This window comes from Micromys minutus (assembly GCF_963924665.1).
Source record: "Micromys minutus genome assembly, chromosome: 30".
Lineage (NCBI taxonomy): Eukaryota > Metazoa > Chordata > Mammalia > Rodentia > Muridae > Micromys > Micromys minutus.
In genome coordinates this window covers 31480365-31618815 of record NC_137965.1, presented here as the reverse complement: position 1 = coordinate 31618815, position 138451 = coordinate 31480365, and the positions used below count along the sequence as shown (strand labels likewise).

The 138451-nt window shown below is 48.8% G+C and overlaps 11 protein-coding genes and 1 pseudogene across 19 annotated transcripts in view; 7 read left to right on the top strand and 5 right to left on the bottom strand.

Annotated features, from left to right (window-relative positions):
* Positions 1-8976: 8976 nt before the first annotated feature.
* Positions 8977-12183, bottom strand: ZNF579 (zinc finger protein 579). The gene is made up of 2 exons (XM_080941775.1): positions 12096-12183; positions 8977-10764 (listed from the first exon to the last, which is right to left on the bottom strand). The coding sequence occupies exon 2, from the start codon at positions 10760-10762 to the stop codon at positions 9098-9100; it is 1665 nt and encodes a 554-aa protein (XP_080797901.1). The 5' UTR covers positions 10763-10764; positions 12096-12183; the 3' UTR covers positions 8977-9097.
* Positions 12184-23131: 10948 nt separating this feature from the next.
* Positions 23132-29958, bottom strand: FIZ1 (FLT3 interacting zinc finger 1). 2 transcript variants are annotated; one of them, XM_080941816.1, is made up of 3 exons: positions 29870-29958; positions 28189-28537; positions 23132-25288 (listed from the first exon to the last, which is right to left on the bottom strand). In XM_080941816.1, the coding sequence occupies exons 2-3, from the start codon at positions 28498-28500 to the stop codon at positions 24104-24106; spliced, it is 1497 nt and encodes a 498-aa protein (XP_080797942.1). In that variant the 5' UTR covers positions 28501-28537; positions 29870-29958; the 3' UTR covers positions 23132-24103. The 2 variants fall into 2 exon arrangements, with proteins under 2 accessions (XP_080797942.1, XP_080797941.1); XM_080941815.1 differs by lacking the exon at positions 29870-29958 and adding an exon at positions 29699-29831.
* A 704-nt stretch (positions 29959-30662) lies between these two features.
* On the top strand, positions 30663-33937 carry ZNF524 (zinc finger protein 524). The gene is made up of 2 exons (XM_080941632.1): positions 30663-30797; positions 32889-33937. Exon 2 carries the CDS (start codon positions 32927-32929, stop codon positions 33875-33877), a length of 951 nt encoding a protein of 316 aa, XP_080797758.1. The 5' UTR covers positions 30663-30797; positions 32889-32926; the 3' UTR covers positions 33878-33937.
* A 1748-nt stretch (positions 33938-35685) lies between these two features.
* Positions 35686-47667, top strand: ZNF865 (zinc finger protein 865). Of its 3 annotated transcripts, XM_080941579.1 has the most exons (3): positions 35686-35796; positions 43455-47059; positions 47238-47667. In XM_080941579.1, the coding sequence occupies exon 2, from the start codon at positions 43482-43484 to the stop codon at positions 46668-46670; it is 3189 nt and encodes a 1062-aa protein (XP_080797705.1). In that variant the 5' UTR covers positions 35686-35796; positions 43455-43481; the 3' UTR covers positions 46671-47059; positions 47238-47667. The 3 variants fall into 3 exon arrangements, with proteins under 3 accessions (XP_080797705.1, XP_080797706.1, XP_080797704.1); XM_080941580.1 differs by lacking the exon at positions 35686-35796 and having other exon boundaries at positions 42046-45755; XM_080941578.1 differs by lacking the exon at positions 35686-35796 and having other exon boundaries at positions 42046-47059.
* Positions 47668-48793: 1126 nt separating this feature from the next.
* On the bottom strand, positions 48794-52329 carry ZNF784 (zinc finger protein 784). The gene is made up of 2 exons (XM_080941537.1): positions 52213-52329; positions 48794-50623 (listed from the first exon to the last, which is right to left on the bottom strand). The coding sequence occupies exons 1-2, from the start codon at positions 52288-52290 to the stop codon at positions 49763-49765; spliced, it is 939 nt and encodes a 312-aa protein (XP_080797663.1). The 5' UTR covers positions 52291-52329; the 3' UTR covers positions 48794-49762.
* A 9684-nt stretch (positions 52330-62013) lies between these two features.
* Positions 62014-64148, top strand: LOC308439695 (zinc finger protein 580). 2 transcript variants are annotated; one of them, XM_080941635.1, is made up of 2 exons: positions 62014-62195; positions 63272-64148. In XM_080941635.1, the coding sequence occupies exon 2, from the start codon at positions 63284-63286 to the stop codon at positions 63800-63802; it is 519 nt and encodes a 172-aa protein (XP_080797761.1). In that variant the 5' UTR covers positions 62014-62195; positions 63272-63283; the 3' UTR covers positions 63803-64148. The 2 variants fall into 2 exon arrangements, with proteins under 2 accessions (XP_080797761.1, XP_080797760.1); XM_080941634.1 differs by lacking the exon at positions 62014-62195 and adding an exon at positions 62475-62493.
* Positions 64149-68008: 3860 nt separating this feature from the next.
* Positions 68009-72270, top strand: CCDC106 (coiled-coil domain containing 106; the record flags this gene model as incomplete). 3 transcript variants are annotated; one of them, XM_080941531.1, is made up of 5 exons in its annotated part: positions 68009-68054; positions 68178-68282; positions 68367-68543; positions 69784-69996; positions 70432-72270. In XM_080941531.1, the coding sequence occupies 5 exons, from the start codon at positions 68024-68026 to the stop codon at positions 70746-70748; spliced, it is 843 nt and encodes a 280-aa protein (XP_080797657.1). In that variant the 3' UTR covers positions 70749-72270. The 3 variants fall into 3 exon arrangements, with proteins under 3 accessions (XP_080797657.1, XP_080797655.1, XP_080797656.1); XM_080941529.1 differs by having other exon boundaries at positions 68024-68054; positions 69784-70019; positions 70404-72270; XM_080941530.1 differs by lacking the exon at positions 68178-68282 and having other exon boundaries at positions 68024-68054.
* Positions 72271-72363: 93 nt separating this feature from the next.
* On the top strand, positions 72364-87860 carry U2AF2 (U2 small nuclear RNA auxiliary factor 2). Of its 2 annotated transcripts, none has more exons than XM_080941593.1 (12): positions 72364-72514; positions 76248-76383; positions 77118-77162; positions 77446-77549; positions 77948-78099; positions 79310-79426; positions 79566-79704; positions 83506-83585; positions 83660-83782; positions 84053-84139; positions 84379-84627; positions 87099-87860. In XM_080941593.1, the coding sequence occupies exons 1-12, from the start codon at positions 72466-72468 to the stop codon at positions 87231-87233; spliced, it is 1416 nt and encodes a 471-aa protein (XP_080797719.1). In that variant the 5' UTR covers positions 72364-72465; the 3' UTR covers positions 87234-87860. The 2 variants fall into 2 exon arrangements, with proteins under 2 accessions (XP_080797719.1, XP_080797718.1); XM_080941592.1 differs by having other exon boundaries at positions 84053-84151.
* A 546-nt stretch (positions 87861-88406) lies between these two features.
* EPN1 (epsin 1) lies at positions 88407-106429 on the top strand. The gene is given in 12 exon segments (XM_080941963.1): positions 88407-88561; positions 91231-91328; positions 91331-91582; positions 96797-97046; positions 99896-100020; positions 100360-100434; positions 100967-101050; positions 103103-103406; positions 103682-103792; positions 103927-104013; positions 105152-105409; positions 105562-106429. Coding segments are annotated over 12 exon segments (1998 nt in total). The 5' UTR covers positions 88407-88416; the 3' UTR covers positions 105771-106429.
* A 7494-nt stretch (positions 106430-113923) lies between these two features.
* Positions 113924-119755, bottom strand: LOC308439980 (ret finger protein-like 4A; the record flags this gene model as incomplete). The annotated part of the gene is made up of 3 exons (XM_080941912.1): positions 113924-114096; positions 115469-116047; positions 119470-119755. 3 exons carry the CDS (start codon positions 119753-119755, stop codon positions 113924-113926), a joined length of 1038 nt encoding a protein of 345 aa, XP_080798038.1.
* Positions 119756-129519: 9764 nt separating this feature from the next.
* On the bottom strand, positions 129520-130170 carry LOC308439900 (GTP-binding nuclear protein Ran, testis-specific isoform; the record flags this gene model as incomplete). The annotated part of the gene is made up of 1 exon (XM_080941842.1): positions 129520-130170. The coding sequence occupies one exon, from the start codon at positions 130168-130170 to the stop codon at positions 129520-129522; it is 651 nt and encodes a 216-aa protein (XP_080797968.1).
* A 6816-nt stretch (positions 130171-136986) lies between these two features.
* The window catches only part of LOC308439979 (nucleolar RNA helicase 2-like), a 2211-nt pseudogene continuing 746 nt past the window's right edge, over positions 136987-138451 (top strand). Inside the window, exon 1 of the transcript in view lies at positions 136987-138451. This exon is cut by the window's right edge and continues 746 nt beyond it. The product of the transcript in view is annotated as a nucleolar RNA helicase 2-like (transcript).

The window sequence follows — 138451 nt, the reverse complement described above, 5'->3', positions numbered from 1 at the left end:
GACAGGCTGGGCTGGGCTGTGGTGGTGCAGCCTTTAATCCCAGCACTAGGGAAGCAGAGGCAGGCTTATTTATGAGTTCGAGGCCAGCCTGGTCTGCAGTGTGAATTCCAGGACATCCAAGGCCACACAGAGAAACTCTGTCTCGAAAAACGAAATAAAACAAAGCAAAGCAAAAAGACATGAGGGTGTGAGCTGAAGAAATGGCCTGGCAGTTAAGAACACATGTTGCTCGTGGAACTGCAGTTCCAAAGAACCTGTTGCCTTCTTCTGACCTCTGTAGGCACCAGACATGACCTCTGTAGGCACCAGGCATGCAGGTGGTGCCATATATATGTCATACACACAGGCAAAACAGTCATGCACATAAAAGAAAAGAAATACATTTTTAAAAAGAAAAATCAAAGTAAAACAGCTAGGCACAGTGATACTTACCTGTAATCCCAGAACTTGGGAGGTAGAGGCAGGAGGATCAGAGGTTCAAGGTCATCCTCAGCTACATAGCATTTTCAAAGCCAGCCGACAACAACAAAAATAGACAGGAAGCAAATTCCTGGTTGCTTATGACGTGTGTGTGTGTGTGTGTGTGTGTGTGTGTTTAGTGTTTCTTTTGCAGACAATGAGAAAATTCTAAAATTGATCACAGCAACTGTCATTGGTTGAGCCCACACTGTAATGGCAGACTATAAGGGAAATGGCCTGTGGAGAACTATAGATCATATTAACCCTGTATTCTTTAATTAATTAGTTGATTTTGATACACGTTATTTATTTACTGTGTATAAATGCTGTATGTGTCAGTCAGAGGGAGTTGGTTCTCTCTTTCCACCATGTGAGCCCCAGAACTTGAACTCCAGTCTCCAGGCTTGCTCAGACAGCCCCTGTAACAGCTCAGCCATTTTCTTGGTTTGTTTTTTCATTGCTGTGATAAAGACTCTGACCAAAAGTAACTTGAGGAGGAAAGTCTTCATTTGGCTTGCATATCCCTAGTCAGTCCACTAAAGGGAGCCAAGGTAGGAACTCAACACAGGAGCTTGGAGGAAGGACCTGAAGCAGAGACCACATTGTTTACTGACTCGGTCAGCCCCGGATCACTTACCTCAGAGTGGCACCACCCACCCTGAGTTGGGCTCTCCTGTGTCTCTCATGAATCAAGACAATGCTCTATAGTCTCCAGCTTGTGACGAGTTGACAAGAATCCAAGCAGGGCAGTCATGTTGCCTGCCAAGGATAAGCTTGAGCTTTGGATGCTATTCTCTTTGCCTCTTGAGTCACTCCTAGATTCTGTGTGGCAGGTGATCCTACCGTTCAAGCTAGACCAGTGCTTTGCCAACTGAGCCATGGCTTCCAGCCTTATTTCAAAGACTGAACTACATGTCCATATATAAAAGTCTTATCTTCAGGACTAACAGGATGGCTGGCTGGTAAAGGTGCTTGACATCAAGCCTAACAGCCTGAGTTCAACCCCCAAGATCTATGTGATGGACGAAAAAATCGCCTTTGATTTCCACATGCACCATTACACACACACACACACACACACACACACACACACACACACACACACAATAAATAAATAAATAAAATTCATAAAAATTACTTTTAGCAAGCCAGGTCCTGGTGGTACATCCCTTTAATCTCAGCACTTGGGAGGCAGAGGCAGGCAGATCTCTGAGTTCGAGGCCAGCTTAGTCTATAGAGTCAGTTCCAAGACAGCCAGGGCTACACAGAGAAATCCTGTCCTGAAAAACTAAAAAGATAGAAAGGAAAGAAAAAATTACTTTCAGTGACAATCAATTCAACTGTTTTCCCCCTTGACCTATGGTTTTCTTTTCTTTTAAATTCAAGACTATATGAATGTATGCATGTAGTTTTGCAAGGCTAAATGTAGAACCCAAGGACTTTCATACCCTAGGTAAGTGCTCTAACCACTGAGAAACACTTCCAGCCACTCAGTAGGAAATTCTAGGCAGGAGCTCTACCACTGCTCCTCATCCCCAGCCCCTCACTGGAGGATTCTAAGCAGGAGATCTACCCCTGAGTTACACCCCTAGCTCCTCACTGGGAGATTCTAAGCAGGTACTCTACCCCTGAGCCATGCCCCTAGCTATGTTCTTAAGTCTTGCTCGTTTGAGATAGGATGTCAATATACAGCCATCTTGGCCTTAAACTCAGAATCTTCTTGTTTGTGCTTCTCTAGCACTGAGGTTTACAGATGTTTGTCACCCTGTGCAGCTGTCACCTGATCTAAGCCTCACTTGTTTTCATTATAAAGTAGAGAGTAGGCTAGTATACAGTCCTCATCTTGCTCATCTGCTGTGTGTTTACTGTGATGCTGAGGATGTGGTGAGGCCCATGGTCTCTATGCCCCACTGAGAAGGGGTGGATGACCAATGAGCCAACGAGGAATGTATAGGAGGGACAGTGGCTTTAACTCCATTCGACAGAAGAGAAAAGAGGCCGGAAAACTAACTATTCAGATTATACTGTACCCACTCTATTTCAGATACAGTCTTGAAAAATTACATTTAATTATTTATTCATTTAATATTTGTGCTTAACACAGCCTGTGTGTGGAGATCAGAGGACAGGTTGCAGTAGTTTTTTTTTTTTTTTTTTTGTCCCCCAACCTTCTGGGTTCTGAGGATCAAGCTCACACCATTAGGATCAATGACAAGTGCCTCTACCCCCCAGATCCCTCTCATGGGCCTGGCAGAAACACTTCTACCTTCTACTTGGAGGATCAGTGATTAAGCCTGGCTGAAGTTAGCATGCTGTCATGTAATCTGTGTAGATGGAGAGACACAGTGGCATGAATTGTTTCTTATAAAGACTGGCCACAGCTTGGCATGATAACACCCACATACATGTAATCCGAGGGAGGTGAAAAATGAAGGACTGGGAGCTGAAAGGCCAGCTTAGACTGTGTCTGCACTGCATTGTATTGTAGATGTAATGATGCATGGCTATAATCCCAGTGCTTGGAAGGTGGAGGCAGGGGGATTCAGAGTGCAATGTCATCCTCAGCTACAGATGAGCTCAAGATGAGCCAGCAAGCAAGAGAGAGAGAGAGAGAGAGAGAGAGAGAGAAAAGGAGAAGAAGAAGAAGAAGAAGAAGAAGAAGAAGAAGAAGAAGAAGAAGAAGAAGAAGAAGAAGAAGAAGAAGAAGAAGAAGAAGAAGGCATTGAAGTACTAATTCCTAGTAGAATTGCTGCAGTGGCCTTCACTTGCCCTAATGGAGAGCATCCAGTGTCAGATGGGCACCCACCCCAGCAGGTGGGCTCCTGTGAAGTTCTGTCAGCTTGACAGGCTCTAGAGTCTTTGGGGAGAATTAAATTGTCCCGTGGGTCAATGGAAGATTATTTTGATTGTGTTCACTGAGCCAGAGATAGTAAAGCGAATGCAAGCACACACACATTAACTCACCGCTCTCGGCCCTTGACTTCGGATGTGCTGTGAGTAGCTGCTGCAGGTTGTGCTCCTTGGACTCCCTTACAGTGCTTGACTATCACTGAGATTTGTAAGCCAAAACCAGCCTTTCTTCGTGAAGTTGTTTGAGTTTTTATTTTTAATCACAGCAACAGGAAACAAAACTGAGACAGACTCTAAGTCAAAATGACAACTTACCATATAGGAAGATGCTCATGTATAGACAGAGAGGTATAGGAAGATGCTGTGTGCTTGGAGCAGAGGCTGAAAGGCTACAGGTCAGGCCACCCTGAGGATCCCAGGGAAAGGCAATGGAAGAGACCTCATGTGGGTTTAACTGACTTGGGAGCTCAGACCTGTGTACCCCCGTGTGTACCCCCGTGTGTACCCCTGTGTGTACCCCCGGGACAGTGTGACAGTGCGACATTTAGTCTCTGAGGTTTGAAGACCTTGTCTGTGCTTTGTCATGACAGCTTTAGGAAAGGAACAGGTGGGTAGACTGCCCGCAGAGAGAGAGAATTCCTCTGCCAGATGGCACAGTTAATATGGTGGCAAATAAGTTCCTTAGGTGACATCTAACTCCTGACAGGGTATGATGGTAATGGATGTAGGGTCAGAGACTGGGAGAGAGAAAGAGAAAACAGATAATAAAAGACAGAGGTAGGGAGAGACAGAGATAAACGGGGATAGAGACATAAAGACTGATAGAAAGATGCAAAAAGAGACATAGACAGGGAGAGACATAAAGAGACAGAGATAGGGGCAGAGAGAGACAAAGGCAGAAACAGTGTCAGGAAGAGACAGCAATGGGGAGGTGTGAGACGCAGAAAGGGCAGGGCTTTCTTGTTTGCTTGGCAGAAAGAAGAATACAGGAGACTGCGTTCATTTTCTTCACTGCACCCTAAAGTGGTGCTATAAGGGAGCCTCCAGTTTCCGTGGGCCAAGAATCCAGAATGGTTGGAGGCTTCTCAAGACTGAATTCAAGATATCGGCTGGGCTGGGTTCTGCTCCAAGTTAACTTACACTGTGGTGGCAGCCAAGTCCATGTGTCCTTAGGGCCACAGAGGGAAGAGTTGGGTTGCTCCAAGCAAAGAACTGTCTATCACATCTAGGAGAGGTGAGAGTCGGCCTGTACCAGGACTGGACAGAGGATGGGGGACAGCCAAGGTGAGGTGCCCACCCCTGGAAGCTTACATGGGAGGGACCCAGGAGACCAGCTGAGTTTCTGGGTCCTGACACAGAGTCACTCTCTCTTCCTCTTTCTGTCTTTTTCCATACTTCTCTATCTTTCTGTGTCCCTCTCTGTCTCTACCCCTCTTTCTACCTGTGCCTCTTCCTAGCTTTTTCCTTATCCCTCCATCCCTCTGTGTCTCTGTCTCTATTTCTCTCTCTTCTTATCTCTGGAGCTTTGGGTCTTTCCGTCCCGTCATCTCATTACTGTTCTCCTTGACTCCCCTCCTCCTCTCTCCCTGACTTCCCTTCTTCACACAGGGTAGAGTAGGAGCCAAGGGTGGTAGCTGAGTATATATCTGGTGGGTTCCCTGCCCAGCACCATGTGGGCAGTGGCAGATAGACCTGAGGCTGGGGCTCTGCGCAGCTGCATTCCAGAGCCAGCCTGGAAGACCATAAGCTCTCACCATGGAGACCTAGAAAATTACTGTTCCCATGGCCTCTGTTTCCTGGGAGAGAAACTTGCCCAGGTCCGAATCACCGTGGCCTGTTTTTCTGTCTGCACCTGTACCAGAACAGATAAGGTCCAAGGAACTAAATAAAGCAGAGTCAGACTAAGTCACTCACCTTATAACATATCACCTGACCTATAAAACAATTACCCAACCTATAAAGCAATGCCCTCGAGATCAACTTGATGAACAGAAATTATTGGATAAATAAGTAAACCAGGATGTGGGAAGAATGCACAACACTTCCTTGTAGTAAGAGACAAAAGATTGTTCTAGAAACTTCCATCTCTACTCGGAGCTTCATTACCATGTAGTCCTTCCCCATGTGTATGTGTTTATTGACTTATTTAAGAATGCAAGCCAGGCCACCATGGTTGGGGCTGCATATGATCCCACCGTTCAGGAATCTGAAGTAGGAAGATGGATTTAGTGACCAGCCTGGGCTACATGGGAAGACCTTGTCTGAAACATAAAATAGAACAAAAACAAAACAAAGTCCAGCTGAGGGGGCGAGTGCCGGGAATTCCAGCTTGGGTAATAGAGACTGAGGATAGGAAACTCAAGACTAGCCTAAACTACATGAGACTTAGTCATACAACAAAACAAAAAACACAGACTGGGCCTGGTGGGGAAGACACAGTCCAATGTTCAAGGCCAGTCTGGGGAAATTAGAGATCCTGACTCAAAATAAAAGCTGACAAGAGAGACTATGAAAATGGCTTAATGGTTAAAAGCAATTGTTGCTCTTGCTGAAGATGTGAAGAAGAAATGGAGGTAAGGAGACTGGAGAGAGACAGTGATGGAGAGACAAACATGAAAACAGAGACAAAAAGAAAGGGGAGAAGACAGCTACCTATCATTTCAGTCTCAGGGGATCTGGGCCCTCTACTGGCCCCTTGGGCACCTACACCCTTGTGCTCACACACAGAGGGTCACACATACACAAAACAAAAACATTGTTTCAAAGTGAGAGAATTGGGGATACTGCTCATCTGTAAAGCCACCAGCAAAGGGCTGGAGATGTGGCTCAGCAGTAGGATGCTTGTCTAGAAACCTACTGTTTAAAAGAGTGGAGTTTGGGATCAGTGAGATAGCTCAGGCAATAAAGACACTTGCAGCTAAACCTGATGGTTTGACTCCAACCTCAGAGACCCCAATGGTGAGAGAGAGAGAGAAAGAGAGAGAGAGAGAGAGAGAGAGAGAGAGAGAGAGAGAGAGAGAGAGAGAACTGATTTTTACAAGTTGTCCTCTGACCTCCACACCATGCTGGGGCATATGTGGCCACATACTTGGGTACAGTTGCATACACATATACACATACTATATGTAAATAAATAATTGTAAATTGCTTTAAAATAAAGTTTTCTTTAAAAAGTAGATGCATGAAAATGTTATTCTTTTAACATAACTTCTATGTTAATTGCTGACTTAGTCACTTTTCTGTGATAAGACATCATGACCAATATAACTTATAAAAGGAAGAATTTATTTGCAGCTTATAGTTTCAGAGAGTTAGAGTCCATGGCTATCACGGAGGGAGCATGACAGTAGGAAGGCATGGGGCTAGGGCAGTAGCTGAGAACTCACATCCTGATCTACTGGCCTGAGGCAGAAAGTCAACTGGAAATGGCAAGGGCATTTAAGCCCATTCTTGGTGACACACCTCCTTCAACAAGGCCACACCTCCCAATCCTTCCTAAATTATTCCACCAACTGGAGACCAAGTATTCCAATTATGAGACTATGGGGGCCATTCTCACTGACATCACTACAATTTCAAATTGCTCTAATATATGGTTTTAAGTAAAAAAAAAAAAAAGGCAGATGGATGATGATAGATAGATGAATGGAGGATGAATAGATGTCAATGGTTTGAAAGGAATGGATGAGTAAATGGATATGAGTTAGGTGATGAATAGATAATGGATGGGTTTAGGATGAATGGATAGATAGACACATGGTAGATAGATGCCAATAGATGGCAGAGGAATGAAGAATGGTGGAGAGATGGATAAATGATAAATGTAAAAACAGCCATTACTAATGGATAGATGAATGGTGGGTTAATAGATAGTAGATTGATGGTGAATAATGAATGGGTGGGTAATGGGTGGACATCAACAGATGGCAGAGGGATGAATGAAGAATGATGGATGGATGGATGGATGGATGGATGACTGGATGGATGACTGGATGGATGGATGGATGGATGGATGGATGGATGGATGACTGGATGGATGGATGGATGGATGGATGGATGGATGGATGGATAGATAGATGGATGACTGGATGGATGGATGGATGGATGGATGGATGGATGGATGGATGGATGGATAGATGGATGACTGGATGGATGGATGGATGGATGGATGGATGGATGGATGGATGGATGACTGGATGGATGGATGGATGGATGGATGGATGGATGACTGGATGGATGGATGGATGGATGGATAGATGGATGACTGGATGGATAGATGGATGGATGACTAGATGGATGGATGGTGAATACAAGACTAACAAATGGATAGGTAAGAGATAATGGATGGATGGATAACAGGTAGATGATGGATATCTGGAGAGCTCAATGGGCGTTGTACTGGTGTCACATTTCCAGTGATCCTGCTTCTATGGGTCTGTGCTTCCTACCCATCTTGTCCTGTACCATTTTCCTCCATCTACTTCTAATAAACTGCTTTCTTCCATTTATTTTGTATGCATATATGTATGTGACAGTGTATATGTGCATGCACGCACACGAATCACTGCTAGCATGTGAAAGTCAGAGGACAACTTGCAGGACATGGTTTCCACCATTTGGGACTCTGGTATTGAACTCAGTTCCTCAAACGCAGCTGCAAGTGCCTTTACCCACTGAACCACCGCACTGGCCTCTAAGCTTTAGGATCACTCAGTTGCTCCATCTCCTTGTCTATGTCCTACCACTAGAGCGAAAGACACAGATTGAGAAAGGACTGTGTTTCCGTAACGGAAACGTGAAGAGCACCCAGGACAAGGCCCTGCACAGTGTGGGTCTCCAGGAGGCATCCTAGCATGTACGAGGGAAGCAACATCAGGAGAATCCACAGAATACGGGCTAAGAGCACGGACTATGGAGCCCTAGTGCCCAGGGCAACATCTGGCTGTGTCATTTGTTGCTGTCCATTCACATCCCTGCTTTGGCTCCACTCCATAAGTGCTGGGATTACAGTTATTGGTCCCCACGCCCAACACAGACCATATCTGGTACTTGGGTTTCCCTCGGGAAAACAGTCTATTGGCATCTTCAGGATTGTAGTGGGAATTCTGGGAAACATCTAGTGCTATCTCAGAAAGGGCACTTCAGACTTCCCACATGGAGTGGTAATTCTGCGCCTAGAAATCTGCCCTACAGATGCAGACAGTGCTTGGCATGCTGCTAGGCTAAACGACACAGGGACCCCTGAGGACAGCCATCATGGTACTCTTAGTAATACAGTCTTTCTTCTCACTCCAGGTCCAGACTTCTTGCGCTATTGATATCAGACACATCCCCCTGGATCTGAAAAACGACCTCATTCTGAACCCGAGCATGGGGAAATCCTGACTCACCCAACCCCCACAGACAGCCTCACTCGTGGGTTGCACGAACTCACATTTATTCACAGAGACAGCACAACGGGGTGGACCTTTTGTACTGGGAACCCCCGGGGACTGGCAGCTCCACAGAGGTCATGGCGTCCAGTGTCTGTAATAGGGACGGCAGGCTGGGACAAACCCAGCAGTCTCTATCCTTCTGGCCAAGTGTCCTCCGCCTTGTCCTGCCTTACTTAAGACACGTGTTGGGGTGAGAGTTTCCTAACCAGCATCAGGGGTCTAGGGGTGGGTAAAGGAGAAGGTGAATGACCCAGGGCTCAGGGGTAGGCAGAGGAGGCTCCTCTCCTCCAGCTTCCCGCTTCCTTACAGCAAACCGGGAGGTCAATCGGAAGGGCGGAGGATGGATGTGAGGGTCAGGAGGCCAGCCCCCCCAATCCGCGTAGATGGGCCTTGCTGTCCACCTCCTCATCCTCCATCTCGAAGGCTGAATGGTCTTGGCTGTCAAAACAGGAGGCGCTGAGAAAGACGGGAGGAGCCGGCGGGGACTGGGGTGGGGTGCCAGGTGAAGGAGGTTCTTCCTTGATGTGGGCGATGGGCAGAGGGAGCCCTTCTGCCTCCAGCTTAAGTGGCTGTGGAGGCTGGGGTGCCTGCAGCGCGGCAGCCCTCTCCAGCTCTGCCCGTTCCAGCTCGGCGCGGTGGCAGCGTTGGTGGCGCAGGAGGCTGTAGGCGCGAGAGAAACGGCGTGGGCATCGCGGGCACGGATGCGGGGCGGGACCCCCCGCGTGGACTTGAGCGTGACGAGCCAGGTCCGCCAGACGCTTGAACTCCCGTTGGCAGCGCACGCACTGGAAAGGGCGTGCCCCGGAGTGAGTGACCCCGTGCTGGCGTAGGTGTGCCCGGCGTCGGAAACCTTTGCCACACTCGGGACACCAGAAACGTGGCTCCCCCGCCGGAGGTCGGGCTGGGGTGGCATCTCCTCCATTCTGCCCGCCTTCGCCCCCTTCCGATGCACCTCCACATTCTGCCCCTTCGCCTCCCTCGGATCCTTTCCCTGAGTTCCGTCCACCCGAGGCCTTGTCGTCCTTCTTGCCGGCTCCTGGTAGAGGGGCCAGTAGGCTGAGCGGGCCATGGACACGGCGGTGCTGTCGGAGGTAGGAGGCCAGGCGGAAGGCCAGGCCGCAGTCTGGACACACAAAAGGCCGATCGGTGGAGTGGACTAGCCGGTGACGCGACAGGGACCATGGCCTGGCGAAAGCCTTGAGGCAGATGGAACACTGGTGTCGCTTGGGGCGGGGCGGAGGTCCTCCTTCGCCCTCCTGTTCGCCCTCCGGGCGCAGACACGGGTGGGCTTTGAGCTCCCCCTTGGTGGCGAAGGCTTCGCGACAGCGGAGACACAGCAGCGTCCAGTCGGCCTGGAGAAGGACCTGTTTCTCCTCCTGTCGCCCCGCGGCCAGTGCCAACTCTGCCCTTAGCTCCGCTGCCCCGGCCTCGGCCTCCTCGGCCTCTGATTCCCGAGGATCGGTACTCGTGGGGACAGCCACAGAAGCTGGGTCCCCCGCTGGCCACTGGGTGGTCGCCTCCTCAGCAACCCCGGCCACTGCCACCGTGGCGGGCTGCTCCATGCCCTCGTCCTGCGGACCCCAACTGGCCTCGGGCTCCTCCTTCACTGCCCTCTGCGTGGACAGATCCGCCTCGCCACCTGCGTGCTCCTGGGCCAGGTGGCGCCTGAGCTGGGCGGGCTCCGGGAAGGTGCGTGGACAGGCAGCGCAGCGCAGCGGGGGCTGGGGCCCGTGGCCACGGAGGTGGCGGGAAAGGTGGGCAGGCCTGCGGAAAGCTTTGGGGCACAGCGGGCAGGCATGGGGCCGGAGACCCGAGTGGCTCAGCCGGTGTCGAGACAGGTAGTAAGGAAAGCGGAAGAGGCGACCACAGGTGGGGCAGGGCAGAGGTGCCCTAGGGGCTCCGGCACCCCCTCTGCCACGACCACGGCCTCGGCCACGGCCACGGCCCCTGCCTCGGCCTCGACCACGGTCACGGTGAGGTGGGCTGCCCTGGGCGGGTGGAGGGGGCTGTGGATCCATGCCTGTGGGGGAAAGGGGGATAGGCAGGGGTGGGAAGAAGAGATAAAAGACGTGGGGTGAGGTGAAGAGGAGAGCAGAGGTACAGGGGGATAGACCCACAGTTCAGAGGAGGAGACAGATGAGAGGCGGGAGAGAAAGGTGGTGAAGAGGCAGAGAGACAGGTAAGAAGGGGATAGAGACAGGAAAGGAGAGGACAGAGTTGTGGAGAAGTAGGAAAGGGGGACAAAGTCCAGGAGAAACACAAAGGAGAGAGATAGAGAAAAAGAAAACATAGATATCAGAGGTGGGAACGGCCAGGAAGACAGAACAATACAAATACAGAGGAGACACAGGGAGACAAAGTCAGCCAACTGATTTTGCTCCAGTGTCCTTCGGCTTGAACATTCCTGGAGGGGCTGGGAACCAGTCCACCCTTGGGGCCCTAGTAGAGTGGAATTCACAGTCAAGAGGCCCTGGTAATAAAAAGTGTGTGTGTCCAGAAGTCAGGGGTTGGGAGCGACCGAGGAGTAGCTGGGCTTAAGTAAGCTCCTGGGTCTGAGGGAGGAGGGCTGGGGTCAGGGGTCCTGGGTCTGAGGGAGGAGGGCTGGGGTCAGGGGTCCTGGGTCTGAGGGAGGAGGGCTGGGGTCTGGGCTCCTGGGTCTGAGGGAGGAGGGCTGGGGTCTGGGCTCCTGGGTCTGAGGGAGGAGGGCTGGGGTCTGGGCTCCTGGGTCTGAGGGAGGAGGGCTGGGGTCTGAGGGAGGAGGGCTGGGGTCTGGATTCCTGGGTCTGAGGGAGGAGGACTGGGGTCTGAGGGAGGAGGGCTGGGGTCTGGGCTCCTGGGTCTGAGGGAGGAGGGCTGGGGTCTGAGGGAGGAGGGCTGGGGTCTGGGCTCCTGGGTCTGAGGGAGGAGGACCGGGAACCGGACTCCTGGTTTGAAGAAGTGCTGATTCCTGGATCCCTGGGTTTCAGGTAGGAAGACTGAAGGGTAGGACTCCTGGGTCTCAGATAGAATAAGACAGGCGAACTAGACTCTTGCAGGTAGACGCAGCCTCTGAGTCCGGGTGAAGGAAGGAGCTGGGTAGGGGGCCCTGACTCACAAGACAAGGGGGAGGAGGGGACTGAGAGCTGGGCTGCAGAAAATTCCCAGAGAGAAGGCAGCGGCCAGACCCCTGGCCGGGCGTGGTGTCGGGGGAGGGCGTGGATCCTGCCGGCAGTTGGGGGGCTCTAAGTCCAAGAGGGGGTCTATCTGTTCCGGGTAGATACGATCTGCAGAACTAGGGCAGCCGGTGGAGGCCTTGCAGATTGCTCTGCGCAGGGCCTGGGGCTCGCCCCAGTCTCTGGGAGCCGGTCTTACCTCCGCCTCCTGCGCTCCTTTCTTCCTTTCCGCTGCCGGGCGATCGCGGACAGTGGTGGCGGGGAGGGAGGGGGTTGAGTGTGGTGGTGGTGGGGGGGGGGGCGGTGGAGAAGGAGGCTGGGCTCGGTGTTACAGCCTAAGCCTTCCCCCCGGAAACCCGGTGTTTGGTCGGAGGCTAGAAGAGGAAAGACTGGCAGAGAAGCCGGAAGCGGAGGGCCGGGGACCTTGAGGGGCATAGAAGGAGGGCGGTGCGGCTCCTGGATCCCGGGAGGAGAAGGGGCTGAAGGTCTGTCCTTTGGACCCTCGGAGGAGGAGGGGGCTGCAAGCCTGGGACTCTGGAACCCGCTTGTCACCCCTCCTCCATTTCCCAACAGATAACACATATTCATTCATTCTTTCAACAAACAGGCATTTATCAAGTCCTTGCCGTGCCAGGCACTGTGCTGGGTCTGAAGAAGGCAGAGATGGAGACGAACGAAGCAGTCAGTGATACCGGCTTGAGAGTGTACCCACCCTCTATGACAGAGCCTGACTCCCACCGTCCCCTGGTTGCCTGGGCAAGCAATTCTCTCTTCTCCGAGCCTCAGTTTCCCCCTTTAGGGTAAGCCCCAGGAGCACAACTCGACCAGTTTTATCAGAGCACCTACTGTGGGCTGGCTCTGTCCTTGGTGCTGGAACGAGAGAAGCAAAATTCATAGTATGACAAAAAGAGACAGAAGAGAGTCAGTCACCGATGGTGTGGTGAGGGAAGCTCTCTGTTTTAGGCAAAGTGCTGTGGGAATGCAGGGAATGAGAGAGACAGTGAGCTGTCTTCTAATGGGGGTGAATGTCATTCCTCTAGTCTTCCTTGGCAACCACGTTTCATGGGACCGGGGAGCTTTAACGTTTCAGCCTGCCAGATAGGACCAACCTGGCCACATCTCAAAGTGTAGATGATGGAGAAAAGTGCCCGTTGCAGGACTTTGCATGTGTTACACTGTTGTTTTTCTTTAGGGTTAACTTCATGTCAAACATTGTTGGCAAGAGGCTGAATAAATAGTTCCTTTTGTAGTGTCTGGGTTGAGTAGAGGTTTGCAAAGCTTTAACATGCTAGTAATTCCAGGAATCCTCAAGAGACCAGAAACATGCAGTATTATACTAGTGCCAGGTTCATTGCTGCTGCTTCCTTTTTCTTTTTAAAAAATGTCAGTGCAGGTGTTTTGGGGCTGGCTGGCTGGCTCAGTGTGAAGCAAAGGCTCCTGATTCGTGGCTGGTGACCCGAGTTACTATCCAGGACCCACAGAGTAGAAAGAGATAACCAAATTGATTCCTGTGGGTTGGCCTCTGACTTCCACACCTGTATGTCTGCACACACATATGCATAAACACACATTCACATACATACAAACACACACCCATAATACAACACACACATACTCATACATACACACAAACATAAGTGCACACACACATATATACCCATACACACGCACACATTAAATAAACAGATAACTACAAATATGTGGGGTAGCTCTGTGGTTAAGAGTGTTGTTGCTGTTCAAGAGGGTCAGAGTTTGGCTCTCAGCACCAGCCAAGGGCCTACCCCCTGTAACTTCATTCCCAGTATCCTCTTCTGTCTTTTGAGCACATACACACAGAGGGGCATACTGCCAAATAAAATGAAGTTAAATTCTATTACATTTATTGTTTATCTATGTGAGGTGCACACACACCACCGTGCATATATAGCGGTCAGTTGTCTCCTTCTATGATGTGAGTCCTGTCCTGGAATTAGACTCAGGTCATCAGGCTTGGGGACAAGTGCCCGAACTGACTGAGCCCTTTGGCTAGTCCACCACCACAGTCTTGGAAATCACTATGAATGGCTGAAAATCTCAGTAAGAGATCGGAGGAATAAAATCATAACCGAGAGGAATCTTTTATGCCCTGAAAGAAACAAAAACAAAAACAAGGAAAAAGCTTACTGTGTGGAAATGTGAAAGATCTCCAAGCGGGAGAGAACAACATGAAAGCCACCTGTGCGAGTTTCTGCGTGTGCTCCTGTCTGCAGCTCGGGGACTGACAGAGTGGCTGTACAGTTAAAGCACTAAGTGCTCGTGGTGAGGACCTGGGCTGGGTTTCCAGCACCCACATAGCAGCTCACAATTCCTCCACAACATTCAAATTTCCACGGGGACCTGCCACTCTCTTCTGGCTTCCAGAGCTGCACATATTTACAGGCAGACAAAACACACAAGATAAAAATAAATTCTTTTTTAAGAGGGGCAAGGCCTGGTCACTTAGGAGGTGGAGGCTGGGCAAAATTTCATACTATCATGATATAAGGAGTTCGAGGCCTGACTGGACTATGTGGTGAGCCCTAGTCTCAAACAAATGAGCAAGGAACAGCAAAAGGAAAGGAAGGAAAGTAAATTGAGAAGTGGGTAAACAGGAAGAGTTTCAAACAGAAGAGAACAAAGGTGCTGTTACTTGGGAGTGGCATCTACAGTCTTGGATTGGGGCATCCATGGTAGCCAGACTGTGAGAGACAAGCCTAACCCTGTGCAAGGACTGTGGTCATCTGGGCCTGCAACCATCCGGAGAGCACTGAGGGGCCACTGAGAAGGTTTTAAGCAGGAGAGTCATATGATCCGATTAGGGTTTAGAAACATTCCCGAGAAACCTGCACTAAGGAGGGTAGGGAGGGATGCAGGGACAGGGTGTGTGTGTGTGTGTGTATTAGGACTTGGGGACAGGGTGTGTGTGTGTGTGTGTGTGTGTGTGTGTGGACTCGGGGACAGGGTGTGTGTGTGTGTGTGTGTGTGTGTGTGGACTCGGGGACAGGGTGTGTGTGTGTGTGTGTGTGTGTGTGTTTATTAGGACTTGGGGACAGGGTGTGTGTGTGTGTGTGTTAGGACTTGGGGACAGGGTGTGTGTGTGTGTGTGTGTGTGTGTGTGTGTGTGTGGACTTGGGGGACAGAGTGTGTGTGTTGCAGTAAATATTTTAAAAAAAAGTTTATCCCTTTACCGGCCCTGATACGGAGCCACTCACACCCGATCTGATCCTCCACCACGGCCAAACTTGTCTGCGAAACTCTCTTCCCTGGTGGTTTATCTACTGCTGGTTCTCTGCCCCTGTGCCGGGTTGTTTCTCTACCCCAAAAATCCCACATAAATACAACTCTACAGCCTGATAGCTTTTCATTCAGGTTTATATATCCAACTCTCAATTTACAAGCCTACAACAAGATTACATCAAATAGACAAAGATACAAACTGCCCTTCTATATGAGATACTAGACCTATAAAATCCTTAACGTTCATAGCTATTTAATGCCAACTAATATCACCTGGTTCTAGCTGGTCCTTGGGAACCTTGATCTTGCCACGATCTTCACCCTCCATCCTCTGACCTCCTCAGACCTCTCAGCTCTCTCCACCTCCCTTGCCCCACCCAGTCACTGGCTTTCCTTTATTTTACTAATTAAAATGGGAAGGTTCAGTTGGAGTCACTAGGCAACCCTTCTTGGGGAAGTGGAATTAACATTAAAATACAAACAGCTTCAGGACGTGTGTGTGCGCGCGCGTGTGTGTGTGTGTGTGTGTGTGTGTGTGTGTGTGTGTGTGTGTGTGTGTGTGTGTGTTTAGGCCAGGCGGTGGTTGTACAGCTGTTCTGGTCCAGGTGAGAGGTGGTTACCCAATACTCTTGAGGGATACAATCAACTCATTGGCTTCTCTTCTTCCAGCCTAGAATCCAGTCCCACAATTACAGCTCCTCACTTAACTAAACAAAATAAAAGCAGACAAACAACATGGTTTGTGTGTGCCTGAGGGGAAGAGAGAACAACCTATAAGAGTCAGTTCCTCCTTCCACCCTGTGGATTCCAGGTATGAAGCATGGCTCGTCCTGCTTGGCAGTAAGTACCTTTCCTCAGAGGTCTTGCTGGCCCAGCCACACCTCATTTCTAAACCCCAGTCCTTCCTCCTTTATCCTTCAAATCCTGTCTACTTCTTCCCCTCACCTGCTCCCTGGCGATGGGCAGTGGATGAGGAGCAGAGTCTAGCTGAATAACCCAGCTTGGCCTCAAACATGTGATCCTCCTTCCTCTGTGTCCAAAGTGCTAGGGTTTCGAAAGCACAGCCAGGCTCAATATTTTCTCACTTAATTTCTACCTCCTGCTTCCTTTGTAATGTCCTTCCTTTGGACTTATTTCTGTAAAGGTTTCCTTGCCTCAGGCATCCCCAGAGATGTATGTCTGGTACATGCTAGCTAAAACAGTCCTCAGTTTTATTTCTTAAAAATAAATAAGTAAGTAAATAAGTAAACAGGAGGCTGGAGAGGTGGCTCAGGGGTTAAGAACACTGACTGTTCTTCCAGAGGTCCTGAGTTCAAATCCCAGCAACCACATGGTGGCTCACAACCATCTGTAATGAGATCTGATGCCCTCTTCTGGAGTACATAAAAACAGCTACAATGTACTCATATATATAAGATTAAAAAATCAAAAAAATTATCATTATTGTTTAAATATTTTTATTTATGTTTGAGTTGGAGTGTGGTTGCACGTTTGTGCTGTGCACAAGGAGGCCAGAAGAGGGTGTTAAATCTCCCTGGAGATGTTGGTGGAGTAAGAGCTCTTAACTGCCAAACCATCTCTACTGATCAATTTTCTTTTATAAAAATACTTTTGTTACATTTTTACAGGTTAGTTATCTTTGTGTTGGGGGTAGGGTGTGTGTCTGTGCTAAGGCATGCATGTCAGAGAACTGTTCTCAGGAATCAGTTCTTCCTTTGACCATGTTGGTCCCAAGGATTGGACTCAGATCACCAGGCTTGAAAGCAGGCACCTTTACCTCTGAGCCATCTGGTCAACCTGACCCTTGTTGGTTAACACTGCACTTATCAAACCTTAGCCTATTGATGAATTACGTGGGATGGCAATCTCCTGGGCACTATAGAAACTGCATAAAGGCAAGTTTCACTGCACTGCTTTTCGCACCAAACATTTGTGGGATGAGAGGGGTTGGTGATGTAGCTCAGTTGGTACAGTGCCTGTTTAGCTTGCAGGTTGATCCCAGCATAAACCAAGCTTGGTGACCCAAAGCCAGCCCTCGAGCGGCGGAGGCAGGGTGACAGGCCAACCTGAGACCTGATCAGAAGAGAGGCAGGATGACAGGCCAACCCGAGACCTGATCAGAAGAGTGGGGGCTATAGCTTCGGACCCTAGAGTGGTAAGGAGTAGGTGCTGAAATCAGATGGGGGCAAGAAATAGGAGTCAGGTGACCTCACAGGCTCGCCAACAACAGCTCTGCCTTAAAGAGAGACTTGGGAGTTGCCAGGACCCCTACACTAATTAATGCTTTATAGGGATAGAGGCTCCTTTCTCTCCTCCACAACAATAACTGTAAAACTTGGCCACAGTGAGGCAGGCTTGGTGACCAGGTCTGGACTGTCTCTGCACTTGGGGATTGCATGATTTTTATTTTCTTCCTTTCAGATGTTTTGAGTTGTGTTGTCGGTTGGTAAGATTTTGTCCTATTGTTTAAACAGAGCCTTGCTATGTATGTATCCCGGGCCTGCCTGGAACTCACAATGATCTTCCTGCCTCAACTTCTCCAGTGCTGGGTGTCATTAAAAGTCTGTGCTATTGTTCAGGAAATGGATCAATTTCTTTCACCACTGTCTTCCTGAACAGCAAAGTTTGTGGTGGAGGTGAGGTGGGTGGCTCCCATTCATCATTCCCCAGCCACAGGTGGTTTATGTCTCTATGACAACCCTGGCACCTTTCCATGTGTTCACTCTGCCCGGTCTCCTTCTCTCAAGACCTGCCTTGTCTTCAGGGGGGAAGTGCCTGTATCCATGGGACAGGCTTTGTCTCTCAAACTCAAACATTTGATTCTATTTTTTTTTAATGCGGGGTCTCATTTAGCCTAGACACACTTGAACTCTGGATAGATATTCCTGTGCTGCTATGACAGACTTAGGATAGCATGTGCCCTAAGATTTATTTTATTCAGAAAGAGTGAGCCTTGTTTCCGGACCTCTACTGCTGAGTGAGGAGTGCTGTGTGTGTGTGTGTTTGTGTGTGTGTATGTGTGTGTGTGTATGTGTGTGTGTGTATGAGTGTATGTGTGTGTATGTGTGTGTGTGTGTGTGTGTGTGTGTGTATGAGTGTGTGTATGAGTATGTGTGTGTGTACTATATATTAAATAAAGTATAAAACTGATTTATTTAATACATATAGATGCTTTGCTTGCACGTATGTCTGTGCACTACATGTGTGCCTGTTTCTCATGGATGCCAGAAGAGGGTGTGATATCCCCTGGAAAAAAGTTACAATTGATGGTTGTGAGCCACCATGTGTGATGGTACTCGAGCTCTGACCCTCTGCTGTCTCTCCAGACCCTACAAAATACCTCTTGATTTTTACATCTCTCTCTCTCTCTCTCTCTCTCTCTCTCTCTCTATATATATATATATATATATATATATATAGTATATCTATCTATCTCTCTTTATCTATCTATATATCTATACATCTTACTTACTTGTTTGTTTATTCATTTGTTTGTTTACTGATTTATTTATTGGGTAGCATGTACATACCATGGTGCACATGTGGAGATCAAAGAGCAACTTGCAAAAAATTCTTTCTTTTCACCATGTGGGTCACAGGGATTGAACTCAGGTTGCAGTTTGGCCACAAGCACCTTTACCACCGAGCCATCTCTCTGGCCCCAACATTGAGAATATAAGGTCTAGCATGTCTGGGGAATGACTTTGTTCCCAAGGGATGAAACATTTTTATATTGGCAAATGTGGGTCTTGGCCTAGTGATGCGTAGGACTCACAGATAAAACGTGCATGAGGTAAAGTTGAGCAAAACTGTTTTTAAAGGAACCCCAGCAGGCCCTAGTTCCATCTTAGCACTGTAAAATACAAACTGAACCAGCCAGCCAGCCAGCCAGCCAGCCAACCAACCAACCAACCAACCAAGAAAAAAACGAGGGCTGGGAAAGTGGTTCATGAGAAAAAAAATGCCTGCTTTGCAAGAGTGAGGATCTGAGTTCAGGTCCCTGGCCCCCATGTAAAGCAGAATGGTGCAGCATGGTTCTGTAAGGACTGGAGATGTCATGCCCAAGTTGCAGGTACACCAAAGGCCTACAAAGAGCCAATTCCAATGTAAACACACAAAGGTCTTTATTACGAGCCTCAAGTGAGGTCTCTCACTGTCCCCACCACAGCGGGTCAGAGTGAAAGCCCCGTGTCTAGGGGTGCAGGGTATTTATCATACAACAATCTTTGGGGATTTCTGTATGGGTCAGCAAGTTAGAGTTTTTAAAACTGCGTTTCTGGCATACTCTGCAAGAACTGAACATGGAGACAAAACCACCTGATGAACAGTTATCTACTTTCTGCAGGATGTCTTAAGTTTTCTATACATACCTTGACCCTGTTATTGTAGCTTGACTTGCTGTTACTAAGGTGGGGGGGGGAGGTTGACATAAGGTCCTTTTTCAGGGGGACTCTGTAATTTTCTTTCTGGGATTGGAGTTTAGCCCCTATTCTTGCACAAAATGGAGTTTCTTCAAAAGTGGAGTTGGTTGGGCTTTACAAAGACAGGCAGACGCCTGAAGTTCATTAGCCAGCTAGCTAGCTTAGACAAAAAGAAGTTTCAGCTTCAGAGGAAGACTGTCTCAGAAAATAAGGTATGTGGGGGCTGGTGAGATGTCACAATATGTGAAGGGGCTATCTGCTAGACTTGGGACCCAAATTTGATCCCCGAGACCCATATGGTAGGAGAGAAAGAACTGAAATTCTCCCTCTGTCTGTCACACTCATGCTATGGCACATGCACAAGTGCACACATGCACACACACACACACACTGCAATAAAAAAATGAAAGAAGGTGAAGAGTAATTGAGAAGGACACATCAAATTAACCTCCAGTCTCTACAGGCTCGTGCGCGAGCGAGAGCACACACACACACACACACACACACACACATACACACACACACACACACATTCACACTTCTGCATGAACACGTGCACACACAAGCGCACACACAAACAAGTGCACACACCAAAGACACCATAGTGAATGAATGAATGAATGAATGAATGAATGAATGCATGAACAATCCCCAGATTAAGATACAGGACATTGCTAGCTACCAACAATCTCAGAAATTTCCTAGATGTCTCCTCCTCTGTTTAACCTTCCAACTAGCTCTCTGAGTTTTGTAGACAAATGTTCTCCACCAGGCATGTGGCATAAGCCTGTTATCTCAGCATCTGGGAGGTGTCAGCAAACAGGAAGCTCAGGGTTATCCTCTACTATATAGCCAGTTTGAGTCTAACATGTGCTACATGATACCCTGTCACACACAAACATTCTTTTTAATTTTGGGGGGTATGCATGAGAGTACAGCTGTCCTCAGAGGTCAGAGGTGTAGGATGCCTGCAAAAGGACTTACAGGAGATTGTGAGCTGCCTGATGTACTTGTTGGGAACTGGACCCGGTCCTCCCAAAGAGTAGTATGTACTCTTAACCTAAAATGGCTTTTTAAATGTTTGGGAGCCCTTGAGATGGCATGTGACATCATGTCCAGCCATCACAGGCTTTGAATTCTCGTGTGTGGGTAATGGGAGGGAGTCAAGAAGCAGGACGGCGCTATATAGAGCTAGGTACTTCCGAATGGGCACTTGGCTGTGACCATGGACAGTGCAAAGACGCAAAGCAAGGCTGTAAGTGCAGAGGCTGAGACAACGCGTGGCGTTTTCCTGCCTTCTGGCTGTTGACTGGAGCACAGAGAGCCAGGGAGCCCATGCAGGCCTCTTCAGCCTGTCAGGAGAGGATAGATAGAAACCGGGGAGTGCATTTCAGATGGGCACTGAGGGATGCACGTAGAGGACTTGTTCTGCATACTTGTGGCTTATCCATATCCATGGAACATTTAATTCTGCTTTCAGGCGGTGTGGGCACGTGTAGCCCTCCGAGTTTGAATCGAGCCTGCTCTATATGGTGAGTTCCCAGCTAACCAAAGCTATATGGTGAGACGCTGTCTCAAAAGTAAAGTCTAGAAGCCAGGTGGTGGTGGTGCGTGGCTTTAATCCCAGTACTTGGGAGGCAGAGGCAGGCTGATCTGTCAGTTTGAGGCCAGCCTGGTCTTATACAGTGAATTCCAGGCTAGCCAGGGCTCCAAAGAGAAATCCTACCATGGGGGAAAAAAAAAGCCTAGCACAACTGTGACTGTCTATTTTGTTCACTAGAGGTCTCACACATCTATGTAAAGGGATGACTTCAAACACGTATGTGATGAAGACTGTGGAACGCCCCTCCCTCCTTCCTGAGGCCCCCTCTCCTCTTGTGTATGTCTATCTCCAGCCAGCCTTCTTTTAAGGACCAGGCTAATTGTAACCTCTGCAGAGAAGGCCTTTGGACCATCCTATCTAAGTTTGTGTGCTCTGGCCACTCACTGTGTGTGTGTGTGTGTGTGTGTATGCGTGCGCGCGCGCGCCCACTAAGAACTAAATTTATGATGCTGTTCGTGCATGTTAGGCAAATGCTTTACTGCTTAGTCCCAGTCCCATCCCTCACTGGGGGATTCTAGGCAAGATCTCTCCCACAGAGCCGAGCCCACAGTGGCTCCTTGATGTATTTCTAGGCAAACTTCTGCCGTTCACCCAACCCTGTCGGAGTCCCTCATGGGGGATCTAGGCATCCCACTATTGGTCTTTATTCCCAGCACTCTTGTCAATCTTTCCCCAAATACTGTTAATGTATTTGTGTGCACAGTTATGTATGGGAGTGCCACTCGTGTGGAAGGAAGCCAGAGGACAACTTCAGGTGTTATCCTTGACAGCAGTGTCCATGCCCTTTGAGATAGGGTCTCTCATTGGCCTAGACCTCATGAATAAGGCTAGACTGTCCACTTCGACTAGACGGGGGCTTGCTAGCCCCAGGGATTCCGTATCTGCTTCTCCGGTATCACCACACTTGGAACTTTTGTGCTGCGCTCATGGTCTCGTGCTTTTGTATGAAACATTTCACCAAATGAGCTTTCTCCCTCCTCAGCCCAACCTTTTGTTATGAAGTTGGGGTCTAAGTTACCCGAGGTAGCCGTGGACCTGAGTCTCCTGCCTCACCTTCCTAAGTAGAGGATAACAGGCCTGCACCCGAAGCAGCCGTTCCCACTCTCAGCTTTCTTATTGGTGCAAAGGTCTTGTTCATTAGCATACGAAATTACCCTTTTCATTTGATCCCTCCCTCTCCATACTCAGTGCCCACACACTGAAATATAAGCTCTAGGAGGGCCCAGTATTCTCTACTTTGTTCACCATAGGATCCATGCAGCGTTTACAATACTTTGTGTGTAGTGTGCAGGCACAGCACAGAAAAGCCGTGGAACACGCTCTCCTCTGATGGGCTGGTTCTGCCCCATGGGGTTGCATGAGGGCGTCTAGTACATAGGTTCATCTGCAGAAGACTAATGAAGGTATGCAGCCAATGCTTGGTCTCCAAGGGACATGTCCTATGGGGTGTTTCCGTGTACTGAACACGAGTGTGGGCAGCTTACCAGTAGCTACACTAGTGAGGAATAGTGCAGTTAATGTCCTTCCCACTAGTCACTGAATGCCTGTCCTCAGGGAGGGGTGGGAACCGTGAGACATCACCACCCCCTACCATTAACTGCTTATAAAGCCACAAGGCGGGGAAGGGCCTCTTAAGCCTCTCCCTCAAGGACCTGTATTTATTTAGTGAATCTGTTCTTAAAGATTAAAAAAAAAAAGTATATATGTATGTGGCTTTGTACATGTGAGTGCAGAGCTCACGAAGACCACAGGCACGTAGTTGAGTTACAGGTGGTTATGAACAGCCTGGTATGGGTGCTAGGAACTGAACTCTGATCTTCTGAAAGGACAATATTCATCTTTAACTTCAGAGCCATCTCTCTAGGCCCTAGAGGACATAATCTAAGTACAAGAGGAAGAAAACCGATCTCCCTGAAACCCAGGATCAGAAAACAAGACAGTAGTGACTGAATGAGGTTTATTGGAGTCCCAGGGACATTAGGGAGAGGGGTCAGGGGGTCAGGTTGAGGCTCACAGGGGAGAAACCCCCGGCCAAGTTCCCTTATCCCCCTGGGGCGTTGGAACAAGAGTCAAGTTGTAGCGATGGAAAGACCAAAGTACTACAAGTCAAGGGGGAGGGAAAACCTCAATGTCTACCACCTCCACCAGGTCACAGGATTGGGACAATCGTGGTCAGAGAACTGCGCTCTACAGCATAAGGGAATGTCTGCCCTGTTACTCTAAGGAGAGTGGGCTTAGGCCACAACCATTCCAGACACCAGCCCAGCCCAAGTGGATAGGAGTATGTGCATCTGGGTCAGTACAGCCTAGAGGACGGGAGACTTTGGACCAGTGCAACCTAGTGTTGAGGACGGGGGCAGATCAGTAGGGGCAGACCACTCTGCAGTGAGGAATACCTAATCCGATAGTGGGTTAACTGAAGGCGGGGTCTACCCTGGTCCTTTCAGTATAGGAAGCAAAATGTGGGGAAGGCAGATTTTGGTTATACTCATTTTTCTGGGGCCCCCAGTGGCTGACAGGTGTCATCTGAAGGGGATCCTGGAGGAGTTCAAGATATTGCCTCACCCCCATTCCCTAGATGAAGGTCATCTGGAATGATGGCTCACAGGGAGTAGTAGGTGGTTAAAACCATGGGGGTGCCCATATGTTATCTGCTGAGAGATGATAGTGGAGACCCGTTTCTCATTACTATGTCCCCAGTCTCGGAGGCCAGTTGATTTGAACATGCCACACTCCAGGGGGTCTCAAAGTCAAGAGTCTGTAGATTTCAGAGGGAAAATCCGCAACAATTATGTTCTTGGACCCCTTTGCTGAAGGATCCTTTTACTGTGGTCTTATGTGGGTTCTGGGTGGCATCATTTTCCAGGCAGGGGCCTGGCTCATCTTAAGGTCTGGCTCTGGACGTAGTGGGCAGGGGTGTCTGGTTATTCAGTCCATGCCCCTGTGTAGCTTCAGGTGCCTGGAGAGGTTGCTAAGCGTGATGAAGCCCTTGCCGCAGATGTGGCAGGGGAAGGGCCGTTCTGTGCCATGCAGCAGCCGGTGACGCTTGAGGTAGCACTCGTGGCGGAAAAACTTGCCACACTCCAGGCACGGGAACGGCTTTTCCCCGGTATGGACCAGCACATGCCTCTCCAGGTCTCGAGGCGAACGGAACAGCTTCTCGCATTCAGAACAGCCGAAGATTTTCTTGCCACGGCCGGAGGAGCCGGGCCCAGGCCCTCCAGCCACCTGCTCGCCCTCAGGGGCCGCCTCCCCGCTACCCTCACCGTGGCTGGCACGCCGATGCTCCTCCAGGGCGGCCAGTGCCGCGTACAGCGCCCCACAGTGGCCGCAGCCGTATGTGGCTGGGCCAGAGTGCGCTTCTAGATGGCTGGCCAAAGCGGGGGCAGATGCGAAGAAGGTCCCGCAGTCGCACTGGTATAGTGTGTCTTCAGAGGATGCTTCAGCTGCCGCAGCCGGAGCCCGGACATTCCCAGCGCCCTCGTCCTCGGGGAGCAGTGCCTCCAGCTTGGGCACGCCTGCCCCATTAGGGCTCAGGAGCAGCCCGGCGTCCCAAGTCGGCGGGGCGGCCCCCACTTCCTCTGTGTCGCCCTCTCCTGCCACCTCCGGACCCCCACCCGAGGCCCAAACCTGCGCTGGAGGTGCACTGCTCCCCTGCAGGTCGTGCGTGAGCTTGTGGCGTTCCAGCAGCGCAGGTGCATTGAAGTCGCGCTCACAGCGCGGGCACTTGAATGGCTTCACGTCGGTGTGTGCGGCCCAGTGAGCTGCCAGCTCCCGACCATGGTCAAAACGCCGGGCACAGGCACCACATGCAAATGGGGGCAGCGAGGCGGCCGCAGCTGCAGCCGCCTCCGCCAGTCCCCAGCTGGTGGCCCCGGCTCCCTCCAGGCCCTCTCCTCCACCGGACCCTCCACCTCCACAAACTGAGCAGGGACCAACATTGCAACACACTGAGCAGGGGGAGCTCAAGGGAGGCAGGCCCGGGCTAGGCTGCAGGGGAGAGGGAAGTGTACCCCGGTGCTGCCGCTTGAGATGGCGTCCCAGGCTGGAGCGAGAGGAGAAGCGGAGCTCGCAGACCAAACAGCAGTAGGGCTTCTCACCAGTGTGGACAACCTGCAAACAAGAGCACCGAGGAAGAGCTGAAGATCTGGGCCCTGCCACAGATCTCAGGAAAATGAACCCAAGCTCTAGAGGCCACTTCTGGCTCTCTGTTAGGGTCTGAGACTGGCATCAGCGAGCATGGGGGCCATTGAGAAGGGACCCTACCTCCTCGTGAAGGCGAATTTCCTAAGTGCTCCTCGTGAAAAGTTAAAATACCACAATGAAAAAGTGGGGCTTCCTCGGGGCCCATTAAAAGAAAGCTACTTCCTCCAGGCCAAAAGAACTGAGTCGGGTTAGCAACATGGCTCAGAGACATGGTAAAGGTACTCGAATCTGAGCCTGGTGAGTCTGATCCCTGGGAACTGTGGAGTGAAGGGAGAGAACTAATTTCTGTAAGGTGGCACATCTCACCCTGTGGAGCTGGGTTAGTACAAGTCTTTAATCTCAGCACTTGGGAGGCAGGGGGCTGTGGCAGGGAGCTCTATGAGGTGGGGCCAGTCAGGGCTATGAGGTGAAACCCTTCACAAAACAGTGAACCAAACAAGAACAAAATTGGAATAACGAGTTTTAAAGAAAGACTAGAGGATCAGGGTTCTATCCACAGGACCCACATGGTAGCCAACAGCATCCAATAGCTCCAATTCCAGAGTATGCAATGCTCTCCTCCTACCTGCTGGAGCGTCAGGAGTAGGATGCAGTACAGGAAAACGCACATGCATCATAAGTACATACACCTTAAAAAGATCTCAATTCTATTTGGGGCTCTGTGTGGAGACACAAAATTCCAAACTGTCTCAAACACGGCATATGCTGTCATCCAAGACTTAATCCAAGCTGGGCAGAGGTGGTTCACTTTTAATCCCAGAACTCAGGAGGCAGAGGCAGGTGGATCTCCAAGTTTGACTCCATCCTGGTCTACAGCACTAGTTCCAGGGCTACACAGAAACCTGTCTCAAAACAAACCAAACAACAACCACCAGCAACAGTTAATCCACTGGGCCTGTCAGTGACCTGGCCAGGAGACGGCTGAGGAGATGGATAGTTATTAATGAGGTGAACTTCGGTTCCTCAGAAGTGCTTCCCTGATGCACTTGCTAACAGCTCTTTTCCTAAGTCTGCATGCTATTCTGAGTTCTTAACTCAGGCCTAACTAATCCCTCTCTACTAGTTTCCTTTTCTCTCTCTCTTTTTCTGAGACAGGGTTTCTTTATAAAGTCTTAGCTGTCCTGGAACTCACTGTAAACCAGTCTGACCCAAGTCAGATCCATCTGCTTCTGCCTCCCAAGTGTTGGGATTAAAGGTGTGCACCACCACCACCTGGCTATTTTTGTCTTTGAGACAGGGTTTCTCTGTGTAGCCCTGACTGTTTTGGAACTCACTCTGTAGACCAGGCTGGCCTCAACTCAGACATCCACCTGCCTCTGCCTCCCCTCCCCCCAGTGCTGAGATTAAAGATGTGTGCTCTACTGCAGGCACTATTTTCTGTCTCTTCTTTGAATACCTGCCCGAGCCCTCTGCATACTTGAGCTTTCTGTGTCTCTGAGCCTCCCGTATAGCTGCTTGCAGAACTTCCCCAATGAGCATGCCTTCTTTCTTGGACTACCTTAAAAGAGTGGCCTTTCTCCTTGTGTTACTGTTTCCCCAACCCACCTTGAAGCTGCCAAGATTTATATCTGGCCTTTTAACGGTTTTTCTTCCAAATTCTAGTAAGTCTTGCTTAAGAACCTACAAAAGGGGAACCCACATCTCCCCAGTTGCAGCCCTACTATGGGCCAGCTGGCATGCTCGTCTCTGTAAACACTCCTGCTCTGTCCCTCGGTAAGGGCCGTTCCACAGTGCCCTGCACAATGCCCCACCAGGCAGCTCCCAGCAGCATGTGTGAAAATAGTTTGTGTTTGTGCTCTTTTCTTGAGCAGACCTAAGCCGGAAGCCGGCTCCCAGGAGCCTTGCTATTATTCTCCCCAGCCGCGAGTGACTCTGAGAGGTTAACAGTATAGTGGACAGTAATTAAAGTGGGACCCCATGATGCAGCTTCCACAGACTGTCATTCATCCATGACAGCATGGGGCTTTGTGGTAATGTGCCTGCTTAGGGCTGGGCGTGGGGTGTTTCACATGCTGCTGTAACCTCTCACCTCTAAGAGACCCAATTAAACCCTCCGATTTGCCAATTAGAACTTCTGTGCAGCTATGTTCTGTTGGTGTCCTACCTGAGGTGAATGTTAGTTTGTTTCTCCCCAGGAACAGTTAATGTAACACCCAAGAGATATCAAGGGCCTTCCCACTTCCAGGCTTTTGCACTTGCTGGTCTTCTGACCTACAATGCTTTTCCTAGCTACATGCCTCACACTTCAAGTCTCAATCAGACGCTCTAATATACTCCTGCATATTCATTTGTTCTGTTGTCTGAGACAGGGTCACAGAGCCCAAGCTGGCCTCCAACTCTGTAGCTGAGGATGACCTTGACCTCCTGATCCTCCTGCCTCCACCTTACAAGCACTGGGATTATAAGAACGCATCACCGTGCCCTGATTTTCTGTATTTGCTTCTCAACTTCTCCCTTACAGAACTCCTTTTTCAGAAACCTCTACCTGGTGCCTGATCATTTGAAGGAATGTAAGTTTTCCAAAGGTCTTGTTGAGATCTCTTGAAAGCCTGTGTTCCGTGTAGGGGAAATTGATCACTGCAGAATAAAGGAGTTGGGTGTACATGGACCTACTGGGCATACATAAGCCTATTTTCAAGATGGTAAGAAAGGGAACTATAAACAAAAGGCTGCAGATGCTGGTAGGCATCAGAATCTTCAGCAGGAGATGTAGAGAAAACGTTACTAGCCAGGGGCATCTCTAGCTGTCTTTCCCTGAGTGGAGCGGATTCCCAGTGTCTCAGCCACGCTTGGCTCCCCAAACTCACCTGGTGGTGCAGCAGGCCAGTGGAGTCTCGGAACCCCTTAGGGCAGGCAGAGCATCGGTAGGGCCGCTCACCGGTGTGAGAGCGCAGGTGGTTAGCCAGGTTGAAGCTATGCTTGAAGCCCTTGCCACATCGAGGACACGCGTGGGGCTTGAGTGCTGTATGGCGAGCAAAATGGCGCCTCAGGTCCGAGCGGTAACGGAAGCTCTTGCCACATTCGCTGCAGTGAAAGGGGACCCGAGGCGCAGTGCCAGATGGTGCTGGCCCTGGAACGGCGATAGGGGCAGGAACCACAGGCATGGAGGGATCACCCATGGTGGGAGGTCTGGTGGTAGCTTGTGGCTTTCTTTCTCTGGAGGACAGAAGAGACACAGCAGGTAAGAGCCACCTCTCCACTAGCCATCCCATCCCTTGGGTCTCCTGGGGACTCTCCCAGCACGAAGCCACACCCACTACGCCCTTTATTCTTTACATCCGGGCCTGCTTTCCACGCTTCCTAGCCACATCCACCTTACTTTTTCCTCAAGAGGTGTTCTGAAGGCTCTCCCTCAACCCTCTCCAAACCCGCCTACTACTCTTGCCTAGGTGTGGGCTGCCTCCTTTTGAGCCCCTCCCTTTCTTCCCTAAGCATTCAATATTTCTCCACAGACCTCTAGCCTCTAACTCTCTTTTGTAGGCAATTAGTGAAACAAGGATTTGGGGCTGAGCACATTCGTCATGCTTCTAGGGTGTTCACACTAGTTCTGTAGTTTCAGACACAGAAACTCTTTACATATGAAATGGGTATACCAGCGCTAACCGCCTACAGTGACAGTTTGAGCTAAGTAGAACTGTAGGAAGGTGTACAGCGCACTGACTTAACTGAGCAGTTTGACCAAGGTCCTCTTAGTTCCTTTATTCTCATATGCGTCAAAGTTAATTTGACTTTTCTAAGTTAGATCTTCACTGAGACCTGCCTCCAAATTCTACCCAACTTTTCCTTCAAATAAATCACATTTTTCTATAATCACCTCTACTTCCCTATCATTTTCTTAGCTTGCCTCTAAGCCCCCTCCACACATCTTTACCTTCATGATAAAAAACCTGATAGCTCCACTAAAACTCTCCAAATTGCACGTCTACATCAGCACCCCCTTGTCACAGTGAGCTTTTCTCTAGGTCACACCTCAGGCAAACCACACAACATACTCTGGACCCCACTTTTCCACTAACTTAAAGAAGTTTCTTAGATTTTACAACCAAGGCCCTTTCCCCCAGAGCATGTGATCTACGCCTCTTTACTAGGCCCCACTTTGTATAAACCTCTCCCATTTTCTAACCAGTCTCTACCCTTTCTTAAAACCCCTCCCCTAGACTATAAGCCACGCCCCAACAAGCTCCTCCTCCTGTTCCGCCCCGCCCCAACCACCATAAGCTCCGCCCCTCCTGCGCCCCACAAAGTGTGGTGCAGCCGGGGCGCCCCCCCACCCTGCTCGATCTTTTGAACAAGGCCCGGAAAACTGGCCCTTTGTACCCCTTTGCCTGTCCCTAGAAGGTGCAGTCTCCGGCGCCCGGGTCGGGGGCAGGTCAGGCGGCCCGGGGACTAGGCGAGACCACCTTGCTTTTGCGTTGCTGAGGTCCTGGAGACCGAGCAGGACCCCAGGAGGCCGGGAAAGTCTGTCAGCTTTCCGGTTTAATTACTTACACCTCCCTCTGGGCGCCGACATTTTGGGCAGCGAGGTCAGCGTCACTTCCACCTGAAGGGCCCCTCGACTTCCGCCTCGACTCTCTTCTCCCAGACTACCCTCCCCCCGGTCCCCGCCAGGCCTTTTTCCCTCCTCCTTCTTGGCTCCCCTTTCCGCCCCCCACCCCTCCCTTCTGTTTTTCCTATTCCCAGCTACCGAGGTTAAAAAAGCTAGGTTAGCGCCATCTTTGTTGAGGGCGGGGAAGGGGCGGGGCCTAGGTTACCAGGGGCGATTTATAGACTAGGGGCAAACACTGCGCGCTGTATTTCGTAGACCACCGTGTGGTTACCAAGAGTTAATATACATGTGTTCAGATAGGATTCCTTTTTTTCTAGTCTTTGACTTCTGCTGGGTAAGATGCCGAAAGAGAGAGAAAAATCCAGGTGGTCAAGCTTGTTAAGAGTTAGGAAGCACCAAGCACCATTTTACTTTTACTCCATGGAGCTTTGACGCTACTGGGCGCCATGTTAATTAGGGGCACTTAGCAGCCATTTCCCGCTTCTCATCTATCGGTACCTGTATTTGATTGGGTCACGGGGTTGGGAATGTTTTGTGGGAGGAAAGGCATTTGGAGGTGGTTGGGAATTTCTGTGCGTTGTCACTGGGTAAACGAAGGCGACTGGTACGCAGGCGCGTTGGATGCAGGCGTGACCGGGTCTTGGGACCCAGGGGATCCTCTTTGTTCCCCGCGGGCGCTGGCGGCGGGGGAGGGCGGGGCCCCCGGCGTGCGTGCCGAGGGGCGGGGTCCAGCTCGCGCCTCGCCACCCCCCGCCCCCGCCGCCGCCTAGGGGCTGGGCCCCCCTCTCCCCCGCCCCTTCCCACGCTTCGGCCCGTCGCCCCCGGCGCGCGCGCGCGTACACACGCGAGCCCAGGCAGCATGCAAATGAGGTACCCAGAGGCGGGGGGCCCGGGTGGGGGGGAAGGGGGAAATGGGGTGGTCCCGGTGCGCGCACTCGAGCGCGCACCCGGCACCTGTTCCCTGCTTCTTTGCTCTCTTCTGCGCACGCTGACCTCGCACCCCGCCGAGCGGTCCGGGCTCGCGCGCGCAGACCCCCGCCTGGCAGCCCCTGCCGCCAATGTCCCCGAGCCGCTCATTGGCCACCGCACCCTGAGGGCCCGCCCCGCTTGCAGGCTGGGCCACTCGCGCCTGACAGGCACAGGTCGAACCTGACTGGGGGGTGGGGGGGGAGGGTCGCAGAGCTACTCTTACTTCATAGGTGTGTTCCAGAAGCTCAGCTTTGTCCAGGCTGCCTCATGGTGCGAACCATATGATCCTGGTAAAGTTGCTCCTGTGTGGACCTTAATGCTGTGTGCATATTAAAAGGAGGTGCAAGTTTTGAGGGTGTAGCTCAGGCCTAGTATGTGTGAGGCCCTGAGTTGGATAGCTAGCACTACACACAAAACTTAAAACCAAACAAACAACAAAACAATTTACAGAAGGGTGCAAGGTTCCCCACAGCATCTGCTGCCAGCTGCACCTGTAGTGGCCTTTGACCCCAAGTACACTCAATTCCCACCATCTTGGAATCTTGGCACTGGGAAAAGTCCTGGATTTTTGGATGCTTTCTGTATTCTAGGTTATACAATACTGACATTTTTTGAAGCTTCCTATTCCTGTCCATTCTCCGCACAACCTTGGTATATTGAGTTTACAGAGAAGGAAACAGACTCAGAGGCAGAGCCACTTGTAGAATCACAAGCTAATTACTGGCCGAGCTGGATCTAAACCCAGGACTTGGAGACCTCAGAGTATTTCCACATGATCACACACACACACACACACACACACACACACACACACACCTTGTCTCCCTAGGCCCTTCTCATTTCCTGAGCCACTGATCAGCAAGACTGGTTTCTGTTTTGTCACTAACTGGCAGAGAGAACTTACGGAACTCAACTTGGCTCTCCTATGCCTTGGTTTCCCAGTTTGCAAAACTGAAAATGTGTTCCTTCAAAGGTTGGTGTGAGGCTTAACTGCTGCTATGCTAGCTCTTTCATGTTTTATGTTCACAGCATGTCTGGGTTAGTAGGTAAAACAAATCACAAGCAGCAAACAACAGAGAGCCCTGAGTCCCATCTTACAGAAGATACAGATGAGCTTGGAGAAGGATCTTGGCTAAGGCCACACAAAGGAAGGAGTAGATTCAGCATTTGAATTTCTGGGTATATGACTCAAAGCCCAGACTCTTAGCAACTTACATATAGATCCCTCACAAATCTATAGATTTTGGCTAGGACCTGTCTCTTTATGCCTCCCCATCTCTCTGGGGAGCAGGAGCCTTTTGAGACCTTTGTGGACAAGAATTTGATGGGCTGTTTCAAGGCCCACATTCTCAGCTGGCTGTGTGTGTGTGTGTGTGTGTGTGTGTGTGTGTGTGTGTGTGTCTTGTTTGACTTTAGAGGCTTTTTATAGTTACTGTTCTGTTGCTGTGATGAAAAGCTATGACTATGGCAACTTATTAAGAAAGCATTTTAATTGGAGGCTTGCTTAGATTTTTCAGGTTAGTTCGTGATCATCTTATCTTAATTGGGAGAATGGTGAGCAGCAGGCTGACGTGGCGCTGGAACAGTAACTAAGAGCTCACGTCTGATCCATACGTTAGAGGGAGAGGGAGACTGGCTTGGTGTGGGAGTTTGAAACCTCAAAACTCATTCCTAGTGAAACACCTACTCCATCAAGGCCACACCTCCTAATCCTTCCCAAACAGTTCCACAATTGGATCCAGACACTCAAACACAGGGTTCCCTGTGGGGGAACATTCTCATTCAAGCCACCACGAAAGAAAGCCTAGATACAAAGGAAATGTTAGAAAGTCATGGGATACCCTTTTGTGGAGGGCAGTCAGTATGTCTTATTAACTTATACAGAATTGTTGTATATGGGTCTCAAAGACTTTAGAAGGGATAGGTGAAATTCTGGTGTACCCAGGGGCTTAGACCCTCACCACACTGACACCGCCCCCTCTCTTCTCTTAGCCGGCTCCAGTACCCAGACTCAAGCTCCCCACTGCTCAATGGACAACCCCAGCTCAGACCAGTTGCCTTCAGCTTTGTCTGGGGAGGAAGAAAAACCTCTGGCCTTACTTTCTCCTGTTCCCCGGGGCCGCCGAGGCCGACCTCCAGGGGGAGCCACCACCTCAAATCGGACTTTCAAGTCCTCCCTCCCTCGAAAGAGGGGCCGTCCCCCCAGATCAGGGCAGGAAACCCCGTTGGCAGCACCAGTGGACAGCAGTGGCAGCAGCGATCTTCTGTTGATCGATGATCAGGGTGTTCCCTATACAGTTCCAGAAGGGTCAGCAGCAGATGGGCCCCAGGGCTCTGGCTCCAAGAGGGCCCCACACTTCTGTCCCGTGTGTCTGAGAGCCTTCCCCTACCTCTCTGACCTGGAGCGGCACAGTATCTCACACTCAGAATTGAAGCCACACGTGTGCAAAGATTGTGGTAAGACCTTCAAACGGTCCAGCCACTTGCGGCGCCATTGTAACATCCATGCTGGCCTCCGGCCCTTCCGTTGTGTGCTCTGCCCTCGCCGCTTCCGAGAGGCAGGGGAGCTCGCGCACCACCACCGCATCCACTCTGGTGAGCGACCGTACCAATGCCCCTCATGCAGGGTGCGCTTCACTGAGGCCAACACTCTTCGGCGCCATTACAAACGCAAACACCCAGAGCTTGTGGGGATGCCTGTGCGCCTGTGCCCCCCAAACCCAAGACCCCAACCGCTGTGGGATGATGACGACGAGGGTGTCCCTGTTCAAGAAGGAGTACAGGAGGAGAGTCCTGAGGGAAAGGAGCCTGCTTGGCCCATATCCTCCACCACTTCTCCCCTGTCCGGGTTTACAGTGGGGGGTTCAGTTGGTGTTTGGCATGGGCAAGAAGGCCAAGATACTCTTGTTTCTGGTGGTATTGCCGCCATGGAAGGGGATCAAAAGCAGGGACCTAAACCTCTGGATTCCGATGCTGTCTAGCACCCTCCTGTGGACTGACAAGCTCTGGGAGGCATGGGCTGTGGAAATAAATCCCTGCCTACCGACTTCCAGTGTGTGTTGAGTCATGGTGCCTGTCCCTTTCAGCGTTCCTCCATTACCTTGCCTGACAGTGGTATGTGTACCTGATGGGAGAGAACCTCATCTCACATCTCCTCAGCATGATGCCAAAGAATCGATGGCTTGGAAAAAGCCTTTGCCTAATCTGACCCCCATCAGACAAGTACTGTAAAACATTTAATCTACTATGCAGATTGACTCAGGGCTCCTCCATTTTAGTTAAATCCCCACAAATTCCACATAGTCACTTTTTGCTCCAATTTCTTTTCCAGAGGAATTTCCATTTGGAAGGAAAAACTAAGTTGAGGGCTTGACGTATAGATAGCTCAATGGTAACATACCTTGAATACCCAAAGGCTCTGAGTTGAGTGGTCAGCTCGGGGGTGTGAGTTGAGGACGGTGAACAGTGAACAGCAACGACCATCTCTCTTGATAGTATTTAGAGAGAAGGGTCTTAGGTTGAGTGGAAGGCAGGGTTGAGATGAGGTTCAAAACTTGGGCAGTAAAAACTTAGGTTGGAGCTTCGGAGAGGAGGCTGAAAATTGGGCTGAGGATCAAAGAAGTTTAGGCTTGGCTGGCAGCAATTTAGAGGGAATGAATGGTATTTATCTGAAGGGTGGGACTTAAAGGAAGTACTTTTAAAATGAAGCAGAGTTCAGAACTGTTGTTGTTAAAAGATCTTCTAATAGAGGCTTACAAAGAAAGTGAGGCACTTCTGCGAGCGGAACATCTCAAAAAGCAGTACCTAGTGCTTTCCCAAGCAGAATATTAAGGCTTAACTGTTAGACACAATTGCCATTCAGACCACGGAGAGGGAAGAAAAAGTACCAAAACGGGAGAGCTTGGCTGTATAGAATTAGGCTTAGCTGTCTGTAGTGTAATGGGGCTGTGTTAAGATAGGTTTATAGAGCTGTGAACGGCTACGTGTAAAGTGTGTCAAAGTGTGGTTCTCATTTAAGAGTGCATGAAGTGTTTCGATTCGGATGGATCCTTAAGATCCATCCCAAAGCTTTATATTCAGTAAGTCTGGGCTAAGGGTTAAAGAGCATCGTGCTAATTGATGCCAATGGTTGGTAACTAACTTTAAAGGAATGTTTTCTAGGTGCAAGGCAAAACTGCATACAAGTTATTAAAGAATCATCCCAGAATTTCAGAAGGCTCTGATAGGAGTATTTCTTCAAATTTGAGGTCGTTATGGGCTACACAGGAATTCAAGTGTGAGGCCACGTCTTTAAAAAATCAAAAAGTTAAAAAAAAGCGATATCCCTTAAATGCAACAAGCGGTACAAAGCTTTTTGTGTAAGAAGGGGCGTGGTTGGTAGGTGTGGCCTGGCTGAGAGGGTGGAGTTCCAAAAGTAGGAATTGGAGCGAAGGAGGAATAGAACTAATTGGAGGTGCAGCAAAAGGAATCCGACCCTCCTATAACAGGACGTTTTAGAGATGGGCGTGGCTCCAGCCTAGGGGGCGAGGCTTAAGCGAGCAACCCCAGTCTAGAGTGTATCCTACCGGAAGCCTGGAGCCTGTGGGCGGTGCCCTAAGAAGAAGCGGGCGCAGTGGGCGCATGCGCACTAGGCTCCGTTGCCCACCGGAAGCAGCCTCGGCTGTCCCCCCCCTCCCGTGTCTTGTGCCGGCGTAATTTCCCTTCCCCGTTTCCCCGCCACCATCCTCCACGCCGGCGCTTCGGGGGAACGAGCGCGACTTCCGCTTCCGGGCAGGAGGCGCAGGGCTGGTGGGGAGTTGGGGGGAAGGGGCGGCACTTCCGGTTGGGCCCTCGGGTCTCCCCGGAGCCGCGGCACCTCCTCCGCCTTCTCAGCCTCCTCCCGGCGGAGACCCCAGCGCCGGTGAGTGACTGGGTGTGCGGCCCGGGGACCCGGGTTCCTCGGGGGCGGGGGACCTCGCCCTGCCCTGCCGCAGTACCCAGGACGCAACCCCCCCAAATGTCAGTGCTTCACTGCCGGGCCCGAGACAGGGGATCCCCAACCACTAGTCCCCTACAAGATCGCTCCAGATATCTTACCAGTGGATGCCCCATGACACCGTGGGATAGCTACCAACGGGTTCTCATTAGTAACGAACCTCTCAAATGACAGGGCCCCCCACGAACCCTTCCCCTACCGCCTCATCAGCTTCCTCCACGAGATCCTCCCCATGCCACCAGCTTTGCTGTGCTTACAGGGTAACTGCTCATGACCCTTCTGTTACTGTGTACTGTAGAGATTGCCTCTAGGGGTGTTGTATTAGTACTTCATGACAAGAGTTGCCCCCTACTACGTCTGACCACACACAACCCACTCCCTAATGCCTTCTTTGTGGGTGCAAAAATATTTTCTATTCTGGCCTATGCTAAAAGTGGTTTTCAAGAACCCCTTTCTGCAAATCCCCCAAAAGACCTTCAAATTCACACCCCAATGGAACAGCTCCCTCCAGAGTTCTTTAATACCAGGTCCTTTCCCCGTTTAGGGAGAAACATCTGCCTGGATAGCATCAGGTTCTGGTGAAACACTCCTGGCCCACTCTCCTTCCCCTCATCCTGGCCTCTGCAATCCCAAGACAATGCAAGTGAGCAAAGAATGTTCCTTCATGGAGCATCAGTAGCTCTTGTCCCCGTCTTTAGCCAAGTCTCTTAACACTGTCCCAGACTTCCTAGGAAAGACCCTGTCTCTGCTTACATCTTTTCCCATAGGTTTTATTCGTCGCTGAATGAACACCGCCATTCTATGCCAGGCCATGCAGTTTCAAAGGGGAGAGAGATGCAACGAGTCCTCATTTTACAGGGCTTTGCAGCCTAGTTGACAGGCAGATCAGAAACAGTGCTGCTCTGTGGGTTTTTGAAAGTCTGGTGAACTATGAGGTGAATGCTGAAACACAGGATTTAATCGTGCCTTTCAAAGATCTGGGAACAGCTGGTGCAGCGGTCCAGAGGTAACAGTGATGTGTAGAGAGTAGCCGTGAGTTTGGAGCAGAATTGAAGAAGGCTTGATCCAAAAGAGCCTTGGGATAAATTGCCTGGCTTTTTGTAGCTCTACCAAGCTCATGAGATTCTTCCTGCATCCACTTGTTCCTTGTTCACTCATGAACACTTTCAACACCTGTTTAATGAACATCTACTTTATACAGAGAATAAAATGGGCAGAAATTCACAGAGTAGTCAGAGGTAGACATCAGAAATCAAGGGGGTAGGGGACATAGTTCAGTCAGTAAAGTGTGGTCCTAAATTTGGATTCCCGCACTTACATTAAAGGGAGGGAAAGAAGAAAAAAAAAAAAAAAAAGCTGGGCATGCCTGTAATTCCAGCACTGGGGAGATAGAATCAGAAGGATTCTTGAGGCTCACTGGCTAGCTCCAGATTCAATGAAAGACTGTCTCAGAGAAGGAAAGAGAACACAGTTGAGGCCACACAACACTGGTCTCTGGCTTCCACACCCTTACATGCAATCATACACCACACACAAAATCAAAATACGTGAGGAGAGAGAGGGGTGTAATATTACACATGCCATGTGTGGGTTATCTCATGCCATCTTGTTCCTCAGGTAAACCACAGAGCAGAAAGTCTGGTCCTAGACTGCTGTGGTCCACCATGGGGGCTACTCTGACAGCTTCCTCACCTTGCAGGTTGAGGGAAGAAGAATATGAGCTGTGGACATTACTAGACTCAGCCTGTTTGCCCAGCCTCATTCCTTCACTTACTCAGGAATGTTTGTCATGCAGCCAGTGAGATGGCTGCACAGGTAAATGCTCTTGGTCCCAAGCCTGATGACCTGAGTTTAGTCTCCAAAACCCATATGGTAGAAGGAGAGAACTAACGCCTGTATGTTGTCCTCTCACCTCTACATGGGCACACACACAATAAATAAATGTAATTTGTATTTTGAAAAAGGAAAATAAAAAGGTAGTGATTAGCAAGTTTGGTACTATCCTAGGTCCTGAGGACAGTTGGGAACAAACCATGAAGTTCTTGTTACTGGGGCTGTAGAAATGGCTTAGTGGTTAAAAGCATTAGTTATGAAAGCTTTCTGGGGATCTGAGTTTAGATTCCCAGAACCCATCAGAATGCCAGCCAGTTAGGAGGTCCACCTGTCATTCCATTCTCTGAGGGCAGAAATAGGATCCCCAGAACAATCTGGCTAATGAGACTAGTCATATTTATGAGCTCTGAGTTTGATTGAGAGACCCTGATCAGTGAATATGAAGGAAGACAGAGTGAGGATCATCCCTAATGTCAACCTCGAGTCTGCATGCACATGCACACATGTATGTATACATGTGAGAAGGGAAAAACATTGTGGCATCAGAGAAGGAGACCAGTAAAAACATGGTTTATTTGATGACACAATCTCATGGGAAACTAGCTAGGGAGTATAGGTCTGGGTGGCAGGTGGCAGTGGATGCTCAGAGTCCCACTGAGAAGACAACAATCAGAGACAGGAAGGAGATGAGGGGAGGAGATTATGAGGGTGTTAATTTTTCCAGCAAAAGCTATAGTCCTGAAACGCAGGCCATGGAACAGAAATGGAGCCAGCACATTGGAGGAACAGCTGCAAGCTTGCGGGGGCCTGTGTAGGTCATTGGAAGGACTTCGGGTTTTACTTTGCAAGATGGGACCACTAGGCTTTCAGCAGGAGCGTCATGCTTTGGTATAGCTAAGTAGGGTAGCTACACTCTGACAGTGTTGGGAATTTTGAATGGAACACACTATTTCAAGCACCAAGTACCATACTCTTTAGAATTTAGTGAATGCCAGTGGCTGGTCCTGGACTTGAGCCAAACTGAGAGATGTGAATGGGAGGGGATGAGACAGCTCTTGTCTCCAGCCACAGTGCTTTGGAAAGTGAAATACTGAAAGGCAACAGATCACTTGTGTGGAGTCTGGAATCCCACCATTTGCCTTAAATACCATTTATCTCAATGACCTCCAGTCTCTTCCTCAGTGGCTTTGTTTTGTTGTTATTTTGAGGTAGTTTTCTCTGTGTATCTCTGTCCTGAAATTTGCTCTTTAGGCCAGGTTGGCCTTGAATTCACAAAGATCTGCCTGCCTCTACCCCCCAAGCCTGTGGATTAAAGGCCTGTGCTGCCTCTGCCCTGCTGAAGTCAGTCTTTCTGAATCAGCAATTCTGCCCGTCCTTTCATGTTGTTGGGAGGGGGACTTGGGAGAGTCAAAATATAGATGTGGCCTGTAAAACTCTTTTTTCCCCTGTACACGGCATGTACACGTGTGCATGCTTGTCTAGGGGCCAGAGGCTGCCCACAAGTGTCTTTCCTGATCCCGCTCCACTTTATAAAACAAGGGCTCTCACTGAATCTTAAGTACACAGGTTGGGCTAGTGCCTTCTTAAGTGCTGGATTGCAGAGAGTGGCTATGCCCACCTAACATAGGTTCTGGGGAATCCAAACTCAGTTCCTCTGGTTTGTATGGCAAATGTACCATCCACTGGACCATTTCCTCAGTCCTGTTAAAACTTGTTTATGTGGAACTCTGGTGTGTGTGGTAGGGAAATCTCCATTATAATTTCATAAACCCTTCCCTGACATATGCCACTTCAGAAAATAGACATTTGTAGCTGGAGAGAGATTAGTTGGAAATTAGGAGCACTTGTGACTCTTGCAGAGGACCCAGCATCCATCCACAAGGTAACCACCTGTAACTCAAATTCCAGGAATCCGACACCCTCTTCTGACTTCCACCCAGGCTTGCAGGCAGTTCGCAGACAGGGATGCAGGGAGAACACACATATAATGGTTTTTAAAGGAGCAATTTAAGACCTGGGTATAGGGCTGTCAAGATGGTTCAGTAGATAAAGTGCTTGCCATGCAAGACTGCTGGCCCGAGTTCAGTCCCTGGAACACAAAGGTAGAAGGAGAGAACCAACTCCAGAGTTGTCCTCTGACCTCACATGCACCCTCACTCAACACACATCATATCCACAGTAATAACATTTTAAAAGACTTCAGTCAGGCTGGAGAGATGGCTCAGCAGTTAAGAGAACTGACTGCTCTTCCAGAGGCCCTGAGTTCAATTCCCAGCAACCACATGGTGGCTCACAGCCATCTGTAATGGGATCCAATGCCCTCTTCTGGTGAGTCTGAAGACAGCTACAGTGCACTCATATACATAGAATAATTTTTTTAAAAAGCTTCATTCCACTGAAAGGAGGAAATGTTACATTACCCAGTGGGCATTATTATGAACCTATTAAGTTCTGTTTCTCATTAGTGTATACCTTCCTTGTGGCAAGTCCTACTACTTGCAGAATACTGTTGACCATAGAATTCCTTTTCTGGGAGACATATAAACTCCATTCTGTTAAATCTCTCCCTCTCCAGGGAGGATGTAGACAGTTCATCCATGTGATGTTGTGTGTGAGCATGGATGAATGTTTGCTGGTACAGGTATGTGGAAGTCAGAGGACAACTTTTGGTAGTCAGTTCTTACCTTCCTGCTTGCTAAGGTGGACACCTGGCTCATAGCATTTAAGCATTTCTCCTATCTGTCTGCCGTGGTGCTATGGGAGTGTTGGGATTTCAGATGTGCACTCACTATACTCCTGCCCACTTTAAATGTGCATTCAGGGCATTGAACTCAACCTGCCAGCCTTACTGAACAAATGCTTATCTACTGAGCTGTCTAGCTCCTCATTTATTATGTGGTAAATATTTATCACTATAGATATCTACAGCAATAAATTTCCCTTTGAGCACTGCTTTAGCTGTGTTTCTCCTGTGTTGGTATGTTGTGTTTTCATTTTCCTTCTTTCTTTCTTTATTTTTGAGACTGAGTCCTCTATAGCCCAGGCTAGTCTTGAACTTGGCTGAGTAGCTGAGGCTAGTCTTGAACTCCTGGCCTTCCTACAGTTTCTCTCCTAAATGCGGGATTTACAAGCCTATGCCGCCACACCCTGCTGTGCTTTCATTTTCATTCATGCAAAACATTCTCTAATGTCCCTTGTGGTCTCTTCATGGATCTCCCAGAGGAGAGGGAGCAAGTTAGATGTTGCTTAATCTCAACGTGTAACACATATCAGTTAAGTACCCACGATGTGTCCACATATGCACTGTGGTAGGTGTTGGAGCATAATGGCAAACAGAAGAACAGTCCTTCCTGCCTTAGTAAACACACGACAGAAGAATGTTGCTGGGACTGATTGTGGTGGGAATACCTGGATCATAGGCACACTGACAGGACGGAAATCTGAATGGGACTTGGGGAGGTATGACTTCCGGAGAACAAGGTCCTAGGGCAGACAAGGAATCCACAGAATTGGTTGTTTTATGAGCTATAGTCTCATGTGTGCCAAGCTGGCCTCAAACTCACTATGTAGATGAGGCTATCACTATGTAGATGAGGCTAGCCTGGAACCCGCCTCATGTTCCCAGATGGTGAGATCATATATGTGCATCACCGTGTCTGGCAGACTATTGAATAGGAACCCTGCACCTCCCACTAGATCCCTCATCCAGATGCCCAGAGAGCACCTTTAATGAAGACTCCTGTTTCTGTAGTTCTGGGGGTATAGCTTCCTTACGGGTTGGAATTCTCTCCTGGCTATCAAACCAATTGCTCTCCTACAGGCTTGCTTTGGGGACTTTAAGGAATTTACTAGATTTCTCTGAGCTTCAGTGTTCTCATCAGTACAGGGGAAAGAATAAATGGCTGTAAGAGTCCTAATGGGGATCTGATGGGGTGAGAGGTGGACAGTCTGTAGGAAACACTGGAAAGGTTCTAGTAGAAGCAAAGCCTCTTCCACAGCATGGCCTGCATCCTTACACACCATCTTTTCCTGGGCACTGAGTCTCACTCAGCTTCTGTATGCAGTCTCCTTGGTACCACACCTTTGGCTCTTCTGGAGATTAGATGAAATGGGTGTGAAGGGCATGGGGTGTTGAATCTTGGCCAAGAACACTCAGAACTGGATACTGAAAATGTCTAATTCTGAGTAGAGGCAGGGTGGAAACAGTTTTCACCTGTGGGTGCAGAGAACCATCCAGGCAGACTGAATGAAACGTCCTGGGCTGTGGTGGGCATGGAGGAGACTTCCTCTCCTCCATGGCTCCTTAGCTTTCCAGGACTGCAGGGGCAAAGGAATGGTGGGCAAAAAAGTGGAATCTTTCTTCCGCTGACTCTTCATAAACTCAGTGGTACTCCTGGGTCTAAGAACAAAGAAAGGAACTCCAGGAGTTAGCTTTCAGTGCAGAGGGAAGAACAGGCAGACAGCAGAGGTGGAAAACGCACTGTAAAGGTGGTGCGAGAAAGTGCCTTTCTGCCGGGAGGTGTTTAGAGAAGCCCTCTTTATCCAAAGAGGAATTCAGGTTGACCCAGGTATGTGACATCATCATTAATAGCACATACATTTCTCTCTCCTCAAATACCCAGAGATCAAATCAGAACCCAGGTCTGCCAGGCCTGCGTGTGTATCCCATGGCTTTGAGCTGTCTTCTAGGAATGCAAAGACTCTTGCTCTTACCAGCTTGTCCTAGACAAGTAGATTTCCCTTTCTACTTTGCATTCAAAGAATGTTCCCTCTTCCCACAGTATTGAGCTCCAACCCAGTTTTCTTGGCTTTCCTATCTCTGATGCTGTAATGGATACTAACAATTAATAGAAGGCATTACCATATATTACCATAGGTGTTTACAGTGTGCCTGGAGCCTTCTGTGTGTTAATGTTAAAGTGCTGAATCTTCACAACAGCCCCGTGCTTGATACATCCTGCTCTTCCTAGCCCTTGTCCCCCCTGTCCCTGCTGCCACAAGGTTACCTCAAACCTGCAGCAATCTCAGCCTCGTGAGTGCTGGGATTGCCCTCAGTTACAATGGTTGTGAGGCACAGAGGTTCAGTCATTTACCCATGGTCACACAATTAGAAAGTGTATACACATACTACGGTTGATGGTGGCACACCCCTTGAATCCCAGTATTTGGGGGCAGAGGCAAGTGGATCTCTGAATTCAAGGCCAGCTTGGTCTACAGAGTGAATTCTAGGACAGCCAGGGCTACACAGAGAAACACAGTCTAAAAACAAAACAAAGCCAAAATCTAGAAAAGAATAAAAGGAGGTTGGGGGTGGAGGCTTAGGTTTGAAGCGCTCAGACGGGAGCTGTTCTTATCCTTGTTTTATCATGGCCAAACCAGAGGACTGAGACCAGAGGAAGGTATGGAGAGTAGTGGAGGAAATCAATTTAGAGAGAGTTTGAGCACCATTTCACTCCCAGGTCCTCGGGGAATTAGTCTTGGAAGAGAAAGCAGGTGCACAAAGACAGTCTGAGGATGAATAGGGAGCTGTGTGAAGATCCAAAAAAAAAAAAAAAAAAAAAAAAAAGATGGAGGTAAGGATGGGAGGAGACTAGCAATGACCCTGAGTCCACACAGGCTAGAGGAAAGCAGATATATGGGTGGAATGACAGGCGAGCTAAGAATGCTGTTGGTGCAGGAACATGGATCTAGTTCCATTTGCTTGCTACTCACGGGCTCTCTTTGCTCAGTCCCCATCCTCTTCTTCACAGGGTCTCCCTTCTCTCCACCGACCAGAGATGGAGGCAAACCAGGCAGGCAGCGGTGCCGGGGGTGGCGGGAGCAGCGGCATCGGGGGCGAGGACGGGGTCCACTTCCAGAGTTACCCATTTGACTTCCTGGAATTTCTCAACCACCAGCGCTTTGAGCCCATGGAGCTATACGGGGAACACGCCAAGGCAGTGGCAGCCCTGCCCTGTACCCCGGGGCCCCCGCCCCAGCCCCCACCCCAGCCTCCTCCGCCCCAATATGACTACCCACCCCAGTCCAGTTTCAAACCTAAGGCGGAGGCTCCTTCCTCATCCTCATCATCATCTTCATCCTCATCTTCCTCATCTTCGTCTTCCTCATCCTCTTCCCAAGCCAAGAAGATGGATCCGCCATTGCCACCCACCTTCGGAGCGCCGCCCCCTCCACTCTTTGATGCTGCCTTCCCTGCTCCACAATGGGGAATAGTCGACCTCTCTGGACACCAGCACCTGTTCGGGAACCTGAAACGAGGTGGGCCCACACCTGGGCCTGGAATAGCATCAGGACTGGGCACTCCCACTGGGACCCCAGGGCCACTTCCCACACCCTCGCAGACCCCACCTGGGCCCACAGTAGGGGCAGCCTGTGACCCAACCAAGGACGACAAGGGCTATTTCCGAAGGTTGAAGTACCTGATGGAACGGCGCTTTCCCTGTGGTGTTTGCCAGAAGTCCTTCAAACAGTCCTCACATCTGGTCCAGCATATGCTAGTGCACTCCGGGGAGCGACCATATGAGTGCGGCATCTGTGGCCGCACCTACAACCATGTCTCCAGTCTCATCCGCCACCGACGCTGCCACAAGGATGTGCCACCAACACCAACTGGCGGTACGCCACAGTCTGGGCCCGCACTTCCTTCACTGGGCCTCCCAGTACCCACAGCCAGTGCCACAGCCAGCTCTGACTCTGCCACAGTGTCCTCTGGCCCCTCAGCCACCCCTGCAACACCTGCCACCACCTCCACTGATGGGAACGCCACCCCTGCTGCCACACCCGGAGTGGCCATGCCTCCCTCTGCCACTACTGGCGGGGATGGCCCATTTGCCTGCTCCCTGTGCTGGAAGGTCTTCAAGAAGCCTAGCCACCTCCACCAGCACCAGATCATCCACACGGGTGAGAAACCCTTCTCTTGCACCGTGTGCAGCAAAAGCTTCAACCGGAGGGAGAGCCTCAAACGTCATGTGAAAACGCACTCGGCCGACCTGCTGCGCCTGCCCTGTGGCATCTGTGGCAAGGTCTTCCGCGATGCCTCCTACCTCCTCAAGCACCAGGCGGCCCATGCAGCGGCTGGGACCCCGAGGCCAGTGTACCCCTGCGACCTGTGTGGGAAAACATACTCAGCGCCGCAGAGCTTGCTGCGACACAAGGCTGCCCACGCGCCACCAGTGGCCACCGAGCCTGCCAAGGATGGGGCGGCCTCGGTCCCACAGCCACCTCCCCCCTTTCCCCCAGGCCCTTACCTCCTGCCTGCGGACCCATCCACTACGGATGAGAAAGCCACGGCGGCCGCAGCAGCTGTGGTGTATGGCGCGGTGCCGGTCCCACTTCTCAGCGCACATCCGCTGCTGCTCGGAGGTGCGGGGAATGGGGGTGCTGGTGGCCCCGGCGCAGGGGGTCCCGGCAAGACGTTCTGCTGCGGTATCTGTGGGCGTGCGTTTGGGCGCCGCGAGACCCTGAAGCGACACGAGCGCATCCACACCGGCGAGAAACCCCACCAGTGCCCGGTGTGCGGGAAGCGTTTCCGTGAGTCCTTCCATCTGAGCAAGCACCACGTGGTGCACACCCGAGAGCGGCCCTACAAGTGTGAGCTGTGCGGCAAGGTCTTCGGCTACCCGCAGAGCCTCACACGCCATCGCCAGGTGCATCGGCTCCAATTGCCCTGCGCCCTGGCTGGAGCCACAGGCCTCGCCCCCGGACAGGGGACCACTGGGGCCTGTGGACCCGGAGCTGCAGGCACTTCAGGTGGGCCGGCCGACCTGAGTTACGCCTGCTCAGACTGCGGGGAGCACTTTCCGGATCTCTTCCACGTCATGAGTCACAAGGAAGCTCACATGTCAGAGAAGCCGTACGGCTGTGACGCCTGCGGCAAGACGTTCGGTTTCATCGAGAACCTCATGTGGCACAAGCTGGTTCACCAGGCTGCTCCAGAGCGCCTTCTCGCGCCAGCATCCAGTGGCCCCCAGTCCTCTGATGGCGGCGGCAGCAGCAGCAGCGGCGGCGGCACCGATGCAACCAGCGTGCTGGACAACGGGCTGGCTGGAGAGGTGGGGACGGCTGTGGCAGCGCTGTCTGGGGTATCTGGGGGCAGCGAGGATGCGGGTGGGGCGACGGTGGCCGGATCGGGTGGCGGGACCAGTTCAGGCGCTGAGCGCTTCAGCTGTGCCACATGCGGTCAAAGCTTCAAGCATTTCCTGGGCCTGGTGACTCATAAGTATGTGCACCTGGTGCGCCGGACCCTGGGTTGTGGCCTCTGTGGCCAGAGCTTTGCGGGCGCGTACGATCTTCTCCTGCACCGCCGAAGCCACCGGCAGAAACGGGGTTTCCGCTGCCCAGTGTGTGGGAAGCGCTTCTGGGAGGCGGCCCTACTGATGCGCCACCAGCGCTGTCACACAGAGCAGCGGCCCTACCGGTGCGGCGTGTGCGGTAGAGGCTTCCTGCGCTCCTGGTACCTGCGGCAGCACCGCGTGGTGCACACGGGAGAGCGCGCCTTCAAGTGCGGCGTGTGTGCCAAGCACTTCGCGCAGTCTTCTAGCCTAGCGGAGCACCGGCGGCTACACGCTGTGGCTCGGCCTCAGCGCTGCGGCGCCTGCGGCAAGACCTTCCGCTACCGCTCCAACCTGCTGGAGCATCAGCGGCTGCACCTGGGCGAGCGTGCCTACCGCTGTGAGCACTGCGGCAAGGGCTTCTTCTACTTGAGCTCCGTGTTGCGCCATCAGCGTGCCCACGAGCCCCCGCGGCCCGAGCTGCGCTGTCCCGCCTGTCTCAAGGCCTTCAAGGATCCTGGCTACTTCCGGAAACACCTGGCTGCCCATCAGGGTGGCAGGCCCTTCCGCTGCTCCTCCTGCGGTGAGGGCTTCGCCAACACATATGGTTTGAAGAAACACCGCCTGATGCACAAGGCTGAGGGTCTTGGGATGCCTGGAACAGGGGGAAGCGCCTTGGCCGGAAAAGATCCTTGACCAGTGCGTTTCAATGTGCCACTCCGATCAGATATTTCCTCTGGACTCCACCCTTCTGGGGCTGCTGGTCAGACTCTCCCCACCCCTCCTTACTGTCACCCATTCTAAAGAATCCCAGGTGGTTTAACTTCCTTCCAGTCCCATGCCCTACAAACTGAAGATTAAATTGCTCCGATCCCAGACCATTCTGGCCCTTCCTTCTTCATCTGTCAGACACTGGACTTGATCCTCTGTCCAGTTGATCCTTTTTTGTAAACCTCATCTGCCACCCAGCAGCATTCTGGCTCCAGTGGACTCTGTGGTGGAGATAGGTTTGAACTACTCACCCCATCCACTTCCTCTGGGATCTGGCTGGACTCTGGACTATGAACAGAGTTGGGAGGGCACAGGTGGGGGTCTGGGTGCTCTTGGATGGGGGTGGGGGTGGGGAGGGGACAGACGCGGCTTGTACAGAGCAGAGAACAATAAATGGTATCAACAGGGCCGCTGGGGTCTGTCCTTGCTGTTCCTAGGGGATTCCACTGACTGGCTGGACACAGCACCTCACATCGCTCTCTTTTCACCTAGGTTGAGTGAGGATTTGCCATGTCCTGGGCATTAGCCTATGAATTGGGCAAGTGGAGAGGAGTGAAACAGGGAAGTCGCACTCTCAGGAACTGATCTGAGGTCCCGAGACTCCCCTCCATGATGCTCAGCCACCTTGACCGGAAGCCTCCTGTCTGCCAAGCCCTGACCTGGGCACTAGGGAAACTGATGAATTGATTGGACATGACATACTCCAGTAGGTGGGAGAGCCTACCTGAGGAACTTAACAGTCTGCAGACTTACTGGAGACGGTCTCATGTAGTCTAGGCTGGCTATGGACTTGCTTTGTAGGTAAAGATAGGCTTGATTTTCCCCTTTGAGACATGGTCTCTCTATGTAACCCTTGGCTCTCCTGGAAAGCTGTAGACCAGACTGACCTGGAATTTACAGAAATCCACCTGCCTCTGCCCCTCTGGTGCTGAGATTAAAGGTGTGCACGACCATGGCTGGCTAATCTTGAACTTTTTTAATCTAGATTTTTTTTTATTAAAGGTGTATGGGTATATTGCCTGCGTGTGTGTTTGTGCCCAGAAGAGGGCATTGGGTCCTCTGGATCAACAGCCACAGGTGGTTGTGAGCTACCATGTGGGTGTTGGGAATGAAACCCCAATCCTCTGGAAGACCAGTCAGTGCTCTTAACTGCTGAGCCACTTCTTCAGCCCCCAATTTTGTTATTTTCATTTTCAATTTGACACATATCTGTATATGTATGTCACACACACACACACACACACACACACACACACACACTGGTTATATCCACACAGCCTCCACTATGTTCTTATCCCTTTCCCTTTCCTGCTTAACTCTTTCTTGCCAACAAGCCTGTCTTTTGTGTCTTTTATTTTCTTGGTGACCCATTGTGTTTAGACAGGGCTGCATGTATAAACATGGGTTGGAAGGCTTATTTACCTGAGCAGGGGCAGTTAACCAGTAGCTGTTCCACTGAGTACGATGGTCCCCCTCACCAGACAACCATTAACTGCCTATAGCTCCTCAGAGACGGTTGGGACCTCTTATGCCTCTTCCCTGAGACTAAGAACTTCTGGTCCTATTTCCACATACAAAGTGCCAGGAACACTGGCATGGGCCGTTATGCCTGGCTTTTGTGGTGCTGGAACTTGAAACCCGGACATCATTCGTACTAGAAAAGCACTCTGAGAGCTGAACTGCATCCCAGCCTCACTGCCCTCTGCTGATGAAGTGTACAAACTCCTTTAGACTCCAGTTCCCCACTTCTCAATGATTTGAACACCGACCCAGTGTCAGTATCACAGCTCCTTGGATCTGACCACTGCTGCTGTGTAGGTAGTCTCCTCTGAAAGCAGAGGGAATTTCTGTTTAGTGGCAAGGATCCATGTGAGAGAGCAGAGACATTCTGTTTTCTTGGAAGGCAGGCTCATTTCTTTGGAAGAAGTGGTGAGTTTTTATTATGTTTCAAGGGTCGTCTCTTGGGGATCCTGGATGAACCTAGCAACACATCTTCTCCAAGAGAATATTGGGGACCCTGAGTAAGCACACCACCCTCCAACATCCCTTCATTACACAAAAGTTCATACAACATAACCAAAGAGCCATCTCCAAACATCCCAAGCCTGGTCACTCGCCATTCTGGATAATGGATAAGTACCCAGAGAACTGGAATACAAGACTGACAGAGAAGCCTTTCAGAGAGTATTTTAATAGGAACAGACTGGAAGCTCCCACTCTTACCCCATACTACAACTCCCAAGTCCTTTTAGCCCCTTACCACAGTGTCCTCTCTTATTTACACCCTGTGCTGGCCCAAAGCTGTCATCAGCTAACCTTGCCTCAGAATTGCCCAGGACTAAGCAGGAAGCTGTCTACCTCAGTGGAGAATAGAGATCTGAAAGGTGTAGACCTGGGAGACTACAGGCTCTGCGCCTAAAGCTTAAGTGATGCTCTGAGTTGCTTCCAGAACAGTTTAGTGGGTCGAAAAGAGACCTCCATGGGGTGGGATGGAGAAGTAAGCAGAGCTTATTGTGAGTCTTCATGAGCAGAATCACATCCAAGAGATGTGCTTTTGGTATTCCCTGGTTTTGAGAGGAAGGTATCCCAGAATTTAGAGATGGCCTGGTGGGCATCTTCTGCACTGGAGGGTAGGAATCCCAGGACCAGTGCAATCCAGTTGAGGTAGGCAAAAGAGATGGCAGTACATAAAGTAGTGCTTTCCAGCCTGGTGTGGTCTGCCTTAGCCTTCAGTGTACTAGGATTACAGGCCTTTGCCAGGCCCAGCTGTCTATGTATTCTCAGACATATCTGGGCATCCACAAACCCACAAGTACCTCATTCCTGAGTCTCAAGAGTAGCATGGCTTTCTAGGAGATGAGAAATCAGGTTCCTTTTTTTTTTTTTAAAATCTCTCTAATTCCAACTGCTCATTATTTTTCCTTGGTCTCTGCCTCTATTTGCCAGTCAATTTTCCTATGCTATGCTTCCTAATTCCAGCCTACTGGTCAACCTCCACATTCACCTTCACAGTCTCTCTACACCCCTTCTTCCATAGTGTTCTCTGTCCCACATTTACTCCTTGATTCTTGGGACACCAAAGATGATCTCAGTTGGCCTGCAGACTCTCCCACTCCAGGTCCTGGCCCATAGAAGTGGGTGCGCTGGTGCTTTCGGAAGTTGGAGGAGTTGTTGAAAGTGCGGTCGCAGAGCATGCATCGGAAGGGGCGCTCGCCTGTGTGGATGCGGGCATGACCACTCAGGACAGAGGACTGCGTGAAGCCCTTGCCACAGATGCCACAGTGGTAGGGCCGCTCCCCTGTGTGCACCCGCTCGTGGTCTCGCATGTCTGAGGAGCGGCGGAAGGGCTTGGCACAGAACCTGCAGGCGAAAGGCTTGCCTACCACGGCACCTGCAGCTGCTGCAGCCATCACCACCTCTGACCTTTCCTGGGCCACCCTTGAGTTCAGCTGTCCCGTTGTTGCTGAGGGTAGAAGCCTTCTGGAGGTCCCTGGCTCCACCCCATGTCGGCGCTGGTGCCGGAGCAGAGGTGCCAAGGCCTTGAAAGCCCGTGGGCAGAGGGGACAGCGATAAGGCCGTTCTCCCGTGTGCAAGCTGTAGTGGGCACGCAGGCTAGCAGGACCTGGACAGCTGTGGCCACACACGTGACAACGACTAGGGTCCCCGCCCTGCCCAAGCCCCTCCATGCCTGCCAGGTGGCCGTGCTCATGAAAGAGCAGCTCCGAGACTAGACGGAAAGCAGCAGGACACAGGGCACAATGAAAAGATCCTGGTTCTGGGGGCTCAGGGACCATTGTAGTATCTGTGACTTTTACCACCTGGATCTCGATGAGGTCACCTGGGGGTGTGACAGGGCAGCCACCATCAGGCACCAGAACCTGGAGAGCAGAAGAAGAAACAGGAGGCTGTGGACCATGCTTGCTTGGAGAGCTTTCTTCAGTACACATCCACCTATTAAAACCCTTGCCTGGGCTGTGAGGATGGCTCAGTGGGTAGACACCAAATCTAAGACCTGATTATGATCCCTAGGACCCACAGGGTGGGAAGACAGAACTGACTTTCTCGAGATGCCCTCTGACCTTCAAATGCCTGTGCTATAGCACACACGCACACCCTCTTCTCTAATAAGTAAATAAATGAAAAATAAAGTATCTGCTTCTCTGAAGTCCACTGTATCCTGTTTTTCTATGATGTGTTATTTACTTACTTAGAGACAAGGCTTCACTATGCAGCTCTAGCTGGTTTGGTACTTACTGTGTAGATTAGTTTGGCCTAGAACTCAATCTGCCTGCCTCTGCCTCCTAAAGGCTGGGATTAAAGGCATGTGCCTACTATTAAGCCCAAGTGTTTCTTTCTATGTTACATGAGAGCCTGCATGTATGTTCACTGTGTGTCCATGGACGCCAGGAGTGAGGGTCAGATCATCTAGAAGTGGAGTTACAGTTGGTTGTGAGCCTCCATGTGGATGCTGGGAACTGAACCTCTAAAAGTGCAGCCAGTACTGTTAAATGCTGAGTCATCTCTTCAGCCTCATCCCTTGGTTTCTTAACCCTGTTATCCATGATTCAGAATTCTTGCTGGATCCATTCTGACATTTCCCCTTCTTGCCCCAAATATACTATAGACAGAGGTGCCTCCCCTCTGGACCAGTTAAAAGCCTCATAGTTTCTTCCCCTGAGAATGAAAAACCACTCAAAGGGAATCCCTGTTCCTGCCTCTGCCCCTCCTTATCCACCTCTCCTAGAGCACCCAAAATGGACCTTGGAAAATATAAATGAGGTCATGACATTTTGACACTCTAAGCTCTCCAACTGCACTTAAAACCTCATGTCCTTCCTATAATATCCAACATGATCTGGATCCTGCTTATCTCACGGACTACAGTGTAAATATAAACAGGCACCCAGCTGACTTATGCCATTTAAATTTAGTTCGCTCCACCCCACTCCCAGTGTATGTTTTATTTCTCTTATAGGACATAAATTCTCTTCATCGTCACATTTTCTCCTCATAAGACTGCAAGCTGCAAGAGGACGCAATCACTGTCCGTTTTGATTCCCTGGAGCTTTAAATGTTTGTGGAATGAACCAATATTTTGAGTTACTTGCCAGTCACTAGTTAGAAGTTCTAAAGTCATCTGAAGCACCCATTTCTTCTTCCTTGGGCATTCCTAAGGCAGTCCTTGTATCATCACATGCCCTGATGCCCCGCCCCTCCTAAGATTCTTCTTTTATTTATGCAAATAAAGTCTCTTGATCACTCCCAGGACCCAACAAGGCCCAAGACACAACCTGTCTTCAGGACCCGCCTCCAGGCCTCGTTCCTCATTCCCAATAGGCTCTTCCCTAAACCCCGCCCCAGAGTGTTACCATATCCCCGCCCAATTCCCCTAGGCCCCGCCTTAACCCCGCCCCCTGCTCTGCGATCTTCTTTGCTGAGAACCCTGGCCCAGACCCTTTCGTCGCACCAGGTCCGGCGGCTTCGGGGATAGCGACTCCCGGATCGGTGAGCTCGGAATCCCGGGATCCGGGCGCGCAGCGGCCATCTTGTACCTAAGCCCTGTCCCTGAGGGCAAAGATTGCTCCGCGAGGGGCGGGGCCTGGATGGCGGCTCTGCGCAAGCGCGGGGCAGGTCGACGAAGTGCGGGGTCAAAATGAGTATATGGGCGGGGCCATGATGGGGTGGGATAAGGGGAATAAAATCTTGAATACCTGTCAGACCTCCACGCAGACAGACTGAACTTTGCAGCTGGGAGGTCGGCCACACCCTAGCGAAAATTTTCGACATCTCCCCACTGTTTATTGTCCAGGGATGTTTTTCCTGTGTATTCCTGTCTAACCTAGAACTCTCTATATAGACTGAGATAGCCTCGAACTCACAAAAATCTGCTTGCCTATGAGCCACTATGATCAGCCTTCCAAGTCTCTTTTAAAACTAACTCCGGCAGAGCCCGGAGTTTGTTTATGTGAACTTCAAGGCATGAAAAATTCTTTGTTTTATGTCACAGAAAATGTTTCTGTGCTCATTCATGGTGCTCAGTTTATGAATGGAATGTCGAGTCTGTGCCAAGAATGGGGCGCTTGGGCAGCAGCTCAGGTGATTCCGGCCGGAAGCAAACCCGGAGTTGCTGTGATGGTTGGGAGAAAAAATCTCAAAGAGGGTTTTCAGCAGCAGTAAGGACAAGGCTCTTTTGAGAGTTCAGCTCACTCCAGGGCCTGGCTTTGTGAATGGATGAGTCATTCCACTTTTGTGGCCAACTCCTCCTCCTCTCCTCTTTCCACTTATTCTTCCTTGTTTCCTACCTTCTGACAAAGCCTCACATACTGAGAGCTGGCCTCAAACTTACTATGTAGTCTATGCTGGCCTTGAACTCTATTTTGATTTTTTAAAACAGATTTATTTGTTTATTATATTAAATAAGTACACTGTAGCCGTCCTCAGAAACACCAGAAGCAGGCACCAGATCTCATTACAGATGGTTGTGAACCACCATGCGGTTGCTGGGAATTGAACTCAGGACCTCTGAAAGAGTAGTCAGTGGTCTTAACCACTGAGCCATCTCTCCAGCCCTATTTTGACTTTTAAAGATCTTCTTCTCCTCCTTCTCCCATTCTCCCTCATTCTATTCCTCTTCCTCCTTGTATGTTCTGCTTGCATGGATGTCGGTACACCACGTTTGCAGTGGCCGTGGACAGCAGAGATGATGAAGTTATAGAGTTGTTGGCTGTCATGTGGATGCTGGGAACCAAATCCAGGAACAACAAATGCCTTACCTTCTGAGTTATCTCTCCAGCTCTGGCCTTGAACTCTTGATCTTTCTGGTACTATGATTATAGGCATGCAGCCCCAGGCCTGACTCCATTCCTCTCTTCTGTACAGACCTTTAGAAGCATATGCAAACAGCTGAAAGAGACACAGAATGCTTTGAAACTCTATTTGAATAGACCAGGAGACTCGAACATTTATCATGTTAGCCAAGATTTCTGTTCTTTCGGGGGGTATGATAGCATTTCTGCTTGAAGTTACATGTAGCCATGTGATTTCCTTTAGCTAGGAAGGTTGTGAACCACTGGCTTAGAGGTTAAGAGCACTATCCTTTTTCTGTAGAAATAGTGTATCAAGTTGGGGTGCTGTTACATGGTAGAGTACTTGCTTAATATGTGCATGACCCTAGCTTCTGTCCCTCGAGTGCACATGTGTATTAGGTTGTGGGGGAAGTGGGCCTGTTCAGTAAGAGTTCTTCAGGGAGAGCTCGGTCTTCTTTGGCAGCAGTTCAGTCCCGTAGCAAACACCAAATAGGACTCAGAAGCTGCAGACCAGTCCTCTAGACAGGCAGACACCAGGCACAAACCGGCAGCTACAGTCCTGTCCTTTCAACATGCAGACACCAGGCAGCTGCAGTTCAGTCCTGAAGAAAATGTCAGGCTCGCCAAATGGCCTGAGGCAAGAACCCCAGGCACCTCAGAAACAGTTCTTGGGCGAGTTTCTCTCAATGACAGTGTTACCACAAGTTGAACTCAACAGCACTGTGTGAGGGAACTAATAGTGCATGCCTTTAGCAAAGATAAGAAGGCAGGGCAAACCAAACCACTGCTGTAGCTCCTGCTGTCTGTGGGTTATAGTTATACTCCATCACGGATCTTTTCACATGTTTGCTGTATCAAAACATCATTTCACCTCTATCTGCTTCAGGGCAACAGCCTTTCACTTTCTGCTTCAGCAAAATATTCTTTCACATATGTACCCCAGCAAAACACCACTCGACATAACTGACTTTCCAAAGAAAAAAGAAGTTTCCACTTCACACATCACTCTGTAATTCCAGCTCCAAGAAATAAAACACCCTCTTCTTGTCTCTGCAGGCATCTGCATTCACACACACACACACATACAAACATGCAGACACACACACACAGACACACACACCAAGATTAAAAACAAACCTGGGAGGTGCTGGCTCAGCCAGTAAGGGAGCTTGTCACCAAGCCTCATGACCTGAAATTCATTCTTGAGCCCCATAGGGTATCATGGGGGAATGAGCTTGCAAGTTGTCCTTTGACCTCCAGATGTGGATCTTGGAACATGAATGTCCCATGCACTAAATAAATAAGTAAACAAATACATAAATACATAACAACTGAGCCTAATTAAACTGTAGATGCTATTTAAAAATGATAAACACATATATGTATATTCACAACACAAGTCTCGTAACTTTTCTGTTGGGCTATTATTTACAGTCTTTAACAATATGTACTCATTGTGTGTGGGAGTGTTTTACCTGCATTGCCTGTGCACTCAGGAGACAGAGGCAGGTGATTTGAGTTTGAGGCCAGCTTGGTCTACAAAGCCAGTTAGTTCCAGAACATCCAGGGCTACAAAGAGAAACCTTGTCTTAAAAACAAAACAAAACCCCAAACATTTTTACTTGTTTGTGTGGGTGCATGCATTTGTGTGTTCTGGCATGCCGTGTTGTACCTGGAGGTCAGAGGACAACTTGCAGGAGTGAATTCTTTTCCATCATGTGTGTCTCTGGGGCCAAACTCAGGTTGGGGGGTGGGTCGAATGAAGGTTGTTGGGCTTGGCAGCAAGATTGTTTGTTTATTCGCTGTTTATCCTCACCAGTCCGGTCCTTGGGTCTTTGTGTTTGAATTTCACTATCTGTTAAAATGGAGGGAACATTTCAATACTTTGACTCTTTGTCTCAGCCATAAGGCCCAGGAGAGTTTCTTGTGACACTGTATGGAAGCTCTGTGACAACAATAGCTTCGGTTTGTCCTGGTTTGCTTTCTATTGAAGTGATAAAGACCCTGGCCAAAAGCCACACGGGGAGGAAAGGGTTTATTTCTCCTCACAGTTAGTTCATCATGGAGGGAAGTCAGGAACCCAAGGCAGGAACTGGGGAAGAGTCCACAGGGGCTGCTTCCTGGCTTGATCCCATCCTTCTTCAGTTTGTTTTCTTATTGGCTGCAGGACGGTTTGCTCTGGAGTGACACCACTCACAGTGTGCTGAACGCTCCCATATTAGTCATCAATGAACAAAAGTCCCACAAACTTGTCTATTGGTTAGTTGACTGGAGGGAACCTTTCCCCCTTTTCCTCCGTGTGGTCTCCTTTCCCAGAGTATTCTCTCTAGATCATGTCACGTTGACAAACAAAACACAACCAAAACAAAGCAATAAAACACACTACAGCCAACAGGCACATTTGAAGTGGACATTTCGGGTCTCTTTGGAAACTCAGTTATGTCAGAATGGTGCAGACAGATGTCTTGCTGGTGCAGACAGGTGACAGAATGTTCTGCAGAGAGACGCAGGGGAAAGGATGGGTGATGTTTGGAAAGCATATAAAGGTGGGACAGGCTTGGGCGTTGTTTTGCCTTGCTAGTCCTCACTGATGATGACAGCTGATGGGAATGGCGTTGAACCTCTCCTGCGATGACAGTGGCTCTCTGCTGCTTCTGTGGATCCAGGCACCATGACCAAGGTGACACTGATAAAGAACATTTAATTGGGGCTGGCTTACAGGTTCAAAGGTGTGCTCCATTATCATCAAGGCAGGATCATGGCAGCATCTAGGCAGGCATGGTGCAGGAGGAGCTGAGAGTTCTATAATCTTGTTCCAAAGACAGCTAGGAGAAGACTGGCTTCCAGGCAGCTAGGAAGAGGGTCTTAAAAGTCCACACCCACAGTGACACACTTACTCCAACAAGGCCACGCCTACTTCAACAGGGTTACACCTTCTAATGGTGCCACTCCCTGGGCTGAGCAAATGGAAAATGTCACAGTGGAGCTTTGAGGTTTCTTCTGGATGGAACTGCTGTTGCTGATTCGTGTGTGATGTCTGCTGAGTGGACTGGATTGCAGCTGTAGATTTGTGTGTGGTGTTTGCTAGTGGACTGAACTACTGATATTCTGAAAATGAAGATGGGAATTGCTCTAAAGAACGATTTCTAAACAGGTCCATTTCCCCCATTCCTAATAACCTGTCTTTCCTACTACCTCTGGTGGGTGGTAGCCTAGAAGGGAGGTTAAAGCCTTTCAGAACCCTTATTAAAGTAGCCTACACGTGTTCTTTTAAGAAAGTGTCTTGCTGGGGTGGTGGCGGCGTGTGCCTTTCATCCCAGCACTGGTGAAGCAGAAAGTTGATCTCTTGAGCTTGAGGCCAGCCTGGCCTACAGAGGGAGTTCCAGTACATCCAGGGCTCCACAGAGAAACTTGACCTCGAAAAACCAAAAACAACAGCAACAGAACACAACAGCCACCCCCACAGAAGCCCCTCCAAACTTGCCAGCACAGACTTCCTTGTCTTACATGTTGTGTGGTGCGAAGGCTCCAGACAGCTGGCCCAGTGGCCTGCTCCAGTGAGTGCTTCAGGGACATGGGGCTGGATTAGCAGTCGTCCTGAAATTCTCTCCAGGCTCTCCCAGTCAACCTGGGGGATTGCAGAGCTGAGAAAATCTGCTTCTAGATTGACTGGCTGACCCCTACTGGTGTATAGGGGACAATACACAGTTAGGGACAGGGGACCCCACATATGTCAGGAGCAGCAGCAGCTTGTGAGGTGGGGCCTTGAAGATAGGGGATTTTAATTAATCCCTTCTCTCCTTTCAAGCTCAGGATTTCATAGTACTATGCTGTCCCTGGATCCACGGAGGCCATGTCCACCCTCTCTCTCTCACCTCTTCTTCTGTGTCCTATCTCTCCCTCCCTCCTCACCCACTCTCCCCCTTGAACAGTGTCACCCGTTCACTTGCTGGAGTACCATCTCCTGCATGAACATGGTGGAAGAAGCCCTTGCACTCTGGATCCCTGGGCCCGAGCTGGTTAGTGCTTCAGTTGTCCGGGGGTAATGAAGGCCTTCAAGAGTTGCCTGTGCCTGAGACCTAGAGAGCAGGACATTGGAGCCCAAGGTCCAGCAGCAGTGCCACTGTCAGGAGAAAGTCCTCCAGGGGTCCAGCAGTCTAGAAGGGCATTGCTTCATGCACAGCTTCTGACATCAGCCCTAGGTCATACTTTTATTCTGGGTCCTACTGTTTGTTGGAAACTGCAGTTAGCATTTCATGTTCAGGCCAATAGTGGACAGGCAAATGCTTTCCTGCTTGAGTGACAGAGCCAAGTGGCTCAGGCCAGTGGGGTAGCTTAGCTGGTCAAAGTGCTCACGGCCTCATGTCCTTCAGTGTTTGCAGCAAAGAATGGAAGGAGAGAACCAACTTCTGCAAGTTGTCCTTTCACCCCTACATGTGCAATGGCACAGGCACACACGCATACTCTCACACACACATACTCACACATACACATACTCACACACACATACTCACACACACATACACATACACACAGATACTCACACACGCATACTCACACACACATACACACACATACATATACACACACACATACTCACACACACACACTCACACACATACACACACATACTCACACACATTCTCACACACACATGCACACACATGCATACTCACATGCATACTCACACACACGCACACACGCTAATAATAAAAATTTACAGACGCTAAAAGACTTATTTATTTTATGTGCATTTGTGTTTTGCTTGTATGTAATCTTGTGCACCGTGTACTTGAGGAAGCTAGGAGAGTGTGTAAGATCCCCTGGACCAGAAATTTGAGGTACCGTGTGAATACTGGGATTTACACCTACATTCTCTGGACAAGCTGCTGTCTGTCAGAATAATAAATTTTTTTCTATAAAGCAAGGGGACTTCCTTTCTGAGCCCACGGAATGGCAGCCACGTGTGCTGACCCACACCTGTAATCCCCAGTACTTGGAAAGTGGAGACAGAAAAATCAGGAGTCAAGGCTAGCCTCAGCTACATAAGACACATTTTTGAAAGAACACAAGCTCACTTGGCTGTGGTGGTGCACGCCTTTAATCCCAGCACTCAAGATGCAGAGGTAGGTGGATCTCTGAGTTCAAAGCCAGGCTGGTCAGTCAGGGCTACTCAGAGATACCCAACACAGAGCTTATGGTAAGAACCCTGTAGAGTTTGGAACTGATGGAGTGTACCTCAGCAGAATAGAAGATGTTTCCAACAATCCTGTTGTCAGGAACATTATATCAAATGGGACCAACAGATTATTTTTTCTCTAAACTCTGAAGTCAAACAGTTGCTTCCTCTTTCCACTTGTACTCAGTACACTGCTCTGCTCAAGTGTCCCTAGCGCAGTGTGACAAGACAAGGTCACAAACAGCAAAGAATCCATCATCTGTACTTGTAGGTAACACATTGTCCCGCTCAAAAGACTTTGTGTAGTAAGACATTAGAAAAAAATAGCCCACTCACAATAGCTTTAAAAAGGAAGGTATCTGGGGTTGGTGAGATGGCTCAGTGGTTAAGGGTGCTGGCTGCTTTTCCAGGGGTCCTGAGTTCAATTCCCAGAAACCACATGGGTGATCTGAGGCCCTCTTCTGGCATGCAGGTGTACATCCAGACAGAGCATGGATGCATTAAAACTTTAATTAATTTGAAGAAAAAAGAAAAGTACCTTAAACTGGGTAAATCTAACCAAGGAGGTCAAAGACCTCTACAATGAAAACTTTTAAGATAGTTATTAGATGTCATGGGCAGACATAATTAGATGATGGGCAAACACATTTTCTATTCATACTGTGGAAATGACTGTCATTACCTGAAGTAATCCATAGACCCAGATATGAAATTCCCGCATAGCCCCACTCATAGTCATATTTCATATGGCTGGGTGGTTGTGGCGCATGCCTTTAATCCTAGCACTTGGGAGGCAGACACAAATGGATCTCTGAGTTCAAGGCCATCCACATTTTAAGTTCAAGGCCAGCCATAGCTATACATCTGAAAAAACAAAACACAAAACCCACCCCAACTAAATCCTCCACCACCACTGAAAAAAGTGAAACATATCAGGACATGATATGTCTGGCTTTGAGAGGAAGAGGGGTGGTGGTTTCAGGGGATGAGGGCATTAGAGGGGTTAGACTGATGTCTGGTGGACTTTATCATGATCAAATCCCAGGTAGGCGGCAGGGTATCTCCTCTGTGTTGTGTAGGGTTGTGGAAAATCACATCCAGAGCTTTTCGGATGCTAAGGCAAATGGTATATCACCCAGCAGTAGCTTTATTTTTTTTAAAGTTATTTTATGTATATCGGTATTTTTGCCTACATGCATGTTTGTGGACTACATGTATGCCTGGTGCAGGAAGCAGGGTGTTGGCTCCCCTGGCATTGAAATCATAAATGGTTGTTTAACTGAGTGTTGGGAATGGAATCTGTGTCCTTCACTAGAGTAGCCAGTGCTCTTAACTGCTGAGGCATGACTCCATCCAGAAGTATCTTTAGAGGAAAGGAAAGATTTAATATCTAACTTTTGTATTGAGTGATCAAATTCACTTATTCACTAACATATTTTGTATTGTGCCTCTGCCCCCTTCTTGGCTTAGTTTTTGATAATCACATGTGTGATCATGTGCATGATAATCACATGTGTGATCATGTGCATGCATGTGCCAGTCAGAGTTTGTTCTTCCCTTCTGAAATGTGGTCATCTGGGATTGAACTCCTTTGCACTTGTGGAGTACCTGGGTTTGAGTCACGGCATCCACATGGTGGCTCACAAACACTCTAACTCCAGTTCCAGGGAATCCAGTGCTGTCTTCTGGCCTCCAAGGGCACCAAGCACACATGTGACATATATGCCTACGTGCCACCAAAACACACACATTTAAAAAAATCAAGGTTATCTTAGGTGGTGTAGCAAATTTGAAGCCAGGCTATGCTTGTTGAGATCATGTCTCAAGAAATGAAAAGAAATTTTATATATCCGTCCCATGGGGCAAATCTAAATTAAGGAATGAATAAGTTCCACACTTCAGGGCCTTAGAAGCACAACACTCAATAGCTTCATGTACCCAGCGTCTGTCATGCCTCATAGAAATTAAAGCATGTGTCACTGATGGAAAGGTGTTGGATAATTCTTCAATGGGTAGTCCACTCTTTGGGGGAGGGGGTCCTTGGGCTGGGCACCAGACTAACCCTCTCTCCCTCGGCTGGTCCCAGCTGTTGCCCCTCCCAACTCCCAGTAAGTGGACCTAGGACTTAGCCCTAGATGGCCCCCAGCCTCCCTTAATTGTTTCTCATTACCAGAGTGCATCTTACGGATATAAATTGTCTCCACTAGCCCAGGCCGCGCCTGCAGTGTTACTGCATGAACACTGGATGCTCAGACCCTCCTCAGAGAGCCTCAGCTTGCCAGCTACCCTGGGCAGCAAGTGCTGGTGACCTCACCACCACTCTTGTCCATTCCGGAGAACCAGGCCCCCTTGCCTGCGTATATGATGATGCCTGGCATTCTCTGAGCCTCAGCTTCCCCATATGTATTCAATAGGAAGCCTAAACCTTCCCGTGCCCGTGTCTAGGAATGGCTGGCCTTCTCTGGACTTTACTTTCCCACACCGGATCACTGGCAAGAATCACAGCTGCTCCCGACCCTTGTTTTAAGATGCAATTTCATGTAGCGGATGCTGGCATCCAACTCGCTATGTTGCAGAGGAAAACACTGGACTTCTGATTCTTCAGTTTCAAGCTATTACAGCCCGATTTATGCAAAGCTGGGGAACGAACCAGAGTACATGTTAGGTTAGCATTCTATCGACTGAGCTACTATACCTCCAGCCCTGTTCCCATTTTTATACCTAGCAAGCAAGCAAGCTCCAGTTTTCAGATTCCCCATATGTTCAGCGGGAAATAGCACATTTTTCTTTCTCTGTCAACATCTGGTCGTCTCCAGCCTCTGTTTCCCCAAATGTTCAGTGGAGCACACATACCTTACCTAATCTGGCAACGTCGTCTTTGGGCATTAATTTTCCCATTTATGAGAGGAGAGCACTGTGACCGTGCCAAACCAGAACAGAGATCTGTCCTCTGGACCTCATTTGCTCATCCAACAGAAACACCCCTTCTCTAACCCGCTGCCTTGAGTGGTTTTGCCTGAGCAGAAAGGGGAGACAGGGTGGAAAGACAAGCTGTACATTCCAATTCTTTATGGGTGGCTTGGCAGACTTCACAGTATCTAGCTTCAGTTTACTGGTCACTCAAAGCAACGGAATGGCTCTTCCTGTGGATGGCACGCAGCTGGAAACTGTTCTTTTGCTGGTCCTTCTCGTTGGCCACGCGCCAACCCCACCCCTTGCGCGCTCCCCTTAGAGCGGCTGACTCCTCGGAACCTTCGTGTGTGGAGCGTGCGTTGCTGAACGGTGCTCTTTCCCAGGGACGCCGTCGCCCCTCGCGCCCCTGCGCCCCCCGACCCGCGTCCCCGGCGCCGCCGGCCCGGAGCTGCCCGGAAGCTCGCTCCTACCGCGGCGCTCGTCAGGGCAAGCCCGGGTCCGTCCGGGACCTCGGCCCCGTTCTCCCCCGGACCCGAGAGGCTGCTGCACCGGGTACGGGGGCCGGGATGGAGGGAGGAGCCTGGCTTGGGCTGGGCGTGAGGCCGGCAGGTCTCTGGGTGTGGGTCGGAGCGGCGAGGCGACGAAAGCGACGCCCCGAGCCCGAGAGAGGGGAGGCCAAAGCTCCTTATGGAAGCCAGGGGAGTAGGAAGGCCCTCGGGGATATAACGGGACGAGGTGGTTTAGAGGACCAGGGTTGTTAGGGGTCCCCAGGCGAGGGGCCATGCATCGTATAACCCGGGAGGTGAAGAGGGACCAGAGATGTCAGCTGTATCTAGAGAGGGGGACCAAGGTTAGTGGTAGATGTTTGGGAACAAAAACCAGAAGGTCTATGACTGCGAGTGGGAAGATGCTCCAAGGTGGTGGCGGTGACGAAGAGAGAAACGAAGATGTCAGGATACTTTGTGGGTGGAGACGGTGGTGAATGAAATGTAACAAGATGGGGGCGCATATTGGAAGCAGGCAGTTGAGAATGAAATACAGACGATGGGTTTCCCCGAGTGGAAAGAGAATGGCGAGACCTTTAAGTGCAGAGTGTGAGGATGACACAAAAAAGCCCTGAATGGAAAGTGGGGAATTGGGTTAGTGAGACTCTGGATAAGTATCTAGGGAGGAAACTTGAGGCGGAGATTGTGGAGATTGGGGAGGCTCTGAAGGTATTGAGGGACCTGAGGGCAAGGACTTAGCCGGAGCTTGAGTAGAGCTCTGAGAAAGAGGAGTGGGTAGATGGGAGAGAAATCTCGGAGGCCACTAGTGTCTGGAATGTGAGATTAGAGAGGACCTAAACTGAAAAGGAAAGAAGTGGACTTGGAGATTGGTTTCGGTGGGTCGGGATGAGCGGAGGGAATCCGAAGGATGTCTGAGGTTCTGGCCCGAGTCGGGTGGAGCGGGGTGTTGTCAAGCCCTGGTGTAGGAGTCCCAGAGATGGGGACTGGAGCCACATTTTACTTTGTAGGGAGGTAGGTCAGTAGCACCGTCTGGAAGAGAATGGGAACACCTTCCTTTTTAGGATTTTTTTTTTCCTGAAAGGAAGAGAGGATCTTAACTTCTCTTCCCTCCGCCGCTCCCAGCTGCCGCTCCAGATGCTGCTGCTCCCGCCGCGGCCACCCCACCCTCGGTCCTCCTCTCCGGAGGTCATGGACCCACCGCCCCCCAAGACTCCCCCCTTTCCCAAGGCGGAAGGCCCCTCCTCCACTTCTTCCTCGGTGGCCGGGCCTCGGCCACCGCGGCTGGGCCGCCATCTGCTCATCGACGCCAACGGGGTCCCCTACACGTACACGGTGCAGCTGGAAGAGGAACCTCGGGGCCCGCCGCAGCGCGAGGCGACCCCGGGAGAGCCAGGTCCTCGCAAGGGCTACAGCTGCCCAGAGTGCGCTCGCGTCTTTGCCAGTCCTCTGCGGCTGCAGAGCCACCGTGTGTCGCACTCGGACCTCAAGCCCTTTACTTGTGGTGCTTGTGGCAAAGCTTTCAAGCGCTCCAGCCACCTGTCGCGGCACCGCGCCACCCACCGTGCGCGCGCTGGCCCACCTCACACCTGCCCTCTCTGTCCACGCCGCTTCCAGGACGCCGCGGAGCTGGCGCAACACGTGCGCCTGCACTGAGCTCGGCCCTGCCCTCTCAGGGCCACCACGTCCGTCCCACACAGCGTCACTCCCACACATACCCTAGCTCTGCTGAGGTTACTGCCTTACCCTAGGCCTCAGTTTCCCCACCCATCCCCAAAGAGAAACATCATTTCGTCTTTTCTCCCGTCTAGCTGTGTGATGTAGACCAAAGTTGTTGCCCCTCTGGGCCTGGGTGTCAGTTGGAACTGGGCTTCAGTCCAGCTGTGTTGTGTAAGCCTTTGCAAATGCTACGACCTCTCCAGAGTCTTGGTCGTCTACTCTTCCCAAGTAGTGAGGTCCTTGTGGAAGACAAGACAAAAGCACCGGCACGGTCTGGATCATCTCTACGTCTCTCTAATGCCCACGATCACTCATTCTTTACCCAATAAACATTCCACACTTCATTCTCTGGTTCTTACTTGCATGTGGGTTGAGTGTTGGGACAAGGGAGATTGAGTCTGGACCACTAGCACATAGGAACCTTGTGCTCGAAGTGCGTTTCCAATTGGAGCTGTTTTCTGATGCTCAGGCAAGCCGCCCTCTCCGTCCTCTCTTGGACCTCCGTCTTTTCCTAGAGTCCCATTTCCAAAACTCGGCACTGCCAGGTACTGAGGAAGGCCAGGGTCCCCGGTCCCTCTGCCGCCTACAGCTGTGGGCGCAACCCGGGGCTGTCCGGGGCGCCTGAGCCCGAGAGGCTGCTGCACTGGATACCAGCCGGGTAGGAGGGATGGAGAGCCTAGGACACCAGGTCCAGATAGGCAGCTTTTGGAGAACTAGCCAGGTTAATCTTCAAAGGCAGACAGAGGCCGCAAACTTAGAACTTAAGGTGGGGCATGTAACGGGAGAACCTAGACATGGCGGATGGGCCCATTACTAGACCTAGGTGGTGGCCAGAGCATGGGACAGTCTAGAAGGAATAGGAGATGTCCTGCAGGATGGCTGCTGGATGACCTGAGAAGGGCACATGTGGGTGGGGGGGGGCGACTGAGGTCTTGATTGCAAACAGTGGAAAAGCGATTGTGTGAATACAGTGGTTAGTGGAACTCAGAAGACAGTAGAGGGATCCCAAGGGCCTTATAGGGATAACACAGAGAACCGTGGGCAAAACATACCCCAGAGTCCGTGTTCCTCTTTCCCAGTAATGATGCCTCATTTGCATCTACAAATGCTGATGCTGCTACCTCCCTGCCCTCAGATCTGGGTGCTTCTCTTTATTGAGACCATGGAGGCCCCTATCTGTTGGACATCTACAGAACCTGGACTTTTCTTCCTCCACAGGATTTCCCTAGACTTCGTCCTTTTCAGGGCCCAACCAAGATCTTCTCATAGACATCCAGGGTGTCCCCTACATAGTGCTGGTGGGATGAGGAGTCAGGGGGTGCAGGGCCAATGGGACTTAGGCTCACAAAAAGTGCTACAGCTGTCTGGTGTCCTTTAGGGTCTTCCACTCAGAGGTGAAGCCTTTCAAATGTCACCTGAACGAAGGCATTCAAGCAGACCAAACACATTTGAGAAGTACATTTGGTGGAAACATCCATGAGCTGCTCCTGGGGCCCCCAGAGATCGTGGGTCTCCTCCTGAATTTCTGACACTGGCCTAAGTTGCAGCCTAACTTTCGGAGTCCTGGACAGAAACCCAGCCTTGCCTGGAAGAGTCTCAGCTGTCAGTTCATCATAGTGCTTTGGAACTATATGGGAATAAGCTCTCACAGAGAACAGCTTTGTACCTTGAACAGTTGGGATATTTATTATTATGGATTCCTGATAGTTTGGGAAAACTCTTGCCTGGGAAGTTTTAATGGGTAGTCAGAAGTCTCTATTTTGACATTGGAGGTAGGGCCTAGATTGGACACTCAGTACACACCACACCCATTTCTCAATTATTACTTACATTTTTGGGAGACATTTTAGTTTATACTATCTGGAACAAAGACCTTGGCTGGGTAATGGGAAAGTCTGCCTTCCTCCTCTGGGAGTTAGGCCTACTTCAGTTCCCTCAAGCCTGCCATTTATTTATTTATTTAGACAAGGTTTGAGTGTAGTCCAGGGTGACACTGAACTACTTTCTTGCCTCCACTTCCTGAGTACGGGAACTCTAGGCTTTGTGCATGTTAGGCACCCTCCAGACTGCACCACAGTCCCAGCACCTTTGGAAATAAGGTTCTCAACACTACCCCTCCCCCACTTAAACTACAGCCACATTAATATACTTAAAAAAATAGCATCTCAGGCCCAAAACACAGCAAACATGCGTAAAACAGTTTTAATGTTGATTACCTTTAGTGTGTATAGGGCAAGGGGATACATATTTTAATTCTAGAGTACACCTAGTAAGCACAGTTCTCTGGTTTGAAACACTGATCTAGGGCAGGTGGCTCCCCCTGGACTTGCTGACCCAGGCTGCAGTTTATTTGTAAAAGTCAAGTGTGAGGGTGAGCTGCTTTGTCTCTCGGTTGACACATTGGGTCTTCCCCTGCAAGGTTCCTTTAAGCCATGCTTCCCTTAGGGCTTCAGAACCCCCAAGAGGATGCTTCTTGTGAACAGGAAAGGCAGGTGGAACCTTGTTGCAGGTCTAATATACATGTCTTTTCCGTTCCCTTTCACTGATTGTACTGTGTCATGTGCAGTTAGCCTCTTTACACGACTTCTGGGGCAGAAGGACGAGGGGCAGTGTCTTAAAGGCTGTGCATTTGCTCCACCGACTGACTTCAAACCATACCAACAACCGCTTTCGTCTTAAGCTCCAAGAGTGGTCCAGCACTAGGCTGAGCCTTTGGTAGGTCACATCACTGCACCCTCTCAAAGACTTTTGACAGTAACTTCCCACTTAACAGGTACGTAAACCGAGGCCATAGAGGAATTAGGGTCAGGAATTGTTCTATAGGTGGCTCCAGTGGGGGCTATTCCTGACCCACACTTTGCAGAGAAGTAACCACCACACAACCCATTGTCACATCCTGGTCCTCTTATTCCTTTAATCTTTTTCATGGATAGGGGTGGGGTGGGTGGATGTTATGCTTGGGCGGTTGTCTGGGACCAAAGGTGTGCGTGTGCTAGCCAGCTCCTCAGGGACCATCAAAGGGCACTCAAATTTCACTCCAGTTTTCTTTACTGCCTCATACCTTGTGACTTTTCTCGTCCCGGTAATCACATAGCCACTCACCCGGAGGACCCCTAGAACCGCATCATCTGTGCAGGATGAGAATTTCATGAGGATCCCTGCCTGGGCTTTGGGAAGGGGGGGAGATGTTGTGTGTGGGGTGGGGGTGGGGGGTGTTGCAAGGGGCTATCGCGCAAGTGCGGCCCGGACCTCCTCGCAAACGGCGGGCCTCACCTGGGCTCCAGGAAGGGCGCCCCAGGCCCCGCAGGCCTGATCCGGCAAGTGCCCGTCTCTCTGCTCTCCGCCATCCAGTTCTGAGACTCCCCCTCCTCTGCCGCTGCGCCCGCTTACTGGTGGGTGGGCGCTTCTCTCCGCGACACTTTGCAGACGCTCCCCTGCGCTGGGCATGGGCGCCGCCACTGCCGTCGGTCCCGGGGCTGGAGTCCGTGCGCGGGTGGGTGAGAGCGGGGCCTCTGCCCCTTGTACCCTTAGCATCCAGGGGCGGGAACGGTGTCCATAGTCGACACTCCCATGCCGGTTGCCCATTCTGGGGTCCTTTGCCAGGGTCACCCCCTCCCACTTCTGGGACAAAGGGCGGGGGCGCATCCCCACGCGTGACCTTCCCCGCACTGCGCACGCGCCCAGCTCCCACTTCGGGGAGGGGCTTTACTCGCCCACGCGAGTGCGGGAGGAATGGGCGGCTGGGACTGGGGAATGCTTGCAGGATGGACCCCCCACCCCACCCCAAGAGTGGAAGCTAGGGGTGGTTGTTTCTCCATTTGTGGCTCTGGGTCCTGAGATGGCCCGTGATGAAGGGCTTTGTTATTTAGGCCAAAGTGTCCCTGTGGTGTTGACCTCTCGAGGAACCAAAGAATTTAAGGGCTGATCTCCTTCACAACCTAGAGTCCTCTGGCTGAGCCCCATCGCTCTGGGCACATACTTTGGAAACCTCAGTGTCTCTGTCCAGAAGTATGGGTCCTTTCCTCCCTCAGACGGGTGATCCCTCCTTACTGCGGAGGCACAGGTACTCCACCTCTCCCGGGACTGACTGCATTTGGTGACCTGTCTCTGTCCAGTGCCCCCGAGGGCTCAGCTGCTGGGTCTGCAGGAAGCCTCCATATGAATGACAGAAACAACCACAGGCGGACAAGTGAGGTTCTAGGGTGCCCTTTCCCCATCCAGCCTGACATTGATTCCCTCTGTCCACGGGACAGCTATGGTTGGGGGTGGTATCTAAGGCCTTCTGTGGTGACCTGTGCTGGCTTCTCTGCAGTGAAGGACGAAGAGACCTTTGGGATCTCCATTCCCTTCGAAGAAGCACCTCACTTAGACTCACAGATCCTCTACAGTTTGAGTCCCTCTCGGAGAAATTTTGAGGGTGAGCTGAAAAGGCATTGAGGGACTGGAGAAGGTGGGGTACTGCCTCACCCTGTGGCATGACCTCCATCCCTGCTGTCCCTAGAGCCTCCAGAGGCCGCCTCCCCAACCCTGGCCCTGATGAACAATGTTAAGGCCCAGCTGCACATGGCGCTTGAGAGGAACTCGTGGTTGCAGAAGCGCATTGAGGACCTGGAGGAGGAGAGGGACTTTTTGCGGTGTCAGCTGGACAAATTCATTTCCTCTGCCCGGATGGATGCAGGTGGGGGTGGGGGCACACAGTCCCCCAGGACCCGCAGAATTCAAGTCCAACGGTTGGTTAGACCCGATGGGGACTTGACATTTTATCTTTCCACTAAGGCCCATGCCTATTTTAGGGCTTTTCCCACCATTTCCTACCTTGTCACAGACTGCCCTATAACTCATCAGCCTCAAGCACTTGGTATAACTCTCCCCGAGTCTGTATTTCCAGCCCAGGTTCCTTATCTTAGGGAAAATGTCCCTTTGTAAGCCCACTGCAGTCAACTGGATTCCTCAGAGGGGCCCTGCCTGTATCCCAAGATTTCTTAATGATGCAGTCATCTATTAGAGGTGCCCTAAAATGTCAGGGTCCTGTCTAAGTTCCACCCTGTCCTGCATTATCGTGGCTCTTGTATCTTGTTCTTCAAAGGCCGTGGGGTCTCAGTACCTCGTCTCCCAAACTTTGCCTCAGGGTCCACCTCCTCACCTTGCTCTAGTCTATGACTAGCAGCAGCATGGTGGTGGGTGGTGTCAATTCTTCTGATAGGATTCTGTCTCATTAGTCTGTGTCGCTGCTATTCCCAACTCTAGGCTGCCCTTCCCCAGATCTTTAACTTAACCTTTATTCAGACCATAACCCTAACCTCTGTATGCAGCTGAGCTACTGGCAGGCTTTTTCACTGGTTACAGTGGTAAAAGCTCTAGCAAAGGGCCTATGGTATTTTGAGGGTCTAGATTACTGGGAACCTAGCATTGGGATGGGGAGTATATGCCCCCCTTTCTATACTGAGGGCTCCTGAGTGACCCCAGTTTCCCCTGGTGTAACTGGGCAGTCCATCCTTCAGAAGATGCTGAGTCGAGTCTCAGTTGGCTCCCTATCTAGGGGAAGGTAGTTAGCCTTTCCTAGCACCAAACTGAACCCTGATATCCAATCCTCCTACCCAGAGGCATTGTCTGTCCCTTGGATTTTAACTCTTCACTCTGGAGCGTCCCAGGATAAATCCAACCCCTGCCCTGAAACTCTGCATAATCAGAGATCCTAATGAATCCCCTGGACCTGTTTCAGTCAAGTTCCGAGCCTAGAAAAATGCTCCCAACATTCCCTGAATCCCAGCTGGCTCTATGGCATTCAGTGTAGCTAATGTCTCTACTTGGGGGTTTCACCCTGCCCTCATCCCAAGGACCTGGCCTCCATGTCCAGTTTTTCCTCTTCAGAGCAGTGATAGGACATTGTGTCACAGTTCATTTTTGTCTCTCTTTAGAGGACCACTGCCGGATGAAGCCTGGACCTCGGAGGGTTGATGGGGACAGCAGGGCTGGGGTTGGGGGAGAAGCCTCAGACCCTGAGTCGGCAGCCTCCTCCTTCAGTGGGATGTCTGAAGAGGGAAGTGCCAATGAAAGGAAGAGGCAGAAGCAGAAGGGAAGTACTGGCCGGAGGCGATTTGGGAAGCCCAAGGCTCGAGAGAGGCAGCGGGGTGAGTGGGTCCACGTGATGGGGGTGGAGTTGTCCAGTGTGACCTCTGCATATAAAACAATCAGACCCAACTTCTCACAGCCCTTTGTGGTTCCGAGTTAATTTTAAATTTCAGTTCTCTAGACACATCTTATAGGTGCTTCTTCTTTCCTCTAGTGTCCGGGCCTACCTTTAATTCCCCTGGTCCATCTATAGTTCTTGCTCAGATCTCAACTGTTACCCATTTTGTTCTCCTTTCTCTTCCCATATGGGGCTCCTCATGTGTCCCATTTACATAAATTTTCTTGCTTGGTTTCATTTGCTTTCTAATCTGTGTGCCTTTCACCCCATTTTTCTTCCTTATGCCTGCCCTCCTGTTTCTACCTGGGTTCCCCCATGTCTCCGACCCCACGTGAGTGTCTTTTCCAGTCTTCTTTCTGCCTTCTTGTTCCTGCAGTGAAGGATGCCGATGGGGTCCTCTGCCGCTACAAGAAGATCCTGGGCACCTTCCAGAAGCTCAAGAGCATGTCCAGAGCCTTCGAGCACCACCGTGTGGACAGGAACACCGTGGCGCTGACCACGCCCATCGCAGAGCTACTTATTGTGGCTCCTGAAAAGCTGGCTGAGGTGGGGGAGTTTGATCCATCCAAGGAGCGCCTCCTAGAGTATTCCCGCCGCTGCTTCCTGGCCCTGGACGACGAGACTCTCAAGAAGGTGCAGGCTCTCAAGAAGAGCAAATTGCTCCTGCCAATCACCTACCGCTTCAAGCGGTGATGCCGCTGCCCCGCACGCCTTCCCGCCCAGCAGACTACTGGCCAGGCCGGGCTTCCCGGGGCGCCGCCAGGGCTAAAAGCTGCCCTTCCTGAGCACTGGACCCTGTCTCTCACCGCACACGCTAGGCACCCCCATCTCCATTTCACTCCGCAAGGGCTGCCAGCTCTGCCTCCCCAGCCAGGAGTAGTAGCCCATCTGCATTCCACGCTAAGACAGAGCATTATTCTGAGAGTTTAAATTAAAGAGACATGAACATTTTCAATAAACTGGGCCCCAGGTCTTACTAGAAAGGGAATGTGCTGGGAAGGGGTGGCCATCACCACGGAGACCGGGACGGGAGCGCTCAGGCAGAAGCCTCCAGAGAGGTTGGGGAGGACAGGGTGTAATTAGCCCCAGGAGGCAGAAGTGGGGAGCGGAGCAGCAGCGTTTTTCTGGAGAAACTTTGAGGTAAGCCGACTTAAAAAACGCAGGGGCTGGGGAACTGACTCAATGACCTTTAGCTGAGCCAGCCCCGAGGAGGTACCAGGGGGCGCTGTGTGGACTCGTAGATGGCACGTTCCGCGCTTGCGCAGCAGGAGCTGGGGCGGACGAGTTAACGTGATTGCCAAGGCAACCGGGAGAGTGCAGTCTGGTTTAACCGTCTATAAGTTAGTGTCGACCGGGCCAAGGTTGGGGGTGGGGGGTCGAGGTGTGTGGGAGGAGACCGGGCGCACGCGCAATGCGGGTTTAGAATGGCGGATCCTCTAGAGCACGGAGAAAAACGTGCCTCATACCGCTACGCAGGCGCAGAAACCCCTCTCAAACCACCGAGCACAGGAGTCCCAAGCTGCGCTAACCATCTCCGCAGCGGCCTCCACCACCCTTTGTCCTGCTGGCTGCTATAGTCTCGCACACCTTCTCTGGCCTCCCGCGAGGTCAGTTTCTTCAGTTTTTCAGAGAGCTAGGTGCCAAAAGATGACACCCCGCCCCGTCCACTGTAGTTACTCGGCCCACCTCTCATCTGTCCTCCCTCCCTTTTCGGTTCTTTAAGCCGAAAAAAGCCGAAGCAACAGCGGAAAAAGCCGAGCTTTCTCCCAGTGCGTGAAGCCTTCCCGAAGCAGTGGCGGAAGGGGCGGAGTGAGCCTGTGGAACCTCCGGAAAGAGCCGAAGATTAGAATCGGGCTTAATCTCTAGAGGGGCGGTGAGCGAGCGCTGGAAACCTTCGGAAAGAGCCGAAGGCCTGGACGGTTAGGATTGTTGGAAGTGACTGACCACTTGGACAGGGTCGGCGAGGGGTGGGACGAATTTCCAGAGGCCAGAGACTGAGACGGTTTGAGCTGTAGGAAAACCCGTATCTCTAGAGCGGGTTGGTGTAGGGGAACGCGAGGACACACGGAATCCTCCGAACGTTGAAACGCTAGTCTCCGAAAAGTTACCGAAATCTCTGGCCAGCCGGCAAAATCCTTTCTTCGGGTGATTTCGAGGGCGACTGCCGCCTGCAGTCTTCTCCGTCCGAGAACAGCCGACAGGCTTCGGAGCAGAGCTCGGGGAGGTTCGAGGGGGGTGGGGCGGGCGGGGCGAGGGGGTGGAGTCGGGGCGGGGCTTGGGGCTTGATTAGGTAGGCGACGGAGTGCCGGCGGGGGCCGGAAGTAGCCGAAGCCAGCGGCGGAAGTAGCCGGAGCGGGCGGGCGGCAAGGCGAGGCGAGAGCTGCACAGGGCCCTACGCGGCCGCCTAAGCATGTCTGACTTCGACGAGTTCGAGCGGCAGCTCAACGAAAATAAACAAGGTGAGAGCGCTGGGGTTGTGGGGTGGCTTCTTGCTTCGCTCTGTGCCCCCCCGCCATTTTCCCCCCTTGTTCCCTTCCCTGGGGCCGCACGATGCCCCCCCCCCGTCCGCGCCGCGCGCGCCTAGCTCACGTGACCTCCCCTTGGAGCTGAGGGAAGGGGTGGCGGGCGAGGCTTACGGCGCGTGCGCGCCGCAATATCCCGCGCCCACGTGGTCCCGGCAGAGGGGCGCGTTTTGTCAAGTAGGCGCGTTGAGAGAGGGCCGAATTTCTCTATGTGAAGCTCTTCTGATTGTTGTTTTAAATTTTTGTCATTTATTTGAGAAAGATGAATTTAGGTCTCTTAATTTTGTCTTTTCCTTGTGCTACCTTGGCACTTCCGCTTCCGGTCGGGCGTACTTTTCCTTTCTCCACGCCCCCTTTGTTTCCAAAATGGCGGTGGTGAAGCAATTCTTTCCCCCCCCTTTCCTTCACGTGGACTGTCGCTGCAATCTCGTTACCTGTAGGTTTCGAGCCTGTTCATATTTTTCGATTTCTCCATAACTCTCCTGCCTCGATGTTTCTGTTTTTGTCTACGGTTTTGCTGCGTCTTACATAGAAATGTGTCCTACACCTGTTTGCCCGCCAAAGAGGGAAGTCTGCGTTCTTTGTGCCCCTGCTTAGCATAAATCATATATGCCTTGCGGTTTTGGGCGTCAGACAGTAACAGTTTCCTATATCCCTAACAGTCCGTAAACCTTTCGGTTTTAGGCAAAGCTCAGGTCCTGTATCATAATGCCAAACTCGGGCACCTAAATCCAATCACGCTATAGGGATAATAAAGTAGTCAACAAAATGGGAAATAGAGAGCAGGCACATTAATAGGTTAGTGGAGGCAGGTGCTCCTGTAATATAATTTGGATTAGAAAGGCATTCAGGCAATGTTGGTGCTGATGGATTTAGGGATCCTGAGGAGAGTTGAGTTATAAGACATCTACAACCTCTTTTTTTGAGATCGAAGAGCTTAGATTTATTGAGAATTAAGCTACCTTGTGTTGGGGCACTGGATGAGACCTTCAAAATTCTTTGTAATAAAGCTGGAAACAGTACACGTGGAAAAAATAATTTTTCTGAGTGCCGTTGGTGGGATTTACTGCTTTGAGTAGTGTACTGCTCAAGAGTATAGGGCTTAGGAATCGAGTTCAGATACCTGCTTTATTCTTTCTGTATGATACTCTCATCTGTTGGCTGTATGCTGACCATCACTGCTTTGTTTATTGGGTTTTGGTACACACTGACATTAGTTGTAGTTAAACTCGGGCAAAGCAAGGAAATTTGTTAAACTCTTAAAATATTTTTTTTTTTCTAAGATGGTTTCTCTGTGTAGCTCTCGGTGTCCTTGAGTCAGTCCTTGAACTTGTTGAACTCAGAGATCCTCCTGCCTCTACCTTCTGCATGAGGCGTGAGACCGCACCACCAGGCTCTAAACAGTTTTAAGTCAATCATTTGTAACAGCCATCTGAGGACAAAATGGTTTTCTGTTTATTGAGTAGGAAGCTTAGGCTCACAAAGTTTTTATTTTTATTTTCTCTTGAGAAAAAAATCTCCAGGCATCAGTTGGTGGAAAGCTGGAGCGTAGTTTAAGTGGAGCAGCGTATATATACATGTGTATATATACATATATATGTATATGTATACACACACAATGTCATTATGTGGCTTGGATTATGCTACATGCCTAACTAGCCATAATTGGTATTGTGAAGATAGGTGGTTTTTGGCTCAGATAGACGTGTTGAGTTGTAGAGGGTGGGGATATGGATTTCAAATGTTACTCCTATAAGACCTCAAGAGACCTGGGTAGTGTAGATGTGACCTCCGTTCAAGGAGAGGAAAACTGCATGTTAAAGCTAAGTTCCGCTTTTGTGTAGAGCTCTGACTGCAAAGCCGTTTCTTGTAGTTCGAGTGAAGCTGCTTTAGCTGGTATTTGAGGCTGCAACATGACTTGTAGTTCTACAGTGTCCCTACTGATGTTGACAATAGGGCCTGAGACCTGGCCTATAAGGGTCGGTTTTTGGAGCTATTTACATAAGACAGCTACAATATAGCATTTTGAGCAAATGAAGTTTCCTTAACTGTCAGCATCAGTAATGGGGAAGGTAGGTTCTTGCCTTGCTGGAAGAAAGCTTGGCCAACTTGTCACCTTGCTTGCCTCTGGGTATTTGTCTCTGACCCAGCCTCACTGTATCTCTCAGCTTTAGCCCCCTTCTCAGTTCCCTAAGTAACAGGGAGTTTGTGTCCTAGGCACCTGGTGTTGTCACTTCATCTCTGGAGTTCTTTGTTTTTGAGACTTAGCAGCAGGGAAGACATTTGAAATTTGTAAGTGGCTGCTCTTCCTGGTGTGGAGCCACACCTGATGCTGTGCTTGTCTCCGTATTCCACCGTTCTTGACCGCCTTATTTTCTTCTCTCTGCATACATGCAGATTCTTTGCTGTTAGTTGAATCCAGATTCTGTATTGAAGGTTCTGCTTGGTCTTAATTAGAGAATGCATACAGCCTGATACTTAACTTAGTGGCATTGCAATTTTAAGTCTGGGCTTCACTGTTTCCTCAGTGTCGGGTTTTGAGCAAGTCATGATCTCCATGTGCCTCAGTTTCTTTATCTGCTATATGAGCTTCTGACATAGATTTTTCCAAAGCACTAGTGATAATTAAATGCAAGCAAAGATATTCTCTTTGCAGATTCAGATGGAAGTATCTCAAGATTGTTTTTCATGAGGTGCTTTTTTAGTATTAGTAGTTAAGTTGTTCCTAGTTTAGCTTTTACCTTGAGGGGCTAGTCGGCAGAGTAGGAGTTATATTGTGTTTTTGTTTTAAGTTGGAGCCTAATTATGTAGGTCCAGCTGGTCTGGAACTTGCTCTATAGACCAGGCTGGCCTTGAATTCACAGATCCATCTGCTTGCCTTTGCCTTCTGAGGCTTTGTAGTTTTTCTTGCAAGGCTGTGCTCTGTTAGTAGCCATGACCTCTGAGGCAAAGAAGCTAAGGAAATAGAATGAATAATGGTGAAGACATGGGTCCTTGTTCTAGCCCACCCTGCTTTTGGCTTTGAGGGGTGAGGCAGGGAGGGGCTGGTGGATGAGGCTGCTCTAGACCATCAGTTGAAATATTCGGGAGGTATCTTTTTCTTACTTTCTGTAAAGCCCCTCCCTTCCAGAGTGTGCTTGTTCTTGCATTATTCACCTGGTTTGGAAGGGATGGAGTTGAGTTTCCTCACTTCTTAAGGTTATTAGATCTGCCTGACACCTGACCCTTGGGTCTGATGGTGGGGCTGTGGGTACCAATTGGTTGCAGAGGTTTTTCCTGAGGGGTTGCTGGGTTTCTTCAGGAAAACATCATTGGGTCTCTTGATTCCCCAGCCTCTAGCCCTGCCCCTCTCAGGGACGACCCTGGGGTCAGGCCCCTCAGCCCTCGAGGGGGACCAGGAGCCAGCTTCCTCTGTCTTCTCTGGCTCCTCAGCTCCTCTTGAGCATCTTCAGGTATCTTACACCCCGGGAGCATTTCCAGGCCCTGTCCCTTTGGTCCCTTCTGAGTCCTTGGGGACTCGGGTATGGACCCAGGAGGCCTGTTGTCTCCTTCCATTAATTCCCTTCCCTTGTGGGGGTGGCCTCCCTGGGTCTTGGTATAGCCACCAGCACGCAGGGTGGGCTGGGTCTGCACTTCTCTTCAATAATTTTATCTTCTCACACTTGTCCAGAACGGGACAAGGAGAACCGGCACCGGAAGCGTAGTCATAGTCGCTCTCGAAGCCGTGACCGAAAGCGCAGGAGCCGCAGCCGAGATCGGCGTAACCGGGACCAGCGCAGTGCCTCTCGGGATAGGAGACGACGAAGGTACTACAGCTCTGGGACCTCTAGCTGGGTCCCCTGTGAGAGACTAGGTCTGCCTGACTGTTCTCTGTGTGGGTACTGCTTGGTCTGTCTGAACTCAGTTTTCCCTGTTTATGGGATTTCTTTCCATATCTCTGGCAGTAAGTACCAAAGGGTTGCTGGGGGAAATAGTTCCTGGGGACACAGAATGAGGTTTTTTTTTTTTTTTTTTTTTTTTTTTTACCCTCTTCTCTCTGAGGGCAAGGCTGTCCCTTTAAGGGCCCAGTTAATATTATTTTTTTCTTGTTCTCATTCTGTTTGGGGCTGTTTTGGAGAGCCCCGTTTCTCTGCTTTCTATATATTCTGGGAGTAGGACTGTATCTGAAGCCAGGGCTTTAATTTCCAGCTCAGGGCTATTGGTCTAGTTATTCAGAGGCATCTTCCCTTCCTGCATTTTCCTTACTCTCTCTGTTCCTTCTAGGTAAGGAAGTGTGGGATATATGAAGAGCCTCCTTCCTTATATCTCAGTTTCTCTATAGACTGGCTTAGCCTCTTCCTGCCTTTTCTTATTCCTCTTTCCTGGAAATGGTAGGGTTGGGGGGATTGGCAGGGCCGAGGAGGCCTGCATGCTCCTTGTTCTCCTCGGTCCTGCCTTGATCCTGGGGTTCAGTGACCTTGGGTGTGGTGTGTTGTGTGGGGAAGACAAAGGTCCCCAGTCACTCCTCCCCATACCTTTCCCTTTCCCTCCCATCCCTCAGCAAACCTTTGACCAGAGGCGCTAAAGAGGAGCACGGTGGATTGATGTGAGCTTCTCTTCCTGCCCCTTCTGCCCCATGTCCACTCCCTTCTCCTTCCTCACCTATGCAGTTTGCCTGCCTTGCATCCCCACCATGGCCCGAGCACTGGGAAAGAGGCTCATGCCAGTGTCCTTCCTCAGGCCCAGGCCCAGCTCTCCCTCCTGGAGAGAGTGGAGCTTCTGTGTGGGAGGGTGTGGTGGGCTGGGAGGTGTTCCTTATGGGACTTGCAGGCCCAGTGTTGGTCAGACTGAGGTTGCCCTGCCCCACTTTCCCCTCCCCCCTTCCCCAGTCGTTCCCCCCGCCATGAGAAGAAGAAGAAGGTGCGTAAATACTGGGATGTGCCACCGCCTGGCTTTGAACACATCACCCCAATGCAGTACAAGGCCATGCAAGGTAGGCCTCCCCTCCCATGGTCTGTTGTGGAGATTAAAATTGTATGTGTGTGGGTGGTGGGGTAGGGGTTAAAAGTTTTGTGTGTGTGTGTGTGTGTGTGTGTGTGTGTGTGTGTGTGAATGTGTTTAGTGAAACTGAAGGATCATACTCCGGGCCTTCTGGTACCTACTATGGGAGTGCTGCTGGAGGAAGGAATGTCTTCCTCAGTGGGGCCCTTAGGAAGTTACCCCTTAGTAGTGGGTATTGAATGGGGCTCCACTGCTGAATTGACCTGGCTGATTGAAGAGCTTCCAGGTGAAGTGGTCTGGAGGATGGGTGGGTAGGTTCAGTGTACATTGAGTGGTCCTGGTTTTAGGGTTTCTGATGGGACTTTAACTCTCTTTATACCTCTCTTGAAGCTGCGGGTCAGATTCCAGCCACTGCCCTTCTCCCGACCATGACTCCTGATGGTCTAGCTGTGACCCCAACACCGGTGCCTGTGGTTGGGAGCCAGATGACCAGACAGGCCAGACGTCTCTACGTGGGCAACATCCCTTTTGGCATCACTGAGGTACTGCCCTCCTCCTGCCCCTGCCCTCTCCCCTGTTTCCCCACCCTGTGCCTCCCCTCCCTCCATTCCCTTTCCCCAACCTGCACGAGTCAGACTCTGTTCCTGCAAGACCCCCCGGCCCCCTCCCAGACGGACGGATGGAGTTGAGCCAGCCAGGGGCCGGGCTGGGGGTGGCCCCTCCCTCCCTCCTTTTCCCCTCTCCCGTCTCCCTTTCCCCCAACCTCCTCCAGCAACCCAGGGATCAAACACACACATAACGTACCCACCTACATATTGTACCTACGTGTTGGAGAGAGACAGAGAGGGAGACTCGACACACATGTACAAACAGACGCACGTCCCTGCAGTTTTCTGACATGCTCTCCTTTTCTGCCGTCTATCCACATCCTTTTCCCCACATCCCTCCCATGGTCGCTGTTCTTTTATTTTTGGTAGCCCTGACCTCCCCCACCTTCCCCACCGCTCCTCTCCCCAATCCCTCTCCCCCACCCCTTCCCGTGGCACCCCTGAGAATCCCGAGATCAAAGAGTTGTTTCCATTTCTCTTTAAAGTGAAATATTGTGGGGCTGAGATCCCTCGTAGCAACAAAAAGTTTGCTACCATCGTCGAAGGCAAGTAAGGTCCATTCTGACTTTCTCAACCTGCACTTTGCTGCATTTGATAAACCAGCCCCCGGACTCCAGGGCCAGATCCCTCCACATCACTCTTTTCTCCTCCCCTCCCGCCCTACCCCTTCTTTCCCTGCTCCTCCATCCCTCCCTGCCCCTGCACTCTACTTGTTCTGCCTCTCTGGGCACCCTTCCTGTTGCTCTCCTGCCTCGTCTGCAATTGGTGTTTCTTCCTCGTGTCATCCTCATGTTTTTGTTTTTCCCTCTTGTCATATCCTTTTATCTTTTCTTAAATAACTTTTCTTCCTAATTTTTTGGTCTGGCTCATCCCTCATGCCTGTCCTCCTGTCTGGCCCATTTGCTCCTGTCTCTTGCCCTTTGGTATTGCTTCTTCTCTGTTTTCTCATTTTTCTCCTGCATTTGTTCCTACTATTGACCTCTATACCCCTGACCCATATTCCGCTGTCCCTTTCCCTCCCCGGTCTCCCTTCCCTCATTCCTCTCCCCTTACCCCCAAACCCCTCTGTGTCTCCCTCTCTCACCCTTCCCCTCCTCTCTCCACCTCCCTCCCCGCCCTCCCCTGTCTCCTATTCCCTCTGCAGGAGGCTATGATGGACTTCTTCAACGCCCAGATGCGCTTGGGGGGGTTGACTCAGGCCCCTGGCAACCCAGTCTTGGCTGTGCAGATAAATCAAGACAAGAATTTTGCCTTTTTGGAGGTGAGCTTCTTCCCATCGTCCATCCAGTCCAGGGTTTGGTACATTATGTCTGTTTATATAAGTAGGGGGAAAGTTAAGAGTCTTGGGGTCTGGTCTAGTCTCAGCCCACCCCTTAGCTCTGTTGTTTCTTTTTCTTCAGTTCCGGTCAGTTGATGAGACAACCCAGGCCATGGCCTTTGATGGCATCATCTTCCAGGGCCAGTCATTGAAGATTCGAAGGCCTCATGACTATCAGCCACTGCCTGGCATGTCAGAGAACCCCTCTGTTTATGTGCCTGGTGAGTGGGAATTTGTTGGGAGTGGTTGTGATGAGGAGTCACTGTTTCTTCAACTCAGGTTCCTGTACTTAGTCCAGGTAGAATTGCTTTGGAGATAATGTGTGTGAACTGTGGGTGTTCTTCCAGCTTGGTAGGTGTCCTGGGCCTCTAAAGTGGTAGTGAGCTATGATCTGAGAACTTATAGCTTAGCTTAGCTTGTAAATGTCAGAGCCAGGTCCAGATCAGAGGTGTTCTAGAAAGTGTGGGACTTGCAGTCTGAGCATTGTTCTTACCTTGTCCACTTAGCCCTGGGATTTTAGGGCTTGATGTGTTGTGTATATATGTACTTGTAAGTACATACATGTTTTTTTGTGTGTGGCCCTAGCATGTTAGTGTTCACTGATTCTGTGTCTTTGTCTGGCATGTGTTCTGTTCTGTTCCCTGTAGTTGTATATAATCTTTTAGTGTTTAAGCTACAGACAGGGTCATTAAAAATGTGGATTTTTTTTTTTTGTGTGTGTGTGTGTGTGTTTTCCCCCCACATTCTGAACTAATCTTTCAGAGTTTAAAAGGCTCAATGTGTGTCATCCTGCAAGATGTAGTTTGCTGACCTAGCCTTTGGCAGTTGAAGTGGGGTATGAGTTGGGATATGTAGGCTGTTTGCCCTACTGGACTTCAGGAAGCACTGCTGCTGGGGTCTAGCAAAGTGAGTCGGGCCCAGGTCTGAGGCTGATTGGAGAAGTCAGTGTCACCTCTTCACTATAGAGGAGGAGCACATTCCTGGTAGTTCAGGACTTGGAGTCAGGGCCTAACTACCAAATGCTTTCTTATTGCAAGTTCTGGTAAGGTCAGTGCCTCTTTCCACCTAAGTCTAACACGCTCTTAAAAGTACTGCTTGAAGTGGTGCTGGAGATTGAACTCCAGCCCTTGTGCTTGTCAGGAAAGCACTTTAACCTGAATCCCAAGCCCCTTTTAGGTTCTTATTTTGAGGTAGGGTCTCACCAAGTTTGCCTAGACAGGCCTAGAACTTGGGGCCTCCTACCCCCAGCTGCCTGGGTATTTGGGATTATAGACTTGTGCCACTAGGTGCTGCTTGCTTGCTGACTTTCAGGTGAAGCTGTAGAACATCTTATTTGTATTTCTTGGCTCTAAATGTCACTGTTTGGATTGCTCTGTAATTACATAAATGGACAGCCACTTGCTGGTTTTATTTACTATGTGGCATATCAGGCGTTGCCTGTCCCTTCTTTAAGCCTTCACTCAGTTAATTATGACTTGGAAGTCAGTTATGGCCTGCTCCTTGTTCATACAAATAACTTTTGGCACACTGTCATACCTTTTATGTTACTTGTTTTCATTACTGGTATTATTGTGGTACTAGGAATTGAACTTAGAGCCTTGCACATGCTAAGCAGGTAGTTTGACACTTGATGGTATCTTCAACCGTTTTACTAGTAGTTTGAGGCAGGCTCTCTCTGTTTCCCAGGGAGGCCTTGAACTTTGGATCGTCCTGCATAGTTGGGATTATAAGCTTGTACTAGCAGGCCTGGCTGTAGAGTTTAATTGATACATGGTACAACTCTATCTTAGACTGCTCTCCCAACTTGATTCCCTGTCCCCAGTATTGAGATCACAAGCATAAGCCACATCACAGTGTGACATCCTCTGTAGTAGTGGAATTGTCATTTCACAGAGGGGGAAAGCCAGGAATGATGATTAATAATTGTTTATAGCCATGAAATTCATAGGTTTCCTGGGCTGCACAGGTTGACCCTGGAGGGAGTTCTAGCCCAGCTTTTCTCTGTACTCTTTAATGTTAAAATTTTTACCGAAAGAATGTTGGTAACAGGCACAGTTGCCTTGGATCATGCTGCTAAGTGGCTAGCCTCTTTCACAGGGAGTCTCTGCACTGCTGTGATTAAACAATAGAAAGATCAGTCCTGAGTCTCTTTGGGTGTGCCTGCCTGAAGACCTGGCTTTCCAGCTTTGCTTCCACACAAAATTACCACTTTGGAGATGGCAGCAACAAGTGGGTCCCCCTGACTTCTTTCTTGAACTTCCTCTTCCAGAGGAGGAAAACAAACATCTCTACATAAATTGCATTTGATGGAATCCAATAAGCAGTTAAAAGATTAGTGATTGGAAGGCTGACTTGCTCCCTGCTGAGAGTATGGTCTGATAACTACACTGACCTCACCTGGAGTGGAAGCTGAGCTGCATTTCCAAAGAAGTGAATTTCTCTTAGTCACCAGAATTAACTCTCTATATCCCTGGGATTAAGTGGCACAGACTGCTTCTGTGTGTGCTCTGTTTGTAGTGTGGTGGTCTCCTTGTTTCTCTAGGTGTAGGCAGCAAAGAATTGAAGCCAGGGTAGCTGGGTTGGGTCCTACCTTGTGTGCCCTCCGAGATAAGGCACAGGGATTAGAATGGGCTTGGGGGTCCAGCTGCTGCCGTGCTGTACACTTGTCAGAGACTGCTGCAGAGTGCAGTCTGCTGAGCTGCTTTAGAAAGGCTCTGCTGAGTTGGACTCTAGAAGTCACCTTTTTTCTACTTAGAACTTTACTGCTTTTGCTATAAACTAGGGCTATTGTACCTGAAATAGATTGAATTTCTTTTTTCTTCATTTTATGTGTATGAGTGTTTTGCCTGCTTATGAGTGTATACTATATGGATATTTGGCTGGTGTCCAAGGAGGTCAGAAGAGAGTCGAATTCCCTAGAACTGGAGTTATGAGTGGTTGTGAGTCTTTATGTGGGTACTGGAAAGCTGAACCTGGACCCCCTGGAAGAGCAGCAAATGCTCTTAACTGCTGAGCCATCTCTCTAGCCCCAGATAGATTTAAAGTGGTTGTCCCTGGCCTATAGCAGTACTGAACATGGCCTGGCTGTTAATGCTCCTGCTTGTCATAGTTGCACTGTAGCTTAGGTATGTTGTGGTCTACTTGACTACTGGGGTACACGTCTGATGGTTAGGAATGCTGAATTGATGCCTGCAGTTCTTTGGTGCTAAAGAGTTATAGTGGGGCAGATGATGGCCCTGAAGATGGATGGGTCGCAGTGACTTGGGTTCTGGGATGTGTCCATTCAATATCTTGATGCTTTTGTAGATTAGGATGGACTTTTAGCATGGGGGAGAACTGAAAAGGGGGAGGCTATTTATACTGGGACTTTGGAACAGAAGAGTTACACAGGACTGATGCAGGGGCCTGATAATGACTCCTAAGAATTTAGTGCTAATATTGGTGAAACTTGTGTGTTGTGCTAAGAAACATCTGGCCATCACTTATACATGAGTTGAGTAGAGAAGTGCAAAAATCACTTAGCTGATACCACCATGTAGTTATATTGAAGCTTTAATGGATCCTGAACACAGCTTCTCAGAATTGACCACTAGTCATCACTATAGTGGCAGCCAACACTGAGGCATGTTCTGAAACTCTGAGCTGCCTCTCAGCTCCTTGTCACATTACCTCAGAATGCAGGTCACCCCTGTAGGGTTTATGGATACAGGACCCTGAAAGTAAAGGACTGAACAGCGGAATGAGATGAGATGTTCTTAGGCGATGTTTCGTGTTCAGTTGTTGGCTGGTGTCTGCTGTGTGCGTGTCAGAATGTGGGGGTTTAGTGTGGCTTCCTCCCACCTTTATTTATATGGCATCTTAAGTAGGATAGGATTTGTGAGGGGTGCTCATTGTAGATTTGTTTTTGAGTCTCCCAGGTGCTGAAAAGACAAGTGTTTATGTCGCCAGTCCCATCTTTCTTCCTGGATGTTGGGAAATTACTTTGTATTGGAATTGAAGTCTTTATACATTTTTGTCTTTAGGAGTTGTATCCACTGTAGTCCCAGACTCTGCTCACAAGCTCTTCATCGGGGGGTTACCCAACTACCTGAATGATGACCAGGTAAATCCTCTGCTCTCTTGCTAGCCACCCTTCTCAGGCTGACCAAAACCTGATGAATTTTTGGCCCCTTGTAGGTAAAAGAGTTGCTGACATCCTTTGGGCCTCTCAAGGCCTTCAACTTGGTCAAGGATAGTGCCACAGGGCTCTCCAAGGGCTATGCCTTCTGTGAGTACGTGGACATCAACGTCACAGATCAGGTGAGTCCATCTGCCCTTCATCCTACTCTTACTTCTAAGCTTAGGTATCCTCTCCTCGGGCTAGGGTGGGAGATGTTTAATCTTAAGTAAAGCCTTGTGGGGACTCATTCCTTTCCCTTGGTTTTGCCTCTTTCCAAACTTAAAATGCCTTTGCCTTCCACTCTTTCCCCACCAATGAATGCTTTGGTTCTTTGGGAGGAGTGCTGAGCTCCTTGGTTCCTGACCTGTTTCTTTCCTGCACTCCTTCCACCCTTTATCCTCTGACCATAGGCCATTGCGGGGCTGAATGGGATGCAGCTAGGGGACAAGAAGCTGCTTGTCCAGAGGGCGAGTGTGGGAGCCAAGAATGCCACGCTGGTGAGCCTCCCGGCACGTCATCTTCCATTGGCTAGAGGGACCCTGGGGGTGGGAAGGGCTGGATGGGAAGGTTTTCTTGAGTTCTGTCCCAGTTTTCATGGGAGGGGATTTGGGCAATGGGTTGATAGTGTTTAAGTAGAGGAATGGCCCCATTAGTTGGGTATGAGAGGCACAGGCTTGAATGGAGGGAGGCTAGTCTGAGCCATTTTGTGACAAATCTATTCTCCCTGACCCCACAGAGCACCATCAATCAAACACCTGTGACCCTTCAAGTGCCTGGCCTGATGAGCTCTCAGGTGCAGATGGGTGGTCACCCAACTGAGGTCCTGTGCCTCATGAACATGGTGCTGCCCGAGGAGCTGCTGGACGATGAGGAGTACGAGGAGATTGTCGAGGACGTACGAGACGAGTGCAGCAAGTATGGGCTGGTCAAATCCATTGAAATTCCCCGCCCCGTGGACGGCGTCGAGGTGCCTGGCTGCGGAAAGGTCAGGGTGCCCTCTTTATTTCGTATACACATCCCTTACCATGCTCTGTCCCCCTCAATACCTGTGTAGTTGTGGCCAAGGGTGATGCAGAGGACCTAGAGAAGGATCAAGGTCTTCTGGGGGTTTGGGACCTATAGTGGAGAACTTGGTCTCTATATTGACGTAACTTAGTTCAAAACTTACTTTTTCTCTTTCTTGTGGGATCCTTTTGCAAGTAGCTTTGCCTTTTTTGTTGGTAAGATGTTACCACATACAGTTTCCTTACTACCTATGTACCTTGATGCTGGATCTGTTGTTCTTTGTGTGGGTCCTGAACCTCTATAGGATGTAGAGGTGACAAGGCACGCACAGCTGGGCATCACGTTTGTACTCTTGACTTCAGGTGACCCAGGGGTCTCTTGTATTAGTGTGGGTGAAAGACAGTGGTCTGCTAAAGTATGGTCCTGTGCTGGGGGATAACTGTTCAGTCAAGGTTATATTATCTTGTGAAAACATACAGTTTGTGTGTCCCATAAAACTTGGACGTGGTGAAATTTCCCAGTGACATTCAGAACACATCTGCATCCATAAGTGATGTGGTGACTATAAGCAGGCAGTGAGTTTGCAGATGAGGGAGGAGGCCCGGGGGGCCTAGTGAGCTGGAGGGTGACAGCTGGCTTTGGGCCAGCTGCTTATCCTAATAGAGTGAGTGTGGAAAGTTAGCCGGGCGGATGGGAACTCCCCAGTGGGTGAGGATTGATAGAAACTCACACGTGGGGAGGCTGGGCAGGTTTCAAGTGAATCTTGGGAATGCAGCAGAGCACTGGTTCAGTGGTCAGAAAGGAAGAAGGCTGTCTGGCTAAAAAAGCCTCTTGACTGCTTCTGTGCCAGTATTTGTTATGCCACTGTTCTGATTCAGCTGGCATCTTAATGGAAGCTTGCCCTAAATGGGGATTTCGTAAGTAAATACAGAATCTCTGACTGCAGAGTGGCTTCTTGAGCAGCTGACTTTTTTTTTTTTTTTTTTTTTTGAACAATGATTTTCTTCATTTGAGACAGTTTTTGCTATGTTGCTTCTGCTGGCCAGCCTTGAACTCATGACACTTGACACTTTGCTACCGTATTCACCATTGTTCTATTTTTAAACTTGTCTTCTAGAAACATATGAGGTTGTTGCTGATGTTTAATGTATATTTCAGTTGTCAATATTTTATGGGTGTGGTTCTGTTTCTGCTTTGAGGTGAGTTTTACTGCGTAGCCCAGGCTGACTTTGGGCTAGTGATCTCACCTTAGCGTCCCTGGTGCGCAGGTGTGTGTCCTCACACCTGGTGTTTATGCAGTGAATACTTAAAGCTTGTCTCAGAGTTCATCTTAGAAATTTAGCTCTATTTCTCAGTTAAGTGTTTTGGGATTGGCTGTCAATCCGTAGGCACCACACCTTTGTTAGTAGACGTGGCTCATTATCTCCCGGGACCATACTCTGACCTTAGTTGAGAACCAGCATGCTAACCTGATAACCTTTTTTTTTTTTTTAAAAAACCAAAGAATGCTGTTATTACAGCAGAATAGTCTTAATTCCTTAGTGTCTAGTCTAAGTTGTGTTCAAATGTTACTGTCTCTAAAATGTCGTTTCAGTGAGGTCCAAACCCCAAATTTGGTTGCAGTTTCTTTTTTAATAGATTAAAAAAATAGATTTATTTATTTAATGTGTGTGAGTACATTGTCACTTTCAGACACACCAGAAGAGGGCATCAGATCTCATAACAGATAGTTGTGAACCACCATGTGGTTGCTGGGACTTGAACCTCTGGAGGAGCAGTCAGTGCTCTTAACCACTGACCCATTTCTCCAGCCCCTTTGAACAGATTTTTAACTCACTTACTTTTGTGTTTGTACAAGCATGGGGCAACTTTTGGGAGAGGAGTCAGACCTTTCCAAAATTGAACGCAGGATGTCACAGTTGTAAAACTTCTATCAGTTCTATTTCATGTTCTCTTCACTCTTCTGAAGTCAGCTGGTGTGTTAAGGTAGGGTGGTAGTGATGCAGTTTCTCATTTATTTCCTGTAAGTTGGTTCAAGCAGGATTATCAGCATGGATAGATGAACCTGTTTTAAATTCAGGTTGGGCTTGAATCCTAATTTCTGATCTTACCCACTCTGTGGGGAGAGCATGACTGTTGTAGAGGCTTGGGGAGCACCCTGTGGAGCGTATGATGCAGAAGTGACCCCTCTCTCCTCTGGCCACCTGCCCTGTGCACTGAGATGATTCAGTCCTGCCTGTTTTTCTCCATTTCTGTGATGTTCAAGTTCTGTGATGAACAATACCTTTGTTCTTGGGGACGGGAGAACGTTTGGGTGACACCTCATACTGAACTGAAGGCCCTCTATGCAGGTGGGGAGGCATTCTTGTTTCCTGTGCTGAGTCTGTACTTGAATGCTGACTAGTTGTTGGGAGCCAGCTTTGTTCACAGATCTGCCTCTTGTTCCTACAGATCTTTGTGGAGTTCACCTCTGTGTTTGACTGCCAGAAAGCCATGCAGGGTCTAACTGGCCGCAAGTTCGCCAACAGAGTGGTGGTCACAAAATACTGTGACCCTGACTCTTACCACCGTCGGGACTTCTGGTAGAGGTGGCTGGGGGAGGGTGGGGGCAGGGCTGGCTGGGGACTTTCCCCCCACCTGTCCCCTCCTCCTTTCCCCCCTCTGAAGATGATGGGCAGAGGAGTGACAGCCGAATGACAGCCGGCAGCAACTGGAATGGCAGCAAATAAGGGGGGTGGGGGGTGGGGGCTAGGGCAGGAAGGGGACTGGGCAAGTGCACACAGGCCCACACAGACACATGCACCCACACAGACACAGAGGGAACGGGCTGGGATAGGGACTGTGTGCACAGCAGGGCGGGTAGGACCCCCACAGCCCCTTCCCAAACAGCCTGTTCTTGTCCCTTACACCCCTTTTCTCCTCTCTTCCCCCATGGTAGGAACATAGCGTGTTTATATTTTATGGCCAAACTATTTTGAATTTTGTTGTCTTGGCCCTCAGTGCCCTGACCTCTCCCTTTGCAGGACCACAGCTCCCGTCCTCTGGCTTCTGGTCCTCCCTGTTCTCCATCCTGGTTTCTTAAGTAGTTGGTTCTTCTCCTTAGTCTTCCTGACCCTCAACCCGTGGTCTCTGTCCCGCTCCTCTCTGTGGCAGTTTCATATTTGCTAATACGAATTTGCTCATTAAACATTTTGTTGTATTTTACTTTATGGAGCCCCATCTGTGTCCAGTGTGTCCACCCTTCTCTTTCGGCCGAGGGTGTGGAGGGTGGCACCTAGGGAGGGAGGCAGGCCTGAGCGACCTGCAGGGGTGTCAGCGGTGGAGAGGCCTCAAGGTGGTAGCGTGGACGTTTCCGCATCTCCACTGCTGGGTGATGCGGAAGTGACGCAAGGCCATAAGCACGCAGTCCCGTGCGCCGGAAATGATGCCGCAGCGGGTTTGGTCGCGGAAGTGGAGGCTTACGGGCGAAGTGCAGAGGGCGGGGCACGCGGGGTCACTTCCGCTTCCGGTCCGCCGCCACCTTCGGTTGCTTCCCGTCCGCTCGGCGGCTCCCCTCCCCCGCCCGGCTCTCTGCGCCTCTCCCGGGCGCCGGGGCGGCGGGGCCGTCGCCGTGCGGCCCTCCGTGCGTCTGTGCGTGCGCTCCTGCGCACTTCTGCCTCCCACAGCCCGGCGCGCGCCCCGCAACACCGAGGCCGAGCGGGGGCAGGGGGCTGACCGTCATGACCCCCGGGAGCCCGGTGTAAGCGGGCCGAGGTGAGCGAGGGTCGCAATGCTGGCCTCCGTCGCGGCAAGTCCGGTGTTCCGGCCTGGGCCATGGCGTGCGCGGGTCCAGCCAGCCTCGGAGTCGGTGTTCCAGCCGCTGATGGCTTGTGGCTGCTTTTGTACCGCTGTGCCCGGGTCGGGTTTGCCTGCCGGTGTGTGTCTTTTTTTTGAGATTGTCAGTGTCCCCGTCTGCGTGGCCCTGTTTGTGTTGCTCTGCCTCTGTTTCGGTGTTTGTTCCAAAAGGTTTGGAGATCCGAGTGCTGTGTGTTTGTGTCCTGGATCTCTTCGTGGTCCTGTCAGGATGCAGTTCTTGTCTTTACTGGGTTTCTGTGTCTTCATTTCCCCAGACCGGTCTCCCTCTGGTGCATATTTCTCTTCCGGTCATTGCTATCCTCCCCAGGCCCTAAATTCCTTTTTAAGGAACCTTTTGCTTTGGTTTAGGATGTGCCTCCCAGATTCTGAGTCTTTGGTGTTCTGGTAGGAGCTCTGACTGTGGGATCTAGAGCCCCCTCGGTCTTCAGACTTCAGCTTCCTAGTCTTCTAAACGGAAGCATTCATAGTTCTGCACCACAGGGTCTCTGCTCATTAATTGATGGTGCTGGTAAAGTGCCTAACAATGTCTGGCCTGGAGTTAAGCATGTGATTACTAGTGGTTTATTATTAGAGATTCTTATTTCGCTTAGTGTTTGATACCAGGATTTTGAGTTCCCCTAGGAAGAATTTCACTAAATAAGCAATTCTAAATTAATCAAATGTGGACACCTGCCTCATTTTCAGCAGCCTTTGTGAGATCTAGTATGTGTTTTTGAACATGAGTAGGTAGTTGGTGTTAGGATAGTGCATCTTTAGATGCCACCTTTTGGAATTTTTTTTTCTTTCTGATAATAATAGCAGCCAGGGGTACCTAGTGCCTACTATCTGTAGGGCACAGAACCAAGTCCTTTATGTCCCCATCCTATTTAATCAGCAAGTCTCCCGGGTAGCACCACTCCCTTTGTTACAGTTATGTGAACTGAGTCACAGGTTTGTTTTGCTGGTTGCTTATGTGGCTGGGGTTTGAGTATAAATTTTGTGTGTTTTTAAATTATATCCACCTCCCTCAGCTTGTAGTGTGTATATGTGTGTGCGTGTGTGTATTTGTGTGTTTTGTTTCAGGGTTCCCATCTTTTCTGCTGTCCTTCTTTGCTGTCTCCAATGATTCTGTATTGCTTTCTTTTTGCCTGAGTTTTTGTGTGCCTCCCCCTTCATGTTTGTCACACCTGTTTGTCTTCTGGTGTCTGTCCAGACCTGACTTGGGACCCAGCTACTTTTCCCCTTTGCCTAGTTACACCTGTTTGCAGGTGCTCCATTCTCTGGCCTGAGTCTAAGGTAAAGCGCAGCCTCTCCCATTCACCTGTGTCTTCTTTAGGTTGGATCATGGTAGGGCTCAGTAAATCTCCCTCCATGGCTTGTTGGAGAGGCATAGACTGGTGATCGGAGTCTACTCTGGACCCAGGCTGCTCCATTTGTGAGGTGTGTGTCCCTGGGCAAGGTGCTAATGTGCTCATGTTCCCTCCTGTGTAAAGTGGCTGAGTCACGGGTTTGTAAGGATTAGTTGAGTTGGTAGTGTGAAGGACTTAATGGGTACTTAGAAGGGTTGTGGAAGTACTTGTTAATATTGCCCTCATTTCCTGATTTCTGTCAGCTGGTCACAGCTCGGGTTAATTTATTTAGGTTAGTTCAAAAGCATGAGTCTAATGGCACACTTTAACCCAGCACTTGGGAGGGAGGGACATGTGGGTCTATCTCTTCAAGTTCCAGGGTAGTCAACGCCATGTAGAGAGATGTGAGAGTTTATAGAGGTAAAGTGGGTTTGATAATTGAGTGTGCTTTGGCATTTATGATGTGACCTTGGACAAGTCATTTAACTTCCTTGGAGCCGTTGTCTGCGTTCAGCATTAATGAGATAATATATGCCTCATGGCACAGTTGGCACCCGATAGAAGACTCCTTCATTTCTTATCTGCTCCCTTGAGCCTTGAGCTTCCCTCCCTACCCTTGGGACACTTAGTTCCTGGGTATCTTCCAGTCTCCCACTGCCTCAGGCTGTATCCTCTGTCTCCCTACCATTTTTTTTAAAGTCCCATAATTGGCCACTTTTGCCTTGACTCCTGTCCCAGGGTTGTTTGCTTCTTTCTCCATTTCCTTCCTGCACAGTTGATTGAGTGCTTTTCCCAGCCAGCTTCTTTGTAGGGAAAACCAATATTGTTTGCACCACTGTGGGGTCTTAGGTCAGATGAATAGCTCGAAAATCACAAGAATCCACTCACAGGAACCCCTCTGGGAACAGTGACAGTGACATTTGAGTTAGTGTAAGCAGCACCCTGGGGATGTGTGCCAAATCTGCTGAGGAAGGAGGGAGAGTTTGTTAACAGGACAGGACAGGGTGCCTGCCCCTCCCCCATCCCTGAGAGCTGGCGGGCCTCTAGTGAAACTGTTTAGTAGACCTTTACCACACATGCAGCACTTCATCCTGTCCCAGAGAAACCTCATGTCTAAAGGATGAGGCCTGGCTGAGTTAGGGTATGGACTCAGGGTCTGACCTGTCACTACATGTTCTGCTTTAGCTGACGGCGCCCCAGGCAGGAAGAAGCTAGGCATGTTTGAGGAACTGAAAGAAGGATGAGGCTAACTTTAAGATAGAGGTTAACTGGGGAGGGAGGCTTCTCAGCCACTTAGCATCTTGCCTTTCCCTCAAGGGTGGTGGGAAACTTACAGAGGGGGAGGCTCGGGAAGCCTGGGTGCTGGTTGGCTCCACATCTCCTTTGTGTTTTTTCCAAAGCTTCTCTCCACCCCTGCCCCCCAGATGTGGTGATCTACCAGCATCCATTGCGGTCTCCTTTTGTGAGTCGAATCAGCTCTTCATGCCTCGGGGCTAGTGCCCCTTGACACCACTACTGGGCACCATGTCGACCTCGTCGCTTCGGCGCCAGATGAAGAATATCGTTCACAACTACTCAGAGGCTGAGATCAAGGTTCGGGAGGCCACAAGCAATGATCCCTGGGGCCCATCCAGCTCCCTCATGTCAGAGATCGCTGACCTCACCTACAATGTTGTGGCCTTCTCGGAGATCATGAGCATGATCTGGAAGCGACTCAATGACCACGGCAAGAACTGGAGGCATGTCTACAAGGTCAGCACCCGGGTGTGGTCCCTCGGGGCCGTAGAACAGGCACCGCTGGAGTGCCTTGCCTTAGCTATCACTCCCCTCTTCTCAAGAGGGGAGTAGTTGAAGACTGTTCTTTTAGGTTAAATCTCTTGGCCACAGATTTAACATCCCTGGGACATTGGTTCCTAGTTTTCCACTTGACCAGAGTCGTGATGGTCAAGTATCTTCTGTAAAATTGTGCGGTCTTTGTGAATGACCCGGTGACATCTTCCTGTATCTTTCAAGTCTTCTGGGTTGCTGACAGCAGCTAGAACAGTGAAAACGGTGTACTACAGTGCCATTTGGTCTTTCTGTGGAGCTCAGGCTAGCCTAAAATTTGTAGTAAAGTCTTCTGGGTTCTGGGATTGTGTCAGTGCCCAGACTTGCATAGTTGTTCATTTATCTAGTTTTTTTGTTGTTCCTGTTTTTTGTTCTGGGTTTTCTGCTTGCTTTTTGTTTTTGCATCAGTTCCCAGCTTCTGTAGGCTGTCTTTGTCTGTGCTCTGAGGTGTGGACTTCCCATCCAGAGATGGCCCTGGGCTGTGGGCGTGTTGGTACAGCCTTGAGAGGCCTTCTCTGTATGGTTATGGGGATGTCAGCCTCGCTGGTGTTTTTTTGACCTGGTATGAAAGGTATACACATCCTTGGGGACAGGTAACAGTGTTTGCTGCCTGTCAAGTGTTGAATGTACCAGGGTGAGAACAGTGGAGCTCAGAAGGATTTTGGGGGCTTGGAGACTGTTATATGGTGTTGATGTTTGTGATACTGGGTTGTAAATCTAGGGCTTTCACATACACAGACAGTACTTTATCATTTACATGCTCAACATTGCATTTTTCACCTGTTGTTTTGAGATAAAGTTTTGCTGAATTGTCATGGCTCGTCTCTCACTTGCTGTGTATTCTGAGTAGGCCTTGAATTTGTGGGCTTCCTCGGTCCCCCAAGCAGCTGGAGTTACAGGCCTACACTTCTAGGCCATAGCAGTATTTTGTTTTTTTAAGCAAAACTGATGCTGTTAATATCCTGATGTGCTTGCTTTTTTTCTGGTGCTGGAGTTGCTGGGTCAGAGGTCACAACTGAACAAGTTGGCTTCAGGTTTGGCCAATGCTGTTGGGGAGTTGCGGTACTGCTGGTGCCTCCCGGACCTTGGTTCTAGTGTTATGTTATGGTGAAGGAGCTAAGGGCATGGGCTGGGGTCAGCTGGCTGAGTTGCAGTGTTGATTGTGGCGACTTAGGCTGGTTGCTGGACCACATTCTGTGGGATGAGTCTCGTCTGACTGCCTTAGATGGTGTTAGTACCTGACTTCTCTGCTTTGGGGGTTGGGGAGTAGGGGCTGCTCTGCTTTCATGGCTCCAGTTTAAAGTCTGTACTGCCCTGAACTATCTGAGAGACTTCTTGTCAGAGTAGGCTCGCTTCCTTTGCTTCAAGATGAGGAGGCATAGTAACATGTACTCATTGAAGCAGAGAACCGAGGACTGTTTCTTGCCCATCACAGCACACCAAGATTGGTCCTGATTTACCTGTAATCGTTGGTTCAGTTCCTTACTGGACTTAGCACAAACAAGACTTTTTTTTTTAATTAACCACTTATTTACATTAAAAATATTGCCCCCACCCCATCCCTCTTTCCTTCCCCTTCACCTCTGTGAGGGTGCTTTCCAGCGTCCCCCCTCCCTGGGGCATCGAGTCTAAGGGTATGTTCTCCTGCTGAGGCCAGACAAGGCAGTCCTCTGCGACTTATGTGCTGGGAGCTTGGACAGCCATGTGTGCTCTTTGGGTAGTGGTTTAGTCTCTGGGAGCTCCCAGGGGTTCAGGTTTGTTGACACTGTTGGTCTTCCTATGGGATTGCCATCCCCTTAAGCTCCTTCAATCCTTTCGCTAACTCTTCCATAGGGGTCTCAAACCTCAGTCCAGTGCTAAGCAAACCCTCACTGAGGGCTAGAGCTGTAGGGCTTGAACGGGGATGGGTGTAAAGGGAGGCCAGTCTAGAGTGGCCCTGGAATGAGACCCCTCATGTTCAGTGTCTGAGATTGTGCTGCCAGGAGCCTAGAAGACTCTGGTGACCTTAGATTGGGCTGGGGGGTTCTGAAGAAAGCTGTTCTAGTGGCTAGAGATGTATAGGGCAGGAGAGTGCAAGCCATGTGAATGGGCTTCTGTGGCCAGGGGAGTCAGGCTGCTGCCTCCTGAGGGAGTGGGAATCTTGACTCCCAGGTTCAGTTCTGCCTCCAGTCTTACTGGCGGTCCAGACTTTAGACAGCTCTCTGGCAGTAGTTGTACTTGTAGAGGCTGATGGTTTGGGATGATTTTTTTATGCTGTTTTCTTTTTTAAAGGGATTCTTTAAAGATAGATTTACCGAAATAAGCCAAATCTCCCCTTTCTAGGCACAATCTTCTGAGTGCTGACAAAAGGGTCCTTTTTATAGTTATTCTGCAGTCCGTAGAGCAGCTTTGCGCCCAGTTCTGACTGTGTGGCCCCCTTGGCGGCGCTCCTGGGATGTTGGGCATGGCTTTGAGTGCTTGCAAGTACTTAACCCTGTGGCTTTGTCGAGGTCCTGCTTGCTCTGACGGCTTCTCATGTTGTGCTGAGGCTCCTGCTTGTGCCTCCCTGCCTGGTGACACTTTGTGGGTCTAGTCAGCCTGGCATTCTGGGAGTGGACACCTGTAATCCGCCACTTTGACTTTGCTCTTGGAGGATCCAGGTCTCAGTTGCATCCCCATCTTTATTTTATGTTAGTTAGAAGTCAGCTGAGGGCAGGCTCTGGGTCAATCCTGTGCACTACCTGCTTTGTAAGTAAAGTTTTATTGGAACACAGCCTGGCCCCTGAAGCCACCACTCTGGAGTAGTTGGTCAGAGACTGTGCAGTGTGAAAATGGAGATATTTCTCTCCAGAAATAGAGAAACATGCTAACCTCGTTTTAAATGTTCATTGTAATGTAGGAGTACTTCCTTCACGGAATTGATTTAAAACTTCACAAGCTCCATGGCTTAACTATTTGGGATCATTCAGTTGTCTGCATTAAACAAACAAACAAACAGCCCAAGCTTTTCATTGAGGTGTAGGGAGCAACCAAAGCATGAGTATCTAACCTGAAGAGTCTGTGGGGTTGTTTACACTTCTGAAGACTCTTCCTAGAGGGACACGGAGGAAACGTGTTTTGTTTCCTAGGAGGCTTCCTCATCATCCCTTTCCCCGGGGCACTGTGAATGTCTGTGTGCTTGTTGGGGTCTCTTGCTTTGCTTACTAGGCCTGGGGCAATGGTCTCTGCTTCTCTGTGTTGTTGATCCTCTGACACTCTTCATTGTGGGGTAGCCCCAGTGCATCTGTAACAGTTTTTGTGTGCATGGCACTGTGCTGGGTGTTTGAGCAGTTTCCTGCTTCACAGTCTTAGCTGCCGTTCCAAAGTCCAGAGAGCTAAAGGATGAATGTGTCTCATAACCATCCGGCACAAAGTACGATGTTCGCTAAGGTGAAGTAATTTATATACTATGCTCCTGTCCCGTGTTGCATGGCTGTTGGCAGAGCTCCCTTCTGATTGGATTCTCAGGTGTGTCCCTGTGCAATGTCTTCCTGGTTTCCATCTGGAAGATTCTGGATTCCAAAACATAAGTGCCTCCAGCCTGCCTCTCTGCCTTTCCCCTTGGGATGTAGCCATGCAGAGAAATATTTTTCCTCTGAGAGTAAACACTGCCAGGGCCAGCTAGTCAGATGTAAATAGTTGTCAGAAAGCTTTTCCAAAGGAGGGTGGTGGCGTATATCTGTGATCCTAGTTCTCAGGTTGAGGCTGAAGTACTGTGTCTCTGTCCTGTTCTATCCCCATTACAGAACTTTAATGGGATACAGTAATATTTTATAGCAAGTTTTGCTGTGAAGATAGTGCTTAGCTCCCCTGGCTCCTGCCTCTGTCACATTTCTTCTCATTCCATTTTACGCCCCGGAAGTTTTAAGTTTGGGAGGTGGGGAGTGGCCCCATGGAATTATTGCATAAATCTAAGGTGTCTTTTCTCCTTGGATAGTGACTAAGCCTTTTTCAGATTCTTACAGGGATCATGACTATGACCATGACAACACCCTAGAAACAGGCCTTGACTTAGATCTTTCCTTGGTTTCGTTATTTGTTTCAGATTTATTTAATTTTACTTTATGTGTATGTTTGCTTGCCTGTATTTATGTGTGTGAATTGCTTGCTTATGTGCCTAGTGCCTGAAGAGGTTAGAAGAGGGGTGTTAGACCCCTGGAACTAGAATAAATATGGTTGAGACTCACCTTGTGGGTGCTAGGAATGGAACTGGGGTCGTCTGCAAGAGCAACAAGTACTTTTAACCAGAGCCATGTCTCTGGCCCCTGGGTTTATAATTACTATTTTGTTTTCCTTAAGTCCTTTGATTTCATCTTGCTGAAAATGGAATTTGTTTGCATATTACAAAATATTGCATATTACAAAATAGAGATTACCAACGGACACCACTGAGCCGTAGTGTGTTTGTTCTGATCTGTCATTCCTGATGTTGTGGTGATTGGCTTGGCTTGGGTGCTTATCCTTCTTGGGAGACCCTGAGCCTAGAAGGTTTTTGTAACATCTCATTCCTTTAGCATCAGGCCATCTCTTCATCCTTAAGACTTCCTGCACTTTAATTTGGCTCTCTTGCTTTAGATTTTGCCTTAGGGATGTGGGGCCTGTTTTGTGATCCTACATGAAGCCCCAATTGGCTACTCTGGTGGTTGCCGACTTCTCTTCTGTGTCAATTGTCACTAATCTTCATAGAACCCATGCATAGCAGTCATATTTTGGGGGTGAGCAGTTCACTGGCATCTGGTATATTTGGTGCTGGTAGCCACACCTCTAGCTGGTGGATGAACTTTTCTTTGACCCTACTGGATATTTCCTACTTACACATATCCTCTGGCAACCCACAGTCTCCTCTGTCTGAATTGGTCTCTCCTGGATGTTCCAAATCCACGGGAGCACACATTGTGTGACCTTTGTCCCGGCCTCTCGCCAAGCACAGTGTGGCTCATGGTAGCCTGTGCCCCCACTTTTCTCCTTTTTAGGTCCATTCCACACTCTACTGGGTGGACAGGCAGTGGCTTGTAAGACTTGAATGTGGGCAGCTGCCCCAGGGCCCAGATGCTTCCTCAGCCTCTAGTCTCTCTTCCAGTGGGGTTCAGTGTCAGTGACTGGTGTACCTGCACTTCGCAGGCCATGACGTTGATGGAGTACCTCATCAAGACTGGCTCTGAGCGTGTATCACAACAGTGCAAAGAGAACATGTATGCTGTGCAGACGCTGAAGGACTTCCAATATGTGGACCGTGATGGCAAGGACCAGGGTGTGAATGTGCGGGAGAAGGCCAAACAGCTGGTGGCTTTGCTGCGTGATGAGGATCGGCTTCGGGAGGAGCGCGCCCACGCGCTCAAGACCAAGGAGAAACTGGCACAGACTGCCACGGGTGAGGTTTCTCTCCCAGTCCTAGAAGTCCCAGATAGCTAGGATGTGTCCTTGTTTGTAACTGTGGGCCCATTCCAGCTGACCCACCCTTCTCCCTTACCTTGTGTGATGCATGGCCTTAGACTCTAGAAACCTCATTTTGCTTTGCCTGAACTTTTGCCGGACGCCTCCTTTGGGCCCAAGTGTGTCCAGACCCTGAGGGCAGTCAGCGAGAAGAGTCCCTGACTCCTGTTTTGGTTTTTGGACTGTCCAGGCAGGTGTGCCCACAGCTTGTTAGATGGCTTGAGGTTCGGAATTTCCCAGGTTCAGGGTTAGTTCAGCCACTGGTGAGGACGTGTGTGTGCTCACTCCTGATGGAGCTGCTAGTCTGGCCTTCTGTAGGTTGTCCTTCTAGATAAAGGGTAGTATGACGTCCCAGCGGAGGCCCACACTGTGGCTGACAGGACAGCCTGTGAGTCTACTTTTTGAGGTCTTAGAATGGTGTTGTAAGTAGTGAATTCAAGTTTTGTAGGTGTTGATGAGCATTTAAAAAGAAATGAAAGTGATAAGGGGAGAGCGTGTTCCATGTTGTAAGGCTGTGCGCTGTCTAGTGTCATGTCGAGTGGTAGGTGTGGGTCCTGGATTATATGGGGTTTCATTTTTCCTCATGCTGAGCAGGAGCAGTGTCAGGTAGGGAGTCTGTAGGACGGCAGTTGTGAACACTGAGTTTGCAGGCGGTCGTGGGGATGGGGGGACACTGTTGTCCTTGGGGTGAGCTGGGTTGGACCTTCCTTCCAAGGCAGATGGAACCAAAAGTCTGTGACCTTGGTTCTAACTGAAGGGCTTCTGTCTGATGCACCATGTTTGGGTCAGAGATGTGAGGACACTGTGGGACGTACTCAGGTGGAGCTTAAAGCAGGGAGCGCAGCAGAGGGAGGAACCTGGGGAGGCCCAGGAGTGACACCAGGGAAGAGCGGAAGCTCTGACACAGATTGGGCTGGGCCGAAGAAGGAACATGCCTGGTGACTTCATGGAAGGTATGTGGTATGCATGCATATGTGTGTATGGGGTGTGTGGTATGCTTGCATATGTGTGTATGGGGTGTGTGGTATGCTTGCATATGTGTGTATGGGGTGTGTGGTATGCTTGCATATGTGTGTATGGGGTGTGTGGTATGCTTGCATATGTGTGTATGGGGTGCCCATGTGAACAAATGGCTGTGCAGCCGTGTGTGCAGGGCCAGAGTTGATTGCTTTGCACACTGTTCTTTGTGATGCACGGGTCTTCGTCAAACCCTGAGCTCACCAGTATGTTAGCCCCTGTCTCTGTCTCCCTAGGCTGAAATTCTTAGTGACCTGTTAAGACTACCTAGTATTTAGGTGTGTCCTGGGGATCTGAACGCTGCTCCTCATGCCTGGGCAGCAAGTGTGTTAAACCACTAGGCCATCTTCCTAGTTTCTGTGAGGAGGGTTTCTTAGTTGTTACACATGGCCAAATTCCAGAGAGGCCAGACACTTGAGTGCCTCCTAACCCAGGAGTCTGAGGCACATACATCACCTGGTCCACACACATGAGCAGGGTCACATGCTTCCCACATTCCCATCATGGACTCTGAAACTAGAATTGATTTTTTTTGTTGTTGTTGTTGTTGCTTGTTTTTTGCTTTTCGACACAGGGTTTCTCTTGTGTAGCCCTAACTGTCCTGGAACTCACTCTATAGACCAGGCTGGACTCAAACTCAGACATCCACCTGTCTCTGCCTTCTGAGTGCTGGGATTAAAGGTGTGCACCACCACTCCTTGGCTTCAATTGGAATTTCTTAACGATTATTTTTATGTCTTGACATGTTCTTTCCTTTTCTTTCTCAACCATTTAAAGTGCCAGCTTTGGCCATCCTGACCCATGTCCCAGAGCAAACTGCTTGGAGAGAGAGAGGAAGGTTTCTACAGGAGCTGGAGGGCTGTAAAGGGCTTGAAGTCACAGAGAGCCTTAAGCTGGGTGGTTGGTTTGGGAAGTTCTTGTGTTGTTACTTGCTGCCCATTTCCTTATGCAGTTTGAAGTGGGGGCTTCAGTGTTACCGTGTGCATCCTGGGTGGGAGCCTTCAGGTGTTTGCACAAACCTAAGGTATAGGTTTGGCAGGGGAATGGGTTACCAGCACCTCTCTCATGAAAATGTTGATTGCAGTAGTGTGTGGATCTCTGGACCACTGCTGGAGCAGCGGTTAGAGACCTGCCCTTTGTCAGGGAGTCAGGAGCCACCATGGAGCCTACAGACAATGCCAGGGCATGGTGCCAGGACTGAAGGAGCTGATGAGAAGATGCAGGCTGTAGAAACTGGGGTCTCTTGGTCCTCCTGGGAGCACGCATTAACCTCTCCCATTGTCTGCTGGCCTTGGAGCCAGGCTCTTGACCTTAATGTGACCCTTCCCTCCTGTCTCCGTGCCCTTCTGACGCCAAAGGCTCTTGTTCCCCTCCACGGTCTGGACATATACTGCCTTCTCTCTTAAGTTCCAGCTGTTCCTGGCAGGGCTGCAATTCTGCCTGGAAATGGAGGCCCTACTGCTCTATTGGGAGCTCTCCTAGCCTGGGAAACCAGGGAGGATTCCTCTAGAGGCCTGGATCCTGTGGTCCTTCACCACCTTGCTCTTCCCTTATCAGCTGTTTGCCATTCTGAGGGTGGGGCTGGCCTTTGCCTCTCCCTGGACTCTGGCTCCATAACCTTTTCTCCCAGTTTGGCCCTCAGGGGCCATTTGGGGATGGGGCTAGGGGAGGGGAGCTGTGCTTGGGTTTGAGCTGCAGCCTACATTTGGTTGTGGGTTCCCATCTTTTGGTCTCTGGTCGATCTTTGCCTTAATGTCTTCCTGTTTCCAGCCTCCTCAGCAGCTGTGGGCTCTGGACCACCTCCTGAGGCAGAGCAGGCATGGCCACAGAGCAGCGGGGAGGAGGAGTTGCAGCTCCAGCTGGCCCTGGCTATGAGCAAGGAGGAGGCTGACCAGGTAGGTACGGGCACTGTGGAGGGAGAGGGGCCGGCTTGTGTTCTGCCATCCTGTCCTCATGCCTCACTCGCCTCTCTCCACCTGCCCCGCCCCTGCCCCGCCCCTGCTCCTGCTGTCTCTCTCTGTTCTGGTGCTTCCTCAATCTTTAGCTTTGTCCTCCTGGGAAGTTGCCCTGTGCTTTGATAGTCAGGCACAGAGCTTCTTTCTTTCTCTGCCCATCTTTAGTGATTTGGGAGACCCAGTGTCTCCTTCTTCCATGATCTTGCTCAGCCTGGCCCTCTGCCTGTTACTCTGGCTCTGGCTTCCCCTGCCCTGCCCCTCATACTTTCTTTCCGCCAGCCCCCGTCCTGCGGCCCCGAGGATGACGTCCAGCTCCAGCTGGCCCTTAGTTTGAGCCGAGAGGAGCACGATAAGGTCAGAGTGGCCTCCCTCCCTTGCTAGGGCTTTTCTCACACTGTGCCCAGGTCCGTGGGTCCTTACTCCTCGCCCCTTCCTGGACTGAGTCCCCTGAGTACAGGTGTATTCACAGTCAGCCCTCAGTTCAGCATCTTTAGCTGTAGAAACCTTGGTCCAAACAGAAGGCAGGGTGGAAACCCAGGACACTGGGTAGAGGTGCTACAGCTATAGTGGGCCTCCTCTTCCTCAGTCCCACTGCTCCCTAAGCTGTTTTCACAGCCAGATTCAGTCATCCCTCTCATAGCACCCTGCACACAGTCCCTTCCCTCTAGACCACACCAGGCTCCGCTCCTCCCGCCCCACCTTTGACCCAGGTATCCCATTCCCATTCCATACATTGTCCACATTCCATTTTTTATTTTTTTAAATTTACTTTTGTTTTTAGAGTGGGAGAGAGGGTGGTTGGAATGGGGACTTTTGGGCTGGGCCAGCTGCCCTCCTGTAGCCAGTGTCTGAATGCTACCTGTCTGGCTGCCTCTGCTGTCCATAGGAAGAACGGATCCGTCGTGGGGATGACCTGAGGCTGCAGATGGCAATAGAGGAGAGCAAGAGGGAGACTGGGGGGAAGGAGGAGGTGAGTGCCTGTGTGTTCCGACCTCTGGACCACCAGCTCCTGCCACGCCAGACCACCTGCAACAGGGCTTGGGGCTTGTCTGAGGCTGTTTTGCCAGATGCCTTCCAAAGATCCTGTCTCTGCTGGACACTAAGGGTTGGTGGTGCCTGAGCCTTCCCTGACCAAGGCAGAGAACAGTTAGTCTGCCACTCCTGTGCCCACAGTTGACCTTGCTGACCCTGCCAGATTCCTGGCACACATACTGTTTTCTCATGGTCAGTGTGTAGACAGGCTTAGGACAGGCAGTCTTTCAGATATTTTTGTCAGGACCCTGGCTGGCTACACTGGGGCCTGAGTCTGTAGCAGCAGCAGGATCGCAGGATCATCCCTGCAGCTGCTCCCTGACTCAGTGCCTTCATAACTCTGCTTACCCTGAGCCTAACCTGCTTCCAGACTGAGATCATGAGGAGCAAGCTTCTTTCTGTCAAACTTCTTCCTTCCTTCCTTCCTTCCTTCCTTCCTTCCTTCCTTCCTTCCTTTTTTTTTAAAAACAACTTTATTTTACAAAACAAAGATAAATGTACAGATTTTAAACATATTTTGCTTAAAATTATACATTTTTGTCAGTACTTTTTTTCAGATTTTAACATAATTTTTACATAAAATTGTATGAATATGTTTTTTAGTCAGTACTTAATTTTTTTCAAGGTTTGACAGTATGCATTGAAAACTTAATAGTTACAATGAGCATAAAGTACATGCAAAACAAAATGTAACATGGAAATAGTTAAAGTTTTCTTGTTTTGTAAATATTTTTTTTGTTTTGTTTTCTTTATTTCTTGGACTTCATACAGTCTGTGAGTTGTTTCTGGGGGAGTGCAAGCCTCTGGGGTTAGCATCCCACTATCAGTGACTGCATATTATGTCTGTTCTTTTGTGACTGGGTTATCTCACTCAAGATGATATTCTGTAGATGCAGCCATTTTCTTAAGCATTTGGTTAAGTCATTGTTTCTGGTGGCAGAGTAGTATTCCATTGTGTATATGTACCACAATTTTTGTATCCATTCATCTTCTGAAGGACATCTGGGTTCCTTCCAGCTTCTGACTATTATAAATAGAGCCGCTATGAACATTGTGGTGCATATATCTTTGTTGTGTATTAAAGTGTCTCTGGGGTCCTTCCTTCCTTTTTTGAGGTCAGGGTCTCATGTAGCCCAGTCTGGCCTTTCAGTTCTGTGTAACTGGGGTGACCTTACACTTCTGGTCCTTTTCCACCTCCTGAGTGCTCGGATTTTTATGCATGTGCTACCATGCATGATTTTACAAATGGCTGGGGATTGAACCCAGGGCTTTGTGAATCCTAGGCAAGGCAATCCCACCTCTAGCCCCGGCCCCACCGTGGCTCTCTCGATAGGCAGCAGTATGTGCTTAGGCCTGGGAGGTCCTACATATGGCTGTGGGAGACTTGCTTGTTTCTTCCTCTGAGTGTAAGTGTGGCCACCTGGGGAAGACCTGGCTGTCCTTTGCCTCGTGGATGCCAATGGGAGTGTGTGTGTGTGTGTGTGTGTGTGTGTGTGTGTGTGTGTGTGCATGCATGCGTGTGTGGGTTATTGCCACTGTCAGATGAAAGTTTTAGTTGGCTGCTTATATGTGCCTGCTTCGGAACACCAGGGCATTGCTCAAGGGTCTGCACATGGACATGCAGCTGTCGGCAGGCAGCACTGCAGGGAGCCCAGGGAAGGCTGTGGTGAGGGTTGGGCTAGGTCAGCTTAAAATCCAGCCAGAGCACACCGTGGGTGAGGGAAGGCTTTCTTTACAGTTTGGCTGGCCGCAGGGAGGAGGGCTTCACCTCTGTCTTCACTCAGGACCCAGGCCTTGGTGTGCAGGGAACAGACAAGGGCCGGGGCCTTCTGGAGGAAGACCTAGGTGGGGAGTGGCTGACTAGGGAAATTGGGAGGATTGATGGTAGGCAGAACGGGGTTGAGGAGAGGAGGTACAGCCACCCGTGGGTGGCGTCATGACTCTTCTCTCTAATTCTTGCCTCATATCCCTTTTCTTGTCTTTCCTACAGTCATCTCTTATGGATCTTGCTGACGTCTTCACAACCCCAGCCCCACCACAGGCTTCAGACCCTTGGGGGGGCCCGGCATCTGTGCCTACTGCTGTTCCTGTGGCTGTTGCTGCCTCAGACCCTTGGGGGGGACCTGCTGTCCCTCCAGCTGCTGATCCATGGGGTGGTGCAGCCCCCACACCAGCCTCTGGGGATCCCTGGAGGCCTGCAGCCCCTACAGGGCCCTCTGTTGACCCTTGGGGTGGGACCCCAGCCCCTGCAGCTGGAGAGGGGCCCACACCTGACCCATGGGGCAGCTCTGATGGTGAGTACCGCCATATGCTTCTTTGAAGCCCCTGGGGCTAGCCATCTCTCGAAGGCCTTGGGCAGAGTAGGGGGTCATGAGATGGCCAAGGCAGAGGAGGGGTAAGCAATGGGAAAGTTAAGGGTGCTTTTGAGAGCAGATATGGGTGGGCTTCTCCTTGACTGGCTAAGTAATGCTAACATGTTTGTAGGTAGAAGGGCCTGAGAGTGGATTGAGAGGCAGCAGCTATCTAAGCAGGTCAGGCTACTAATTCATATATCTCTTTCCTCACGGAGGTGGGGCCCCTGTCAGTGGACCACCATCTTCTGATCCCTGGGCACCTGCCCCGGCTTTCTCAGACCCTTGGGGAGGTTCACCTGCAAAGCCCAGCAGCAACGGCACTGCAGGTACTGGGCTGTCCTGTGCTGGGCTAGGGTGGCAGTCCCGATGTGAGTGTTGAGTTTATGTGGGTCCTGAGGGTGGAGGAGGCTGAGGTAGAGTCTCTAGGCAGCTGCTGAGCTCCACATCCTGGTGCCCGCAGCAGCTGGGGGCTTTGACACAGAGCCTGATGAGTTCTCAGACTTCGACCGACTCCGCACTGCCCTGCCAACGTCTGGGAGCAGCACAGGTGAGCCCCCCCCACTCCCCAGGAGCTCCAACCCCCGTTGCTTCTGTCTCTGCCTTGTTTCAGGTGGTGTCTGCTATACTTGAGGGTGTAGAATGCGCATGATAGAGTGAGTCAGAGATGAGTAACTATGGCTGTCCTATCCACATGTTCCTGTCTGACCTCTTTCTGCTTTTGGATCATTTATTGAGTAGGGATAGGAATTGGAAAAAATTTGGGCACCCTCTTAGGGTGGGTGTGGTGGGTCTTTTGTTTTATCATCTGTCTCTGAGGCCCTGGAACAGACTAGTACTTGCCTTGAGCGTATACTGTGGGTCTACAAGTGTGGGCCTGTGTCTCCTTGTCAGTACCTTACCCAAAGCCACACACAGGCCTGCTTACCTCTGGTTACTTCTTCTTTTGAGATGAGGCATAGCTAGGTTGTCCAGGCTGTCCTTTAGGTTGTCATCCTTCTGTGATGTTCTAGTGTCTGGAAGTATAGATGCATCCCCCATACTCCGCCATATCTTTTCTTGTTACACTGGATTAAACCCCAACTGGTCCTTACCAGTGAGCTACAGCCCCAGCTTTTTCCATTTTTTTTGTTTGTTTGATTTTTTGTTTTGTTTTGGGGACAGGATCTTGCTATATTCTATAGCTCAGCTGGCCTTACATGAATGATGCTCTTATCTAAGTTCTCCAAATGCTGGGATTATATGTTTGCACCCCTCGACTTTGCTTTATTTTCCTGATTCAATGAGCAAGATCCCAAGAAAGTGTTAGTTGTAGTGTAGAGATGTCTCCATTGGTTAGTTTCTAGAGGGAAAAGTTTATCCTTCAGCCCTTAGATGCCATGCATTATCCCAGGGTTATGGGTGTCTGCCTGACTTATGCACTATAAAATTTCATATTCAGAGTGTCCCATAGGCAGCCCTGTCCTGCCCTCAGACACTGTACTTCCTGGAACTGTCATTGTGGGTTATCCTGACACGTTGATTCTGTCTTTCCCTCTGTAATTCTTCACCACAATAAGATCCTTACAGTTTTTAGTCCAGGCTCAGTTTAGCCTGCCCCTTCCTGAGACCTCACCCTGCCTCTCCTACTTCCCTCCTACTCGGGTGGGCCTGCCCGTCCATCTGAACACTGTCGTGGCCTTTTCCAGGTGAATTAGAGTTGCTCGCAGGAGAGGTGCCTGCTCACAGCCCTGGGACATTCGACATGAGTGGGGTTGGGGGATCTCTGGCTGAGTCTGTGGGGAGCCCCCCACCTGCTGCAACCCCAACCCCTACCCCCCCAACACGGAAGACTCCGGAGTCATTCCTCGGCCCTAATGCAGCCCTCGTGGACCTGGACTCGCTGGTGAGCCGACCAGGCCCCACACCGCCAGGAGCCAAGGCTTCTAACCCATTCCTTCCAAGCGGTGAGTGTGGGTTCCTGTGTCTCTGCTTTCTTCTGCGGTCCCTGCTGAGTAGAAGTCTCATGGAGCAGGCATGTTTCTCTCCACCTGGGTGTGTATCCCAGACATGGACACTGGGCAGACAAGCACTTGCTGACTGCTTTTTCTCTTTGCAGGAGCTCCAGCCACTGGCCCCTCTGTCACCAATCCTTTCCAGCCAGCACCCCCTGCAACGCTCACCCTGAATCAGCTCCGTCTCAGTCCTGTGCCCCCAGTTCCTGGAGCGCCACCCACCTACATCTCTCCTCTTGGTGGAGGCCCTGGCCTGCCCCCCATGATGCCCCCGGGTCCCCCAGCCCCCAACACTAACCCCTTCCTCCTATAATCCAGGGTAGGAGGGAGGCCTGGTTCAGCTGGCTTCCCCAATTTCTGCTCCCTGGGAAATCAGTGTTGTGAGTGCATGTGAAACGGAGGGGCGCTCCCCCCCCAGTGCCCTTCCCCCTCCTGGGGCCCACTCACACTACACCCTCTTCCCAAGTCCCCAACCCACCTCCCCTTGAGAAAAACTGGACATGGGGATAGGGAGGGGAGCTGGCCAGAGGAGGACCCTTTTCTGTGGCATTAGATGGGGGAGGGACAGCTGGGGTTCCCCCACCCATTCCACCTCCCTCTAAACTCCTGACAACCCCCAATCAGTGTTTGAGCCTCCTTGTTCCCTTGGCACCCCTGGTGAATCCTTGGTGATGATTTTGGCAACTTCGGGAATAAATGGCAATTCTCATGGGTGTGGCTCCCCCAGATTCCCATCCACGGTTCACGTGTTCCTGACAAGTCCCTCTTCCAGGGCAGACTTGGGGTTCAGTTAGAGTCACTTCCTGACATCAACTGGGAACAAGCCTTTCTGAAGCATTGAATTCCCCAGTTCAGTTCCTGGAGCTGGGCTGAGTTGGGTGAGGATGGGAAGAACCTGGGCTGTGGCCTGACCATGTCCTGGCATCCCTGAGATCCTGTCATGCACTGGCAGCCTTGTTGGCCTCTGCTGTGTGTTTTTATCACGTGATAACTATGCCAGTGACTCCTCAGGTAGCCTGGGTGGGTAGGTGGTCTGCTCCTGGCAGCTTGCATATACAGATGGGCATTTGCCAAAAGTTCATGCTTCCTGGGCTTTTCTTCTAGGTGGGGGCCTTCCATTACTCCCCAGGTCAGATCCTGACTGCTAGCTTCATTTTCTTGGCAACAGTTGCATTGATTGAAGACTGGGTGGGAGTCAGACCAGCACAGATGTGATACTTAACTCTCACTTCTCTTGATGACACCTTTACCCTTGTTACTATATTGAAGCCCACAAGCAGCACCCAGGCCAGTTAAAGATATCTTCCACAAATACAGAAGGCGTGCCTGGGAGATTGCAGTCAAGGGCATTGAGAGAGTTTTAGAGGTGACTCTGGGGCAGCACCCATAGAGGGTGTAGAGCAGAAGGTGTGAGATGAGTTCCACTTGGTTGGGGACTGTCACTTGCCGTCAGTGGCCAGTGGCACTGAACAGGGAGCACACTGCTCCCATCTGTTTCTTCCTATAGACCTGCGGTGTTGGGGGGAAGTGGCTGTCACCTCATAGTCAAGGGTCAGGTTAGTTCGATAGGCTGAGCAGTCTGGCCAGGAGTGCTCTGGGTGTGTTGGTAGGTGTTCCCGTTGTCCTTTGGAGCTTCCTGAAACCCCTCTCCTAGTCCCTTGCTTCAGGGGAGGAAGGAGTTCCTAGGACAGTTGAGTTGGGTGGTGAGGCAGGAGGGTCCTTCATCTTGTGGGCTGAGTGAATGACTTCATGGTTGGGTGACCACTTGGGTCAAATCTTGTGCTCTGAAGGAAGTGTGTTTGGTGGAATTTTATTGTTATGCCTGGCCTGGTGGTGAGGGAAGTTTGATGCTCTGTCTACCAGCTCTTCAAAACAGTAAGAAAGCCCACAGCAGCCTGGCCTGGAAGCTGTGACAGCTCTGCGTATTCCCTTTGCATCTTCCTTACAGTCCGGAGTACAAAACAACTCCAAACGGGTTGTGCCTCATCTTATTCCAGAATATTCCAGCCAGCCCCTGAGGCTCAGCATCCCTATGACAAGATGTTTCAGCTCAAACGTCGGCTCCCCTAGCAGTGAGGGCTCTTCAGTGACACCTCATTTCTAGGCAGTATGTTTAGGGGCTGGAGATGAGGTTCAGCGTGGTACTGTGCAACGCATTCTGGTCGGCCTCCAGTACCCAATTGAAAAAGCGAGGTGCAGTCTTTGATCTGGCCAGTAAGGGCAGCAGGTTGGTGGGTTCACATCCTGGCTACTTGGCCAAACAGCCTAGCTGAATGGGTATGTAAAAGACCCTTTTGAGGCTCAGTAGTGAAGCACTTACCATGTGAAGTGTGAGGAACTGCGTTGAGACATCTAGAACTTAGAGAAGATTTGCACAGAAGTGTGCATCTGTACTCCCAGGGCTCCTACGAAGAGATGGTGATCAGAAATGAAGTATCCCTAGATGCTTTTGGTAAGCAAAGGCCGGTTCCTCTCTCAAGGTGTAGAACGTAAACCACCACCTCCATTACCTTGCAGTGTGCTACCACGGGTGGGGTGTGTGGGTTCTCTCCTGCTCTGCCAAAGCAGCTTCTCATTTGAAAACTATTCCTGACACAGTCTCTCTGGTGACCCTCCCCATCTCAGTGCACAAAACAGGAACCCTCATTTCCTGCTAATGGTATGCTTCTGCTTTTTTCTTTCCTTTTTTTTTGGGTGGGAACCACAGGTTCTTGTAGACAGAGATTTGGGGCACAAGTCTCTGGTGACTGCACCACAGAGAAAGATCTAGCAATCCAGATGACTGCAGAACCCACCACTTGGCGTAGCTCCTTATGCTGAGGCTCCAGGCCACCATCACCCCTGCAAAGGCCTGTTTCCTCGGGACCCTCATTTCCTGTAGGATTCCCACTTAAAAATTGCTATGTTAACTCTTATTTTTGCCACTGAGCCATGTACTCAGGTTTCTGAGAGATTCACCTGTCTGCGTCTCAGTAGGGATCCTGGATTTACACATGTGCCCCACTGAATCAGACTTTTTACATGAGTTTTGGGGATCAAACTCAGGTTGTCAGGCGATCTCCCCAGCCCTAACCCCGCCCCTCACCCTCTATGTCTCTGAGAAGTAGATGGAGGTAATAAAATGTCCCACGTCCTCTGAACCCAGTGGAGCAGTTAAGCCAGAGGAAGACAAGAAGGGAGAGCAGCTGCATGGGAAGCGCTGTCCCCTTTCCTTCATATCTAAGAAATACCTTTACTAAAGACCCCATGGCCATTATAGGAGCCAGGTATGGCTGTGTGCACCCTTTATCTCAAAGGCTGAGGAGGCAGAGGCAGGAAGATCTCTGAGCTCCAGGACAGCCAAGGCTACATAGACTTTATCTCCAAAACCAAAACTGCCACAAGAACCTAGTTCTTTACAAGAGTTAAACCTTAACAAGAAGTGCTATTAGACCCTGGGAGGTAACCAAGGGCAAGAGCAATAGCATATGTTGTTCTGGGAGGCACAGTGTCCCTCTGTCATCCCAGCTGTCCTGAGACCTGCACCTGCATCTTCTGCTCTTCCATGGTCCCCCTTTATTTCCTAGTTTCTGCAGTTACTCCAGGCTCCATACTTACACCTGAAGTGTCAGACCTAGGACCCACAACTAAGAGGAAGCATCGCTTGTTCAGGGTGTTAGTTCCTTAGAATACTAGGTTTTCAAGTGTGGCACGGTGAAGCAAGCCAGTCTAATCCTGGCACTACTGAGTTTCATACTGAATCTGGAGAAACTTAATTCCACAGCAGTTACTGTATTGAACATTTGCTTCTGTGCAACAGAAGGAGCAAGAGCTAATGATGGTGCAGGGGTTGGTGCAGGCAGGGCTTTTGGGGGAACTGCAGGGACCCAGGGTAAGGTCTTTCTGAGTAATATATTCAGAAAGGAACTTAATAAAGTCTCATGGTCAGTCTTGCCCACTCTGGTCCATGCTCTGCTCTCATATACTCATCCCCAGGGCCCTCTGTCTCCTCTTGATAGACACACGAGGTGGAGCAACCTCTCAGGACATGTATGAGCAGACACTGCAGTGGACTGGATTGAGTCTTCCCCCAAAGCAGGCAGTGCCTCAGGACATGGCTGTATTTGGAGTCAGGATGATTAAGGACGTGAGGCTGTTTAAGTATGCTTTAATTCTGTAAGTCACATACTCTCATTAAAGGACACCAGAACACTGTTGGGGAAGAAGGAACAACAAGAACAAAGAAGAGGGTTTGGGGTAAGGATTGTGGAATCAACCGTATATATGAAAATGTCATGAAGGCCAGATGTGGCCTAGAGGGTTAAAGCACTTGCTGCAGGCAGCACTTCCACCACTTAGAAGGAGAGAACTTACTTCTGCAAGTCATCTGCTGACCTCCAGATGTTCATTGTAGCACATAAGTGGGTGCAGTGTGTAAGTAGTGTGTAAGCATACACATTAAAAGTTAAGAGAAATTGGACAGGAAGCTCGACCCAGCAGTTTAGGGGCATGTGCAGAATACTGGAATTCAGTTTCCAGCACCCATGTTGGGTGGCTCACAAACCCGTGTAACTCCAGTTCCAGGGATTTTAAGTCCCCTTTCCTGCCCTTTGGACTCCTGCGTGTGTGTGTGTGTGTGTGTGTGTGTGTGTGTGTGTGTGCACGTGCACACACACACACAGCAATAAAAATAAAAAAATTCATAAACTCATTGTATGCTACTTACACTCACAATTATGCATGCACACATGCGCTTGCACACACATATGAGAAGAAAAAAGGAGGAAGGGCTGGGCTCAGACACATGGAGAAATCAACCCTGACATGTGGCTTTGAACTTTTAACCCCCAATAGTGAGAAAATATATCCTATGCTGTCTAAGCCACCAATCTGTGGACTTTGTTACAGCAAACGGATATTGTAACCCTCACTGTCCATTGGTTTGTGTACAGTCATGGTCACTTCCAGCTCAGACTAGCCCCTCTCCCAAGTCAGTGGAAACGCACTTGCTGTGAAGCCTGACAGCCTGAATTCAATTTGGGAATACATGGTGGATGAAGAAAACTGACTCGCAAAGGTTGTTTTCTCACCTCTATATGTGCATTGTGACAGGTTTCCCTTATCAAAAACAAAACGAAAAGTCAGGAGGAAGTTATGGGAGTAGAAATTTGATGGTATGAAGTGAAAAGTTAAATCATTTATTTTGGATGTGTGTGAATGTGTGTCTGTCTCCGTCTCTCTCTCTCTCTCTCTCTCTCTCTCTGTGTGTGTGTGTGTGTGTGTGTGTGTGTGTGTGAGCATGTGTGTATAATTTAGAAGGCACCTTGAAGGAATCGGTTTTCTTCTACCTTGTGACTGTAGGAATCAGAGGTTATCAGGCTTGGAAACTTTACCTGCCGAGCCACATCATTGGCCCTCTGACTTTTATTTTACTGAGATAGGGTCTCTATACAGGCCTGGCTGTCCAGGAACTCACTCTGTAGACCAGGCTGGCCTCAAACTCATGGAAATTCACTTCTCTCTGCCTCCTGAGTTCTGGGATTAAACTCATGTGTAACTTTAATTTTTTCAAAACCTATTTTTAAGGATGGTTCTTAAACACTTTAACCTCCCTTTTAACCCACCACCCACCAGAGGTAGTGGGAAAGAAAGGATATGGGGGAAGTAGACCTGTTTAGACAGGTTCTTTGGAGCAACTCGTGTCTGTGTTGTCTGGAAATCAGCTCACAGTTCACAGGTCAGCAGAGGCAGCTCCATCCACTCACAAACATTTCACGGATACACCAGCTGTCCATTTGTTAGAGTTACGAATCAGCAGTGGTAGCACTATTTAGCAGAGACAGCCAGCCCTCAGCCTCAGCACAAGTCAACAATAGGGACCAGAAGGAACACCAGGAGACATTCTTAGGTGTGGCTCTCTCCGGGAAGACACAAGATCCACAAGCTAGCCATACCAGCAGCCAAGCTCTGTCCTTGTTACTGACTATCCAGTCCTATTTATACCCTCCAGACATGTGTTCTCCACATGTCTCAGCATGTACACCTGTCTCAGCATGTACACCTGTCTCAGCATGTTCACCTGTCTCAGCATGTTCGCCTGTCTCAGCATGTACACCTGTCTCTGCATGTTCACCTGTCTCAGCATGTACACCTGTCTCAGCATGTACACCTGTCTCTTCATGTACACCTGTTTCAGCATGTTCGCCTGTCTCAGCATGTACACCTGTCTGCATGTTCGCCTGTCTCAGCATGTTCACCTGTCTCAGCATGTACACCTGTTTCAGCATGTTCGCCTGTCTCAGCATGTACACCTGTCTCAGCATGTTCACCTGTCTCAGCATGTACACCTGTCTCAGCATGTTCGCCTGTCTCAGCATGTTCGTCTGTCTCAGCATGTACACCTGTCTCAGCATGTTCACCTGTCTCAGCATGTACACCTGTCTCTTCATGTAACCTGTCTCTGCATGTACACCTGTCTCTGCATGTACACCTGTCTCTGCATGTACACCTGTCTCTGCATGTTCACCTGTCTCAGCATGTTCACCTGTCTCAGCATGTAACCTGTCTCTGCATGTACACCTGTCTCAGCATGTACACCTGTGTCAGCTGACATCACTGTGCCAATCAGCCTGAGTCCATGGAAGCAGGAAAAAAAAGCAAACCACCAGAAGTTTTCTGGTGTGTTTCTCTCTAAGTAGTCCCGACAGAAATGGAGCTCAACTGTGCAATGTAAGGTGGACCAATACATGTGTGTTGTTAGCAAAGACTCCTTCATCACGTGTTCTTTCATGTGCTTGCTTTACCAGAACATCCATTGTCCTGTGTCTGCTTCAGCTAAACGTTCCTTTACATGTTTACTCCAGCAAAACACCATCCAACCGACTTTCCAAAGAACCCTTACGTTTCCACTTCACCCATGTTTCACCATGATCAGCCCCCTCTGGCTTTTGAAACATGGTTTTACATAGCCTAGGCTCTATGTACTTCTCTATACTGCCAAAGATGACTTGAAAATTCTGACTCTCCTGCCTCCACCTCTCAAGTTCTGGGATTATAGGCGAGTATCACTAAGCTTTACCTAAAACTTTTTCTAGTGCTGGGATTTGAACCTAGGACCTCACAATGCTGAGCAAATGCTCTGTCATGGAACCATATCCAGCTTTGCCCTCATTTTTTCTTTCTTTCTTTCTTGTTTTTTTGGTTTGGGACTGAGGATTGAATTTAGGGTTTCATCTTGCTAGGCAGCTGCTCTCTCACTGAGCTACATTTCCAACCCTTTTTTTTCTTTTGAGACAGGGTCTCACTAAGTTGCCCACAATGGCCTTGAACTCACCACAAAACACAGGCTGGTCTTGAGCTTATAGTCCTCCTGGCCAATCCTTCCAAGTGTTAGGGTTATAGTCAGTCACCATTTTTGGCTGTTTTGCTTGCTCTCACCATGCACATGTTTACCTCTCTGTTATTTATTTAGGCTGAGTTGCTATGTTTAAGGTTGATTTTAGGGCTGGAGAGATGGCTCAGTGGTTAAGAACACCGACTGCTCTTCCAGAGGTCCTGAGTTCAAATCCCAGCAATCACATGATGGCTCACAACCATCTGTAATGGGATCTGATGCCCTCTTCTGGTGTGTCTGAAGAAAGATACAGCGTACTTATATAAATAAAATAAACAAAAAAAGATTGATTTTATTTTTACGTGTATATGTGGTGTGTCTGTGAAAGCATGTGCATATGTGTGCAAGTATGTATGGAGGCCAGAGGAGGGCACTGGATTCCCTGGAGCTGGAGCTACAGCAATAGTGAGCTGCCTGATGTGGTGCTGGGAACGGAACTGAGTCCTATCTTCTCTCTAGGCTCCCCTGCCTCCATCTGAGGATTTAACTCAAGTCCTTATGCCTGGCAAGCATATAATCCACTGAGGTATCTCTCTCCAGCCCTCAGGAGTGCAGGTAACTCAAAAATTAGCATTTTAATAGCTACATATATCTACCCTTGGTGAATATTCAATGTGTATGTGTGATAATTTGTGATGTTAAAAGTAACTTGTCGGGACAGCATATATACACATTTCTCTTCTTTACTATTGATATATAGGTCTTATTTCCTAGTCATTTAGAAAATCAAGGCCTTCCCACATGTGTCTGCGGCTGAGGGGAGGCGCCTGGTCCTCATACAGGTTTCTGATAGTGGCTTCTCGTGGCTGCCACCGCTGCGGTGACTCCAGCCCTGCCTGAGGCGCGGGGGAGGGGAGATTGGCAGCGATCTCTCTCTGGAGGACTAGGCGGTGGCCGTGGGGAGGAGGATGGGGTCTAACCAGTTAGTGGTGTTCGGTTTCTACGACATGTACTGGATGAATGAATACACCCCATGTATTGGAACTGGAGTTTTCCATTTGGAATTGAAGTATTTACTTTTCTTTAGCTCTATCAGAGATTCTCTCTGGGAAAGAGATTCCCGCTGGATCAACCTGCTGGCCCACTTTGGCTCCTTATCCTCTTTCTACAGAGTTGCCTCCCCAGGAGTGGCTCCCTGCTGTGTCCACCAGGAACGCCAGGATGAACTGGAAGAAGCAGAGGATGTAGCCGCATCCCTGCCATGGCAACCGACAGCTGCAGCTGGTGCCAGACTGGGTGTCACACCAAACGCCTCTGGCAGGTGTCACTAGAGAAAAAGAAAAGAGTGAATGTCCTCTGGATATTTCGTATGCAAAGATGGCTTGCCCCCAAATCCCAGTTTTTCTGCTCAGAATTACATTTGTAATCAAAAACACAAAACAAAAAAACAAAAAAAACAAAAAAAAAAAAAAAAAAGAAAGAAAAATCACTTGGCGCAGGAGGGAGAACTTTGTATGAAGCTGCCTTCTCGTCTCTTCTCTTTTTAACCAACTTGTAAATTTGGCTTCACGTCCTCTGTTTTATACGAGCTCTGTTAAATTACTACTGCTTACAAATCTTGCATGGATGCCTGCCACCGAGAAAGCAGAACAGCCTCATCTTCAAAAGTGAGGCAGATCATCTCTGCACGCCTCCTGACAGCTGCCAGAGCCTCGGCATAAACAGCAGGCACAGGAGAGGTTTGCACGAGGACAGTTCTCGTCACCTGCTTACAAGGTGCCCCTTACATCTGTATTTGTTTTGTCACCATTTATGTCACCCAGATCCAGGAATCCAAACCGGCCTGACATGAAAGCGCACACACAGCCAGAGCTCGGGTCCCGGGTCCTTTTCTCTCCACGCCCTTCTTCCCATTCTGAGAGGCACACTAGCCAAGGTGCCGGTGGTGCAACTGGTTTCACCCCAGATATGCCCACCTCAGCAGAGTGGTATTCTTGTCTCTGCCTGGCTCGAAGCCTCCGATTCTTTATTGAAGATACTCTTATAACTGGTGAGTGGTTTTGTACACGTGTTAGGAGAGGGGCTTCATTTTTATTTTGGTACATTGGAAACTCCTCCGCGTTCAGGATATTTCTGGTGGGGTGGGAGTACCCTAACCTGCTTCCTGAGCGGCAGTACAGACTGACCTTAAACTGCTCTTAACTAGTCAGGCCACCTTCTATACTGGACACTAAAAACCAGGCTCTAAAACACATCCTAAAGGTAATACTGTGTGTACACCAGATCAGAAATGGCTTGTTGGAGTTTCTTAGTTCATGATGGGAGTAGTTGCACCTTATGATAGAGATTCTATTTTCACAAAAAACAAAAAACAAAACAAAACAAAAACATCATCCTGCTCAGTCATATGTAAAATTATCATTTATTTCACAGTACCACACACTATTATAGCTACTAAAAAGGAAAGCAATCTAAGTAAAAGTCACAATATATGAATGTGAACAGAAATTTAAACATAAATTCCAAAGAAAACAACCATGATAATACTTAAAATGCCATTTCCTGTAACTGGTTAGCATCCATGAGGCCCTCCATGTATTTCTGTAATGCTTTTGTACTCTATGTGTGCCAAACTCAATTCTTAGCCGTGGCTGTGGGTACGCAGCACTTCCATAGCAGATTTCATATTCAAGGGTTACTTTCCTCGTTCGGGTTAACCGGAAGCCGGAAAATGCTGGGGTTTGTTACAGGACAGATACTGAGCACGTTCTCTTCACCATCTGGATAGGTATTTGCTGGTGCAAAGAATGGGCGAAATGCATCTGTGTCAGGAAGCTTGAAGAATGTATAGATGTGGGACTCATCGCTAAGATCCCAGAAAGAAACACTCTTCTCCAGCATGTCAAGGAAGATGCCCACTCTGTGCAGCCGAGGGTTCACGAGGAGCGGGGTTAAAGGGTCAGTGCTGGCTGCATAGACCTCGCCATCTCTCACACCCACGGTCCAGAAGCCACTTTGTTCTGACAAATAAATCGCCTCTTGTCGATTAATGGACTCTTTGCAAATGCCTATATCCCACTCTTTGCTGGTTCCCACCACCACCTCCCAGTAATGGCGTCCTGAAGTGAACAGAGGAGAGCCCAGGACGCAAGGGGAGATATTGAATCTTTCTACACATTTCTTTCGGTCTTGCTCCTGAGTCGTATGGTAGACACTCCTCAGGTCATCAGAGATGATGAGGTAATTTTGGGCTGTGTCCACATCCAAGGTCATGTTCACTGTGTAAAGAAAATCCAGTAGTTCAGCAAAGATAAGAAGCCAACATGGATTCTGTCATTCACATTTACCTCACTTTAATTCTACCCTTTTTTTAAGGTCACATTTTGTGGAAAATTTCAAGACCTTCCAAGTTAGGTAACATTTTACATAGAATAAAAGTGGCTGTAAGAAATTTCTACACCATTTAGTTTTTGACTAATATCTGAGGGGCAGAAGAAACAATACTCACTGTAGAATAGGAAAATATTAAATTTTGCACTTATTTAATCCTGGTGACCAGGTAATTAGATTCTTTAAAAAGTGCTTTACATTCCTTATACGTATGTGTGTGTACACCACAATTATGTATATGGAGACCAGAAGACAGCTTGGTTGGTTCTCTCCAACATGTGGTTCCCATGCAATCAAATTCAGGTCGTCAGGCTTGACACAAGGCCTTCCATCAGGCGAGCTGCCTCACCGGTCCAGGGTGTACACTTCTAATCCAAGTACTAGACAGAGACAGGTAGATGTCTGGGCTTGCCGGCTAATTCGTTTGGCCCCTCAGACCCCCACCCCACGAAAAACCCACAGGATGCATGGCAGCTAAGGAATGACAGCTGAGGTTGTTCTCCAGCCCCTACATGCGCATTAATGCATACAAACATACACATAGAAAACAGTTACTGCTGGGAGTTCTGAGTATGGGCAAGTTAATTTTGGAGAAGTCAAGGTAAAGGAAGGAATCCCCGTGCTCATGAATGTGGACAGTGGAAGCTGGCTTGGAACTCATATACACCAGGGTAGCCACGAACGCAGAGGCCCACCTGATCTGCTCCAAAGTGCTGGGATTAAAAATATAAACTTGCTGTGTATGTTGGGTTCCTGGCAACAATTCAGACAAGAAGTTGCATGGTGTCATGGTTTAAATCTTGAGTGTGTTCTCTGAGGGAAACACATGGATTCAGAGGGTCAGATAAACTTGAAGGAATAACTTGGTGGCCTTCAAAGTAGCCCTTAAACAGCAGGACAGGGAAGAATAAAGTGAGAGTGGGGCCGACAGAACCTCAGACCCTTTGTAAAGCCCAGCGCCTCACCTGGCTCCTGCCCTAGTTTTCACTATCCACCAACTCCACATAATTGATGTGGGCTGGCCTGTGTGTGGCCAGGTGGTTCTGGGTTTTCTGAGGGAGCTGGCTAAGCATGTGAAAGATCCCTCTGCTGGCAAACAAGTCAGCAAGCAGCATTCCTCCTTCACAGACCTCCTGCCTCAATTCTGTCAGTGATGGGACTGTAACCTAGAAGTGTGAGCCAAGTGAACCCTTCCCTCCCTAAGTCAGGGTTTTAGCAAAGCAGCTAGGAGAGCTTCCTAATTATTGGCTCAGTGGGGGGAGGGAGGGGGAGGGAGGGCACTATACTGTTTACTAATTAAAGACAAAGAATATTCTGGAATGCATTTCAGCATCATAAATACAAGTTTGTATGGAGCAAGAACTAAACAATGGGGTGGGATATGTTGCTGCATGTCTTGAATTCCAGCACTCAGAGGCAGGTGGATTTATTTAAGTTCCAGGGCAGGTAGGTCTACACTGTGAGACTCTGTCTCAACAACAAACCCAAATAAAGTAAATAACAGAAAGACCCCCCCCCACAGCTGATACTTTAGATGGAGTTATGCAAAAAGTGCATCCACTGTATCCACACTTCACACAGCTGCCAAGAACAGAGAATGAGAAAGAACTGTGTACATTCCAACAAGCCTGGGGTTTAGGACTCCAGTAGGAGTAGACTGGCCTCTTGACCTCAGCTCATTTTACATACGACTGGGTTATGATAATTTTAGCTGCACACCGTTCTCTAAGACAGAACAGCAGTGCAGAATGAATGTGATATGGGACATGGTACAATTGCTCAGTGGTTAAAGGCCTTGCCTTGGAAGCCTTGGTTCGATTCACAGAACACACACACACACATAATGACAGAAGGAGAGAACAGATACCACAAAGTTATTCTCTTGAGTCCCCTGACCTCTACATGACCTCAAACACACACACACATACACACACACACACACGCACACAGAACCAGTCATTATTTTCTGCAGCACCGAAGTAGAAAGCACATGTGTAGTCATTGGGTCCCGAGTCTGTCTGTAACTAGACCTAACTCTACATGGCCATCAGCTGACTTCCACCACTCTACCTGAGTCTCTGGATGATTTAATCCATCACCGTGGTTACCTATGCCGTCTGTACATCAGAATCACCTGGGAACATTTGAGCACTTGAGACTCTGGGCCTCACTGTCAGACACCATATTCACCAGTGCCAATCCACGTGTGCATGGTAAGAAAACAGTATCAGCACTGCCGGGATGTGCGTGCACTGCAGAGTCAAAATCTGCCTCAAAGCAGGTTGTCAGGCAACTGAGACATTGTCAAATTCAAAAAGTTATCTTCTGGTGTACTGTCATCAAAATGAACTCAATGTGGACCCACAGTTTAGATTTTCTCATAAATATATCAAAAGTAATATGAGGACTAGCTTCGTGGCTTGGTGAGCAAAAGCTTGCTCTGCAAGCTGCATGATCTGAGTTCGAGCCCACAGACCCTCCCGGTGGAACGAGAGAACTGACTCTTGCAAGTTGTCCTCTAACCTTCACACGCATATGCTATGGCATGTGTGCACCTCCCAAAACAAATGCAACTGAAAAAATTTAAAAAGCAGTATGAACAAATAACATTACGACAGTATATTTTACTTAAGATTATTTAAAGTATTATACTTTAGTAATATCATATATACTAATTTTGTATAATTATCTTATTTATAATTGATTTGTAATTATTATATATATAATATAAGCATTATATATAATTATATTATTATTTAAAGTGTTCAATAGCTACCAGTAGCTATTATACCGGACTGTAGAGGACCAGGGCATGACCTAAGTATTGTACGTCCTTAAAATTTTCCAGGAGGCTGGAGAGATGGCTCAGTGACAAAGATCGCGTGCTGCTCTTGTGGAGGACCCAGATTTAGTTTTGAGCACTCACACAGCAGCTCACAACCACCTGTAGTTCCATTTTCAGGGGCTTTGATCCCCTCTTCTGACCTCCATGCACCCCGATGTGCATGTGGTGAACATATATACATACATGCAGGCAAACACTCATCCACACGGTATAAACAAAAAATCTCAAGGTTGGTGTGCTGAGATGGTGTATAACACCTAGTCTCAACACTTGGGAGGTAGAGGCAGACAGTTTTCCCAGGCACTCCTAATCTATACTTGGGGAACTGAGAGGTGCTGTGCTTTGGGAAGAATGAAGTTTTAGGTTCCTGACTTTAGCCAATGTTCAGAATTAAACAGGGAGCTGTTGGGAAGTTGGTTTCCCCAGAGTTCCTTATGGGTTTGGAGATGTTTGAAGACTTCTTACCTTGAAATATCTTCATTCTTGGGTTCATTGTCAGAATAAAGTTCAGCTGTGGCTCTAGGTCTTTGATCTTGGTAATCAGGGATTCTAACTGTTTAGCATGTATGGTGTCTTCTTTCAAAGAGACCTCAGAGCAGTTGGGACACACTACACCGTCCCCCTCAGGACTTTTCTCCATCGAGTCAAGGCACTTGGTGCAGCAGGTGTATCCACAGTCCAAGTACACAGGTCTTTCCAGGTAACGAAAGCAGGAAAAACAGCTACTTTTCTCCTTAAAGAGATGAGCCATGGTCAACGCCTGAGAGGAAACACATAAGGTACTGAAATTGTCTCGAGCTGAATGACTGTTAGATCTTGAGAGATTGTCATCTCTGCATGGGATGACATGGGACTATCATGGTCATTAGTAACAGGTTATAAAGACAAGAACAAAACACAGATCTAACTGACTCCTAACTTTGAACTTCTGATATTGAAATGCTAGCTGAACAGATACAAGTCTTCCCTGACCTTTTGGTGACCTTTCAGTTGAGCTGTGAAAGGATCTTCACCTAGAATATACAGTGTGGCAGCCACTAGCCCACACGGGACTGTGGAATACCTGAAAAGGGGCGTATCTGTCTTTATTTACTACCTTACTGTTTCTTTTTGTGTGTATGTGTGTGGGAAGGTGTGTGGGCTGTGGTACATGTATGACAGCCAAACGACAGCCAGTAGAGTCAGCTTTTTCTCTCCACCGTGTGGGGCTTGGAGCTTGAACTCAGGTTGTTAGACTTTGTGGTGGGCACCTTTACTCACAGACTCATTTCAGTGGTCGAGTGGGGCTTCTCTGAACTGCAATGGGCTGTGAGTATGAGACACATTACATGGTGTATTATACAGAACAACATTTATTTTTATCAGTTTTAGTTGTGTACACTTGTGTATATGTTTAGATGTGGGTATGTGCACGTGAGTGCTGGTGCCCAGGGAGGCCAGAGGTGTTGGAGCTCCTGGAGCTGCAGTTACAAATAGTTGTAAGTTGCCATGTAGGTGGGTATTTCATGTGGTGCTCTTAAGCCCTGAGCCATCTCTATCTCTCCAGCTCCTTAATTTTTGATATTGACATACATTGAGGAAAATTATTTTATTTTATTTTCTTTACCTTGATAATTAGAAAGCTTGTCATTACATATGTGGGTCATGTTCTATTTCTATTGGACAGTGCTGACCTTGACCCAGGAATGCTCCAACTCCCTTGTCCCACATGGATATTGAATGAGCCCATGGGAATAATATATCTTTTACCTCATTTGGTCAGTCAAGCCCTGGTTGGACTCGAGAGAATGAAGACCATTACTTCTCCAGGCTGGGTGTTGAAAGTCTCTGTCTCACCTTGTGCTGCCTAAGTGAGGAGCCCTGTGTCCCTACACTGCCTGGCATCGGCTAGCTTCAGACGACACTTGCAGAGTTGTCTTTCCTCTGTCCCTAACAGAGAGCAGAGAACTGAAAAAGATACTGCCTAATTGTGCTCACCTCTCCTCTGCTGGTCTCTCTTCTGGCCCGCAGATGAATTCTAGAGTGGTATCCACCTCCACGAGGTATTTACTGGTGATACCACTTCCTAACTTCCTCCCCACCTGTCTCTTTTAAATCCAATCAGATTGAAAGTTTGGCTTAAGTGAGGTTTTTATACAGTAAAATTCATTTTACTTAAAAATGGTCAGGCGTGCTCTTTCGTCAGTTGGTGGGTGACTGGGATTTGAGGACAAGGATTCAAAAACTTGGAGATGGAGGGACCTGGAGGGTGGGAGAGGTTTATATTACATTCGGTTGTCCATTTAATTATTTCTACAATGATCTCTTGCTGGTGTGTGCCGAGCACTTAAAAAAAGCCAACCCAATACAATTACATCCATTTTAAACAGTGTTTTACATTTGTTTGTTTACAGGAATGAATGTTTGCCACTGCATGGGCGTGGAGGTTGGAAACAGCTTTTGGAAGGGATAGAGCTCAGCTTCTCAGGACTGATGGCAGTTTTGGCTGTGTAGCCTCTCAACTTAGATCCTCCTGTATCAGCCTCCGGTGCTGCGGTTTCAGGTATTTGCCACCAAGCCAAGTCTGAAGCACAATTTCAAAAAATCCTTGGATTCTCTGAGGTAATAATGCTTGTTCTCAGTGCTGGTGGCAAACACCAGGTCTTGTGCAGGTGAGACAAGAGTCCTACCATTGAGTTACACCTTTGACCTTTGACCTTTTGTCTGGGACTTAGCTGATGGTTAGTAGGGTGTAGTGGCTGTTTATGAAAGAGAGCAGCACAGAATTAGTGGATTGGGACTTTTTGTTAAAGGAGGGCAAGGCTGGATCACAAATGTCTGCTTTACTCCGTAATTCCTGTGTCTTTATGCTGTAAGCAAAGACAGGAAGAAACGGTTCTATAAGGAGCAGTTTTGGCAGCGTACGTCCAAGATGCCTCCCAACACTTTGGAGATCAGGAGTTCAAGGTTATCCTTGGCTATGTAAGAAGTTTGAGGCCATCCTGGGCTACATGAGACCCTACTTCAGAAAAACAAAACCAACCAACTCACTAGTTAGTTGATTAGCCAAATAAAGAAATGAACGGGGTAAGTGAGTTTCCTGAGATGATACAGGGTTTCCAGGGAGTGGGGTGTCTGAAGACAGCAAAGGTACTTTCTCACGCTTCTGTACCATTAACCCCCACTTTGCAGCCTTTCTAATAAACCAACAAATTTTGGTTTTCCCTGAAAGTTATGTGAGTCACCCAAGTGGATTTTTTTCAACCGTAGGAGGAGATTGTGGGATCCTTGAGTTTTAGCACTGCCAAAATAGCCTTCAGCTTGAGATGGACATCTGCAGTGGGGGCAGGAAGCCGGGGGTGGCAGGGTGCATCCAAGGTCACCCTGGGATCTGGGGGGCCTCATTCCAGGGCAGCTGTGTCTCGTAATGAAGGGAGACAAAATGGTTTGGGTTTTTCCCCAGGTGATTTCTTTCTCCTTCAACTCTTAGTGTGGAGAGGGTAAGGCTGTGAAGATTCCTCCTCTGCATAATCAATCATTGCAGAACTAGCCTGGCGCTACTCAGCTTAACCTTGGGACTGGGAACTCTCTGCAGAGCTGCTGAACAGGCCTCATGTGAAAGATCAGAGAGAAGGGCATAGAGAACCCTTCTCACAGGGCCCCTTCTGCAGTGAATTCTTGGCATTAAAGGCAGAAAGATTTACCCCATTTCATGTACAGGGCTTTCTTAAGATAGGCTGAGCAGATGGGACAGCTGAGATGAGCCCACTAGTGTCAGGGTGACATTAGCACAAGATGAAGCCCTAAGATATGAATGACAACTTGGACCTCCACAGAGTAATTGTGTCCTAGCTGTCCCCAGAACAAAACAGATAAGTGGGTGGGTGGTTATCTCTGGAGATTTGAGATCAACAAAAGGGGGCAACTTCTTGGCCCCCCAGATCCTTCATTTCTGGAGAAAGAGCTTTCATATCTTGGCCAGGCTAATCTTGAATTTCTGAGCCCAAGTCATCCTTTGCCCCACTTGCCGAGGTAGGGCTACCACCATTGAGGTAGGGCTACCACCATTGATGATGTAGGGCTACCACCATTGCACCTGCTTACCAGGAGGCTTTGATGGGAGGAAGGTGCGGGGGCCACCCGGAAGATATTTCATCTCTGGTAGCCTGAGCCTAAGCTCTGCTGTGGGCAAGTGTCTTAGGGTCAATATGAAGGAGACAGAGGCCCTAATGAATCTGAACATTTCTTCCTGGTTAGCTGGAACTTCTGAGTTGTTCTCCCTCCTTCCCATTACTGAGAGAGTGTAGTTTAGACTTGACTCTTATGTAGCGAAGAATGACTTTGAATTTCTCATCCTCCTGCCCATACGTCCTGAGTGCTGGGATTACTGTTAAAAATGGCATGCAGTTAAAAAGAGTTATTTTGAGATTTTATTTTAATTTTATGTCTACAAGTGTTTTCCTGCATGTGAATACAGTGCCTGCTGAGGCCCTAAGAGGGCTTCAGATCTTCGGCTCTGGAGTTATAGGCTGTTATGAACTACCACGTGGGTAATATAAGAGGGCTTCAGATCTCCGGCTCTGGAGTTACAGGCTGTTATGAACTACCACGTGGGTAATGGGAATGACACTTAAGTCTGGAAGTGCAGTTGGGTTTTTGCTATTGTTGTTTTTTACTTTTCTTATTAAAAAAATTTTTTTTTAAAGATAGGGTTTCTCTGTGTAGCCTTGGCTGTCCAGGAAGTCATTCTGTAGACCAGGCTGACCTTGAACTCGGCGCTCTGCCGGCCTCTGCCCCTGAGAGCTGGGATTAAAGCTGTGCTCCACCATTGTCCAGCACTCAGCTCTTAACCACTGAACATTTACTTTTTCAGTCCCCACACATAGTTTTTTTTTGTTTGTCTTATATTTTTTTTTGTTTTTTTTTCCCCCAAGACAGATTCTCTGTGTAGTCTTGACTATTCTAAAACTTCCTCTGTAGACCAGGCTGACCTCAAACTCATATCGATTCTCTTGCCTCTGCCTCCTGAGTGCTGGGGCTAAACACATGCACCACCATTGCCTGGCTCCTGAACACAGTTTTATGTGGTGTTTAGGGTCAGAACTGGGGCTCACACTGGGCAAACACTCTGTTAACTAGGCTATACCTTCAGCTGTGCGTACGAGTCATTTATCAAATATGTTTGAAGACAGGACCATGTTCCTGTTTTTAATTTTTTAATTTTTACTTATTCACTTTATATCCTGCTCACCCCACCCCCTGCCATGTTTCTTTGACATTTATGTGTCCTTTACTTTGCAGCAGGAATGATCTGTAACCAGAGCTACAGGACCATTGCATGTTAAACTTGAACTTGAAAGGCTCTCAGGAAAGCTCAGCTGTGATATTACAGGACCTTTCCCTGTAGCCTGATCACTCGCCCCTCCCACCAATGGCCATCCACTTCAGGGAATAGATGCATATCCCTTCTTGTCTTTTATTCACACATTTTAGTTGAGGGTTGGTTGGAGGAAATGCTTAGTCAGTAAAAGTTCGTGCCTCATAGGCAGAAGGGCGTGAGTTCCGTCTCTAAACCACACCTGAGAAAGCTGGGTGTGCTGGTTGACATATGCTTGATGCTTGCCATCTCGGAACTGGAAAGGCAGAGAGAGGGAGAGGAGGAGGGGGAGAAAAAGGGAGAAGGAAGGGAGAGAGAAGCGGGGATCTCTGGGGCTTCAGCATTTGGGAGATAGAAACAAGTGAATCTATTGTGAGTTCAAGGCTAGCCTAGTCTATGCTGTCAGTTCCAGGTCAGCTAGGGCTATGCAGTGAGATACTTCTTCCTTTGTTGTTTTTTTCAAAGAAGATATAGGAAGTTATTTGAGGGAATGGAGAAACCAGTAAGAAGGGACAGTGGAACAAGAGAGAGCAAGGGGTTAAATATGATCATGGTATAATGTGTACATATGTGAAAATATGATTAAACACAGATACCTATAAAGTAGTACGTGTCAACATTGAAAAGCAAAAAGTGAGAATATGTCCTTTTCAGGGACTGTACTGAGGCGTATTCCTTCTAGATTTCATTCGTTTTCACACAGACAGACCTTCACATCGCTTGCTAAGGAAAGTGAGAGACTGGAGGCATGGTTCAGTGGTGCAGAGCACTGGCTGCTCTTGCAGAGGACCCGGGTTTGATCTCAACACCCACATGGCAGCTCAGAACCAGCTCTAACTCCAGGTTCAGGGGAGCTGATGCCCGTTTCTGACCTCTGGGGGTAATAGGCACACACTCTACACATATGCAGGCAAAACACACATTAAAATAAAATGGGGAGTGAGAAGAAAAAAACCCTATTATTTATTATTTATTTATGCATTATTTATTGGAAATTGAGAGACAACGTTGAGTGTTAGTACTCACCTCACACCTTTTGTTAAAAACAGAAGATAGATTATTCTCTTATAGAATACATCCTGACCACTGTTTCCCCTCTTTCCACTCCTCCCAGATCCCCCAACTCCCCCCTCACCCGATCCACTGCCCCTCTAGTTCCTTTTCAGAAAAGAACAGGGCTCCAAAAGATGACAGCTAACCAGGGCACAAAAGGATCTAGAAAGACAAGGTAGCCCAGTAGGAAGGAAAGAGTCAAGAACAGGCATAAGAGTCAGAGAAACATCCCCTACTACTGTCAGGAGTCCTACAAAGCACCAAGCAAACGGCCATATATATACACACAGAGAGCCTAGTGTAGACCTATGCCCTGTTCTTGCTGTGTCAGCCTCTGTGAGCTCACGTGGTGAGCCCTGCTTAGCTGATCAAGTGGGCCATGTTGTCCTGGTATCCTCCACCCCTCTGACTCTTGCAATCTTTCCTCTTCTAGGTTCCCTGATATCCGAGGGGACGGATCTGATGGGTATCTCCAAAGTAGACTCTCCGCACGTTTGGCTGTCTCTGCATCTGTTCCCATCTGCTGTTGGAGGAAGTCTGTCTGATGATGACTGGGTAGGCACTGATCTATGAGGATATCCGAGCGTCATTTGGAACCTTAGGTCTGAGCCACCCAGTCTCTGATTCTTGGGCATCAGTTCCCTCTCATGGAGGGGGCTTCAAGTTAAAGTAGACATTACCTGGCCACTCTCACCAGTTCTGCACCACCATTAACCTAGCACATCTTTCCGGCAGGATATATTAGAGACTGAGGGTTTTGTGGTTGAGTTTGTAGAGTTCCTTCTCGAGTCAAAGAGGCTATAAAATAGAGATGAAGGCTCTATGCAGGCACCAGCTTGACCCCTATGCTTAAATGAGCTGTGTGGATGATCATTGACAATGGGGCCCCAGTGTCAGTTTGCAGAGAACCGCCTTCTGTTCTAGCATTAGCCTGGGTATTTTAGGGATCTTCACTAGATCCTCACCTCCCACCCCAGCCAACAACTCAACCCAATGGACCCAGTCCCACCACTAGAAGAAGCCTTGTCTAGCCACAAAACATGGCCAGTTAAGACTCTGTATCTGCCATTACTGTGAATCTCTACTAGGTTATCCTCAGAGAGGTTCCAGGAAGTTTCCACTGCACAAGGTCAGCTCCCATGCTCCCCAGTTCTAGCTGTTTCTCCCCCACTCTCTCCCAACCCCCATATTATTCTTCTCACTTTCATCCTCTATACCCCAGGCCACCCACAAAATTTATTCTATTTCTCCTTCCCAGAGAGATACATGCATCTCCCAGAGTCCTCTGTATCAAACCTCTCTGGATCTGTGGATTATAGCTTCATTATCATCTACTTAACAGCTTAATATATATTTATAATTAAGTGAATGCCATATTTATCTTTCTGAGTTAAAGACACCTCACTCAAGATGACTTTTTCTAGTTGCATCCATTTATCTGAAGCTTTTATGATGTCATTTTAAGTGTTATTACAGCTGAGTAAACTACCAGGTTTTCTGTATCCATTCTTCAGTTGAGAGACATCTGGATTGTTTCCAGTTTCTGGGTATTGTGAGTAAAGCTACAATGAACAGAGCAAGTGTCTCTGTGGCAGGATGGAGTGTCCTTTGGGTATATGTATAAGATGATATAAGTGGGTTGTGAGGTAACTTGATTCCTAGCTGTCGGAGGAACCGCCATATTGATTCCCAGTGGCTGTTTAAGCTTGTGTTCCAACCAGCAGTGGAGGAATGCTCTTCTTATTTCCTTATTCTACATCCTCCCCAGCACGAACTGTCACTTGTATTTTTGATCTAAGCCATTCTGAGAGGTGTAAAATGGGATCTCAGAGTCGTTTTGATTTCTATTTCCCTGATGGTTAAGGATGTTAGACATTTGTTAAGTGTTTCTCAGCCACAGGAGATTTCTCTATTGAGAATTTTGTTTAGATCTGAATCATTATGTTTTTCATTAGATTCTTTGTCCCCCCCCCCACCCCCCAAGTGGCCAGTCTTGTCTCTCCTTTTCTTCTTTTTTTTCATCATTCTTTTTTATTGGATATTTTAAGTATTTACATTTCAAATGTTATTTCCTTTCCCGGTTCCCCCATCTCCCATTCCCCCTCCCCTTGCTTCATTTGGTTTTTTTTTTTTTTTTTTAAATCTTTAGCTTCTTGAGTTCTTTATATATTTTGTATATTATCCCTCTATCAGATGTGGAATTGGTAAAAATCTCTTTCTATTCTGTAGGCGGCCTCTTTGTTCATATTCACAATGTTCTTTGCCTTACAGAAGCTTTTCAAGTTCATGAGGTCCCATTTTATTGTCAGCCTTAGTGCTTGTGCTACTGATGCTAAAGAAATTGTCTGTTGTACCGATATGTGCAAGGTTACCCCACATTCTCTTATATCAGGTGCAGTATGTCTGGCTTTATGTTGAGGTCTTTGATCCACTTGGACTTGAGCTGTGCGCAGGATGATAATAAATATGGATCTATTTGCGTTCTTCTACATGCAGACATACAGTTTGACCAGTGTCACATTCGGTATTATTTTTCAGTGTGTATTTCTAGCTTTTTTTTTAAAATCAGGTATCCATAGGTGTGTGGATTTATTTATTTTTTAAGTCAGGTATCCATAGGTGTGTGGATTTATTTTTTTTTTAAAATCAGGTATCCATAGGTGTGTGGATTTATTTTTTTTTAAGTCAGGTATCCATAGGTGTGTGGATTTATTTTTTTTTTAAATCAGGTATCCATAGGTGTGTGGATTTATTTTTTTTTTTAAGTCAGGTATCCATAGGTGTGTGGATTTATAACTGGGTCTTCAGTTTGATTCCACTGCTCACTGTGTCTGTTTTTATGCCAATATCATGTAGATTTTATTACTTCAGCTCTGTAGTGCAGTGTGAAATGTGGACGGTGACACTTCCAGTGGTTCTTTCATTGTTCAGGATCGTCTTCACTGTCCTGTGATTTTGTTCTTCCATATGAAGTTGAGAATTGTTCTTTCAAGGGCTGTAAAGAATTGTGATGGAATTTTGATGAGGATTGCATTGAATCTGCAGATTGCTTTCCCTAAGATGGCCATTTTTACTTTATTAATACACTGACCCATGAGCATGGGAGATCTCTCCATTTTCTGATTCCTTCTTCAGTTTCTTACTTCAAAGACTTGAAGTTTTTGTCATACAGGTCTTTCCCTGGCTTGGTTAGAGTCACACCAAGATATTTTACATTCTTTGAAACTATCGTAAAAGTTGTTTCCCTGATCTATTTCTGAGTCCATTTTGCTATTTGTAAAGGCTGCTAATTTTTTAAAGTTAATCTTTTATCCAGGTACTTTGTTGAACGTATGTAGGATTTCTCTAGTGGAATTTTAAAGGCCACTTATGTGTATTATTATACTGTCTGCAAATATCAATACTTTGACTTTTAAAAAAATAATTGTATTCCCTTAATTTCCCTCCGTGGTTGTCTCATTGCTCTAGCTAAAAGGTCAGTATTGAATCGATAATGTAGAGAGAGGACAGCACACCCTGCTCCTCATCACTGGACCTGCTATGCGTTTATCCCCTTTAGTTAGATGTTTGCTATCAGCTTGCTATCTATTGCCTTTGGTATGTTTAGGTGTGTCTTTTGTATCCCTAATCTCTCAAGGACTTTTATGAAGAAGAGGTGTTGGATCTTGTTAAAGGCCTTCTCTGATCTAAAGAGATGATTATGTATGTTTTTGCCTTTTAGCTTGTTATGTGGTAGATTACATTTACTGATTTTTTTTCTTTTGCTTTTTAAAGATTATTTGAAATACAACTTTATTCTGATTCTAAATGAAAAGAATGGGAACGACAGTTATAAGCAAGATTTCACCACTGGCTACGCTGATGCATCTGTAAGCAGTCTTATCTTTGAAACCCAGGAAGGAAACAGCTCTGTTCCAAACAGCTAAAGTTCCAGAAAAGGAAGGTGCTTTTTAACTGGCACTTCCTCTCCAGAGCCCATTCATCTCCTTCAGCATCCCAGTGAAGTATACGATCTCTTTTAAGTGAATAAGGTGGCACACGGGCTGTACCGCCGGCGTCACAGGACAGTTGCCTATAAAGCTAGACTTCTGAGGCGGGGTTCCAGCTCACAGATCATCTTCCTCATCCGGGAGAGCAGTTGTCTGAGCAACCTCTAAATCATGCTCGTACTGTGCTGCCAAAGCTGGGTCCATGGCCACCTCAGGTGGGGCGAGGGCGGGCATGGCAACGAACTGCAAGTTAGGATCGCCAATGAGCTTTCTGGCAAGCCAGAAGAAAGGCTTTTCAAAGTTGTACTTACTTTTGGCAGAAATGTCATAGTACTGAAGATTCTTCTTCCGGTGGAAGAGAATAGGTTTTGCCTTCACTTTCATGTCTTTAACATCCACTTTGTTGCCACACAATACAATGGGGATGTTTTCACACACGCGTACCAGATCTCTATGCCAGCTAGGTATGTTCTTGTAAGTAATTCTTGCTGTTAGGTCAAACATTATAATGGCGCACTGGGCTTGGATGTAGTAGCCGTCGCGCAGGCCCCCAAACTTCTCCTGGCCGGCTGTGTCCCACACATTGAACTTGATGGGTCCTCTGTTGGTATGGAAGACTAGTGTGTGCACTTCTACGCCCAGGGTGGCTACATACTCCTTCTCAAACTCGCCGGTCAAGTGGCGCTTCATGAACGTCGTCTTTCCGGTGCCGCCATCGCCCACGAGGACGAGCTTGAACTGGATCTGCGGCTTTCCCTGGACGGCCATCGCGGTGATCCTGCGGGAGAGAGGGAGAGAGCGGCTGTTGCACGTGAGGAAGAGCGCGTGGGAAGGCCTGAGACCGTGGGGGAAGGGAAGCTGGGAGACCCTTCTCAGCGCCGCCCCTCCTGAAGGACAACCAGCCCTCGTGTCGCTCAGCCGAGCTTCCCAGCTGCCTTCCAGGACTGATTTTCATTTACTGAACTATCTCTGCAATTTTGGGATGAAGCCTACTTAATCGTGGTTGGATGATCTTTTTGATAAGTTCTTTGATCCAGTTTGCAAGTATTTCTGCATCTATGTTCATAAGGGAAATTGCTCTGAAATCTTTCTTTGTTGAGATTGGTATCAGGGTATATGGTTTAGGTATTTAGGTAACAATGGCTAAATAAAATGAATCGGGTAATGTTTCCTCTGTTTCTATTTTGTGGAATAATTTGAGGACTATTTCCATTATCTTCTTCGCAAGTTTGGTAGAATTCTGTGCTAAAACTGTCTAGCCCTGAGTGATTTTGGTTGAAGACTTTTTTTTTTTATTATTTATTTTACTTATATGAGTACATTGTAGCTGTCTTTAGACACACCAGAAGAGGGCATTGAATCTCAGTATAGATAGTTGTGAGCCACCATGTGGTTGTTGAGAATTGAACTCCAGACCTCTGGAATAGCAGCTAGTGCTCTTAGCCGCTGAGCCATCTCTCCAGCCCAGAGCACATGTTTTTGTGAGTATTTTCTTACAACTCTCTGGACTCCCTCGGTGTCTGTTGCTATACCCCTCTTTTATTTCTGATTTTTTCAATTTGGATGTTCTCTCTTTGGCAGGGCAAAGCATCCTGAAGGTGTCACCTGACAAAGCTCCAGCACTTGGACAACCTGACTGTCCGCCACTGCTCTTGGTGGAAATTTGCTACACATGTTTTGTTATATAGACATGTTTCTCACTGTCAGAGGCCATTTTCCAAAAGCCAGAACAGGTGTAACAAAGAGCTAGCTGGTGTAAACAAGAAAGAAGTTAATGAAAGTTTCCCGGAAAAAGTTATGCAGGAAGCTGAGTCTTTGCTAAGAACTTATTACTTAAATAAACATTTAGGTGATTCGAGAGTATTGTTAATAAGCATGAGACAGAGGATTTGAAAAGAATTATTAAAGAAGAAAAGCTTAAGAAAATTCTGGAAACTGACAAACTGCAATTTTATGCCCAACTTTAGAAATAAGGAACTTGGATGAATAGGAAGAAATTTTGATCATAAAGTTAATGACAAGTTAAGTACCTTTCTGAAGGCAAAAATAAGCAGTTTTAGGGGTGGAGAGATGGCTTAGTGGTTAAGAGCACCAACTGCTCTTCCAGAGGTCCTGAGTTCAATTCCCAACAACCACATGGTGGCTCACAACCATCTGTAATGAGATCTAATGCCCTCTCCTGGTGTGTCTGAGGACAGCTACAGTGTACTCATATATAATAAATAAATCTTAAAAAAAATAAGCAGTTTTGGAAATCCTGATGTTCTATTCTTTACAGAATTGTAACAAAGATGGGAATTGTACCGAAACAAGGATTTATGACAGAGACACAGAGGAAGGCAGGCAGTTCTCTGAGCAAGGAACTTATGCCAAATATAAGATAAATATAGAGGAAGAAAAGGAAGAATTAAATAAGGGTCAGAGATTGAACTTTGGTAGAAAGCCACGTTTGATGTAACAGGTAGTAAGAAATGACTTTTGATCTATGATCTTACGCCAAGCTGAAGCAGAGTTCAAATAGAGCCATTCAGTCTGCAAGGCTTTATAACACCAGCCTCAAGGAAAAAAATCACTGAGTTTAAAGAAATTGATTTTATCATGATGTTAATTTTTAGTTCTTATAAAATTTCTGTTCGTTTGCTCCTCTTTTACTAGTCTTATGTGATCAAGGAAGACTTTAGAAGAAAATGTATTTTGAATAATACTTATTTATGACAGAGTTTCTTTCTATGTTATTTTGGTACTCACTACACTAAGATTTATTTATTATACATGAGTACACTGTAGCTGTCTTCAGACACACCAGAAGAGGGCATCAGATCCCATTACAGATGCTTGTGAGCCACCATGTGGTTGCTAGGATTTGAACTCAGGACCTTTAGAAGAGCAGTCAGTGCTCTTAACCACTGAGCCATCTCTCCAGCCTCGAAAATGTATTTTGAAAAGCTGTGTAATCAATGCATAACATTTCTAAGGAAATGATTTTATGTATAAATAAAGTCTGAAAGAGGCAAAGGCTGTCAGAGTAGAAGAAGTCATTCAGAGATGTCTTCCTCTCTGGCCTGTCTCTCATGAAACGAAGGACATCCCGTGCCTGATCCTTCCTTCCAGTTGATGCTCTTGCAAACACTGGCATTTCTCTGTTTTTAAGTTTGTCTGGGTAAAGGATCATCTATCTTGTTGATTTTTCTCAAAGAACCAAGACTTTGTTTCATTGCTTATTTGTTGTGAGTTGATGTTAAGGTGATACATGATTGGACAGCGGAGAGGTAAAAGGTGATATATGATTGGACAGTGGAGAGGTAGGCGGAAAAAGAGGCTGGAGGAGCAGAAGAGGGGAGGAGGGAGAGATGGATGGAGGAGGAGATGGAGACAGATGTGTATGTTTCTCTCAGTGCATCTCTAGATTGATAAGGTTATGATTATTTCTAAGGGTTTCTATGGGTCTAATTTATCTTATCTGGGTGTATAGTTTATATCTTTGTCCACTGATTGTGAGCTTATTGTGTAAATGGTTTGTGGATTGAGAATTTAACACATACATCTGTTTCATAAATTAATGATTACAGAGTCATATTTCTACTGTGTGCTGGAGGAAAGTGAGTGAAAACAACACACACGGGCAGTGGAGTGAACTGCACCTGAGTTCTTAGAGGCAGCATAAAGCCACCAGGTTAGAAATCTCTGCAGTGTCGTATGACCCCACAGGAGCTGGTACTAGTGTGAGATACTTACCACAACAATTTGTATTATTTTCTCTGTTTCTATTTTTACTGATTTCACACATACATTTTATTATTTGTTTTGCTTTTGACTCCCATCAATTTTTGTTCAAAACCCAGAGCTTTCAGGTGTTCTGCTATGTTGCTAGTATGAGATCTCTCCAATGTCTTATTAAGGCACGTAGTGCTATGAACGTTCCCTTTCATGGTGCTCCATAACTTGGATATATCGTGTGGTCATTTCCACTGAGTCCTAGGAAGCCTTCAATTCCTTTCTCTTTGGCTTGACCCGATGGCTCTTCAGTACAGAACTGTTCAGATTCCATGAGTTTGTAGACTTTGTTGTTTCTGTTGTTGAAGCCCAGTTTTAATTCATGACGGTCTGAGAGGATGTAGGTGGTTATCTCAGGGTTCTTGTATATATTCAAACTTACATAGTGTTTAAGTGTGTGGTCAGCTCTGGAAAATATTCCACGAGGTGATGAGTAGAGGGTATACTCTTTTGTGTTTGGGTAACATTTTCTGTACATATCTGTTATGTTTATTTGGTTTTTGATGTCAGTTAGTTCACATTTCCTTGTTACATTTCTGTTTGAATCGTCTGTCCATTGGTGAGAGTGAGGTATTGAAGTCTCCTACTATCATGGCGAGGGTCAATTTGTGATTTAAGCTGTAGTAATGTTTCTTTTACAAGGTGGGTGCCCTTGTGTTTAGAAAATAAGATAAAAATATTTTATTTATTTATATTTCTAATGCCTACTTTCCCAGTATCTCCTCTGCAAGACTCTCCCCTCTCCCTTTGCCTCTAAGAGGGTGCTCCCCCCCACTTCTGTGCTACCCCTCTAACCGCCCCCTTCAATGGGACAACAATCCTCCCCAGGACCAAGTGCCTCCCTTCCCATTGATGCCAGATAAGGCAATCCTCTGCTACATATGTAGCAGGATTCATGGATAGACTCATATATACTCTTTGGTTGGTGGTTTAGTCCCTGGGAACTCTGAGGGGTCCAGTTAGTTAATATTGTTTTTCTTCCTATGGGGTTGCAAACCCCCTCAGTTCTTTCAGTTCTTCTAGCTTCTCTACTGAGGACCCCAGGCTCAGTTCAATGGTTGGCTGGGTGTTTGACAGCTATATCAGGCTCCAGTCTGCAAAGCACTTGGCATCAGCAATAGTGTTGGGGTTTGGTGTCTACAGATGGGATGGATCCCCAGGTAGGTCAGTCTTTGGATGACCTTTCCTTCAATCTCTGCTCCATTTTTTGTCTGTCTTTTCTTTCAAAAGGAAACATTCTGGGTTAAAGATTTTTAGATGGTGGATGGCCATCCCTCAATTGGGGGCCATATCCATCTATTGGAGGTGGTCTCTTCAGGTTCTATCTCAACTCTGTTGGGTATTTTGGCTAATGTCATTCCCACTGGGTCCTGGGAGCTTCTCAAATCCCTTCTAGTAGTTTCCCCACTGCATCAATCCCCACCCCTACTGCCACATATTTCTATTCTGTCTCCTGGCCCTCTGAACACTGTCATAATAGTGCATATCATGTATGTCCTTTTGGATCTGGGTTACCTCAATTAGGATGATATTTTCTAGTTCCATCCATTTGCCTGCAAAATTCATGAAGTTGTCATTTTTAAAAGCTGAGTAGTATTCCATTGTGTAAATGTACTACATTGTCTGTATCTATTTCTCTGTTGAGGGTCATCTGGGTTGTTTCCAGCTTTTGGCTATTATAAATACGGCTCCTATGAACATAGGGGACCATGTGTCCTTGTTATATTCAGGAACTTCTTTTGGGTCTATGCCCAAGAGTGGTATAGTTGGGTCCTCAGGTAGTATCATGTCCAGTTTTCTGAGGAACTTCCAGATTGATTTTCAAAGTGGTTGTACCAGCTTACAAACCCACCAACAATGGAGGAGTGTTCCTCTTTCTCCACATTCTCGCCAGTATCTGCTGTCACCTGAGTTTTTGATCTTAGCCATTTTGACTGGTGTGAGGTGGAATCTCAGGGTTGTTTTGATTTGCATTTTTATGATTGCTAAGGGTGTTGAGCATTTCTTTAAGTGCTTCTAAGCCATTCAAGATTTGGTGGTGGAGAATTATTTGTTTAGTCCTGTACCCCGTTTTTAATAGGATTATTTGATTCTCTGGAGTCTAACTTCTTGAGTTCTTTGTGTATATTGGAGATGAACTCTCTACCAGGTGTAGGATTGGTAGAGATGTTTTTTTCAGTCTGTTGGTTGCTGTTTTATCCTATTGACAATGCCCTTTGCCTTACAGAAGCTTTGCACTTTTATGAGGTCCATTTGTCAATTCTTGATCTTAGAGCATGTTCAGAAAAATTTCCCCTGTGCCTATGTGTTCTAAGCTCTTCTCCACTTTCTGTTCTATTAGTTTCAGTGTACCTGGTTTTATGTGGAGGTCCTTGATCCACTCGGACTTGAGCTTTGTACAAAGAGATAAGAAGGGACCAATTTGCATTCTTCTACATGCTGACTGCCAGTTGAATTAGCAACATTTGTTGAAAATGCTGTCTTTTTTCACTAAATGGTTTTAGCTCCTTTGTCAAAGATCTAGTGACCATAGGTATGTGGGTTCATTTTTGAGTCTTCAATTTTATTCCATTGATCTACCTGCCTGTCTCGATGTGCAGTTTATATATTTGTCAACGGGTTGTAAGCTTATTGTTCAGAGGGATTTTGGATGGAGAATTTAACATATAAACCTGTTTGATAAGTTAATGGTTGTGGAGTCATGTTTTTCCAGGTGGTAGAGAAAAATGAGTGAGAACAACAACACTGGGACAGTCAGAGGCCACCTGGGACAGAAGCAGCAGGGATGAGTGGATTGAACTGTGTCTGAGTTCTTATAGGTAATATGGAGCCACTAAGCTCAAGATACCCCACAGTGCCATGTGGCTCTGTGGGAGCTGGCTCTATTGTGGGATAAAAGGTTTTCCACTTAATATTTACAGCAACAGAGTTACACCAAGGCATTTCATATTATTTGTGACTATTGTGAAGGGTATTGATTCCTTAATTTCTTTCTCAACCTGTTTATCCTTTGAGTAGAGGAAGGCTACTGATTTTTTTTTTTGAGTTATTTAGCCACTTGCTGAAGTTGTTTATCAGCTTTAGTAATTCTCTGGTGGAATTTTTGGGGTCACTTAAGTATACTATCATATCATCTGCAAATAGTGATATTTTGACTTTTTTCCATTTCAGTTTGTATCCTTTGACCTCCTTTTATTTTATAATTACTCTTCCTGGGACTTCGAGTACTATATTGAATAGGTAGGGAGAAAGTGAGCAGCCTTGTCTAGTCCCTGATCTTAGTGGGATTGCTTCAAGTTTCTCTTCATTTAATTTGATGGTGGCTACTGGTTTGCTGTATATTGCTTTTTACTCCTTTTGGTATGGGCCTTGAATTTCTGATCTTTCCAAGACTATGAAGAGTTATTAAATTTTGTCAAATGCTTTCTGAGCATATGAGATGATCATGTGTTTTTTTTCTTTGACTTTGTTTATATGGTGGATTATGTTGATGGATTTCTGTATATTGAACCATTCCTGCATTCCTGGGATAAAGTCTACGTGATCATGATAGAGGATTGTTTTGATGTGTTCCTGGCTTCAGTTTGCAAGAATTTTATTGAGTATTTTTGTATAGATATTCATAAGGGAAATTGGTCTGATACTCTCTTCCTTTTTTGGGTGTTTGTGTAGTTTAGGTATAAACATAACTGTAGCTTTATAGAATGAATTGCGTAGGCTGGGCTGAGGGGCGGTCCGTTTTCTTGGTCCCTCTTTCTCCTTTGCACGCGGTTGAGGAAGCCCATAGGCCTGAGCAGCTCCTCCTGAATAATGCCGGGAAAACTCTGCAGTGCATCCAAGGTGGGATTAGACGGGGCTGAAGAGAGCATGGAGACACTGCTGAAGTCAAGTGAGAAGAAAACTAAAAAAGAGAAGCAAAAATCTAAGACTGAAGAAGCAATAGAAGGAATGGAAGAGTCCACTTCCTCCAAAGCGAAAGCAGTTAAAAAGAAAGGGCCTTCTGAAGATGATGTGGATCCCCCTAAGCCCAAGAACGCCAAGAAGCAGGAGGAGGAGCCTCAAGATGACACGGCTTCTAAGAGCAGCAAAGCCTCTAAGAAAAAAAAAAAAAAAGGAGCCCCTTGAGAAGAAAGCAGCCTCTTCTAAAACCAAAGAAATAAAAACCGAGGAGCCGTCTGAAGAAGAGGCAGACACTCCTAAGCCCAAGAAGACAAAGAAAGGGAAGGAAGCAAATGGAGACATTGGAGAGAAAAGCCCGAGACTGAAGAATGGACTTTAATTCTGAACCAAACTCCAACTCCAGAGAAACTCCTGATGAAGAAAGTAGTAGCGAGAAGGAAAAGGAAATACCTGTGGAGCAGAAAGAAGGAGCTTTCTCTAATTTTCCCATATCTGAAGAGACTGTCAAACTTCTCAAAGCTCGTAGGATGAACTTCCTGTTTCCTATACAAGCCAAGGCATTCCACCATGTGTACAGTGGGAAAGACTTAATTGCCCAGGCACGGTCAGGAACCGGGAAGACATTCTCCTTTGCCATTCCTTTGATTGAGAAACTTCAAAGTGGGCTACAAGAGAGGAAGAGAGGCCGAGCCCCTCAGGTGCTGGTCCATGCACCTACAAGAGAATTAGCAAATCAAGTGAGCAAAGACTTCGGTGACATCACCCAGAATCTCTCTGTAGCTTGTTTTTATGGCGGAACTCCCTATGGTGGTCAAACTGAATGGATGCGGAGTGGGATTAATACTCTGGTTGGGACTCCAGGTTGTATTAAAGACCACTGGCAGAATGGAAATCTAGATCTCACCAAACTTAAACATGTGCCCTGGATGAAGTTGACCAGATGTTGGATATGGGTTTTGCTGATCAAGTGGAAGCGATTTTATGTGTGACATGCAAGAAAGATTCTGAAGACAACCCCCAAACATTGCTTTTCTCTGCAACCTGCCCTCATTGGGTATTTAATGTTGCTAAGAAATACATGAAATCTACATCCGAACAGGTGGACCTGATCCGTAAAAAGACTCAGAAAACAGCCATAACTGTGGAGCATCTGGCCGTTAAGTGTCACTGGACAGAGAGGGCAGCGGTGATTGGGGATGTAATCCGAGTGTACGGTGGCCATCAAGGCCACACAATAAAGCAGGATGCCCAGTCCTTACATGGCGACATTCCATAGAAACAAAGGGAAATCACCCTGAAAGGTTTCTGAAATGGCAATCATGGAGTTTTGGTGGCAACCAACGTTGCTGCCCGTGATTTAGACATCCCTGAGGTT

Coding starts and splice junctions, on each gene's coding strand:
- ZNF579 (XM_080941775.1), bottom strand. CDS start 10,762: ATGGATCCACAGCCCCCTCCACCCGCCCAGGGCAGCCCACCTCACCGT.
- FIZ1 (XM_080941816.1), bottom strand. CDS start 28,500: ATGGGTGATCCCTCCATGCCTGTGGTTCCTGCCCCTATCGCCGTTCCA. Junction 25,289..28,188: donor CTGGCCTGCTGCACCACCAG/GTGAGTTTGGGG, acceptor TCTTGTTTGCAG/GTTGTCCACACTGGTGAGAA.
- ZNF524 (XM_080941632.1), top strand. CDS start 32,927: ATGGACAACCCCAGCTCAGACCAGTTGCCTTCAGCTTTGTCTGGGGAG.
- ZNF865 (XM_080941578.1), top strand. CDS start 43,386: ATGGATCTAGTTCCATTTGCTTGCTACTCACGGGCTCTCTTTGCTCAG.
- ZNF784 (XM_080941537.1), bottom strand. CDS start 52,290: ATGGCCGCTGCGCGCCCGGATCCCGGGATTCCGAGCTCACCGATCCGG. Junction 50,624..52,212: donor CCCCGAAGCCGCCGGACCTG/GTGCGACGAAAG, acceptor TCTGCTCTCCAG/GTTCTGGTGCCTGATGGTGG.
- LOC308439695 (XM_080941635.1), top strand. CDS start 63,284: ATGCTGCTGCTCCCGCCGCGGCCACCCCACCCTCGGTCCTCCTCTCCG.
- U2AF2 (XM_080941592.1), top strand. CDS start 72,466: ATGTCTGACTTCGACGAGTTCGAGCGGCAGCTCAACGAAAATAAACAA. Junction 77,550..77,947: donor GCAGTACAAGGCCATGCAAG/GTAGGCCTCCCC, acceptor CCTCTCTTGAAG/CTGCGGGTCAGATTCCAGCC. Junction 84,628..87,098: donor AGGTGCCTGGCTGCGGAAAG/GTCAGGGTGCCC, acceptor TTGTTCCTACAG/ATCTTTGTGGAGTTCACCTC.